The 142249-nt window shown below is 49.7% G+C and overlaps 1 protein-coding gene and 1 long non-coding RNA gene across 5 annotated transcripts; one reads left to right on the top strand and one right to left on the bottom strand.

Annotated features, from left to right (window-relative positions):
* Positions 1-8698: 8698 nt before the first annotated feature.
* Positions 8699-112138, bottom strand: IQSEC3 (IQ motif and Sec7 domain ArfGEF 3). 4 transcript variants are annotated; one of them, XM_036907956.2, is made up of 14 exons: positions 111476-112138; positions 76908-76991; positions 59368-59644; positions 46777-47888; positions 44191-44352; positions 30480-30602; positions 29870-30036; positions 24356-24495; positions 23070-23195; positions 20967-21066; positions 20634-20795; positions 17742-17834; positions 15614-15663; positions 8699-12312 (listed from the first exon to the last, which is right to left on the bottom strand). In XM_036907956.2, the coding sequence occupies exons 1-14, from the start codon at positions 112024-112026 to the stop codon at positions 11878-11880; spliced, it is 3582 nt and encodes a 1193-aa protein (XP_036763851.2). In that variant the 5' UTR covers positions 112027-112138; the 3' UTR covers positions 8699-11877. The 4 variants fall into 4 exon arrangements, with proteins under 4 accessions (XP_036763851.2, XP_036763854.2, XP_057348431.1 ...); XM_057492448.1 differs by having other exon boundaries at positions 12106-12295; XM_057492449.1 differs by lacking the exon at positions 8699-12312 and adding an exon at positions 15399-15529.
* Positions 44792-48389, top strand: LOC130680860 (uncharacterized). Its single transcript, XR_008993892.1, has 3 exons — positions 44792-44951; positions 47511-47604; positions 47736-48389. It is a non-coding gene; the product is annotated as an uncharacterized LOC130680860 (long non-coding RNA).
* Positions 112139-142249: the final 30111 nt, after the last annotated feature.

Raw genomic sequence — 142249 nt, forward strand, 5'->3', positions numbered from 1 at the left:
CCGGAGACACTCCCAGGGGCTGGAGTAGAAATCTATGGTCTGCCTAGGGGGAGTTCCCTAAGAGCCTCCGGGGCAGTCAGCAGGGCACCCACCATCCTGCACCAGCATTAGGGGATCAGCTTGTGAGAACAAGTACCTGAACCCACCAGGCATAGCAAATGTCTGGACTGGTTCTGGCGGTACCCTTATGCCTCCTTATAGACTGGTCTGTGCACCTGTGCTCAGCTTTATTAGATTAATTCGTGGGCAAAGAAGGAGGTCGGGGAGAAAGGGATGGAGAGGAACTGCTTCAGCCAGGTTGCTCTCCTTCAGGAGTCGGGGACCTGGGGGCCTGCATGGTGCTCTCTGCTGCCACCTGGTGCCAGATGGTAGCAATGCCTCAGACCTCCTGAGCACCTTTCACCTGGGACAGGCTGAGCATTTCTCCTTCTCTATGTAAGCTCTCACCCTCTGGAAACTAAATATTTCTTACATCCTCCTCCCCATGCTCCCGAAGGGAATCAGCTTGCTTTGGGGCAGCCCAGCTGCAGAGGACCTGGTTGTGAGGCCCGCCAGGCTTCTCGGCCACCTGCCACCCCCCAGCGTGTGCCACATTTATAGCCTTGGTGCTTTCGGCTTGGAATACATATAGTTGCATGGGTCTGAACACTGGCAGGGTTCTGGCTTTCTCCAGATCAACGGCCCCAAGTCTCACAGTCTCCCTGTCCCTGTGCACTGTTCACAGACCTCCGTTGCTCTCCCCATCCCCCCTGGCCCCACATACGTTCCCCAGCGCTCGCAGGGGCTCCAGATGCCCCAGCTTTAAGCTCACAGCCTGTCTGGAAGGTGTCTGCTCCGACACAGGGATTTCTGGTGGCAGCTGCCTACAGCTGCTCCTCTGACTGCCTCTTCCAGCCCTGGCTCCCAGTACAGAGCCTCTGTGGCCCCTGAGTCAGAGGGATCTGGATGGGGCAGGCTAGGGCTGGAGGGCACAGAGCATCAGGGAGAGGGACTTCAAGCCAAATCTGTAGCTCATGGGAACCCACTCGTACTAGGTCCACATCATGGGCAAGGAGAACAGTCTGACTCTTTAAAGTGCCCAGAGCACTAATTCAGGTGTGTATGTGTGTGTGTGTACATGAACATGTATGCATGAAGAGCAGGTGTGGTGTTATAACTTGCGGTCTGTTTTCATCTCACCTCTTAGACTGAATTTTAAGCTGATGTACTGATCTGGGAGCTATGGTTTGTTTGACCATTCTGATATTTTTTAAAAAATAATAATTTTTTTTAGGTGAATGCCCTTAGGCATCTCCAGGACCTCTGCAGACCCTCTGATGCTATTATTAATCCTGGGTCAGTTCCGCCTCCCACCCAGGCTCTTTCATTCCCCATTGAAGGGTGCTGGCTAAGTTTCATTCCAAAGCTCCCACAGCAGAGTGGGCTCCAAAGCAAAGCGATGTAGTAGGAGTCTGATGTGTGGGTCACCGGCCCTTCGCCCTTACTTTGTGAAGAAGTGCGCTCATCTGCCTGGCACTTCCCCGCCCTGTGAGGCCAGTCCCTGCTGTCTCAGGGCCCGTGCTTCCCCTGGGCCTCCGTCCCCCCAGGCTGGGCTTTCTGGGCAGCCAGCCCCCACGGCCGCTGCTCCCTTGGGGGTGCCGTGCCCGCTGCTCCCCTCCTCCTCCCTCACTCCCCTTGCCGAGGCTGGGCCTAGGGTCTGGCCTCCTCATGGACTCTCACCTGCCAGCTGCTCCCTGGCCAGGCTGTGGCTGCCCCACGCAGCTGAGGAGTAGGCTCCCGTAGGCTTGGCACCCTCCGCCCCTGCCTGGGGCTGGGAGAGCTCTGGGGGCTGAGGGTCCTTGAGCTCTGCACAGACCGGTGAGTGGACCTCCCACTGCAAGGCGGTGGTCTGTGCACCAGGCTGGAAGGCACCCGACCCGGGGGAACTGCCCCTATCCAGCCTGCTGTCCTGCTCTCACAGCTCCCCATTCCCACCATTCAGAGGCCCCTGAGAGAGGGCCTGGCTCTGGTTTGGGGCCCCCAGGAATTGCCTGGGCTCCGCCTCCAGCTCAGGTCCCAAGCCCACCTTCCGGTCCAGACCACCTTGTGGCAGATCCTCTACTTCAGGTCAGGGTTTCCTGTCTTGCTGTCCCTGTGGGCAGGAAGCATTAGCAGTGGCCTTCAGTCTGTCTGCACTGCTCAGTGCTGCAGGCTCTCTGCCACTCCAGTCGAAAGTCCCCACCATGGTGGGAGAGAGTGAGCATAAGCCATCCATCCGGTCAGCCTTGTAAGCCCTTAGCTGCTGAGCTGAGGGGACAGGGTTTGGGGAGCATGAGAAGGAACAGAATCATATAGGAGGGCAGGGGACACAGACTAGGAGGAGTCCCAGAGGAGAGAGGTGTGGGGTTTGGGAGGAAGGAGCCGGGACTGGGGTTTGTGGGGAAATATCGTAATCACAGGGTACAGCTCAGCTCCCTGAAAAGCTGGCCCCCAGTGATCCTTACCTGCTTGAACTTCACCCTTGACCCTCAGCACATGTGGAGGAATGGGGGTGAGTGGGTTCACAGCCAGGTCACAGAGTACTATGGCTTCCCACTTTGGAGAAGCCCATCTCTGTGCCATGTGGACACTCAAGCACCCCAGTAGAGAGGCCCACTTGGTGGGAGTGAGGGCATCCAGCTGAGAATCAGCACCAACCTGCCAGCCAGGTGGATGAACCGCTGGGCGTGGATCCTGCAGCCCCAGTCAGGCCTTCGGATGACTGCAGGCCTGGCTGACACCGACTGCAGCCTGATGGGGAGGAAGCACCTAGCCAGGTGGGCCCTGAGTTCCAGACCCACAGTGAGACAGAATGAATTTGTATTAAGCCACTGAGCTTTGGGGCGATTTGGTAAGCAGTAGTAGACAATAAATACAGCCTGTGGTTTCCCCCAGTACAAGACCCGCCCTCTTTGAGGGTCAGGTGTGGCCTCTCTCCACAGGCGGCCCGCGGCACACAGGATGATCGCTGGTCCATCCTGTCTGCACCCTGCGCCTTCCTCCCACACCCTCACCATTCTAACTCCTTCAAGCCCTGCCCTGACCCTGGTCCCTGCCCACTCCTGCTCTGGGGCAGCGAGGACTGCCTGCCACCCCGTTCTCATGTGCGCCTCCCTGACAGATGGTGCCTCCCCTGCAGATCCAGCTGTTCAGGGGGTCACAAGGGCTGATTGCCTCTGACAGGGATGAAAAGCTTATTAGCCACCTGTCAATACAGAGAGGCCAGGACCAGGGCATATCACATGGGGCTGAGGTGGGTGAGTGCCCTGGGCCCCAGCACTCTGCACTCCAGTGCTCTCTGCTTCCAGGCTGGCCCCCACCAGCATGGTCAGGTCACTTGCTCCTGTGGTCTGAGGAGCCCTTCTGGAGCCTGACAGGCCGGGGAGGGGAGGTAGCATTGCTAGGTGGCACCTCAGAGTGAGGAGAGCTTGTGCCCTGCAAGGCCCAGCCCTCCCTGGCCCAGGCCCCTCTGCAGGGTCAGGATCCAGCCCCACGGCTGCAGCAAGAATTCACCAGACCCCTGAAGCGATCACATTCGGAGGCTTCTCTAATCACAGCACCTCCTCGATGCTGCCCCACCTGCCGTGGAGCCCAGGGGTCCCCCACAGCCCTCAGATCCCCGTTCCCCGTCACATGCCACTCAGCAGCAGGCAAGTCTCTCTAGCAAGACTCAGCCCCTGACTCCGCTCAGACTGCAGCCCATGGGAGCAAGTGACGGTGGCCTCGCCCCTGGCCACGTCAGCCTCAGCAAGAGCAGAGGGCGTCTGGGTCTGTTGCTGAGAGGGGTGGGTCCCAGGAGGAGGGTGGGAGCAGGACACAGCGGCCCGGGCACCTAGCGGGGCAGAGTCCGTGGAGCAGCCTGTCTGGCTGCAGACACTTCTTTCCTAGTTGGCTCTAATATTTTTTTCTCTTGATTTTGAGGGCTTTTTACATACATAATCAGGTTGTCTGGAAATCCTGACAATTTCACTCCTTCCAGTTATTTCTTGTCTTCCTTCACTTGGTGGCGGCAAGTGGTGGTCACGGGCCTCCTCCCCTCCCTCCCCTCCTTCCCCTCCTTCCTAGTTTTGAAAGGAAATCTAACATTTCACTCCTGCGAATGAGAGCTGATGCAGACTTTTGATGGGTACCATTTATGAGACTATGAAGTTCTCTTCTGTTCCAAGGTTGCTGTTTTTTTAAAATCAAGAATACGTGGCAAGACCTTTGTTTCCTGTAGAGGTGATTGAAACATGACTTTTTGTGCAAATTAGATTGTCAAACTTTTTCTTTGGAGCAAGAGGGTCTAAATTCATCTCGAATAATGCACATGTGTAGCCCTTTATAGTTTTCAAGGAAATTAAATGAATAAGAAGTGTTGAATTTTACTGATTGTTTTCTGTGCTTTGGTGGAGACGGTCATACTGTTTATCTCCTTTAATCTGGTCACGTGGCATATAATTTTCCCTTTGTCATATTGGCCTCGTGTGGCTTAGTTTTTGTTTTTAAGGTTACATTAGATAATTACATTGGATAGAAAGGAGTTTGGAATTTTCTTTTTTTCTCATCTAAGGAGTTAATAAGCAATTGGAACTATCTGTTCATTTAATGCTTAATAGAATTTTGTAAAATCATCTGGCCTAGTGGTATGTGTGTTCTTTGTGGGGATGGGGGTAGCATTGGTAGATAAGTTTTTAATTACATATTCAAGTTTCTTTAATGTTATACATCTTAAATTTTCTATTTGTTCTTGGGAGAATTTTGGTAAGATATTTTTCTAGCATAGTGTTCATCCTGTGAAGGTTTTCACACTGATTGCCCTACAGTTTATAGTGTTTTTATAGTTCATTTGTGATATGCTCTCTACTTAAGAAAACATCTCTGCAGTACTGATATTTTGTCCCCCTCATTTGCCCTCAAGTAATTAACCTGCGCTCTCTTGGTCACAGTTTTGTCAGAGGCTTGTCAATGTTATTCGTTATTTCCTAGAATGAAATTTTGGCTTCGTTAATCCTTCCTGTTGCATATGTATTTTCTACTTCATTATTTCTGCTTTTGTCTTATAACTGCCTTCCTCTCCTTACTGTGGGAGTGTTCCCTTCTTTAAACAACTTCTTAAATAGTCCCCTTATCCGTACAGGAAGCCATTGGATCGACTGGCCCGTCTGCTGCTGGGTCTGACATCCGGGGACTCTGTGACCCCCTGTGAGGGTGGGTGAGGCTCCCTCGCCCTTCTCTCCCCCTGTGGCGTGAGGGAGGGAGGCTACCTCCCAGCACAGATGTCTCGGAAGGGAGGAGGATTGGGGGTTCCTGCGGAGAGGGCAGCAGGGCTGTCCCAGGAGTGGGGGTGTGGGAAGAAGAGCCGGCTCTCCTGGTGGTCTCCTGCCTCCCTGCGGCTCATTCCCACAATTTTTCCAGCCTGCCTTCATGCTCTTTAGGGTCATGGGAGCCGGAAACACTGAGGTGGCTAGTGGAGATAGGGTGCCTGGTTCCCTAGGGAAGTAAGCCAGTCACCCCAGAGGGGGTGTTGGAGAAGGGGCAAGGGAAGCATCCCATCCCTCCTTCCCATCTCCTGAGCCCAGTTCCCTTGTTCTGCAGCCTCTTCCAGAATGGAATTTTCCTAGTGGGACCCTTCCTGATTCCAGGCTAGGGCATGGGGCCCGTCCCTGGGCCTGACTCCTTCCTGGGAAGGGAAGGGAAGCAGATAAGAACTCAGCCTGTGACTCCAGGCCACTCCAGGGTCTCCCAAGGCCAGCCATGCTGGTGGTGGCCTGTCCTGGCGAGGCTTTGTCCCGGCACAGAGAGCTCCGCTGGCATTGCTGATCTGCACCTGGGCCCCAGCTGCCTCTGGTACCTCTGTGGGTCAGAGAAGAGGGAGTTGGCAGCAGGGAGCGGAACAAGGGAGGGGACCCACTGGACAGGCGGTTGCCAGGTTGCCAGAGTAGCATGGAGTCCCTGAAGAAAGCAACTTGTGTGTCCAAGGAGCAGGGTGTTGGTGGCCAAGCACCAGAACAGGCTTCTCCCCAAAGCCATTTCTCTGAGCAGTCTGAGAGCAGTGCGCCAGCATGCGCAGCCCCCTCCGGGGTCCTGTGGTAGGAGTGCCTCCTACCCCGAAGTGTTAGCTTGTGCCACCAGCTCTAACCACCTCCGTCTGAAACGCCTTCTTTCCAGGCCTCAGTGAGGTGGCAAGTTAATGTCATCCTGGGTGTCAGCTTTCATTGACTGATGGTAACTCCTGGAAAGCAGTGATCACTGGCCACATCTGTCAAGGCCGAGGGAGGAGGGGAGGCGTGCCAAGGCCCTATTCACCCGAAGGTGGGAAAGGTGGCCCACCCCAGGACTGGGAGGGCATCAGGCCATGGAGTCCATCTCATTATTAGTTTATATGGCAACCTGAGTCTGCTCGGCTTGGGGTCACAGAGAGGAGGTAAGCAGAGCACTGCTCGCAGGCGGCACAGGCCCTGGGGTGGCTCCTCCAGGTCAGGAGTCGGAGCACACGCAGTGGCTGCCTCCAGGGAGCTCCACTCACCGCTGCTGCTTGCCTTTTGGGGTCAGGGTTGGTGTCCCAGGTTCTCCTCAGTGGCCCAGCCTTTACACTACCTGCACCCACCCTGCCCCTAGAGCTGCCTGACCACTGTCTTTCAGCCCACTTTCTTGCCCACAAATTATTGTGACCATCTATCCACGGTTTTCGAGGAGAAGCCCAGTTTTATTATTTCCACAGGAAAGGTGTTTTTTTTTAATTCATTTAAGTAAGATTTCTTGAAATTTTTCACGTAAATTTATCTATTAGGGAATAGTTTTTTTGGCAGAAAGTCCTGGTATCTGCCTCAAAAAGCCATGGTTGTTCCATCTTGCAGAGGTAGCCTCTGAGCTGCCCACCTGCCCTCGGCCGTGACCTTGACCTTGTTGCACTTCCCTTCTTGGAGAGGCGTTTCTTGACTGTTCATTTTAAAACAGCCCCTCCCCACCACCTCTACTGGGCCATCAATGCAGTGTGAAGAGAGTAGGTCCCTTTGCTTTGACAGCACCACCCCACGTGAATGCCCGGCCAGCAGGAGCTTTGTCCACTCACTGTGTGGCCCTCAGGACCCAGACCAGTGCCTGGTGCATGGCAGGCGTTCATAAACTTGTTGAATTTCCCCCAGTTTCTAGCACTGGCATCCTGTTCTGGCCCATTGCACTCAGCCAGAAACCCATAAATCCCAGGCTCCCTTAGGTTCCAAGTCAGTGGCTGGTGGGTTTGGGTGTCCCCACATCTAAAGGGGCACGAGCAGGTTGCTGCTCTGGCCATGGCTCTTCATCCCTGTGGCCGAGGGACCCAGAGGGGACTGCAGCACCAGAGGGCTCTATCAGAACTCGCGGAGGGATGGGCATTCTTGCCTGATGAGCTCTGCAGCCACGAGACTTGGAGGACATTGGCACCGCCCCGCGTGCGTGCACTGATAGCACAGGCCCCGTGGCCCCGTGCCCTCTCTCAGGCCTGGGCTGAGCTGGGTCCCCTCCGGGGTGCTCTCAAGGGGCCCATCCCCAGCTTCCTGGGTCAGAGAGTTCCCAGGATGGAGCAGGTCATGGATGGCCCCAGACTTCTGGAATTTCCCTCTTCCTGGAAGTGGGGTGAGGACATGCGCCTTTCTACTTTAACAGGGGGTAGTGGAGCTGTCTGGATTCCTGGGTGTTCAGAGTTCTGGTTGCTGGGGTCTCTGGCTGAGCCGTTCTGGCCAGTTGCTTTTCCCCCACCTTGTGAAGCTCCTGATGCTTCAGCTTTGCTGAAAGCTCTCTCCTCTTTTCCCTGCCGTGAGAACTCACTCTATGTCAAGCCCCTGTCCACACAGCCTCATTTGGGCATTGTGCATGGCTGTGAATGCTTGCCTGGGCACCCGCCTCTCTCTCCAGCTCTGATTTCTGTCCTCTCTCCTGTGTTACCGCCAGTTGGCCTTTGTCTTACCCTCCGCAGAATCTTGGCAACACTCCCAGCAGCCAGCAGGAGGCCTGGTACACCAGGGGCTCAGAAGTGTTTGCTCCCTTGCTTCTGGTTCTATGCAACTTCCTCAGCAGGGCCCCTAGACCTTCCACCTGAGCCTGTGGCCTCCTCTTTTCAGGAAGGGTGCACACCAGGGCTTGTCAACCAGACCCTATGATTAGAAGGTTAGTCCTCAGGAGCTGATGGCTGGTGAAAATCACCTGAGGCTGATCAAACATGGTCAGTGGGAGTCTGGCCCCACAGTGTGCCCCTGCTGTCCACTGCAGCAGGCCCAGCAGGGCAGAGGGGGCCCTGGCCCTCCCCTCTCTCACTCTGCCTGGATGCGCACCAGCAGTCACAGGACCTCCCCGCTCCAAAGCTGCTCTGGTCTCCATGGTCGCCTGCTCTCTCAACTGGCTAAAAGGAGTGTGTTGGGGGGGTGTTGTCAGGGTCAACTCCCCAGTCCTGCACCCCTAGCTCTGACCCAGTGCCCACTCATCAGCTGTCTCCCCACACCCAAGACTCATGTATTTAACACAGGGCTTCCTAATGGTGCATATGGGGGCTCAGAGGCACATCACGCTGGGTAAAGGCCACCATGGCTGGAGAGCAGCCTGGCAGTGCAGCTGCCCCTCAGAGACCTCAGGGCTGTGGGCATAGGAATGTCCCCTTGCTTTGGACTCTCACCAATTAGATGCTCTGATAAGCGGGACCCTCCCTCTTGGAGAACAAAAGAAACAGAACCGACACAATTTGCTCAAGTGACATATTTCAATATAATCTCTAAAACTCTATGAATTGAACAGATAAAATACCTCTGGGCTATTTTGTTACAAAATATTTGCCATTTGGATCAATGGCTGGGTGCAGCCACCCTGCCTTTCCCTAGAGAGGCTTCTCTCCAGTAGGGTGAGGGGTGTATGCGGTAGGGAGCGGACTGCAGCGAGAAGGTGTGCACAGCGGAACACGGGCAGACAGACAGATGGCTATCGGAGGAGCCTATTGGGTTCAAAGATACATTCTGGCAGGCTATGGCGGGGCGGAGGGGGTGTCAGGTGGGGTGGAGGGCCAAGGAGTTTAGGGGTCCAGGACCCAGGGCTGCTCAGTGTGATGGCCTTGGGAGGCAGGCTTCCGGGTCAAGCTGCCAGGGCAGGGTCTTGTTCCAGGTCTGGAGGTGGGACTTGCTCAAAGTTGGTGGGAAAGCTACTTCCGCTTCCAGCTGTGGAGTTGGGGCTGAATGGATAAAGTTGAGAGAGGGGCCCAGGCCCCCAAAGTAAGGCCTAGAGAGTTGATAGCATGGGCCATTGTGGGGTGACTGGGAATGTAGCCCAAGGCTGGGTCTGGGAGCCCAGACAGCACTCCACTGCCCCTCAGCCTTGAGGGCGCAAGACGGCCCGAGCATCTCCCGCTGAGCCCTCTGGGAGGCTGGAGCCCCGACACGGCCACTGCCATGAGGACAGGAGGCTTGTCCCAGGTCTTTGGGGGCTAGGCCCTGGGGACGAGGACAGAAGTGTGTCCCAACCTTAGCCTGTTGGCTGTCAGGGCACAGAGGTTGCAGACTCTGGGAACCCTTGCTTCCCCAGCGAGGAGGCCAACTGCCTCCTGTCCCCTGGGCACTAGGGATCAAAAGCCTCCCATACTGTAGGCTTGGCCCACGTGCCGCTGACCTCAGGCTGGTCTGCTCCCTAGGTCAGGGCTCCCAGTGCTGCCAGTGGGGCCCAGGGAAGTCACTGCAGCAATGGAGGGGTGAGCCCCTGCCTGGGAAGGGGCACAGAGGTGCCTGAGCATCTGGGTCCTGAGACAGAGGCTGCAGGCACTCGCCAGCCTGGGAACCCTGCTGGTCCCAATTGAGAAAGCCAGGGCTTCAGCAGAGGTGAGGGAGGGGCCCGAGTGGGCATGCCCATCAGCAGGGTGGAGGGCACTTTGTCAACGAGAAGCACTGTGGGCAGGTGACAAGGGGCCCTACCGTGTGTATTGTGCCTTTCCTCACAGCCCCTGGTCCTCAGGGTCCCCCACGTTACGTATGCCAGTCACCTCATAGCACCTCTTCCTTTGTAACTGATACTCCCTGCCACCCACCCCGCCTCCAGCCCCTCACTCGGGGTTCCTCCACTCCCACCCCCAAGTCCTGACACCCACTATCTGGGCCTTCACGTCTTAGGGGCACCCCTGCCCTGGCCGGGGGCACCAGGGGCACCAGGGGAATCTGAATATGGCGCCCCATCTGTCAGCCATGATGTTACAGAGAAGCCACAAGGACGGGAGCAGATGGGCTCGGGAGCCACATAGGGGACGTGGCACATAGGTCACATGGTATGGAAACGGGGCTGACAGTGACGGGGCCAGAAATAAACTCACTGGGAGACTCATGATGTCTGGGTGACCACACCCCCCACAGGAAACTAGGTCACCTGGAACCTCTGCGGGGGGGATTCTGGGCTCCCACGGGCTCAAGCCCCACAGTGGGGGGCGCAGGGGCGGAGGGGACTCACTCTGAACATGGCCAACATTCACTTCAGCCTTTGGGGTGCTTTGATAACGCACTCCGTGTGGGAGGCGATCTTAACAAAGGACAGCAATGAGCTGCTGGCTCAGAACTGGGGCATTCGGCCTGGCTTGGGGACAAACACTTCCAGAAAGGGCCATGACTGGGGAGGCTGTACTGCCCTGCGGCTCCTGAGGCCAGCTGCCAAGGCTCGGCAGGCCGCGTACAGACTGACTCTGATTCAGCTTGGCCCTGGGGTGCTCAGTGAGCCCTGCTTGGCTCTCCTTTGCAATTTTGAGGGTGCAGGGACTCTTTCAGTCCCCCTGCTGGAGGTGGTCTGGTGCCTTCCAGGGACAGGGGCAGGTTGTGGGGGGACTGAAAGGCTGCAGGGCTGGCTTAGGGTGGCAGCCAGAGAGCTGGAGCACCTACTTGTCCTGCCCATTTCTGCATCCAAATCCCTGTGGGAGTCACCCAAGAGGGAGCCCTGACTTGAGTGCAGACCCTATGCCTGCTGGCTGCATTTACCCCTGGGCAAGTCACGGTCCCATCTCCCCACTTCCACTTTCACATTGGAAGAACCTGGTTCTCCCTGCTGTGTTCCTGTGTGCACTCTGCTTTGGCTGGTGTTATTTGGGACTAGAGAACCAAGGAACTCTTTAAAAAGGCGTGTTTTGTAGACAGATGACCTCACAATTAGTCAGCTCTGCTGACTTGACCTAGAGAGAGCAGAGTGGTCCCCTTCCCCCTTCCTCTCCGGAGGCTTTCCTAAAGTCTGGGCAGCCCTGGGCAGGCAGGGCCCCAGCTCCTGAGAAAGCAGGGGTAGGTCCTGGGAGTAGGGGAAGGTGTGGCTAGGGCAGCCAACATCCCTGGGCAGGCAGGCGCAGCTCCTGAGACTGCTAGGCTTGTGGGGCGGGGGCAGCCGAGAAAGCCCCCTCCTCACACCTCCCGTGACTTGGCCCCTCCAGGGACCCTGGGCCAGTCCCTCTCCGCCCAGCATGGCCCCCAGTGCTGGGCAGTGAACCAGAGCCCTGTCTTGTCCAGTGCGTGGGTGCTGCCCCGCACCCTCTGGCCCAGGCCTGGGCCTGAAGCTGATTAGGCCCTTGGCTCCTGCTCCCTTCAGTCTGGGATCCAGGTGGCCAGATGGCAGCAGGAGGAAGAGGAGGCCTGGCCATGCCCGGCAGCATAGGGCCCAGGAGAGTGAGGTGGTGTCCCGGATTTGCAGGGCAGGGGAGAGGTGCTGGACTGAGTGTGGTTGGGTGAGGTGAACCCAGGGGCCAGGGTTGGGATTCTCTCTGGAAACAATGGCGATGGGTGACCAGGGGCACACTGTGCCAGGGGGTGGGGGGCAGTGAGCCGAGGGGCAGTGGGGGGGCTGGGGGCGGCCCTGGGCCCCGCGGGCAGCCCTCCTGGGACAGCAGAGCAGTGGGGCAGTCTACACCAGGCTCCTCGAGCCGCTGGAGTAGCGGCGCGGGTGCAGCAGGGAGCCGGGTGGGCAGTACTGGTGCGGGTGGTTGTAGGGGGGTGGGGGAGGGGGGAGCGGAGGCTGGTGGATGACCTTGACAGGGGAGCCTGGGCCGCCCAGGGGTGTGGAGCTGCAGGAGTCAGAAGAGGATGAGGCATAGCAGGAGAGGGCCTGGCTCAGCAGGGGCTCCATGCGGGCCAAGCAGGGCTTGTCCAGGACAATGACCTTGACAATCTGCTGGCACTGCACCAAGGTCCCGGGGGGAGTGGGCGGCGGTGGTGGCAGTGGTGGGGGCTGCTCTCTCAAGGGGCTAGGCTGCAGGTCTGGCAGCGGTGCTGGCGCTCCCCTCTCGGCCCCCAGCCCGGAGCTGTGCTGGGACGTTTGAAGCCTGTTGTGAATTGACACCTAGTTTAGAAACAGCCAGAGAAGCATGAAATGTTACAAGACTAATTCCCAGCTGCTGGGACTGGCTACTGTGAGCCTCCCCGCCTTCCGCATCTCTTGTGCCCCTAGGTTCTCACAGCCCTCACCTTGACCTGCTCCCCATCTCCCGGGCCACCTAGAAGATGCCTGGCTGTCAAGCAGAGGTACTGACCCTGGGTAGCATCAGACCAGCCATGAGCAGCCTCAGAGCTCCTGGCCTCAGTCTCCTCATTTGTGAGATGGGCCATTAGACCAACAGCCTTGGGTTCTGCAGAGCTTTGCAATCTGATTTCATGGAACTGCTGGAGGGCTTTGGACCATGGGTAAGCTTCTCCCCACCTCCCTCTTCACCAACCTCTGAGCTTGAAAAGCAAGGGTAAAGGTCTTTGCCCCTCATTGCCTCCCAGGGTGACTAGACAGACAAAGGGGCAGAGTCATGTATCTTTGAGCCTTTCAAGTTTGTTAGAGGGGAAGCCTATCACTGTTGAATCACGAAGGCACCTGAACCCCAGAACACCAGGGAGCCCTGCAGTGGTGATCTGGACACCACCCCTCCCCATCCTCCCAGACTCCCCAGGGCCAGGACCATGCATTGAAGAGCAGCTCAGTCAGGCAAAATCAGGTCCCCGGCTGCCTTTCTGGCCCAGCCGGGGCTCTGGTTAAATCTGTCCAGCTCCAAGAGGGGTACTGAGAAAGAACTCTAACCTTCACCACCCTGGGTGGGCAGGAGGAGGCGGCGCCCTCCCTCAGCCCACAGAGGGCACTGTGAACTAGCCTGGCTCCTCTTGCTAGCAGGTTGGTGGGGGAAAAGAGAGGAAGGGAGGCTAGAGGATTTTGGAAGGAGAGGGCTTAATTCCTTACTCCTCTAGCCTGCGGATGGGATATACCACAATCCCCTTCCAGCACCAGGGCCCTTGTGGGGAGGCTGGGACCCTTCTCCCCACAGTAAGATGCTTCCTACTGTCCTTGTCACCACCACCCAGACAGGCTATTCAGAGCACAGAGAGGTAAATCGAGGTTGCAGGAGAGGCGACCTGCTCACCAGGCTTAGACCAGAATGGCCCAGCCCCAAACTGTCTGAGAGCCCTAAACCAGCAGGTCCCGACCCTATCTATTCGCAGAAGCTGCCGTTTCAGGGCCCCCTTTTGTGTCCTCCCAGTAGGCCGCTTCCCTGTCTGCAGGTCTCCAGGCCCATTCTTCGCCTGCCCCTTCAATACCCACAAGTCCCCACTGTGGTGCTCAGCCTGTGGGAGGCTTTATTCTTCATTCTCAGCCTTAGCAGCATCTTCTGGGCCTAAGGTTCCCCCAGCCACAGGAAGCAGCCCTGAGCACCCCCATGCCCTGCCAGGACACAGGTCGGGCTGAGGGCACAGTGGGGGCCCACCTTCCTCTGTGGTCCTCCTTCAGGCAGAAGACCTCCGTCCACCACTGCTGGAGGAGACCGGCTCCTCTCCCCACCTGCTTTTATTCTGAGTTCTTCCCCAGGAGCAAATGGCCTGAGACATTGGGACAGGTCTTCTGCTCCCTTCCCCAGACCTCGCAGCTGCCCCATAGAGCCCACAGCCTCGGTCTCATCCTGCAGTCCCCCCTCATCTCCCACTTCCCGACTCCCCGTCACACTGTCTGCACCTCCCTTCTCCCCACCCACCCCGGATCCCTGTTTAATGGTCAGTAAGTGAAAAGCAGGAAGTGACAGCAGCACTTTCTCTCATTCTGACCCCCTTCTCACCTCCCTGATGATGAAAGAAAGGAGAGAGAGAGAGAGAGAGAGAGAGAGAGAGAGAGAGAGAGAGAGAGGGTGGAGCATGAGGAGCAGGTCAGAACAGCTCAGAGAAGATGGAGAAGCACCTGCCACAGGGGCTCAACCAGGCAGTGAGGCGAGAGGGCAGAGGACAAGAGCTCAGGGTCCAGCTGAGAGGCCAGGGAGGCAGGGATGCCTCTGTGCAGGGGAGCAGAGGCTGGCTGGCAGGGCCCTGGGGCTAGCTGGGGTGGCAGCCTTGCAGATAGCCACATGGCCCTCGGGCAGGGTGGGAGGGCCACCAGACCGCTTGTCCTCCCTAGGCAGGTCAGGCTGAAGGGTGGGCAGGGCTGGCAGAAGGAGCCGGAGGGCTGAAAGCTTCCTGTGTTTATCTGCAAGGCTAGAGAATGGGCGGCTGCAGGAAGATGAGGGGTGGGGGTGGGCAGGGGATGGAATACCCACCCTGGGGGTTTGTCAGCTGCTGGGGCAGGAAGCTCCTCCGTGTAAAGGTGCCTCCTCCAGACACAGGTGTGTGGGGGAGTGGGGGCCGTGGGGAGAGAGAAGAAACGGGGCTCCCCTGGGGCATCCGGGGGCTTCTCCAAGCTTAGTCAGGCTGGTGGGCAGGGCTCTCCTCAGACTCCAAGTGGGGGATCCCCTAGCCTGGGGGGGTGCTGGGCAGGAGGTATCCCCTGGTGGCCTGGCAGAGAAGGAGGGGGTCTCGTTGGGGTGCAGGAAGCCAGTGGGGGGCCTGGGCCTCAGAGAGGATGGCAGGGGCAACCCGTGTCCCCTCCCAGGTGTCACCTGGGGGCCTGGCATGGATCACCTGCTACCGCTACTTGCCCTCAGGGGCATAGGGATGGGCACCCCCTTCCCTCCAACATGGACAGTTTTCAGATATAGCAGCTCCCCCCAGGAAGATCCCTAAGAACCCTCCCACACCCCAGTTTCTCCTGCCCACATCCCCATCCAGTGGTCAGCTTTCCAACAGACCAGCTGTTGCAGGGAGAAGCCCGTGTACCCAGCCGCACATCCCACCATCCCCACCTCAATTCTCCGATTTACCCGGGGGGCACCTGGGAGGGGAGGGTCCTCCCCGGAAGTGATCTCCCTGTGTCTTGACTTAAGGCGGGGGTACTCTGGAGGGCCCGGGCTCCCTTCTTTGGAGGGTGGGAGGGAGCCCTTGGGGAGGGCATATTGGGTTCTCTGATGTAGAAAGTCCTGGGGACCAGTGAGCAGTCTGCTGGGAAGTGGACTGAGGGGAGCATGAGGGGCGGGCCGCCGTGGGGGGGCCACGGGCTCATCGGCAGGGGTTCGTCTGGGCGGAGGGTGGGGCGGGACAGAGGCGCTGCTCCTTAACGAGGCACTGGGGCAGTGACATCACCCATGCTAGCAGTAACTTTTAATTGTATCTCTTGAAATTGGTAAAATGGTGAGTCGGGCTGGGGAGGCATTGATTAATACCTGAGAAGAGAAACAACAGAGACGGTGAGAAGGACAAGCTGGGGGCACAGAACCACTCACCTGGGCAACCAGGCCTCCACTTACCTCCACCGTGCTCTCCGCAGACCTCTCCCCCAGGGCAGCTTCCCTTTTGGCTTTGAATGAAAAAAGCAAACGGCTTGTTCATTCTCCAACCCTCCAAGCAAATCCCTCTCCCAGCAACTATTTGGTGGGCAGAAGAAGGTGCCTCACCACTCCTGCGGGAGATGCAGCCCAGCAGCGCCGGACTGCCAGTCGGAGCCCAGCTCTGCCACCTAGCTGTGTGACCTCAGGCACGGTGCTGTGCCTCTCTGAGCTTCCACAGACTGGAAGATCTCTGCCATTTTTCCTCATATGAGAAAGCTCCCCGATGTGAACTGTGAAGGTTGCTTAGGAGGTGGCACTGGTTCTCGGTTCCCAGAACTGCAAGGAGGTGCCATGGTGTGTCCCTGGGCACCGTGTTAATCTATCTCCAATCATGGGCTCTTACAGGGAGGGGTTGTGGTCCCTTTTGGTTCCTTTCCCTGCTGCTTAGTGGGTGGTGAGGATTTGCTCACCACAGGCCTGGCACGTGTAAGAGCTGAAAAGTGCCCTGTAATTGCTGCTGGGGGGTTCTGCCCGGCCTGGCACAGCACCAAGCCTCTGCGGGCCCCCAGGGATGGCTTGGTGACTCTTTCCGGCTCTGTCAGCCCAGCTCCCACCCACCCCAGGCACCTGAGCACCCCACCCCCATGCAGCGGGGCAGGGGAGTGTCAGTGCCCTTGCTGAGACCGCCCTCTGCTTTCTGTGTGCCAGGAGAGAGCTGGGCGGGGTTTGGGGCCGGGAAGCGCCCTGCCAGGGAGGCAACTGAGGGGCAAGGCCCTGGAGACATTCCTATGGCCTGACCAGGGGATACAGCTTTCAAGACAGACAGGCTGGGATGCAGAGAATGGGGCGAGAAGTCAGGGCATCAGTCACAGCGGAGGTTCGGCCCTGGCATTTAAACAGCTGTGAAAATAAGCAGTGGTCCCTGTACTGTGACCTTACAGAAATGAAGGGGCCGGCTGATAGGCAGGGTGAAGAATTCTGAGTGGGTGATGGCAGGTCAAACCCACATGCAGATGACATCATCGTGAGACTCTCCATGTAGCTAAGGAGCCCCTAGTCTTGCTTGGAAAATGACTTGCATCTCCCAGCTAGAGCGACCAGGCCTGCGATGTCGGTCACAGCATCTCGGCGTTGTGGCTGCACCCAGGGTTGTACACCACCAGCTTGAAACCCGGTGGAATGTCTCAGGTCAAGCTGCTGTCTGGCTGGGGCCCTGGCTTTCCAGTGCTTAGCAGGGGGCACACAGCAAGCACTCAGAAAGTGTTTGTTAATGTAGAATAAATGGCTGGATTAATTAATTGGTGAACAGCTCTGGCTGGTCTGCTGGGGTTTGGCTGGGATAGGATCAGTCCTTGTGCCATCCTCCCTCCCAGCTCTTTTCCGTTTGGGACTGGTGGGGCGGAGGTGCAGTAATGCTTCCCGAGCCCCCTGCAGGTGGGGAGCAAGGTGAGGTGCACAGTGGAAAGGTGGGGGGGATGTTCACGGGAGGAAGGGAGCAGGTCTTGAGCACAGGGCCAAAGGTGGCACAAAAGCTGTAGCTGGCTTGATTCTTTGGGAATGAATAGTTCAGCATGAAGAACCCATTTAAGAAGCTGGCTCTGGTGGATCATCTGGATCTGGGGGAGGGCTGACTGGCTGGGATGAGAGGGTGCTCATGGCTCATTAGGGAAAGACTTTGACAGGGCAGACAGGGTTTGCAGACACTCTGACCACCCCTCTTCTCACTCTGATCCCGTGTCCACAGCAGGTCTGTCTCCTGTGGGCCTCCTTCCCACACCTCTAGTCTCCCTGGTGAGCCAGCAGGCATCAGAGGTGCTGGAGGGCAGGGCGCCTCCCCACTAGGGCCAGGGTGTCGGGCTGTGGCCCAGCTCCCCGGGGTGGCCGGTAGCATCTCACACGGATTCTGGTCTTGGTGCAGTCTGTGAATTCACACACTTCTCTGGCCTTCCTCACTCCCACTAAGTCCCAGGTGGCTAAACCTGGAGGGAGGTCCTCAGCAGAAAGACAGAGCCTGGAAGGAGCACTCCCCAGGAACCCAGGCCAGGGATGGTGGGGGGCCTCCACACGACCAGGCCGTCCAAGACCTCCAAGCAGAGCCAGGGCTCACCTGTAGGCGATCCTTGCTTGGACTGTGGGTCCACCTGGGCCCCGGTGGACCTGAAGGAGAGTGTCTTTGCTCCCTGCTGCTTCTCTAGCTCCCCTGGAGGACGGAGAGGCTGGTGAGTGGGGTGGGGTAGGGGGCGGTGAGCCCTGGCCTCAACCACACAGAGGTGGGGAGTGAGGAGCGAGCAGGCAGGGCAGGGGCCCCTAACATGCTACAAAATCCAGCACCCTGTCATCCCACTTCAGGGCAGTGAAGCAGCCGAGAGCGCCTCAGTTTCTTCCTCTGCATGTGGGCATGCTAATACCTGCTCAAATGTCAGAGAGGCGGTAGAAGAGGTTACTGAGAATGCAGTGGACACCTGGGTTTCAGTCCCGGTTCTAAAACTTGCTGGCAGTGTGACTTTAGGCAGGTCACTTAACCTCTCTGTGCCTCACCTGTGGGGAAGAAGGGCCCACTTCAAAGTGTCATTAAGAGGAAATACATTCAAGCACTTAGAACAAGGTCTGGCTGTGGCTCTTCTTACAATCACTTGGCACAGCTGGCAGTGTCCAGACTCCCACCCAGCGTCCGTGGGACAGAGTCTGCCCTGGGTTTCCAGAGCTCTCCCCAGGAGGGGGTCCCCCTCACCCAGGACCTGTGGGTGCTGCCCAATGCTGGCCCGGGCATCTGCCTTGATACTCAACTTAAACTCCCCTCACTAGACTGGAAACCTAGTCCTTCTTGTTCCTCCCTCGGCACGAGCTGCCAGGCACCATCCTTGGAGAACTGACAGGCACTACCAAATCACTCCATCAGCTTCTCTTCTCCAGGAGACATAACAGTTTCCTCTTATCAGAGCTACTCTCCTGGGCTCCCTCTACTTTCCATCTACTTGTCTATAATCCAGGGACACCAGACTACAAACCCCCAAAGCAGAACAATTTGTCCTGATCACCACATCATGCCATCAATCTATACTAACAATTTTTCTTGAACTGAGACTTGTTCCTCCCGTGAGTCTTGGCTTTGGAGAAATCAGCATCGTAATGTCCAGCAAGAAGTCTGAGGAACCCAGTGAGAATCTTGTTTTGTCACTGACTGTGAACTTGGACAGCGTCCTTAAGTACCGTTAGACTCGGTTTCTTTACTTGTACAATTTCTTTACTTGTCGGAAGTGTGGCAAGAACTAAGAAATGTAGTAGGCTCGGCATTCAGCCCATGCTGGGCACATAACAGGCGCTCCACAAACAGCAGCTCTTACTGCTGTTTTACATTTTCTTTTTTCTACTTCCTTTCCTCCTGCCTCCCTGACTGGTGCTTCCCCTTTCCTCAGCTGTTCCCTCCCTTCCTCGCCACCTGAAGAGTGAGACAGGAGCCTCTCTCCCTGCTCCCCCACCCTCCAGACAGCAGGAGAGGATAGCCCCTTCCTGGCCCAGGGATTCAGGAATGTGGGGAGGGATGCTAGGCGGTGCCCTCAGGCTGATGGGGGAGAAGGCGCCTCTGCCAGCAATGCTGGGGCCTGTCCTCAGGAAGGCTCCCTGGGACTGCGCAGTGAGAGAGCTGGGGCCACTCCAGGGTGTGTCCTTGACAATGATTAAGGTCAGCAGCCGAGGTGTATCTGAGCAGCTGGTCCAGCCCTAGGGGTTTGTTTGTTACACTGCTGGATTCAAGGATGCCAACAGAGCACAGAAAGGGAATTTACACCCCCTCCACCAGGCACTTGCCTGAGTCACCTGGTGGGAGGTTGTTTTAATCTGATTTTGTTGTTTTCTTAGGAAATTATAAACACAACCTCTTCTCTCATTCTCAGAGTGGAAAGCACATGAACCTCTGAATAGATTTAAATGCAAGTGCCGGCTCCCCTGCTTCCAATATGCACGACTTAGACGTGCCCTTAACTCCCTAAGTCTCATCTGTAAAATGGGGACAAACATCTACCTTGCAGCATTGCTGTGAACACTGTGAAAACACTGCCCAGCACCAGTCGATGCTCTAAGAACGTGGATTAAAGAGCACCTCCCCATCATATTGGTCACCTGCTTGACAACTCCCACTGCTGCTCCTATTGCCTAATGGATTTACATTAATTCAGAAATACTTTCCAACCAAGTGAGCATGTAAGGCAGACCTGAAGTCTACTTTTATTTTCTGTTTTAGTTCCTGAATCCATCCTTATTCACTCTTCCATGTAAGGCTCTTTGAAACCACGCAATGAAAGCTTGCAAGTGGGCACGGGCTGCAGGACATTGCTGCTCTTTTCTTAAACCCAAAAGCAACAAGTAAACCACCCAGACATACAAAGGGGCCCGCATACTTTCTAAAATGCCTGATTTGGCAAGGGTCAAGGCATTCCTTAGAAGAGCAGAAAGACAACTCCAAGATGCAGAGGAGCCAGGAAACCACTTGGATTCTTCAAGAAGACATGTTATGAAAAAAGTGAAGTGGGGGGCTATGCTAGATGAAAGGAGATGAAAGATCGGGAACGACGCCATGGGTGCACCTGACCAGACCAGGGACAATCTACCCAAGGCTGTTTCGTGGGGAAAGGAGGGCCTGGCCTGGCCACTTTGGTTTGCGTGCCTCAATATGTGCATGGGTCTGTCTTGGTCAAATGCAGCAGAGTCTTGGGTTCCAAGGGGCCCACATGCAGCCCCATGGCCTGGCCAGATGTGCACATGTGTGTGCATACTTCAGGGTCCCTCACTTTAGTTGTGAGGCAGCACAGAGGGCTGTGCATGCATGTGGGGCCGAGACAGTGCAGGGGCAGAGGGTGGGTCCAGGACAGCAGGACCCCTGGACTCACCCCGCACTCACTCCAGGGTGGGGCAGGGCATCAGGGCCATGCCTGCCCACAGCAGACCCGGTTCCGCACCAAGCAGGAGCCCGCCACCCAGCCAGGGGTCCACACGCCCTTACACTCTATCCGGATCTGCTCCAGCTCCGCCACCTCAGCGGTGGCCTCCTTCAGGTCCTCCGCAAACTTCCGCATCTCATCGGAGCCCAGGGCACAGAAATGCAGCACCTGCTTCTTCTCAGAGCCCGAGAGTGGGGTCACCAGGGTGATGCCATGTGAGTAATCTGGAAACCAGACCCCAGGCCCCCAAGAGCTTGAGCAGCAGTGGCCAGGGTAGGGCCAGCCCTAAATGACTGGTAGCTGGGGCCTTTGGGTGCTTGCCCCTCCACCCTCCCTACTTCCCTCGACTTCCCCCAGCCACCCTCTGACGTATCTCTGGACCCACTGAGACTCACATTCATTCTCAAAGAGGTGGAACTGCATGCCCAGCAGGCCCATGGACTTGCAGAAGGTGTACGTGGAAGAGCTCTTCTTCTTCGGGCAGAGTTTGAGAATCTGTCCAAGAGAGGGAGATAGCACTGATGTGTGTGCACATGCATGTGCACACCTGGATGCAAGAACACCCAGGTATACTTGTGAACACATGAGTAAACACAAGTAGTGATGCATGCATACACATGCACACTGGTAGACTTAGGACATGTTCATACACACTCAGATATATGCATGTATGTAAACATATACTATATCAAAATACAGTTTTGTACCCCATAAAACCTCCTGGTGGCTATTCCCATGGCACTTAGAGGAAGCCAATGCCCACTTCCTGCCCCACCCCATCTAGTCCCTGCCTTACTCTGGCTTTATGTTCAAACCACACTGTCCTGCTTCTGTATCTTGACTAAGGTAGGCTCAGACCCACCACAGGCCCTTTGCATATGCCATTCCCTTTCCACAACTCTCCCCTCAGCTTTCTGCAGTGATGAATGACTCTCATCACTTGGACCTTAAATGCTACCTCCTTAGGGATTCCTTCCCTGACCATTCTAGCTAAAAACCAAACAGAAACAAAATAAACAAATCCACTTTCACACCCATCACTCTATATCCTACCACACTGTTTACTGTCTTCACGGCACCTTTGTCTCAATTTGATATCTTCTTTGTTTTCTTATTTTCTATCTCTCTCCCTTACTGAAATCAAAGCTCAGTCAGCTACTAGCTCAATATGTGAATACTTCTTCTGCACCTTCTAGGAACTGGCTGTACCCTGTGGGAGGGGTGTGGGGAGAGCCAGAGGGTGGAAATCAATTGGTCAATCAATAAAGCATAGTAAGCAAAAAACAAAGTAAAGAAATGGATAAGTAAGGTACTTTCAGAAACTGATAAGTGTTTGGAAGATAATGAACTGGAGAAAGGAATAGACTGTGAGGGGATAGGCAGCCAGCAAGGTGGACAGGGAGGGCCTCTGTGAGGAGGGGGCATCTGAGCGGAGACATGAACGGAGTGAGCGAGGTGGTGGCCAAGGCGTGTGGGGGCTTCTCCAGCAGAAGCAGAGGCAGGAATGGAGGGCAGCCATGGGAGGTAGCTCGTGGGGCCAAGGCACCAGAGCAGCTGAGGAGAGGAGCAGAGGGAGGTGAGTGCAGAGGTCCTGCAGGCCAGCAGGCGAAGAGTGTGCACTGCCTTGGCCCAGCTGGGGAAGCTGGGGCAGGGGCTGCTGTGCAGCAGACGCGGGGCCTCGTTCACACTCTAGGAGGCCACTGTGGGAGGATCACTCGGTGGAAGGTGGACTTAGAGCAGATCATTAGGTTCCCCTCATGGGATCCGAGGGAAAGACAGAAAGAGAATCCCATTCACCACTGTCCCCAGCACTCGGAACGATGCCTGCCACATAGTTGGCACTCATTGTGAAATGCGTACCTATTTTCAAAGAGCAAAGAATGAGTATCCCACAGATGCATGTATGCACATATGCTCTCACACACATGCTCACACATATGCCCACCTGCGTACTCTCTCACACATCTGCACACAAACTCACCCAAATACTTACATGTGCACACAGTGCTTGCACACACACATACCCTCACAATACACATGTGCTCACACATGCACCCACACACGTATACAGAGGCTCACCCATACCTACAAGGGTGCACACAGTGTTCATACACACTCACACACATGCTCACTCTCACACGTGCACACACACACACACACTCTCCAGCAACCCCCAGGCCCAGGGACAGCCATGCCCCACTCAGGCCCACTGTCCCTTGCAGGCTGTGGGACATGAAGTACATCTCTGCCCCGCCCCTGCGCCTGCTTCCTGTGACCTGGGAAGGCAGATGATCTGGGATCTAGTGCATTTCCACCATGACTGTGGACCATGGACAGATAATGAGCCTATGCCTCAGCTCCAAAACTTACAAAGCAGGAATGATCGTATGTGCCTGAGCTGCCTCGCGCCCTGCAGTGTGAAGGTGCTGTGAGAGGGGTGAGCCCGTGCTCAGTCACAGCTCTGGGGTGAAGTCTGGGCCCCTGCCCAGACCACTCACCACCAGCAGGTCGTTGAAGAGGAATACCTCCCTCTGATGCGCCGCCTGCTTCTGCAGTTTGTTCACATCCGTCACCTCAAAGAGCCGGCTGCAGCAGACAAGGCGGCGGTGGGGCACCGACAGCACCTGGGGAGAGGGGTGCTCAGCGAGGCCCCAAGCTCACATCCTCCCCACCCCCAGCTCCACTTTCCAGAAGAGCAGCTGGAGACCCAGGGTCCTATTGCAGGACCTACACCTGACCCTAAACCTCCTCTGTCCTTCAAAGCAGGTCATTACAAAGCAGGGGACTCTCTGCCCTTCACTGTCTTAGGGAGCAAGGCTGGAGGACAGGGGCTTACTGTGCTGGAGGGTATGAGGAGACAGGGAGGAAACTGAGAGGAGTTTCCAGATGCTTCCAGTCCAGTTGCTGTCAACCCTTTTCATTCCAAGACCTTCCTGAGGGCACCCTACGTCTCAGGCTGCAGCCTGCCGGACGGCCCCTCCACACCGTCCTCTACTGCATGCTCAAACTCAAGTGTGCAGGGGAAAGGGCATTACAGGAGCCCCTTGAATTTGCCCCCAGGGTGCCTGCAGTCCAGACAGAGGCTAAGGCCTCAGCAAGAAGTGCTCTGGGCAGAAAAGGGCCGTCGCTGCACAGACAGAGCAGAGAGTCCACAGCAGAGCCTCGGATGACATCCCCAAACTGCTCTCTGAGCCATTAGGGAGGAGGAAATGCAGACAGATACCAGAACCTGCTCTTCACCCTTTATCTATGTGGTATCAAAAGCCTCTGCTGACATACAAGTTGAGTAGTAAACTATAGGAATGCTCATCTTGAAAATCATTGCAAACTTGGAACATGTTGCCTGCGACATGGGTCACAACTAAGGGGCACCCCAGGGGTTTGAGACACCCCGTCCAGAGCCTGCTTTGGCCTATTTGCTGTCTTGTACTCAGTAGGACCATCTGAGAAGCCCACGATCCCTCTCATTCAAAACCTCCCATCTGGCATCCAGATGCTTCCACCCTGGTCCTGTGGGCAGTCTTTCCTGACATCTCCCTTCAGTCTCTCCTGCTGCGGGAGCTGGTAGAAAGAGGCAATGAGGAGATCAGGCCAGGGGTGCAGTGCACAGCACAGAGGAGGCACTCAGAAACTAGGAAGTGAGCAAACAATGGCCAAGCATTTTGAAAGGGAAGGAGGAGAAGGGAGATGTCAGGAAGGAAGGGAAGGAGGCAGGCGTTGCAGTCGGCAGCCCCACAATAGGGACTGGCCAACGGGTGGGGGCGGCTCAGCAGGGGGCACTTACCGTCTTCATGCCCACAATGGACTTCTCCACCTTGGTGACGTATGTGACATGGTCCTCATTGGACTTGAGCTCCCTCTGCTGTATCCTTTCATAGATGCCTACCACCAGCTCCCTGGGGATGTCGGCTCCGTCATCCACGCCTACGAAGAGCAGGAAGGGGAAGCACAGAGGTGGTGGAGGGGAGCATCAGAGGTGGGAGCCTCTACAACACTCATGCTCCTAAAGGGTGCCTGGATTTTGCCCTGCCCCTGTTCCCAAGCCTTCAAAGGCTGTCTCCCCACACACATTAAATTAAGGACAAGCTCCTTGGCCAGGCACCAGCAGTCCTGTAACACGGCCCCAGTGTCATCTCATCTCCTGCTGTTCCATAACCAGAAACTCCCAGGCCTCGCCCCTCATCTGCACATTCCAGCCTTCGTGTCCCAGTGAGGCGCCTTTGCCTCTGCCATCCTCTCATCCTCCACATATTTGTCTATCCAGCCCCATCCCACCAGGACAGCAGCTTGAAGATGTTCTGTCTTGTCCCCCTCTCAGGCCCTCCCTCCCCTCCAGTAGGGAGCGGAGTCCCAGTGATTAGTTGCTGAATGGGTGACAAGGTTTTCTGCACTGGAAGCGCATGGGGGAGTCAGACATAAGTGAGGAGGAGCAGGCAGCCCCCAGCACCATGCAGGCGAGGAGACCTCTGCCCAAGCGGTGCTCCATGGCAGTGATCAAACTTTGGCAACAGGGAGTGCCAGCAGCAAACATACCAACACAAACACACCTTTGTTGGGAGGTAGAAACAGAGGCAATAAAAAAGTTTCTTCTACTTTCTCTGGATTTTTCTTTAATGACCATATGCTTCTTTTATAAGAGGAGAAAACTAAAAAATAAAGCAACTTGGGCAAGCATCCTCAAGGGAGTTTTCCCAAATTCTGAGAGGACCTTACACTTTCTATGAGTAACTCTGTATTGACCTCATTTCTCCCTCCTCTGAGCTTGGCTCTTAAGCTTGGGCAAATGAGCCATGCAGCACCCTCAGGGGCCTGAAAGAAATTGGGATTGGGCAAGAAAGAACAGGGATCAAGACTGAATACACAGAGGCTCCCAGTTAAATATAGCAGGATGCATACCTCTGCTCCTTCTGAATATCCTGGTAAAAAGGAGTTTTTTAAAAAAGAGGCATACACCCACAAAGACAAGGAGAACTGGGGGAGGGGCAAGGCACCTGGAAAGGAGATGAATAAATGGATGGATTAGCAAACCTGAGGAAGTAGAAACTGAACAAAGCAGAGAGGTTAGAAGCCACTCAACATACCACAGAACCACCAAAGAGCTCTGGCACTGGGGGCAATAAGCATCCTTGAACGTGCGGGTGAAGGTGGGCTGGAAACCGGAAAATAGGTTGACAATCATTCTCAGAAGCATTTAGACTTCTCTGTCCCTTCCCCCATTCCAGCAGAAGACTGAGGGTTGATCCTCGGACAAGGATGAATCAGGAACTCTGAGCTGGGGGACCCCAAGCCCAGTCAAAGGTGGGGGTCTGTGCTGAAAACTGGGGATGGCATTGCAGTCTGTGTGTTAAGAGACCACCTCAACCTATTTACCCACAAAGATCTCAGAATGTTGGCAGCTAGACTCAGACCCTCTGGGTAATAGAATGGACATCTCTATTCTGGGGAGTCAACCAGCACAAGAGAAAATGTCTAAAGATACTGCAGTAGGGGTCCCCTAGTGAAACAGCTCGATGAAATCAGCACCAGTCAGCCTACCTATGAGAAAGCCCATCAGTCAGCAACCCCCACTCATACTCAGTTTTTCATACTCAGTTTTTAATCAGCCTCTTAGTGGCTTACTCTTTTTTTTTTTTTAACCTTTTTATTTTTATTTTATTTTATTTTATTTTGTAGATAATTATTTTTTATTGAAGGGTAGTTGACACACAGTATTACATTACATTAGTTTCAGGTGTACAACATAGTGATTCAACATTTATATACATGATAATTCTAGGTACCAGCTATCACCATACCAAGTTGTTACAATATTTTGACTATATTCCTTATGCTATACATTACATCCCGGTTACTTATTTATTTTACAATTGGAAGTGTGTATATATATATATATATATATTTTTTTTTTGTGAGGGCATCTCTCATATTTATTGATCAAATGGTTGTTAACAACGATAAATTCTGTATAGGGGAGTCAATGCTCAATGCACAATCATTAATCCACCCCAAGCCTAATTTTCGTCAGTCTCCAATCTTCTGAGTTAGCGGCTTACTCTTAAATAGGAACAACCAACTATACATGGAAAATCTGCAACATGAAAGAGAAAAAAATATGGAAAAAACAGAAAAGGAAACAGAATAAACAGAGGTAAGCAGGGAGAAATGGAAACAAATGACACCCTATCATGAATATCTTCAGAGATATACAGATGACATCGCATCTATAAAACAAGACTAGAATGCTATAAAAGGGGAACATTTAGAGACCAAGAAAGAGTTATGGAAAACAAAAAATATAACAGCAGAAGTGAAAAAGTAGGAGAAAAGAAAAGCTAAGAAACATCTTCAAGAAAATCAAACAAGACGACAAAGATGGTAGATAGAAAACTATAAAAATTAGGAGCTCAAACTAGGAGATCTAACCTCTGAATAGTAGGAGTTTCAGAAAAAGAGTACAGAGAAAATGGAGGGCAAAATGATAAGAAAAACAATATTTAAGACAAACTCCCACAATTGGAGGACATGTGTTTCCGGGCTGAAGGACGGTACGGCACCTAGCACGACGGATGAAGAGAGAACCACAGCCACAAAACACCAATCCAACGCGGTAACTGCGCCCCCATGTGCACCACAGCACGATTTGCAATGACCAAGATAGCAATGCAAACTAAGTGTCCATCAGTGGATGAATGGACAAAGAAGAGGTGGTACATATACACAGTGGAATATTACTCAGCCATATAAAGAATGATCTCTTGCCATCTTCAACAACATGGGTGGACCTAGCATTATTATGCCAAGTGAAATAAGTCAGACAGAGAAAGAAAAAATACCATATGATTTCACTTACATGTGGAATCTAAAAAAGAAAACAAGTGAACAAACAAAATCCCTCAAACAGACTCATAGATACAGGAAACACTATGGATTCCTAGAGTGGGGGAGGAGTTGGGGTGAGTGGAACAGGTGAAGGGGATTAAGAGGTACAAGTCATGGGGTTGTATAATGCACAGCATAGGGAATCTCATCATTAATAGTGTAATAACTTTGTATGGTGATGGATGGAACTAGACTTCTCATGTGGCTCATTTCGTAATGTGTAAAAATACTGAATCACTATGACATATACCTGAAGTGAATAGGATATTGTAAATCTATACTTCAATTAAAAAAGAATCATAACAAGGTACACCAACATGAAATTCAGAGCACAAAGGACAAAGAGAAGAACTTACACATTTTCAGAGAGAGAGAAAAAATAACATGCAAAAGGTCAGGAGCTGGACTGGCAGTGCAGCATTGTAAGCTAAAAGACAGTGGAGCAATGCCTTCAAAATTCCAAGTTCAATATTTCCAATCTGGAATTCTATTCCCAGCCACATTCCCAATCAAGAGTGAAAATAGAAGAACATATATTCAGACATGCAAATTCTCAAAAAGTTTGTCTCCAGTGTACCTTTTCTCTGGAAGTGAACTGAAAATGAAGAAACTATGAAATCTAGGAAGCAAGCAGTCAGCCAGGGGCAAGGTGAATGGGATCCCTGATGGTGGTGGAGATCCCAGGACAACAGCTGGGAAGCTGGCCCAGCAACCTGGGGGCAGGACTAGAGGCTCCCGGAGAGACAGCTGCAAGAAGCTGAAACCCATGGAGGGCCTCCAGGGGCCCAACACACTGAGAAGACCTTGACACCTAGGGTGGAAAGTTTGGAGTGGCAGTTACACTGAGGGCTACGCAGTGGAAAAAGAATGCAAGTATTCACTCCAAGAAAAGAAACAGAATGGATTTGTTTTGTGATCATTGTATGCTTCAAGACTCAGCTTTGGATGGTGTTTACCTAGTCTTAGTAACATAAACGACTGATGTCACAAAAATGATGCCACAGGTATCCTGAGAGCATGGGGCTTCAGGGTAGTTTTAGTGGACTGGGCTGGGGAAGGTGGATGAAAGAGCTAAATCCTGATATTGTGCAGAGGTAAATTCCTATGGTCTGAACGTTTGTGTTCCCTGCCCCACAAATTCATATGTTGAAATCCAAACCCTAAAGATGATGGTATTAGGAAGGGGGCCTTTAGAAGGTGCTTAAGTCGTGAGGATGGAGCTCTCACAAGTGGGATTATTGCACTTAGACCCTACTGAGCTCCCTGGCCCCTTCCACCAGGGCCAGAGACACAGACAGATGTCAGCTCGAACCAAGAAACAGGCTACCACCTGACAATGAATCTACCAGTGCCCTGAATTTGGACTTTCTGGCCTCTAGAACTGAGAAATAAATGTCTGTTGTTTATAAACTGCCCAATCTGTGGTATTTTGTTACAGCAACCTCCCTGGATGAAGACATATTAATAGAGAATACTTAAAAACCTAAAAACAAATAGCAGTAAAAAAAAAAAGACACAAAAGTATATACACTGTATAATCTTGTTTGTATGAAGTTCAGGAGCTGGCATAGCTCATGAGTGGTGACAGAAGGTTAGAAGAGTCGGTACTCCTGGGCAGGGCACGAGAGAATGTTCTGGGGATGGAAATGATGAACGTCTAAATCTTGGTGTGATCACATAGGTGTATAGGAGTATAAACCTTCACAGGCTCTGATTTACACATCTTGCAGTATATATTTTATAATAATTTAAAAGAGGAATAGCCAAAGAAAAGCAGCAGAAGCATGTTACTTAGTAATATAGAGGAAACGCAGTAAACAGCAAAAAAGTTGAAGGTGGTTGCCTCTGAGGAAGGAGAGTGGAGAGAGGGACTAATGTTTTTATAGTAAGCCTTATAGAATTGTTTGACTTTATTAAATTATGCTTATGTATGACTTTGATTTGTAAAGCGCTCAAAAGGAAAAAAAATCAGTTGAGCACATATCACACCTGTCCATTCTGTCCTGTTCCCTGTCAGGTGGGGGACTATATCCATCAGAAAAGGCTGGCAACGGCGCTATCTGCAAGGCTCACTGACATGGACCCAAGCCGCAGAAGCCCCCATGAGTTGTGAGGAGGTAAGGGCTGGTATCACCTGGGAACCGACTATGGTGCCAGGGACCTGAGGTCAATCAACAGAGCCGTGCCATGGAGGGCCAGGGGCCCTGGGTGCTTGGTGTGGGGCAACAGCAGTGGCTCCTAGAAACTCCCCAGATGCCCGCATGCAGGGAACTTCCCCAGGCCGCTCTGTGTGGCCAGGCCTGGAGAGCAGCAGCTGGCGCCCTCGGCCACTGGGGTGATGATCGGCTCAGACGCACAGAACCAGCCCTGATCAGAACGGGGCCTGAGCAGAGGCCCCGCCTCCTCTGCCCCCTCTCACCTCGCAGGTTTCGGATAAAGTCCTCTAGCATCATCTTCCGGTCAGGCTTTATGTTGGGGCTGTACATGTCCGTGTTGAGCAGGATGATGGCGAAGGCCAGGATGAAGATGGTGTCGGGGTTGTGGAACTGCTGCACCACCTCGGGGTTGCACATGCAGTACCGCTGGCTGTGGGGGACACAGCGCGTGCTGAAGGCCTGGCCAGCCTCCCCGCGCCCCAGCACTCTGAGGGCTGTAGGTCCGAGGAGGTGCCCCCTCAGCCTGTGGATGATGGCCTCCCCAAAGCCTGGCCCTCTGCCCCACTGAAGGGACAGAGCAGGTGTCACCCCCCCACACCCGGATCAGACTCGCTGTTGCTGGGGCTGAGTGAGTGCGCACAGTCCGTGGCTGGGCTGCTCCAGCTGGGAGCTCCCTGGGGCTCCTGTCCCTTCTCTTCCCGTTCCTCTTTTCTGTCCAGCCCACACCTCCTGCCTCACCAGGGGACTTGTCCCCAGCACCTGACTGTCCCCCAGCCTCCCAGCACTCCACTTCCCGCATGGGGCACCCTCCCTGTGCCCAGGCCTGTGTTTGAAGGCTGTGTGAGGGGAGCGGGGCTGTGGGAGGGGTCCGACCTGAAGGCTTCTATGAGCCGCTCCACCTTCTGGGCTTCGCCCTGCACGCGGATGTGCGCCTGGAACTTCCGCAGGGCCTCGTCCAGCTCCATGCTGGAGAAGTCCATCTCATCCACCACGCAGCTGAAGGCAGTTGGGGGGGTGGTCATGAGAGGTTGGCCCCTAGGCCTCCCCCAACTGATTGCAGCCGAGGAAGGAGTCACAGCCCACCCAAGGTGGGTGGGAGAAGGGGTTCGGTCCCTGTGACCCGGCAGGAGGACACTGGCGCCCACCTCCCAGGTCCAATTCACCCCCAGGGGGCTCCTTTTAGTCACCTGAGAGGATTCTCTTTTTCCCTCTAGGGCAAGAGCCCTGTCGCTGGCTGTGGTCTCCGTTTCCGAGCCAAGCACCCGAGGCCCAGAGCGGCTAGGGGGTGGGCCAAGGCCATGGGGCTGCAGACCTCCCGCCTCCAAATCCCTCATCCCTCCCATGCAACCTCAGAGCAAACTGAGGTTTAACATGCAAATGATAAAACACACTCTTCAGCTCCTGCCCGTTAGGAGCCTGTGTCCTCCATGTGGTGCCCAGCAGACTGAACTCTCTGCCCACTCCTCCCAGGCCCCTCCCAGTTCTCCTGGTGACCCAGGACAGGAGCAAGCCCACGTTCCCATCAAGAAGCCCCCAGCTCACAGAGGAAGTCATGGCCTCCCAAGAGTAAATGACAAATTGGTTTAATGTTGGAGGGAATAGCCTAACAAACATGGTCAGACTCTGGGCCTTGGCCTACCACAAAATTTCTTGTGACTTTGGGTCACAAATTCACCTCTTGGACTCTCAGGTTCTTCTTCTGAGAAGGGGGGAGGTCAGAGTCCTGCTCCTCAAGGGCCCTTCCACCTCTGAATGTCCCCTTCAGTTCATGGGCGGCACGTGCTAGTCGTCCCCACTGGACAGTCTCATTCCTCTACATAGGCTGCTCCTTCCACAGGGTCTTGGGCCAGGAGCCACCCTGCCCCCACCTCACCCAGCTTCACCCTCCTTTGGGTGCCCTGTCCCAGTGTTATGAGCAGAGAGGCTGGAATCTGGGCCCTGCAAAGCCCAGCAAAGACCTCAAGTTGCTGAGAATCGTAGGAGCTCACACGTGACAACACCGCTCTTGGAGCTACCCTCTCCCCTTTCTGCACCCATGCTCCGTTCCACCTCCCCTCTCCAGGTCAGTACACCCAGTCCACACCCCCAGAGGACTCTACCACAGCATCGTGACGGGCATCGCGCCTGGTCACGGCTGCCTACTGGCCCACAGAGGGTGAGGCGTGCCCGCGGCTCAGTGCCCAGCACACCAGTGGACTCAGGAAACGTTCTCTGAGTGGAGTGGATGTGTGAGCAGAGGGTTGAGCTCTGAGCAGGACCCATTTCCTCCATGGTCCCAGCTCCCATGCTAAGCCCACTGCCCAGAAGACTCAAAGGTCCCCACTCAACCCTGGCTCTCTTGCCAGTTTCTAGGAGAAAGCAAGGGAGACAGCCACACAGTGGGGGTCGGGGCCTGGGGGCCCATGAGACTCTGCCTCCCTGACTCGTTTCAGGGGAACAGGGAGGAGAGACCGTTACCTGGGACCCCTTGAGAAGGAAGGGCTGCAGAGGTCCTCTTCCTCCCCTCTCCCCATCCCTATGGGTGGGCAGAGGGCAGCCTTCTCTCAGGCTTGTCTGCCTGAGTGGTGGGCGGGAAAGGGTGGGGCTGGGGGTGGAGGCGAGCTTTTGGCCCAAGTATGGGACCTGGTGATGTCAGTCTGGACCTTGGGGAGGGGCAGGTGGGCAGTCAAGGCCTCCAGGTCCGGCCCCGTGGGAGGCCACTCTGATTCCTAGGCAGCTCCTGTCAGTACCCACTAAGCCCTCCTCAGCGGGCATGTGGACTCTGAGGGTAGCACTGTGGGGCCATCTGAGTGCCCCCAGCCTACCGGTGTCAGGAGATATGAGTTGAGCATGACTGAGTCACACAGCGGTGGTGGACAGAGGCAGCAAACCAGTGCAGTCATGCCCATGGGGAACAGGAGCTCCAGCCAGGACACAAGGAGTGGGAGGGAGGAGATGGTGACAGGCAGGGAGGACACAGAGAGGATAAGGAGAGAGAGGTGAAGAGGGAGAGACAGAGAAACACAAGAGATGAAGCAAGAGGAAGATGTGCAGACTGAGCAGGGTGGGCCTGCGCCTGGAGCAGGGGGCAGCCACCTGGCATCCTCTCATCCCAGCCCCCAGCCCCCAACTCCTGCAAGCCTTCCTGCTCCCGTGCAATGGGCCCTAGCCTGGCTCACCAGCCCTGATGGAGATGCTTGTCTCCCTGGAGGACCCCAGGATGACCCCTGGTTGCCTGATCTGGCATCCAGCTGCTGCCCAGGACTTGCCCCATCAGTCCGTCTACCCGAGCCTGTTCCTGGCACCCTGTATGCCTCATCTGCATCCCTTCCAGAGCCTCTGTCCATGCACGCTCTGCCCCAACGCTCACACCACACTGATGGGCTGGTGCTGGGAGGCCCGAGCACTGTGGGGAGGCAGCAGAGAGAGAGGGAGGCAGTGAGCAGCAGGGAGAGGGCAGATCTGCTCAGCCAAGCACAATGGCCTAGTTTCCAGCCCTTCGCAGGTGACACGTAGCCTGATCACTCGCTCGAGGCTGTGGCTAAAAGCTCCAGTAATGAGCCTGGAGCCTGAGAGTCAAGGACTGGGACGGGAGACTCAGACAGGCGGAAATGCCAGCCCACAGAATGGGGGGTACTGAATAGATCAGGCTAGGCCTTGGGGTTGGGGAGGGCTTCATAGGAGGACACCTGGCCCATGGGGCTGGAGAGTCTCTACATCCCACATCTTCGAGGACCAAGGCAGCTTGTTAAAATAGATTCTTGAACCTACCCAGATCTGGGATTAGACTGCTGGGAGGCCAGGGCTGGGAGTCAGTATTCTCCACAAGCTCTCCAGGCAATTCTTAGCAACTGGAAACCAATGGCTGAGCTGTGTGCCGGGATAAGTAGGAGGGGATTTGGTCCAGGTGGAGGAGGTTTTCAATATGTCCAGCAACTCATGGGCCCCTGGGCAGCAGCTCTTGGGAGAACATGTGTCCCTGGCTCTCAGGGGCTGCTTCTGCAGTGGTGCTGAGGAAGGGGGTTGATGGAGGCCGAGACAGAAGACACCCTCCCCAACACACGCATTTCCTGCCTTCCTGCTTCAACTACCACCTGGCACATCACTGCTGGGTGGGCAGGCGGTGTCCTAGGGTTCTCAAAAGCTAGGGAAAATCTCAACATTTCTGCAAAACCCCCAGTGGCAGGGAGGAAACTGTGCTGAGTGGTGGAGAGGCACTAGTGCCCCTGGAGATTTGGGCGTGGGGGAAGTGACCTCTCAGGACTCCCTCCACTCTGCCACTCTCTGACAGGGCCCCAGAAGTGGGGAGCGGCCACAACTGGCAGGCAGCAGGCTCCCAGCAGCAGGAGGGGGCAGCACCACTGCTGGTTGGCGCTTCTGCCCCTCCCCCCAGGGAACCACTCAGTGCCTTCCCAGCAGGGCCTGGCCGGGCTGCCGCTGTGCTCTCTGCAGCAGGCCTGCTCCAGTGGACCTGCACCCCAGGGGTGACCATCAGCCTGGAATCACGCTGTCCTAGAGGCTCCCCACGATCCTTCGCTCACTCCCTAGTCTGAACTGCAGCCTGCTCGTGACCTCCTCCCCCTCTCTCCTCATCTGGCACCCTTTCCCATCGCTGCTCTTATTTTGCAGTATCTACCGGGAATCCTTGTGGGAGGAGATCACTGAGAGTTTCCAGATCCACCCCTGCTGCCTCCACCCAGGACTGTCAACAACCATCTCTCCTCTTTGATCATCTTTAAGGTGAAACATATCACATTTTTCTGACTGGTCTTTGCTGGGGCACAACTGCCCTATTTTACAGAAAGCAAAACTGAGACAAAGGCACCTGCCCCAGGCACCCCCAGTGAGAGAGAACTGGTTTTCTGCCTCCTGCTTGTGGGGCCTTTTACCCCTCTGGGCCTACTCCACTTCAACAGGGTCCTAAAGCCAGGGGGGAGCTCCCTCTAGACCCCCATCCGCTGAATATCTCAGTGCTTCCCTAAGTGTGCGATGACTTCTCCTTCTCAATCCGAAGCAGTACCAACCGTTGCCCAGGTTTTTATTACATATGAGGGAACTGAAGCTCGCAAGAGTGCCAGCCCTGTGGGGGACTCTGGAGCCAGCAAGCCTGCTCCTTTCCCCACGGTGGCTGGTGCTAGACTGTCTCTCCCTGGGCCGTGCGTACCCAGATGCTGATGGAGCCTGTGAGGGGCCAAGAGGGGCCAACTGGACACAGCCATAGGGTCACGTGTGAGGAGCCCCGCCTGTGGGCAATCAGCACAGAGGCTGTGTGGCCATCCCACAGTGTCAGAGCTGGCTTGGGCACCCACAGCCCCCTAGGGAACCAATTCCTCCCTTCTACTGTCCCCTTTCACCTCTCTGCTGCTTTCTCTGACCCTGCTTATGGCTTTTGTTCCTTCCTTCCCCACCTCCCTCCCTCCCAACAAACATGCATTGAGAGCCTACCATGTGCAAGGCACTGTGCTAGGGACCTGGAGTGCACACTGATGACACAAACACAGACCCTGTTCTGGTGACAGACACAAACATACACAGAGCCAAAAAAATTATTCCTTGTAATTGTGAAGAGTCTTCCATAGGCAAAGGACAAGGTTCCATGAGAGGACAAAGGATATACTTTTGGGAAGGCTTCTTTGGGGACATGACATTTGAGCAGAGACCTGGAAGAATAGTAGGAGCTGAACAAGAGAAGGGAGGGTGGGGGAGAGCTTTCAGGCAGAGCTGGGAGCATAAGCAAAGGCCCTGTGGTAGGAAGGCACTCAAAAAGGCAGAATAGAGAGTGGCGGGCTGTGGGACTAGGCAGGTGGGCAGGGGCTTGCCCAGTCAGAGCCCCTGAGCCATGGAAGGACTGGGGGTTTGCCCTGAATGCAGTGGGAACAGCCAAAGGGCACAACCAGAGGAGGGATATGATCCAGTCTGTTTCAAGAATATTTCTTTGGCTGCTGGAGGGGAATGAATGGAAAAGGAGGGGCAGGGAACAAGAACAAAGCGGGGGCCTGGTCAGCGTGCCACTGCAGAGCTCCGAGTGAAGGATGATGGCACTTGGGCTAAGGTGGAAATGGACTGTGTGGGTGCTCTGAGACCCACCCCAGAGGAAGGACTGGTAGGACTGGGTGCCAGGGGGAACGTGGGAGTGAGGAATGGAAAGTCAACCATGAGCCCCAGAGCTCCAGCCCAAGCACCCAGGGGCCTGGTGGCCTGCTCCTAGGATGAGCCCATGACAGGGTGGGCATCCGTGCTGGGTGAGCGAAGGAGACTGCAATTCTGGACACATTGTGTTGGTGATGTTCCTCATAAGATACCAATTTAGCATCTACTAAGTTATTCTCATTTGCACCCAAATCAGATCTTTTCTGTTCTACAAACTGAAACCCTGCCTTGACACTTCTTTGCTTTCTAGCCTCTACTGCCTTTCTTTACTCCTCTTTGGAGCCAGACTTCTAGAAGTGTCCCTGCCCTGCTGTCTCCACTTCCTCAATCCCATTCACTTTTGAACCCGCTCTGCCTTCCCTCAAAACATCTCCCGTCAAGGCCACACTGGTCGCCACGTTGCCAAGTCCAGTGGCTCTAACCTGCCTCATCGCACCAGCCGCTTGGCCACCACCGTGGCTCACCACTCCCTTCTGGGAACATCGCTATGTCTTGCTCCCTTCGCACCCTTTGCTCTCTGAAGGCGCCCCTCCTCCATCCCAGGCCTCCTCTGCCTCCTCCTCCTCCACCCGTCCCCCGGGCCCCCTCCTCCTTCCTAACACCCTTCCTGGTGGCTTTGCCCATTCCAATGGCTCTGAAAGTTGACTGCACACCACCAACTCTTAAGTATTTGTCTCTTGTGACAAATTCACTCTATCATTAGTCACTAACTAGTTAATCTTTTTGGTTGACCTAGATTGTTTATAAAAGCCCACCCTAAGTCATGGGGCTGCTGGGCGTGGAGGGCTTGTGCAGACATCAACGCATTTGGAAGTTTACCGACATGCTTCTGAGTTGTAGCTGTTGAATTCATCTGGGTCCTCAGCTCTGAATGTCCGTCACTGGGCATGTTCACAAGACCGTAGGTTGTGCTCGCCTCTTGCAGGGAAGTCAGGTTGCAAATATTTTATGTTTTACTCAATATTTAATATTTTAATGTGTTCTCAGTAAATATTTGACAATGTCTGGTTTGAGGAAATCTTCAAATGAAATGTCCCCAAACCCAGCATCTATCGTCCTCCCTGCCCAAACTGAAAAGGTATGTGTTTATTTGGTATAATCTGCACAAATCCCTCTCGTGGGCCTGAAGCACAAACATATTTTTCTGCAAAGACTCAGTATCCTGACCTCTTGGATGCTAAGGGACTGCCCACTGTGACTTGCCACCTCTGTTCTCCTGCCACAGCAGTCACCAGGCCCTGCTGCCTCTCCATGCGTTTGGCCCACCTGTTTCTGCCCTCCCCACGGCCACTGCTGAGGTTAAGGCTTCATCATTTCTCACCACTACTCTGACTGTGGTAGACTCCTAACCAGCCTGTGTGCCTCCAAACCATCTTCCAGAACAATCCTTCTAGGACACCCAATTGGTCCTGTCATTTACTCTTCTGCTTGTATTTTTTCAAGGGCTTCCCACATCCCGAGTATGAAACCCAGGTTCCTTGGCAAAGCAAGCCAGGCCCGCTTAGCTTCCCAGCCTCTCCTGCCCCTACACGTACCAGCTGTCCCCCCTGCAGTCTCCTCCGAAGCCTCCGTGATTTTGCAGGTCTCTGTCTAGCTATCAGTCTGCAGGTGTCTTTCTTAACCTCCACCATCCCCTGGACATGCTTTCTGCCTACCACTGAAGTTGAATCCTGTGACGTGACATTTACCTTCCTGCCTGCCCATGAGGCTACAAGCTCCCTGAGGCAGGGGCTCTTTTCCTCTCCGTACCTCTGGCGTATATATGAATTTAAGTGTTCTGGGGATGAATGAGTGAGTGACAAACTATGTGGATGAATGAGACCCTGAGCGCGAGGGCAGCTGGGGAAGAGGCTTAGTGGCTGCCGCCTTCGGAAACTCTGCCTGGTGGCCTAGGATTCTCAGCCTGCTTTGCCAAGATCCTCTGGAGCTGACCCTGAGACCAGGGCAATGACCACATGGATTCCAGACTACAGGCAGTGAGGCAGTGTGCGGGGCACATGCTTCCCTCCTCTTTCAGCTGCAGATGCAAGTGGACGGGTGACGAGGACTAGGCCAAACTGGTGCTGGTCAGACTGCTTCCAGCAAAGCATGTCTGGCCCTGCCTGGGGAAGTGCCACCGGTGGTGAGGAATCAGGGTGGTACAGCTTCTGCTCAGGCTGCCATCCCCTGCAGGTTTCTGCAGGGGCAGTGGCAAGGACCCCGGAAGGGCTGGGGAAGCATCAGCACAGATGTTCCCTGCATCTGTATGAACAGGTACAGTCTTGCATAAAACTGCTTGCTCACACCGATCTGTGCATGGAATCAGCTTGTGTTGCAGGGAAATGAAGCATTGCACATGACTGAGATCAAGATGCATTTCGTCATCTCAACTTTTTTTTCCCTCCAATAGCAAGACAGTGTCTGGCAGACAAAGGAACTGGTTGGGAGCTGAAGATAGGTAATGATAGCAGCAGGGATATTTAATTGGCCAGAAGAGACAGCAGAGATCTGGAAGGTGAGATGCAGGCAGAGGCCAGGGAAGAGGTGTGTGTGCTGCATGCACGGAGCTGGTGCTCCAGGGAGACTGAGCCCAGGTTTCAGGATTAGGATGAAAGGAAACCTCCCACTGCCACGGGATGTAGGAACCCTGGTTTTATTTCTGCAGTTCTTGGCTCATACAATTCAATTAAAAATATCCCCATCCGCCAGAGAGCTATTTTTGTTAGTCAGAACTCATAACGTGCCCAACAAAGGTCAAGGCTTTTTGGAAAAGTGCAGTGTGGCTAAGAAAATAGAGCAGCAGGAAGATGACGCAGGAGGCCCTGCCAGTGTTCCTGGTGACGACATGTGGGCAAAGAAAATCTCATCTTTGGGAGCCTCCAAAGAGATGGCTGCAGTCATATTGTGAAGACTCAGGAACCAGAAGAACCAAGTTCAAACTACCCAGATTAGGAGGCAACATGGATGCTGGAGGTGATCTTCCTTTCACAGCACACCTATCCACCAGTGGTTCTCAAACTTGAGCGTCAGAATCACCTAGCAGGCTTATTAACATGGAGACTGCTGCCCCCAGAGTTCTGACTCGGTGGTCTGGGGTGCAGCCTGAGGACTGGTATTGCCAACAATATCAGGTTCCCCAGTGATGCTGCTCTTCTGGGGACCACAGTTTGAGAACCGCTGCTCTGTGGCAATAACTGGGTGAAATGGGCAGCAGCCAGACTTCTTGGGTCTAAATCTCATTTCCACTATTTAGCTGCTCCATTCAAGTCCCTTAGCTGTGCCTCCCTTTCCCTGTCTGCAGGATGCAGCTAACACCTGTAACACCTGATGGGCACGGTGACTATGAGTTTTAAAAGAGACAATGTATGTAAAGTTCCTGGTATGTAACAGAGATTAATAAATGGCAGGTTTTGTTATGTACCTGGAGACCGAGTCTGAGTTGACATCCCAGGTGAGTAAGTGGATTTGAAGTTCCCTCTAGCATAGACTAAAATCCTTTGCCTTATCACTAATTAACTCTGCTTGAAATTATACCATTAGATATTCATCCATTGACTCTTTAAAATATACATCTACCAGAGAGGGGAAACAGAACCTAGCTCAGACCTCTTGAGATTCATGAATCAGTTTCTCAGCTCTGCTTTCTTTTCAGATGAGAGGGTCAGAGCATAGCAAATAAAGGTGAGTCAAGGGATGGGACAGGATCTGATTCTGTTCAACTTCTCTGCTACTGGCCAGGGGAATAGTCATTTCTTCTCTCTGAACTTCAGTTCCTGCCTGGGACAAATGAGAAGGCTGGATGTGCTGAACGTGCAAGGGATCTTCCAGAGCCACAGTTCATAGCCTGCTGACAAGGACTAAAGGCATTCAGACCATGCTTTTCTTGGGATGAAGTGCAAAGCTGTAGGGTTAACAGCTCCGGTGATGGAACCATTCTGCCTGGCTTCAGATCTCAGCCGTTGATTGGCTCTGTGACCCAGGGCAAGCTGGAGGGGGAGCGGAGAGGTGAGAGGTCAAGGCCATAAACCTACAGACACCACTTACAGAAGACACCCCTTCCTTCTGTTCTTCTCGGTGGTGAGTCTCAAGTTCTCAAAGTGATGGAAACAGCTCCAAAGTGCCCCAGGCCTCCTTCCACATACCTCCAGACCTAGAAGGCCAGCCTAGGCCCCAGCCTGCCCTCCCCTTCCTCGTGTAATTCCTCAGGATTAAGATAACCATCTAGAGGTTCTACACACACGATGGGCAGGACGTTCTCAAATAATTTCTACCTAGCCATGAAAGACTGGAGCCTTCCAGCCTGTTGAGTATGACAAACAATCTGTCTTTATTTTGGAATGTCCCCTAAGAAGAACTAATCTGTTACACTCTGGCCAATACATTTCCATGGAAATGAAATAATAAAATCTGGCTAAAATGTCAAACTCTAATACCTAACAAAGAATGGAGTAGACACAGTGAGAGAAGGAGCAGCTAGGAACTCAACCCCAAAACTGCCCTTCATGCACTTCTGCACATGTGAGGACACCCATGCTCTCCTTGTGTGCGTGATTCACATCGGAAGCAATCACGGGGCCAGGACACCAATTGCTCACAGCCAGCAGTGATCCCCCATCCGCGGGCCTTCAAACTTGCTGAAGCGGACATTTCAGAAGGGAAATAAAACAGAGCCAAATTTCCCAGCCATGTGAGGCCTGAGAGGGAGAAGCTTCTAGCTCCAAAGGATGCTAAGCTGGCTGCTGTGTGGCTCCTGCCAGCAGACCACCACTACCCTTCTCTCCTTAGCCCTGGAGAGGACTTTGCAGGGTACAGGATGGTCCCTAAATGGGCTCCCCTTCATTCCGCGGCAAGTTCTTGTTGTCTGGGGAGCACACTTGATCCCAAACCAGACCTAAGGTGTCTGAGGCTCCCCTGTGTTGGCGGTGGGGTGTGGGGCCTTAATGCCTTGTGTTTTCAAGTGGGAAAGGCAATAATAGAAATAGCTAACATTTTAAAAGAACTCACTAAGCATCAGGTGTGAGTTAAGCACTTTGTATGCATTTGACAGATTTATTCATATTATCCCCATTTGACAAATGAGAAAACTGAGGCTGGTTTCTCCTTAAAAAACAACAGCCCTTCCCAGGCAAACACTGGAATGGACATGGCCCTGTGAGCTCCGAATGCCTTCTGTTATTATTTGGTAAAGCCTGGTTGAATACATTCCTTCTTGGGATGTGTCTTTTATGGAAACAGGATACAAAGGGGTGGAGAGGTCATCTTCCAGGAGCACGGAAGGCTGGATTCTAGAGGCAAATGTCATTGCATCTACTACTCTCTGACATAGGTCGGCAGCTGAGGCAGGTTCTGCTAGGGCCCCTTCCCTTCCTTTCCCCTAGCGGCCCAGGTCAGGGGTCCTGTCCCTCCAACCAGAGGCTTTCAGCCTCTCCCCTTTCTGTCTTGCTGCATCTTGGAGAGGGCTGTGGCTTGAGCTGTCTCAGTCTCCAAGGGGATGGGTGAATTATGTCCTTTTATTTGGCAAACAGCTTTGTACAGAACGGATGCGATATGCTGAATATCACCAGGCGGGGGCAGGGAAGCTGTGTAGAATCCCAATGAAGTCTCCCAGGCCTGGGCAAAATGGCACTGGGTGACTGTTATTGTGTGTTTTCCCTGGTGGGAGTAAGGAAGAGGCAGCAGTTCTGAATGGCTCTGGGGTAGCTGGCTGGAGCTGAGAAACACCAAAGCGCCATGCCTCTGACTCCCTGGCAAGTGCCTGCCTCTTTTTGATACTCCATCTTCTCCTGGCACTTGGCAGGAGACAACCCAGGCAGTCAGCAAACCACTGATTTGGGGGAGGGGGCTCCTTTTTGTGGAGCTGTTATGTGCAGAGGTCAAGGGTGCCAGGGCCCCAGAGCCCAGGGCCTGTGTGGCTGCAGAATACAGCATGAGGGGCCCAGACGTTCACTGGGGCAGAGCTGGGCTCAGCTTGACCCTCCGCAAACAGAGAAAGCCTGCTATTGGCTTCTTGGCACCTCGCCTCCCTCACCATACTCTTCTCATCTCTGCCATTGACACCAGGCTCTGCAAGTTCCTGGGGCCATGAGTCATGTCTATTCAACTCCCATCCCACATACACACACAGGATGCCCAGCTCAGCCCCATCCCAACACACAGTAGGCACTCATTGTTTGCTGAATGAATGGTGAAGGATCACCTTGTTCTCCCCTGGCCTCTGGCACCCCACCACTGCCCTGGAGCCTGAGGGATACCCGGGGAAGCTCTGGCAGGATGACAAAGCATGGCCTCGAGGTTTAGGGCAAATGGTTCTGTGTGATGCCAGGGCGCTACACATGCACTAAAGACTGGGAAAGATGACCCTTCCACAGGATTCAGAGGGACCTTTGAGATGGCACAGCCCAGCCCTCTCGCTTTACCGGTGAGGAAACTGAGGCCTGCAGAAGTGACCTACCCCCCCAACACGACCTCCTATCCCAAGCCCGATCCCCCCTCAGCAGCTTCCAGTCCTCTGCCCAGCTCCCCTCCCAGCACAGGCAGAAGCGCTGGTCTGGTTGGAGTCTCCTGCCCACACACGCAGTCTCCCGGGGAGGATGGCAATTAGTTTTCATTGTGCTGCTCAGCACAGCCTGGGCTGGAGGAAAGCCACGCATTCCCAGCACTCCAGGCCAGTGGGGGCCTGGCAGGTTAGAATCCCAGGGCCAGGCCACATGGGGACTTGGGAAGGCAGAAAACAAAAAACAGCCAGTTAGGACCTCTGAGTGACACAGTCACCCCTGCAGAGAAACAAAGCAGGGTCCCCCAGTGGGGAGGGGCAGAGTGAAATGATAGGGTACAGCCTCCTTCCTAAGGCAGAGGCCAGAGAGACACCCAGGTGGGGGGAAAACAGGGCAAGGCAGGAAACAGAAAGAACTTGATCTTTCTTCTCTATCCTGTCCACAGGGCATCGCCTCAGGGCACCCGCGCAGCCAGGGTGTGCAAAAGGAGAGGAGCCAGAGGGAGGGGGGGAGATGGGGGTGGGGGTGCGGGACAGGGGGATGAAAGGGAAACCCTGCACATTCATCAGTTTCCTCGGACCATCTTTACCACCAGTTCCCAGAGGGACAGCTGATTCCCCAAGGCCAACCAGAGTCAGAGGCAGGAACTGGGGCCCGGCAACTAGAGGCCATTGAGGGGATTTCAGGGTCCCTCAGATAGTCCAAGTCCCTCCTCTTCTGACTATGCTCAGTTAGGCAACTACCCTAACAGTGAAAGTACGACTGTCACAGGGATTCTAGAGGGCACCGGTTTGGCCCTGGCAATCCAACCCCTCCACTCTACAGGCATGGAGATCGAAAGACACAGCACCATGACTGCTCCATAAATAGAAGCCAGCTCTCGAGTCCCACCCCAGGACACTGACAATCTTGCTAGTCAGGCCTTGTGACTCTCATGCTTCCAAACTCTTGAGCAGGAGCCACCTGCCCCTCTCTAGCAGGCCCTTGCTGCTCCCCCAGGACTCCAGGGGAAACACTGCCGCTGACTGTACCCAAGGAGAAAGTGGGGAGAGAAGTGGGTCGCCTCCGTACAGGATGGTGAACCTTCAAGAAGGAAGTGAGCTCAGGGGGCCTAGTGAAAAAGAGAAGGTGCATGGGGAGCAGCAGGGGCCTGAAGCAGGCTTTTAGGGGCCTCGCCTTCTCTGCCAGGGGAGGGGTGGCTCCAAATCCCTGCTCCTCAGCCCCGAGGAACACCACCCCTGCCCTACAGCTCCAGAGGGGGAGCAAGTATTGACTCTTGCCCGTCTGCACCCCCAAACCGACAGAGCTGAGCACTAGCAAATGCAGTGGCCTCCCCTCATCTCTTGAACTTCAAAACAATTTTCTCTGATTGTTGTGATCTTGGAGGTCACTTTGTCTTCATGGAATCATTGCATTTTCTTGCTCTAAATACCCTCAGTCTAACCCCTTCTTTTTTCGGCCTTTTGTTTGCCCCCGCCTATACAGAAATGAGCCTGTGAGGGGAACAAGCACGCGCTCTGGCAGAGGAGGGGCTTGGGGGTCGGGCAGGGGACAGCCACCAGAGGTGGGCTGAGGGGCCTGTTCCCTAGGTGGAGATGGCCCCAGCGCTGGCTCAGCCCGCCTCCTTTCCAGGCTCCATCTCTGTCCCAGAGGGTAGCAAGGAGGGAGGACTTTTTGTCTCCTTGGACCTTTCCAGAACCCCAGGGCCTCCAGGGATGCTCTGCGCAGAGTGCTCAATCCTGAATGACTTTGAAGTGGGGAAACAGACTATGATTGGCTAAAGACTTGGGCCCTAGGGCCAATCAAGAAGCTGCTGGAGCTGGAGCAGGGATTTCTGGGAAATGGCCCAGCTTTCCGAGGTTGTGCTTCCTGCCCTGAGCCCTTCCTTGTTACCTGCTACATCCAGCACCCGGGGTATCGTGGGCTGGTGGCAGGGCCGGGGGTCGGGGGCCGGGCGCATGGCCCGAGGGAGGGGCACTCACTCTAGCACGTCGCGGTTGAACTGCTTCTTGCTGTTGCCCAGGAACTCTCCGATCATCTGCCGGCTGAGGCCCTTCCGCTGCAACAGGAAGTGGGCCACTCCGATGGGGGTATCAGGGATGAAGCCTCGCGAGATCAGGAACTGGATACCCTTGTCTGGGTTTCTGCAAGCAGGGAGAAGGGTTACAGTGAGCCCAAGCCATCCACTTTCTTCGCCCCATCCTTCCAGTCCACGAAAGTGCCCTAGGAAGAATTCCCTGGAAATGCAAGATCCCTTCCACGCCTGAGGGTTCCCCATCGGAAGCACCTCTCCCCAAACCCCCACTGTTTGGAATCTCCGCACACAGTAGAGAAGATAGTGTGGGGCAGGAAGGGCCAAGGAGCAGTCTGGCCAAGCAGAGTGAACTCCAGAGCAGGGGGAGAGGCGTCCCGTCTGTCTACCCGCCTTCTTCCCACTGGGTCTTAGCCTGAGGTCTCTCCAAGGCCCGCCAAGAAGGCCCTTCCTCCCTGACTGTATCCTGTTATATAAGCAAGGTAGGTGCCTTGAAATTACACACCCTGGATTCAGGAGGGAGGGGAAATAGAGGTGAGCTCTCCCACCACACCCTGTTCTCTGTTCTTGGTGGACACTTGAATCCTGCTCAGCATTTACTCTCTCAGGCTCGATGGGTGGGTGTGGGTGCTGTGTCTTAAGGCAAAGATGCTCACAGTATGGTCTGCAACTCCATTCTGCTCCCTGAACTGCATCTTACTGGTCCAGAAGGTAAGTACAGAAATAGAGGGGAAGCATTTAGAACCTTTTATAGCACTTTGACATTTTCAGGACAACCAAGCATGAGATTGTTTTTCTAAAGAGTCATTTTTATTGTATTTTACAAAATATCAGTCCACACATACTGGGTAAAAACCCAAACTGGTTCTTCACTATGGAGAGTTTGAGAACACCTCTCTTGAAGGATCTGAGTATGTGTGAGCATTCGTGTGCAGGCAGCAGTGATGCTTTGGAAAAGGGTAGGGGCTGTGCTCACCAGGGTGGCAGCCTGATGAAGAAAGAGCAGTGAATTTGGAGCCAGACAGATCTGGCTTCACCTGTCTGCCGCTTACCAGCTGTTTCAGTGTGTAGCTTACCCATTTCCTTTTCTGTAAATGGCATAATGCTATCTTCAGATACTGTTAGGAAGTCTGCAGATATTTCATGTAAGGTGAGCTCTGAACAGTAGTTATTCTCCCTAGCATATGAACTTCTTGGGACCAGGGGACGTATCTTTTACCTTTGTGGTCTGGCACTCAATAACTAACAGTCAAGTAAATAAATGAAGGTACATTTGCAACAACATGGATGGAGCTGGAGGACATTATGCTCAGTGAAATAAGCCAGGCGGAGAAAGACAAGTGCCAAATGATTTCCCTCATTTGTGGAATATAACAACGAAGCAAAACTGAGGAACAAAATAGCAGCAGACTCACAGACTCCACGAAGGGACTAGTGGTTACCAAAGGGGAGGGGTGAGGGAGGGCAGGTGGGGAGGGAGGGAGAAGGGGATTGAGGGATATTATGATTGGCACACATGCTGTGGTGGATCACGGGGAAAACAGTGTAGCACAGAGAAGGCACATAGTGGATCTCTGGCAACTTGCTGCACTGATGGACAGTGACTGCATTGGGGTATGGATGGGGACTTGATAACATGGGTAAATATAGTAACCACATTGTTTTTTCATGTGAAACCTTCATAAGAGTGTATATCAATAATACCTTAATAAAAATTTAAAAAATAAAAATGAAAATAAATGAAAGTACAAGTGGGCAGGAGGGTGTTGTTTCCTGGCTCAGTGCTAAGAAGGAAGGAGTAGGTGGAGGGAGGAGATGAGTGGCTCATGCCCTTGAGACCTCCGTGCAAGTGGCATGTGTTACCTCTGCTTGCTACTGGCTGTAAGGTGAGGTCCGGTTGGCGGCTCTGGCTGTGGGCTCTGAGCTATGGCAGCCATTCATTTCTTTATTTCCATTCCCCTATTCTCTTGCCACTCCACCTCTGCTTGCTTCCCACTCTTTTCCCCGTCTCTTTCCCCCTTCATCTCAGTCCCTCTCCTGCTCTCTTCCTGCATTCCCCATGCAAGTTCTCTCTCTCTCCCTTACCCAGGCCCTTATCTACCTTTCCTCATTGTTCTGTCCTGTCATCAACCCCATGAGCTAACGCTGGTCCCCTCACTTCATATCTTACCGAAATGGTCTCTGCTCAGTCCTCATACTACCTGTACGCTTATTTACTTGATACTGCATTTTCTTGTAAATTCCCTCACTTTTCAAACCCTAGCTTCATCTTAATCAGTAGTAGTGGTGAAGCATAGGCTTGATGTGGTGTTTTGTTCCTAATGCTTAAGATCAATTCATAACAATTAAAAATAAAATGTGCATTCCTGTGCAGAATCTCAAGGAGTAGGGACTGCACAAATGCCTCCTAGTTGGGCACTGGGATGATGTGGTAAGTTACCTGGCACCCTGCTCATCTGTAATACAGGTTACCCCTCTTCCCTGCCTCCCGGGACCTCCCCAGGACTCCCTGGGCTCCAGAACTGTGCTCACTTACATGTTGAACAGGTTCAGGCCGATGCGGTAGAGCCTTTTGCGCAGGGTGTCTGTGGAGAGTGTGGGCGACTTGCAGCTGGCAGGGTTCTCGCAGTGGTAGCGGGGCAGGCTCAGGATCATGGCCTGCAGGGCCTCCTTGGAGGTCGCGGCTGGTTCTTCCGAGGCCGACTTGGCGAACATGCTGCTGCTGCTCAGCTGCTCCAAGTTGTCGCTGGCCTCAGCTTCGGCCCCTTTCCCCGCCTTCCCTGCCCTCTCCGCCTCCTCTGTTTCTGTAGTAGCCCCAGCCTCCTCCACCACCGGGTCTGCACCTCCAGGCATGGTGGCTTGCAGGGCTCTGCCGGCTCCGGCCTTGGCGCACGTGCTCTGGGCAGGTGCATCCCTCTGACCTGCGTCCGGGGCCACTGGGGCCTCTTGACCCCGGACCCCGCTCTGCTCACCTTTGTCCACAGCAGACTTGGCCGCCGCCTGGACAGTCTGTGCGCCCAGGCAGTTGGCCACCGACAGAGCTGTGGAGGAGGAGACGGAGATGTTCTGGTTGGCAATCTGCACGGTGACATCCCGGAAAGCCATCATGAGGGTGCTGCTGTGGCCCTGGGGGAGGCCGGCACCCTCGGCGGCCTCTTCCCCAGCCCGCGGGCGGGCACTCTCGGGCTCCCGCAGCTCGGCTTCCAGGCCCAGGGCCCCCGTGCCCGCATGCAGGGCCTGGTGGATCTGGTAAGCACCACTCTCCTGCAGGGAGCACATGGTCTTGAGGCTCCACGTGCTGAGGGCATCGTCGATGGACTTGGCCAGCGATTGCACCTGCTCAGTGAAGGAGTCCTCCAGCTCGGTGAGCGTGCCCGCGAAGGTGGGCGGCAGGGAAGGCGAGCGCACCAGCGGCAGCCCCATGAGGCCGTAGCCTTCCATGAGCGCCTTCTCGGCCGCCAGGCTCTCAGCCGTGGGTACCCGCACCTTGCGCAGGGAGATGCGGCGGGGCAGGCGGCTCTCCAGCAATGAGTTGCGGATCTTCTCGAAGTTCTTGCTGAGCTGGTACTGGCGGAAGGCGGTTTGGATAGTGCGAGCGGCGCGCCGGGACACGAGGTGGCCACCGTACTTGTGTTCTAGCATTTCAATCTGCAGCAAGGACAGGGGGACAAAGAGAGCAGTTACAGAAGGGCAGCCCTTCCAAAAGCTAGGCCTGGTGGCTATCCATCAGTGCAGTTACCTGGATACTACCCTTTGGCGAGGCCCAGGAATGCACACCTGGGGCCCTGGAAACTCCTGCCAGAGATAACAGATCCTTGCCAAGACTCCTAGTGGTGCAGGTATGTGACTGGATTCTGGGGACTGGTGATGTCCCGGTGGCAGGGGACAGAGGTATTGTTTATGGTAGTTAGATATTGCTGCTGGGATGGTGATGTTCACATCACAGATGCATACAGAAGTATTTATGGATGAGGTGCATGCTCTCTTAAATTTATATTAAAATACTCCTTCCAGAAAAGTGGAAGGGCTGGATGAAACAATATTACTAAAAATCACTGGAGCTGGGTGATGATTATATGGCAGTTTAGTACACTGTTCCTTCTCCTTGTGTGTACACTTAAAATAATAAAAAATGAAACAGAAATGCTTAAAAGACATTGCTGCTACTGCTGTGCATGGGCTTGCTTTCTCCACACTTGTGTCACTGCACTGGGGTGGTTTGTGTCCCTGGAAGCATCATAAGGGTTAGGACCTAGGTTTGATCATCTCTGTGTTGTCCCCACTAGCAGCTCAAGGGCTGGCACATGGTAGATGCTCAATAAATACGAATTCAGTAAAAAGACAGATGTATGATGGGAGGATGGATGAATGTTTCAAGAGTGGGAGTTTTCCCGCTACCATGCTCCACAATTTGAATCACCTCTGTTCTCAATGGTGGGAGCTGTACTTCCAGGGCAGGGCCTGGCAGGGCTGGCTGGTGGGGGTGTGCCACCTTATCACGGCAGGGCTGTGCCCAGGAAAGCTTCTGACAAGGGGCCAGTTTGTCTCCAGGCCCTTATGTCACCTCCTGCCAGTTCTGTCCCCTTCGATGGTCTTCTCTCCCTCTCAGGCTGCTATGCCCTCACTTTTTCCCCTTTAGCAAAACCTCTCAGGGAAGAACTAGAAGGATGTTCCCCCTGAGATGTGAATGGCCAATAACATTTAAATAAGAGATAAGGCCTATGTTAAAGAGATAGTCATATTAGTAGCATTGTGGACTGTGATGCGTCCTTTGGAAAGTTCGAGAATTGAGAAAGGACTCCTAGGCCCTGAATGACATCCTGTTCAAGGCCACATGCCCACTTACACATACGTGTCACGCTGGAACTAGGAATTGGGGTAGGTGGGCTGAGATTAACAACTCGAGGCAAGAAGAGCATCCTCCCTCCCATGTTCCCAGGGTCATTGGAGGAGGGGCAGTACAGATAGGAAGGCCAGATTTCATCCCTCAGTATTGTTTCAACCTGCTTCCTCTGCACTGGACCCACCAAGGGCTGCAGCTGGAGTGCCGCTTCTCCAAGCCCCAGCAGCCACCTCTGTTCCCCCAGTGGGGGCCCCACTGCTGAACCAGCAGAGGCACACTCCCAGCCCAAGAAACCTCACAGATCCAATCCAGTCCCCAGGGACAGTCCCAGGTAAACCGGGTCATCCTCAGTCTTGTCTTCAGCAATTCCTGTCTTGCCCTTCAGTGCCCTTCCCATCCCCACAGCTGGTATCTCTCTCCATTGTGCTTCCTCTCCCCCAGTCCAGCCCTTCTCTGGGAAGATAGCTGGAAAGCTTATTCATATTAAGGTTCAGTTGGCCCATGAGGCTTCCTTAATGACCCCCCTCGTAGGCATTTGCATTTCACAAGGTACAAGGCCCTGAGCAGAAGGCAGGAAGCTCTCCCAGTCCTCATGATCCTCAAATTGTAGGCGCCTTCCAGGTGCTCTTACAAATCATACCAAGTATATTAGTTATCTACGGCTGCATAAAAAATTATCACAAATGTGGCAGCTTAAAACAACACCAGTTTGTTTTACTCATAGTTCTGTAGGGCAGTAGTCTGAGCACAGCTTGCCTGGTTCTCTGCTCGGATCTCACCAGGCTGAAATCAAGGTGTCAGCTGGGTGCAACCTCATGTACGGCTCGGGGTCCTCCTTCATGTTCATTGCTGTTGGCAAAATTCAGTTCCTTGAGATTGAAAACCTAGACCCTCAGTTACTACCAGTTGCTGGCTGTTCTCTGCCACATGGCCCTTTTCACAACATGGTACTCTGATCCCACCAGGCCAACAGGAGAGCAAGTCTCTGACGCATCACCTTCTTTTAAAGGGTTTGCCTCATTAGGCCAGCACACCCCCCCACAGACACACACCGCCGCACAGATGATCTTTTGATTAACTCAAGGTCATTTGATTGGTGACCTAATCAGAGGAGTGATATCCCCTCGTGTCCTCTAGGCCGACCCATGTTGAGGGGAGGAGATTACACGGGATATGTATACCAGGGGACAGGAATCTTGCAGGCTGTCTTAGAATTGGTACCATGCCAATTGGATGGTTGCCTGTGGGGTCATTATCTAGGTATGACCTCATGTATCCAGGATCTCCAGGAAACACAGGTATCTCGGGGGCATTCTGTTTCCGCCTTTGCAGAAATCATGTCAGATGGGAGAGAGCATTGCAGTTCAGCTGGGGGAACTCCGGTAGGCTCCCTGAGGCCTGGAATGGAGATTGGCCTTAACTCAGGCTGGAAAGTCCTCCAAGGGGAAGTGTGGAGAGTGAGGGCGACTGATCACCCAACTGCTCTTTCTTGCTTCCTGGCTCTGTTTACCCCTCCTTGAGCATCATGAGATACTGGCACCAGACAGGAATTCTTATTTCTTTCCTACCTGCCCTATTCACACTTCTAGGGAAATCCTAACCCCAAGAGTTCACTTTTCAGGTTATGAGATGCTGTTGGCTACAGAGGGAAGCTATGAAATCTCATTGCCTGAAATGTTTCCGGAAGGGGGTCTGTCCCTGGCATAGTGTCATCCTGCTTGGAGGCAGACGGCTGATGAGAGAGCCTTAGGAGACTTCCTCTACCAGCCCATGTCCATGACCCACCCAAGCGGAGAAGAAAGCCAGATTTAAGTTCCTTCGTCGGCTCCATCAAGTCCTCCACTAGACTGTAAGGCCCCGAGGGCAGAGACCTTGCCCACCATGTTCACTGCTTTATCCCCAATGCTTGGACATTGTCCAGCACACAGTAGGCCTTCAAAGAATTTTATTGAACACATTAAAGAATTAATTCCAAAGTTATCTTTGTGACTCTCAAAACCTTCCTGATCGACCTATGACCTCCCTTGCCCAGACCTGACCATCCATCCTCTCTCGCTTCCTTTGTACATTCTTGTCTCCCTCCAGTCTCCCTCTGACCTAACATTTCCAGTCTCCACCTTGGCACTGACTGCCTCCCACCTGTCTACAGGCCCTTCCAGATCTCTCCACACTAAAGCATAACTCTGCTTGGCCCCCCAGCTCTGGGGCACTAGCTCAATCTCTATTTCCTGCCAAGCCTCTTGGAGGACTTGTCTGCACTCTGCCTCACCCCATGGGCACATGCCCACAGCCGACCCAGCCCAATCCAGCCGACTGCTCCTGGTCTGCCTCCCGCTCCCACCTTTCTTCTGCCATGGACCCCAGGTAGGTAACCAATGACCCTCGATCACTAGATCTGGTGGCCACCCTCAACTTCCTCCTCCCTCTTTTCTGCAGCTCTCGGTATTTTTATCACCTCAAAACTTTTAGGACCCAGTATGTCTCAGTTTTCCTGTTTTCATGCAGTGCTTTAATCCTACATTCCAACCACAATCCCTAAGCATGCTAGTTCTAAGTCACATGTGAGCCATCTTCCCTTCTCCTGACACAGTTTGATTATTTTCCTATGCACTTCTGGACATCTACCATGACTTCTATGTTGGAAGGCATTAGAGCAGCCCCTGGTAGCTGATAATTAACAGCCAATTAAGAGGGGCTATCTCAGGCAGAGCCTTAGTTCCACCTGCTAGGATTTTCTCACCTATTGTCTGAGAACCTCATCCACTCTCATGACTTCACTCCGCTTTGATGGATTGACGAACAAGTCACAGGGGAAATACCCAGTCCCAGATCTGCCTCTTCCCTGCTGATTGACCTTGGAGAAGTTTCTTAACATCTCTGACTCTGAGTTTTCTCTGTTAAATGAGGCTAATCCTGCTGACACTGTAGCTTTGTTAAAAGAACTAAACTATTCTGTACAGCACCTGGCACACTGGAGTTACACAATAAGTGGTGACTATTTGATGACAGTGATGATTATGTGAATGACTCAAATCTCCATTCCCGGCCTTGATCTTAGATCTGCATTTCCAACATCTTATGGCTCCCTCTGTCCACGTGTGCAAAGCCATCTCCTTTCCCCACCTCTCTCAAGCCACCTTTGCGTAACAGCACCTTGGCTGTCATGCTATCCAGTCCGGGAAACTCGCATTTGCCCTTGGGCCTCCTTTGCCCTGTCCTCTACAAAAGTCAGCCTCAAAGTCCTGTATCTCCTGCCCACACCTACAGTCCTCCTCACCTGTCTACCAGACTGTTGTCACTTGGGCCTTTGATTCCCTACTCGGACCGTTCCGGGTATCCTCCCTGCCTCCCTGCCTCCTTCTACCTCTGCCCCCACACTGCCCACCCATCTCACACTGTGTGATGCTGATCAGTGTTGTCCAAGAGCACATGTGAACATAGCCTTCTGTTGTGTGAGACCATTGCCCAGAATAGGTATAAATGTTTCTTCTTGGCATTCTGATGCTGAGGAATACCACCCAGTCTCTGTACTGCCCAGCCCGTCTCCTGCTCCGCCACCAGCCTACACCCCGGTCCCAGCTCTGAGCATTTGCTCAGCCCTTCCCCTCAGCCTGCAATGTTCGCCCCACCCTCAGCTCCACTCTCATCCCTTTTCCTCCAGCTGAACCTTTCCCCCTTCCTTCAAGACCCATCTCAAATGTGCCTCCTCCAGGAAGCCTTCTCAGAGTCCAGCCACACAGGTGTATCCCGGCCTTGGGCCCCACAGAGTATGTTGATTCATATTTGTCTTTGACTCTTGGTGTCTTCCCTAATCTTTGTGATGTTCATCTAACCCATCCTTCTCCCTCCTCCCCCTGCCCCAGACTCAACAGAGCATCAGTTATTCGAGGCCTCAGGTACGTCCTTGGAGCCAAGCCTAGCACCAGGAACCTGGCACAGGGCACCTGCCCACCATGGTATAGGAACTCAGCTGTTGGGTCCTCTCCATTTGTTCCAATGAGTTTAACACAAATGTCTCCCCTTTGCTCCAGCCTTGGGCTGCAGCCCAGCCTGCAGTGCCCCACTGCTTCCCTCCCTCAGTCCCCACCCTAGATGTTCTCGCAGCCCCCACAGACTATACCTTACAGGCCAAAGAGTGCTATCTAGCTCTGCATTCCTGGTGCCCAGTGCTGAGCAGGAGCTATGGCTAGGGCTTAATAAATGTTGTGGACATGAACTAAACTGAACTCTGTCCTATGTCCCAGGGGAAATAAAAACCCAGGCTCTTTTCCAGATCTGGGCTTCAAGTCAAATGCTGCATCCTTTCTCCCCCACTGCCCCCTACCCACACCACCACATGCAGTCCCTTCCCATTGGGCTTGGGAGCTCAGCAGTGCCCCAGGCCAGCCCCATCCACCCTAGCCAGGCCCTCCCACCCACCTTAACCCTGCTCTTAACCAGGGTCAGGGAGCTGATGAGATGGATGTGGGAGGGGAGGAGGGCCCAATGGAAGGCAGGTTTTCTGGGCCCATTGGCCCCAGAGCAGCTCTGCCAGCTTCTTTCTAAACGCCATGAATCATGGGTATCTGTGGCCTCACCTCCTCCCAAGAGAGCAGTTCCTCAGCTTCTGCCAGAGGCAGCGGTGGAGGGGGCTCAGGGGGCTCCGTCTCTAATGAGCCTCTCAGTGTTAATTGGAACATGCTCCCTCTTCGCAGGTTGCTGCGGCGGTTGAGCCTGACGAGGGCTGAGGGCTGCTGAGAAATGGATTCCAAGCCCTGGTGGGGGAGGAGAGCAGCCGGCTGGGAGCCGTGGTGCTGGAGACTGTGGGGGTGCTAGGCCCGGGCTGGGGGGCTTTTCACGAGGATTTCCTCTGATCTAAGATTGCACAGTTGAGAACAGGAGGTATGAGCCTGCAGAACTTCCTTGAGGCTGAGGAGCAGAGGGTCTGGAGAGGGCTGGGAGCTTTGGAGATTCCCAGGGTGGCCCGTGGGAGAGGCCAGCCTGCACTGGCAGGGCCAGGACCCTTGTGTCTTCCCTGTGTGCCCGCCTCCCTGCCCACTGTCCAAAATACGGGTGGTGCTGGACAGGGCGTGGGGGCCTGCTTAGGAGCAGGGCTGCCCTTGGGAACCTCTCCTGGCTGCCTTCCGGGTGGGGTGGGGGTCCTATGGCTCAGCCCCTCCCCGTCAGAGACTGTCTCAGGCAGGCTGCTCCAGGAAGCCTGCTTTAAACCCTAGGCCAGGCTGCTTGCCATCTTCAGTGCGCACCCCCCTCCCTCCACCCCCGGCTGTAGTGGAGGACATGGTGGAGGGCACTTGGCTAAAATCATGGACCGTGGAGTCGCATCTCAGCTGCACCAGATCCATACGGAGGGATGTGTTCCTAGGCAAGTTACTTAATATTGCTAAGCCTCAGTCTTTCTGTTCCTAAAACGCGGGTAGTAATAGCGCCTAGCTGGCTGGGAGAGTATGCGGATCTGAGAGATAGTGCGCAGAGAGCACTGTGTCCAACACACGGTTAGTGCTGTTAGTGCCACTAGCACCAGTTCCATGTCAGTGCCTGCCCTGGAATGCCAGCTCCCTGAGGACTGGAATCACGTGGTTGGCATCGTGGGGTCCCCAAGCCTCGCATGGGGCCTAGTACAGGGCAGCTGTGCAATATCATCCCCTGAATTGAATGAAGCGGAGCACAGGGACAGCCTGATGCCGCCTGCCTTCACTGCCACCCTCTGCCTCACCGTCAGAGTAGGAAGGAGCCTTACATGCTCTCTTACAACCCCTCATTTCCCAAATGAGAAAACAGGCCCAGAGAGTTGGCAGTGTGGCCCCCTCCTCTCCCTGTGAGAGGTCTCCACGGTGAGGCCGGCCTCCAGGCTGACCGTGGGAGATCTGCTGGGGTGGGGGTGCGTTGGGGGCTGCTCTCCAGAAAGAGAATGTGGCTCCCCCTCAGCACCCTGACGCGGGGAGCAGGGCCCGGATTCTACTGCCACAGCTCGGTGGCCCCTGCTTGGACAGCACAGAGAGTAAGGCAGTGTGGGCATCCCAGCTGGGCTGCTCCCCAACGGTGGTATAGAACAGGGTACAAGCCCCCTCAAGGGCTTGAATGAATTTGGAAACCACTTCTAGGCCTTCTATATCCTTGCCACAGACTTCCCTAAAGGACCCCCGAAGGGGTTTGCGTGTTCCCTCCCTGGCCCTGCTGGTTGTGGCCCCACCTCGCTTGTGAGGTGATGGAGAGTTGAGGGCAGACAGCGCAGAGGACAAGAAGCTGTGCAGGAGGACCCTTCACTGCAGCCACGGGGAGGGGACAGCCGAGAACAGGGAGGTCGGGCGTGGACCTCATCCTCCTTCCCTCCCTCTCTCCCTTCATTCCTTCCTTCCCATTTTCCTCCAGTGCTGAGCTTTTCCTAGGCCCCAGGAAAACGGTGCTGGGCACGGGCGGGGCAGGTCTCCTGCCCAACTCTAGGGGGCACTGGCTCCTCACAGACTAAGAAGTGGATGGAACCCCTGCAGGTGTTTGGTGTGCAGTGTGCTCAAGTCTGGGCCATCCCTGAAAGCCACAGAGTCCTTGCCCTTATGAGTGGGACAGTGACCAGATGGCAGAGCCAGCCATGGGGCATTCAGCAAGCGTGAACACCCAGGCTTGGGCTACAGAGCTGAGCCCCAAAGTCTGAGTACAGGTTTCCTGGCAAGGTGTGCCTGGATAACTGGTGGGGAGTATTCCCCACAGGGGAAATAAAGTCCTGAAGAGCCAGTGGCAAAGGATGGCATGGAGATTCCGAGAAAGGCATATTGGAATGGTTGGAGCCTGGGAGCAGGGCAGGATGTGGAGTTGGGTCTGGTAGTAGAAGACCCTGCAGAAGTTTGTCTGACACACAATGAGAAGCTGTGGAAGGCTTCTACACAGGGGGTGCCATGATCAGATACGCTCTTTATGTAGCGGTCTCAGCTGCAGAGCAGGGTTTAGGTTGGAAGAGGTGCAGCTCTAAGCAGGGAACCCTGTGGGGGCTCCCCAGGGGGGCAGGTGAGGGCAGTGGGGTTGGCAGAAGCAGGTAGGGCTTGGGAAATAGTGAAGAGGTAGCATCAGTGGGGTTTGGGGATGGAGCAGACATGGAGGAGAGGGAGGGGCCATGGAAAACGCTTGGGATTCTGGACAGGCTGGTGGAGCAAGTGGACGAGGAGATCCAGATTGTCTCCGATTCCTTCCAGTTCAAGGACTACAGGATTTGTAAAACTGGTGAGGACTAGGGGACCAAAATATTAAATCCTACATCTCAAAGAGTGTAATGTAGAGTCACGTCCTGGCTGCAGGCTGCATGCCCATCCTTAACCACTTCAGGTCACTGATTTATTTTCTCCTTTTCATCCTTTAAGCATCTCCCCTATACCAGGCACTGTGTCAGGCACTGGGGCTGCAGAGATGAATAAATCATGTGCCCTGCCTTCAAGGAGGAGTCAAGCAAACAGAAAAAGACGATCCAGGTCTGGGGCTATGACAGGGGACATCGGGCACTGTGGGATCCCTGACAAGGGGCAGCCAGGGCAGCTCTCGGAGAGCTGGGGCAGTTGCCAGGAGGCAGAGGAGCATGGGAAGTGAGCCCCAAGGCAAGAGAAGGAGTGACCAAGGCCAAGTGCAGGAGTGTGGACTCGGAGTACGCAGGTTGGCAGTAGAGGCAAGGGGAATAGTGATGCCCCAGAGAGATGAGATACGAGGCAACTAAGGCCCAGAGAAGTTAAGCAACTTGCTCGTGGTCACACAGTTCATTTGCAGAAGAAAGGAGTTGATCTCAGTCTCTTATAAATTTGCTCTAGCCTCTCAATCCCTTTTTGTCCTCTTCCTCCCACCTCCAGCCTATGCTTGGGCTGGATAGATACACAAGCCAGGGGAGGTAAGCTATTCCCCAAAGCTAGATTCACTCAGCATGAAGGCCTCATCACACCCTTGACCAACCCACCTCTTTCCTGCCCATTCCTGCTGGCCTGACATGCAAACCCATCTATTAGAATTATGTCCACTATAAAAAGGTCCACGGTACCAATCAGAATTCTGCACAACTCTCCATATCCACCTAGTAACTCAGAATTAAACTAATCCTCCCACCTAAGCTGAAGCATGAGTTTCCTCACTGTTGTTAACTGGATACTCCTTAATTTGAACTGTAATCTCTTTTGGGGGAAGGTAGGGACTATGCTTTTTTTCCTTTTGGTACCCCACTCCCTTGTTGCCTTGTGCATCATAGTTACTCAAAAAATATTCACTCATTCAGCTCTTACCATGTCCTTAAGTGTCTGAGACATTCTCGAGATACCAGGAGAAGGGCACAGAGATGAATAAGAGATGGTCTCTGTCCTCAGGGAGCAGTCATGTGGAACTGAGAGGACTCCCGTCTGGCCGTCTGACCACCCACCACACTGTTGTGTCCCAGCTGGACTGTCCTCCAGTCCCTGCACGAGCGTCCCAGTAACACAGTACTCCCTACCTCACAAGCAACGCAGTCTACATTTTTAATAGCTCTAATTGTTGATTGAGCTAAACTTATTCTCCTACAGTTTTCATACATTAGTACTGCTATTTTTGCCTAGAATGATAAAAAATACATTTTCCCATGCCAGCTCTTCCATATTTAAGACTTATTTTCATGTCTACAGCTTCTCCATATGACTCCAGCCAATCCTGTTTTCCTTCTTCAGAGAACCTCAGAACCTTCATTTCCCTCTTAAATGAAGGCCCCAGAACCAAGCACAGGCTCCAGACAGGTCCTGACCAGTAGCTGGTGTGGGGCTGTGGCCGGCAGCTCCCTCAGGCGGGGCCTCTATCTGCCCTTCTCTGAAGGCTGCTCTGCTCCCTTCTTTGGCAGCTGCCTCTTGGCTGTTGACTCATCTTGAGCTCGCAGGTCCTAAAGGGCTCCCCCCGGGACCATCCCTGTCCATCTTACAACACTGTGCGCTTTTCCAAGCTAAGAGCAGAACTTTAGATTTTTCCCTATTTTGTTTGACTTTTCCCATTTAAACCATCTTTCTGTACTGATAGGAATTTTCTTAAAGTCTTGGATTCTACCATCAAGGTATTAGCTGTCCACTTTCAACTTTTCATCATCAGAAAGTAGTACCCATCAAAATGGTTGGACTGGGCAGACCCAAGGACAGCGCCCCACTCTCCTCCAGAAAGTGCACTGACAGAAAACACCAACGTGTTTTTAAGAATTCTGTGTGAGAATGACCCATCTGACTATGTTATCATCCCATGCACTTCCTATCTTGACACACAGACATCATGGGAGTTTGTTAAATGCGTTACTGAAAGCCAGATGCTCTGCCGACAGGTGGCTAGGGTAACAGCTTGGCTTTGATGCTGAAAGAAAGCTCTTTGGTTTGGCATGACAGCCTCAGTGACCTTTCTGCCAGCTTCCCTTCCCAAGACTCATTTTGTCCATCGAGCTAAAGAACAATTCTTCAGCACCTACACATTTTAGAGCTAGAAGGGACCCCAGAGATGACTCAAGGTCTAATTCCCAGTGTTGCTGATGACGAAACCAATGCCCAGAGCACTTAATTGGTGTTCCCAAACTCACAGTTAGCTAGAGTTGGGACACACATCCTGTGTCCGTGGCTCAGTTCAATGCTGCTTCTTGCAATATTCTTTTAAATATCAGGTCCTAACATTTTCCCTAACCTTGTGTACATGAGTACACACACACACACACACACACACACACACACACACACACACACACACAAGCCCCTACAGACCTCCCTTCAGGGCTCTTAATTGTCCTCCAAGATAAACTGTGGGAAATGCAGGCCTGGAATCCCTTAATGGGATTTGTTTTCCAATACCCAGTCTGGGTTAATCTAGGGAATCCCCAGTCTTCCTGGAGGAGACCACACTGTCTTTGTGCCTCACCTGAGCCTGTGTGCCCCCTGTGGGTGAGCATGTAAGCTGGGCTATCTTCCCAAAGCAGCAGGTGGAGGTGGGGAACTTCCTCAGAGAACAGTGGGCTGCTTGCCTAGAGGTGTGTGGGGCAGGTTAGGCTTCCTGCACCAGGTGAGAGGAGCAGAGCCCTGGACACACTGCCTGGGGGCCCGGCCTTGCAAGGCTGTGGCCTCTGCCACACAAAGGCTGGTTGCCTGAGGAACTGGGCTGCAGGGAAGGGCAGATTGCCTAGCTCAGTGTGGGAGAACTAGCGGTTAAAGAGGTGTGCCTGGGCAGAGTTGGGCCCATCTGGGGAGATCCACGGTACCCTGGACAGCCCCCGAAGGCAGGGCCCCTTCACCACCCTTTCCATCCCCCCTTGGAGGCCCTGGGTACCTGTTTATTCTTTAGGTCAAGGGAGAGTTCGTAATCGGAGGCGTTAGGGGCGTGGGAGCAGAGCGCCGTCGCCAGGGCAGGCTGCTGCGGGCCGGGGGAGCCCGCACGCTGGGGGCCGGCCCGAGGGGAGGCACCCCCCGCCCCCGGCCGCTCCTCCTCCTCCTGCAGCTCCTGGGCTTGAGCCTTCGGGGCATGGGCACTGGGTCTGCCGGCTGCCACCGCCGCTGCTGCCACGGAGTCCTCCACGCCCCCACCGGCCTGGGCGCAGGAGCCATCACTGTGAACAAAAGGCAACGGTGCTCGGTTGGGGGTGGGGGGACATGGTGCGTGTGGGTGCAGGGCTGGAAGGGGAGCCTGGGCACTCTAGCCTGGCCTTCCCGGCAACGATGGGCCTTTCTAGTGGTGGGGGCTGCTGGGGGTGCCTCCTGCTGTCCCTGCTAGGAGGGACTATCTTGGCAAGGAAGAGCCCCGGGCAAGGAGAGCCTGAATTTGGGGAGGCTATCCCAGGCACAGGAGAAGCAGCAGCTACTTATCAGAGCTCGTGAACCTCTGCTTAGCAGAGTGAGTGAGAGCAGACTGCCAGGATTCCAGTCTGGACACTGCTTCTTAGCTGGGGGACACCGGGCGCATTCTTAACGTCACTGTACCTGCATTTCCCTGTCCATAAAATGGGCATAATAATAGTACCCACCTTATAGCAATGTTGGAAGGCTTAAGTTAGTTTAAGTTTTTAAAACCATGCCTGGCTCATGGTCCCTGCTGTATCTAAGTGTGAACTACCGTAATTTTCAGCGGTCTGTCTCTAGCCATTGGCTTAGGCAGCTGGAAAGAAGTTGATCCATCCTGAACCAGCTCCATTCATAGGCCTGCCCAAATGAGTCGGGGGAAGGGGTGATGCTTGTATTCCTGGCCTGGGCATGAAGCCCCTCCAGGATGGGTGGAATCGTTGTTTTGGGCTGGGTCTGTGAAGAGGAGGGTGCTTGCCCTGCTGGGTCTAGGGAAACATCTGTTTTCCCTGGCCCCTCCTCTCTTCTCATGGAGTTGCCAGCAGGCTGAGCCATAGCTGCCACCCACCTGCCTACTCGAAGAAGATACCTGCTGACTGGAGCCACCCTCGGGAGAGTTAGTGCACTCAGGTTGCTCCCCTCCCTGGCCAGCCTCCCAGTTCTGCCCCTTCCTCAATGCCAAGTGCTAAACCACCTCCTCCATGAAGCCTCCCCAGATGCCTCCAGCTTTCACTGCTGTCTTCTTGAACACTAGAGTGGTGCTTACAGAGTCACTATCTATTTCACAGAAGAAGTGAAGCATCGTGGCTCACAGCATGGGCTCAGATCAAGCTCTACCACCATGTGGCTTTGGTTAAGTTGTTTTTTCTAAGACCTGGTTTCCTCATCCATATGGTAGAGGTACTAGTATCTACCTCATGTGCTATGTGAAGGATAAAAGAGTCAGTCTATGGAAGGTGTTTAGCGTGGTTCCTGGCACAGAGTAAGTGCTCAAGACGTTAACTCTTACTTCCCCTGTCTACCTCCTCCTAGAGGCCAGGCCTACACTCTTATGTTATTCCTTTCTCCCCACTTAGTGCTGGGCAGATGATGAGGGCTCAGTTAATACTTGTTTTGGGGTAGATTGGAGAGAATACAAGGGCCATGGGGATGGCCTGTACAGCTGACAGAAGGTCAGGACTAGAAGGACCCCAAGGTCATTCAGTCCAACCTTCCAATTGCCCTTTTTCACAGACGAGGAGCAGGGCCCAGAAGGGCGGGGTGGCCATGGTCAGGGAGGTAGGCAACTTCAGGACTTCTTTCTTCCAAGGTTTGCCTCCATGTAAGATGCCCCAAAGCAGAGACAAGCCCTCTTCCTGTTGCTTCCCCCCAAACTTGCAGCGCCCTGGTGCTAGAATAACCAAGGGTGGTTGAGGGGTCCTTGCCCTCAACCCCTGTCTGTCCTCCCAGGACCCTCTGCACCTCCTCTTCCAGATAAACGGGAGCTCATTGGCCAGCCCTACCAAGAAGGAGCCTCAGACTCCCTAAAGGAAGCCCTCCTTGCTGCTCCTATTCTTTGCTCCCTCCTTTCTTGTGTGGCCGCCACTCAAGCTGCACGGCTGGCTGAGCTCTAGACACCTGATGAGGTTTTTGCACTAGTATCATCAGGAAGTTCTTTTCAAGGACTAACTTCAACTCCTCCTTCTGTAGGACTTGCCCATCCTTCCCACAGGGTGCAGAGAAGTAACCCCGCCCTCTCCCAGCACAACCTGCCTCCAGGGCCTGGGGAGCGGCATCCAGTCTCACCACCTCTTCTCTGGATTGTCCTTGGTACTGAGGCCCCAGGCCTCTCCACCCCAAAAGGTTTTCCAGTCTCTTTAGAGAATGGGTGGCTACTCAGGGCTACGAACACCTTTAATAATGGCCCTTTGCTTTTTTGCTGAAGTGTGCTTGGCAAGAGGTTCTGGGGAGTTAGTGCCTCCTGGTAGCAGTGCTCAACTAATGAGGTGGCAGCTGATGGTTAAGTTCCACGGCTGCCTCATCCCTTGGGCAGAGGAACCCTGAGGCACATTCCATGCTATCTCGCGAATGTGCCCAGTGGGACTGAACCCCAGTTGCTAACGCAGTGATCTGATCATTAATGAACCTGTAAGGGTTCTCTTCTGTGTCTCATCCTCTGCTTCTCCATCAACACCTCCTGGGGTCACCTTATCCCAAATAAACGACTTATCTTAAAACAAAACAAATTTTAAAATAGCCTTCTTGTGGGCTACCCCTCTGGGTATAGACAAAGGCTCCAAGGCCTCACCTGAGCTCATTCATAGAGCCAGAGAGTCAGGAGGCCCCCAGTGCCATCTTCAGTATGGGCATATGTACCTGTGCACCCATGCACACACACACACATGCACACACACGCCCACACAGTGCTTCTAACTAGCTCTGCAGCTGTATGTAGGTGACTCATGTCCTCCTCCTGGGTCAGCTTCCTCGCTTGTCACACGTTGGGAGCTTGCTCATCTCTAAGGATCCTTCCAGCCTGGTTGTCTGGGATTAGAGTCCAGTGCCAAGGCCACACCAAGGCCCACCAGCCCTGGGGGCCAGGCTTTCTGGCAGGCGGAATGAACTCTGCCTTTGCTCACCTAAATGTACAGGTTCCTGAGAGACTGTGGCCCTCCCAGGTGTATGGCGAAAGGTGGTTGGAACAGGGCCCCGGTCCTTGCCTTCCTTCCTTGGACTTCTCCCAGACTTGTATGGTAGGAGGTAGCTATGAACACAACAGCATGGCTATCAGCCATAGGACAATTTAAGGGAATATGGGGAGGGCACAGAACATGGGCTTTGGTGTCAGGAAGACCTGGGTTAAATCCTATTTCTGCTACTTACTATGTGACCTTGGGCAAGTCACCTCACCACCCTGTGGCTCGATTTCCTCATATGCAAAATGTGCATCCTAAAAACTCCTTTGCAAGGTTGCCATGAGGAATAAATACAGCTTGCAAAGAACCTAGTACAGTGCCTGGCACACAGTAGTCCTTGCCAAATGGTGATGGTGGTATGATTATATTCCAAGCTAGAACCCTACATACAGTCCCAAAGGAGTTCCCAGCAAAACAACATGGAGGATTCCAATGTGGACAGGGTTCTCAGCATTGAGCCTTCTTCAACCTTCACAAAACTGAAACAGTAGAATTTTTTAATCATACCTCATGGTTTTTCCCAGAGCTCCAGACTAGCTCCCAGGATCTTTAGGGGGACAAGTGAAGGTGCACTGGCTTCCTTGAGGCTTCCTCCCACACCTGCTCTCCATCCACTAGAGCAACAACACAGTGAAGGGCCTCGTTCTTGGGGGTCACCAAGTCTTGGGATCCATGCCCTCTAAGGAATCGGAGCATTTGCACCACAGGCACTCTCCTTGGCGTTACCCAGCACAATGTGGGGCATGCCTCAGGCAGGCGTTTTTCTGCTATCTGTTGTGTGGATTTGGGTTTGGGGCACTTTGTCAGGGAGCAGTGGAGGCCTGAGTGCTCGGAACGTTCCTAGCCTCTGCTCCCTCTCTGCCCCATCTATAAAAATGGTCCAAGGAAAGAGGTTAAAATATCCATACATGGCTATCACACTAGAAGGACCAGCTACTTCAATTTAGATGAAGCCCATCTACTTCACTCCACAGGCTCTTTTGGAACTGCAAGCCCACTGTTCTAGTGCCCAGAACATCATTCCCCTCAGGACAGACTGAGTCCCGTAAGCCTCCAGGGTTTACTGGGCCAGCCTCACATCATGAAGCTGCCATCCCTAGCGGGTCAGGTTGCAGGCATCCTGGCATTTGAACAGGAGTCATGTGGACAGGATTCACTCTGTGGCCTGCAGAGCTTCTTGTAAACCTCTGGAGGGGGATACTGGTGAACTTAGCTATCCTGGGCTCCGTATCCAGCTGCAGAAACAGATTCTTTGGATGGTAGCTCACTTGCCTGGAGAAACACAGGGTCACTGTAGACATAAGGGAGATAGGTGCTAGTCACACGAATCTTCCTGGGTTGGGGCACCACTTTGAGAAGGTAAATAGAATGTGGGTGGCACCAAGATGAAATGTTTTTAAGAAGGCTTAAAATGTGTGTCCATGTGACATTGGGCTGATAAACACACAGGGCCCAGGCCATCCACACCAGTTATTTCATGCATGAGAACACAGGGTGTGAGTGTGGGGAATCCGAGTCTTTGAGAAACGGAAGAAATAGCAGTTGCTCAGAGAATGACCTGTGTGCCTGCTCTTCCTGCTTCCAGCCATCCCTTTCTCTGCCCTATCAGCTCTTTCAGGGCACACTTCTGGCCCCCAGAGTCAGTACCACCCCACAATGTGCTCTGATAATTCTTGGCACTTGCTTTGATTTCAGCAATGGCCACCACTTTGTACTCTGATTATTCATTGATGGGTCTCTTTCTCCTCCACTAGACTATGCCAGGTACATCCTTTTATCCCAGGGGCTTATCATGGTGGGCTGGGTCATATGGCATGTTTTATAAATGTTAAACAGATAGATGGATGGGTGGGTGGGCAGATGGATGGATATCACTTCATCTCTACTACTTTCCCAAGGACAGAGAAACCTGTGTGGGCTTGGTGGTGCATCACCTAGACCCTCCTTCCTGGCATGACTTCTTGCCCAGCTCTGGGAATACTGCTGGAGACCACCTACAGTGGTCAGCCCTGTCAGCCCCATCAGCCCGGTTAGGGATTATCTCGGGTGCAGAGAGTTAAGTGGCCCAAAGTCACATCCTTCCCAGGGCTGTCAGCATCCAAGCCCTGATTGAGGCGGCTGTAAAGCCTCACCATTTTGATCCAACATGGGGCAAGTCTGATGGGTTCTTACTCCCAAGCTCACAGAGGCATGGGCCAAGGCTTCTCCTGGGCCCCTGAGCTGGGCTCCTCCCTTTGCCCCAGGCGGGTCCCTGCCTCCCCTTCCATAGGCATTGATACCAACTGCATCCCCTCGTAAACATTCACACCCTGAATTCGGAGTTGCTTCCCAGAGAACCAAATCAGTGATGGATACTCAGCTTTGCTTTTCCAAAACTTCTGTCTTCTTGACAGCCGAGATGACCCTGGCCTCCCTGCCCCCAGTCCAGTCGAGCCATTCTGGATTCTAGACACCTTTGGTAAGAACTCTGGGCTCTCTCCCCAGAAAAATGCTCATTATTTAATACATGCCAAATTCTACCTCCACACTCAGAGGCTTTACAAGACTCCATGGACCAGGCTAAAATCACTATTTTGGGAAGATGATTGTGGATTATCTTCCATATACTGAGGATGATGCTAAGGGCTACAAGCAGTTGTGGTTGCACAAAGTGTTGGGGCTCCACACACCACAGAGCTTTCAGATACTGGGCACTGTTACCCTTGCCTGACGGAGTCCTCGCTCACCAGGAAGAGAGCTTGAGTGGCGTGTGGGCCCTGGTGCTGCAACTTACTAGCTGGGTGATCTTGAGCAAGACACCTAACTTCGCTGCACCTCAGTTTTCTTGTTCACAAAATGGGGTGTGACTGTCCCCTTTCCAAGGGAGTGATGAAGATGATGCGACCTCAGCGTTTGGTATGCTGGCCGCAGTGGGAAGTGCAGCCTTTCCGGGGGCTGAGTGAGGAAGGGGCTCCTGGCAGGACCCAGCATCTGTGCTCATGCAGTCCCTGCCAGGGATCCAGCTCCAGGCAGTGAGTGTCACCCCTGGGCGCCCAGGAAGGCCTGTGAGGCCACACGGCCAGGAGCAACTGAAGAGCTGTGTGAGGCCAGGGGAGGGCAGGAGGCTTCCGGCTCCCCTACCAGGGGCTGGCTTGGGGTGAAGGCGGAAGGGGAGTCGGTGGGCAGGCGGAGGCCCAGCCCCTGAGGCTTCTGGACCACCTGGGGGCAGGCAGGGCTGTTTTCCCATCTGAGCAATGGTCTGAACAGCAGTTCCTAGAGACCTTGCGGGGAGTGTCTTGAAGGCTGAAGGACCCCTCAGGCTGGAAGAGTCCCCGGAGGGCCTGACTGATTGCACTAGATTATCCCAAACTCTGCCAGCTTGTCTTCAAGCACTTCAGGGACAAAGAAACTAGGCATTTTCCAGACAGCAGCTGACAACATGCCTCACATCTCAAGACGTTTCTGCCTTTACTAAAACACTTCTTTCTCTCCCTCATCTGAGCCATTCAGGTGATCTTAGATGGTCAGAATTAAGGCACTGAGCAAGGGAAGCCAAGTTCCCCTAGGGTCCCAGATGGTCTTCAGCAGGGGTTGAGGTGTATAGAGGGCCAATGTGGGAACACATTCACTCTGTGCCGATTCAAAGGACAGGCCAGAAAATGCTGCTCAAGGTAGAGGGAGGGGCGCTGAGCTGGAGTCAGGTCGTATCTCACCTCTGTCCACAGTGTTTCATATCATCTTAGGCACACACCTTCTCTCTGGACGCATTTCCTCATCATGAAATGGACAATTTGAGCAATATTCTGTGACGTCTGGAAGGAAGGAGATGCCCAGTCTCCTCCATCTCCCCTTCCCCCTGCACAGGCGCTGGGCCCACCGTGTGCCATCACTGCTCACGCCTACCAGCCAGCCACTCCCCTACCCTCAATACCCAAGGACACAGCATAAGCCTCCCCTCCCCTCCATTACATCATGATCCATGCCAGCACCTGCCCCCGCCCATGGCTCCTTGACCTCCATTATCTGAGCTGGAAGCCAGGCCTCAGAATAGAAACCCCTGGAGGAGGCCAGCTGTGGCTTTCCAGGCCTATCCATTTGTACAGCTGCCTTGACCTCATCGGTTGTGACAGATGCTTCTCCCGCCCGTGTCCCAAGGGCCCTGAGAGGGTAAGTTATTCTCTTCTCCTGTCAGCCCCATGGAGACTCCAGGCTTGGGTGCCACAGCTGTTCCAAAAGGTGCCGGCTGGCTTGGTCTGCCTGCCGGGCCTCCTGCCACAGGGTCACAGCCACCTCTGGGCTTGCGCCCTTCCCACAGCCAGACCCACCATGCTCAGGATGCTCACTCAAGGTGGGCCACAGGAGCAGCACATGCAGACTGTCCACAGATGCCCACTGTGGGAACCTCCCCTGCTTAGCCCACCCAAGCGGGCTGCCAACCCCTGGGCAGGTCAGAACCTACGAGCTTCCTCAGGACACCACCCTCCCAGGCTCTCAAGCTGTCCACCTGACAAATGCTACTAGAATCCTAATATTGTTGAGCATTTTATTTTCTCATAAATAGGCATGTATCTGACAATAAAACCAAGGTCTAAGGACATCCTGCCCGCTCCCTGTCCCTCCCCACCCCTGCCCCCAACACTCAGCATACAATTTCACACAAGCCTGTTTGTCTTAGCCCCGGCAGCAGAACCCACTGTGCACTTGGAGACACGTTCGATTTTATCACTGTTTCTGCCTGTGTTGTTCCCCCAAGAGCAGATACTTCCCGCTCCTAGTGTTCTCACTGCACCCAAGCTAAGATGAAACTCCAGAACCGCTGCTTTCAAACGGTCTCCCAACACACAACCTAAAGGCAGTGCACAGCTGCCACAGAGAGCCTGTAATATTTATAGCTTAGTGAACTCTGGTTTTTATTTTATTTTTTCCCCTTTATTATGAACTGTTTAAACATGTAAATATGAATAACATATGTAAGGTACAAAGAAAAATATTCACTTGTATTCAGCTCATGAAATAGCCCTTTAGAAGCCATAAATGCCTCATGTATTCCTCCTTCCCTCCTCTGAGGAATCCCTGTCCTGAATTTGTGTTTATCATTACCTAGCTTTTCCTGAGGGGCAAATCTCCTGCTCGCCTTTACGTGGGCAGTGGGGGCTGCAGGAGCACTCGGGCTGCGGGCACACCCATGGGGAGGCTCAGGAACCCTCAAGGACTTGCAGACCCAGAGGGATCGGAGGCCCCTCCGAGGTCAGCAGCCCTCACAGCCCCGTGCTGGCAGGACTGGAAAGATGGCAGGGGTCTGACCGCAGCAGGGTTGAACCCATTAGTTCAGTAAGGAAGACTTTAAAGGAAAGAAAATGGACTTGTCCCTTCAAGACTGCAGCCCCCTCCCCACAGCCTTTGGGGTCTGGAAGGGTCATGATCTCCAAATGGACCGCAGTGACCATCAAGAGACGCACAGGCGATGCCAGGGTAGGTGGACTCGAGTGGCATCAGCTGGGCGCCAGCTGGGCACCCGGTCAGGGTGCGGGTGTCCTGTGGTCCCTGAGAGGAGGGAGCACGTGGGCTGCAGGCAGTGTCAGCTGCCTTGTAAGCAGGGGCAGCCCTGTAGCTGTGACAAGTGTGGGCTTGGCAGCAGGCTGCCTGGCTTTGAGTGCTGGCTCTGCCGCAGTCCTCTGTGTGGCTTTGGGCAAGTTGCTTAGCCTTCCTGTGCCGCACTTTCCTCTCCCTGGAACAATTACGGTAGCAAGGCATGCAGAATGCTCAGAAAGCCCTACAGAAGCAGTGACCATCTTTTTCCTTTTTAGGATTCCCAACATGCTATTGTGCCATCTAAGAAAATAAAAAGCAAAAGCCTATTCAGTTTGCCTATAATGCTACACAAATATGAAAGGGAGGAAGGACATGATTTCAGAATAAAGAACAGTCCTTTCACTTAAACTATCTTTTTTTTTTTAATGTTCTTGGCATCTTGTGCTAGAGTTCCTTAAATGGAGAGGTATTGTTCTTTTCTGTATGGTGTAATTTCTAAAGCTCTGAGTTAGAGATGATGCCAAGAGAGGCTTACCGGCAGGGAAGGGCTGGAAGGCAGCAGAGCGTAACAAGTATGAGGTTAAGAACCAGACAGACCATGGTTCAAATCCAATCACTCAGCAGCTGGGTGGCATCGGACTAGTTCTTTAACTTCTCTGGGCCTGTTTCCTCATGTGTAAAATGGGGGTACCCACCACATGATTGTGGTGGGAGTAAATATGACAGTGATCACACAGCTTCCAGCATCTATTTGCTGCTCAGGAAATACAGGTTCTTTCCCTGATCTGGGCCTGATGTGCCTCCCCAGCTTCTGGCTCACCAGCAAATGCTCCCTGGAGAACAAAGAACTTGTCTCGTCCTTCTTGGGCCCCTGGAGAGCCCTATGATGGTGACCTCACAAACCATGTGTGCGCACAGAGCATCCCAGAGGCAGGGCAAGGGGCGAGGTGTTCTTGCAGCTCTGCGGTCCTTTCAGTCCATCCTCTCTGACACTTCCCACACACATCCGCCCACCTCAGCCCAGGGGAACAGATGTTTTTTTGGTCCTGAGCCATTTCCAGGGAAGGATATCCTCCCAGCTCCTCACCACATTGTGCAAGGGGAAAGGTCTCTGATGGCCTGCAGGTGCCTGAGGCCATTGGGTGTGTGCTTGCCAAACACAGAGGTCTTGTGATACAAGAGATGGAAATGGCAGAATTACCAGTAGTGTAGGGCATTGCTCTGGACATCCATCAAGTTACTAGAGAGCAAAATGCCCTAGAGTTGCCTTTCTTATCTTCAGCTTTCTACCGGAAGTCCTTTCTAATGCCTAGCTTCAATCTTTCTTGCTGCAGTAGAAATCATTCACAAGCTTACCGTGGCGCAATGGCCATGCCATTTCCCCCATGCCTGAGGGTTTCATGGGGCCCCTCCAAAAGCGTTTAGGAGGAGGGATAATGCTGAACACAATGGCTTTCCGAAGAAGTCTCAGAGATCCCAGCTTGGAGACATGCCACCACCACAGGTGGGGCAGGGGTCAGTGCCAGGCCATAAACCTTTCTTCACAGGGGTTAAACTGTCTCCTCTTAGGAGAACAGGCAGTCAAACTGTCAACTGGCAAAATTTTCCTGATAAGATGCCTCTGCTCTGCATCTTATTCTCACCTGAGCTGTGCAGCCTGGGCTGGGTTGAATCATTCCCCTCCTGCACTGATGTCTACAGGACCTCCTCTCTGAGCCTGCATGCCCTGCTAGGTTGGCCTTCATCTGGGCCTAGTCCCTCAGTTTTCTCTCTCTTTCTTTCAGAAATTGGGCTCTTACCAGCCAACACTCTGTATGCCATGGGCTAGGCTTGAATAGAAACATCTGGAAGGCTGCCTCCTCCTCTATGGCCATCACCCACCAGCCACAGGAAGGACTGGGCCCTCTCTCTAGAGAGCACAGCTCTGACCCTGAACACTCTGTGGCTACCACTCACTTCTGGCATCTTACCTATGCTGGTTTTCATTCCTGTTGCCCTTCCCATCACCTCTTGGGTCTGCTCATCTCCTACCAGCGGCCTTCTGTTCTGCTTTGTACAGGCTCCTGCTCTCTGTGCATGGGTCCTGCCCCTGGCCAAGGCAGATGGTCTTCTTACTGAGTCACTATTTCAGGGGCCTCAGGAATTAGATGCTTCACCCATGATGGTGCAGCCAAGGAAACTGAGGCAGAGAGAAGGGGGGGCGCCTGTCTACATCTGGTGGTGGAAAGCACCAGCGTGGTCAGGAAGTCTGAGTTCTACCCTGCCCTGCACGTCACAGCTGGGACACCTTGGGCAAAGCACCTCCTAACTGCGATGAAGGGCGGCTGCAGCCCTGGGCTCTCTTCCAGCCTGACACCCTGTGGTTCTCTTCACTCCTGCTTGGCACCTCTTGCTGCTGGAGACAGCAACGCGCTCCAGTCTTCCTTCACAGACAGCTGTCTTTCCTGTTGTTCCTTTTTCTAATCATCACAAAAGACATCTCTAAAAATCTCCTTTCATAAGCCATTCCAACACTTCTCAAAGGCAGTAGTCTTTAACCTGATTAAAACACTCTTGCTTTAGATGAAGATTATTTCTTCTTTTTTGGTTTGATGAAATGAATTAAAAACCCTTTTCTTTGTCTTACACCAGAAACACTTAATGAAATTATAAGTTATTTTCAAGGCCACATTATTGGTTAAAAGATAAATGAATAGGTAAAGATGACCTTTCAGGGAGAAGGCAAAATAAAATTTAAAAGCACAGGGAGTACTGAGGTTAGAAAACTCTCCAGGCTTGCAGAGAGGTTACTCCTTCTGGGAATGAAAGATGAATATCCAGAAGACTCAAACAAGAAGTTTTCAGCAAACGAAACAAGCATTTTTTCCCAGAAAACTGGACAAAACTCTGCATTGACAAACCCCATCTGAACAGAGAAGGCTCAACATTCCTTGCAGTGGCTTTCATTTTGTTGTCTGGAATTATGAGCTTTAGTTGTTTATTCCTTTAAATAATAAGCCTAGAGCTTTTTTCCCACTGAAAATATTTTCTTGGTCATTTCTATCTTCAGCTTGGTTGCTTTGATGTGTTTACCTAATGCTGTCTGGTATCTGCAAACAGCCTCACGTGCAGGGTAGAGGGGCAGGAAAGAAAGGCCCAGGCTTTCTCAGTGCCTGAACTACAACCCAGGTTCCTTGTGGGGGGAAGTGGGAGCAGGTTATCTACCCCACTGCCACACCTGTATTTCCTAGGCTTGAAAACACCTCCCTTCTTTTGTCATCTGACTGAGGTGGTTCAGATCCTAGCCCTGCCGTTTACCAGGTGTCCAGCCCTCGGACATCATCATCTCCGATTCTCAGCTGCCTTGTCTGTAACATGAGCACACTGAATAAGCTGTTAGTGAGAATTAAATAAGGAGACACTTGTACAGCCACAGCAGGTGCTCAGTACATGACAGCTCCTGTTCTTTTTGCTCTCTCATCAGTTGGGTACACAAAATAGGAATACAGAGTGACGAGGAATTTTCTGATTGTCTCTAAACACGATGCTGACAGGAAGCCATCTGTCTTAACCAGGAGCTCTTTGAAGCCCAGCCTGACCTCCCCCCCACTGTGCAGCCGCCAGCACTGCCCGTGGACAGGTGAGCTTCCTGAGGACCCTCTGGCAACACCTAGGTCTCATGGAGACACCAGCCTGAGAGGATGGCTGAAGGCCCGGGAGGGAAAAGTACATAAGGAGACTGGCCTGGACAAATACTTGACTCCTAACATGAATTCCACATGCCAGCTGAGCATCCTAGAATCAGAGTCAAAAATGTTGACAAGAGAAAGGTTTCCTGGTACTCTCTGGGATGGAGGGGACGTGTGCCAAGGTCTGAAAGTATTCTGACATCTGTTTTTCCTTTTGTGCCTCCTGAATCTGACAGGGAAGACATAGATGCGGCAGAGCACAGACAGGTAAAGACAGGCCACAGAGTACATCAGGGGACAGATTTCTCTAGCTCCAGGGCCAAATTCTTTGGCCATCTTCCTCGTGGTCACCCTCAGCTATAGAGCCCAGCCAAGGGCGGTTCTGCTCTAACTGCACAGAGACCCGCAGAGGACTGGTGACCCTGAGAGGACTATGGGGAAGGGCAGGCCCTCCCCAGCCCCTGCTGCTCGTTGTGGGGGCCAGACTGCTGGGTCCCACACCCAATGTCCTCCGGATCCCAGGAATCCCCCCTGGGCCCTGAGTTGGCAGATGACCCACTGCAGGGCAGGCCATCATGGGGATTTTCAGTGATCCCAACTCCCCCAGAGGCCTCTAGGAACTAGCCACGGAACTTTGAAGGAGGCCAAACCACTTGCCTGGGCCCTGCCTGCCACAGCTGCTTAGGAGGTGAAATGCACAGACCTCAGAGCCTGAGGCAGGGCAGGCTGGGACCCAGGCCTATCCCCACCCTGGGGGCCTCCGAGGGAAGCTGGCTTCTCTGTGCTTCCCCAGGGAGGGGAGCACATAGGCCTGCTGCCCCCTCCCAGCTTCCACTGGTAAGGCGGAGCAGGTGGCCAGCAGCCTCTGAGCCTGGAAGGTGACTAAGGGAGCAGGCGCGTGATTCCGAGGATCCCCAGCCCAGCTGCTTGAGGACTAAACTGTATCGATTGAGAATTTAATTGCTCTGTAATCGCTGGGTAAACACTGGCTGCTCCATTGACCAGGCCTCAGGCTGGCTGGGGAGAGCCGGAGAGGGCCGAGGAACTGGGAGCGCCCCTGCAATGCCAACGAAGGCTCTCCCTGACAGCCGCCCCTGGAAGGGGTCCCTGCCTCCGGGGTCTGGAGGAGCGCCGCCTCCCGCAGCACGCACTCGGTTGTTGAGCAGGTGCCAAGGGCCGCGTATGCGGCAAGGGCTTGGGGGCCAGTGAGGGGCCGCTGAGGGCTGTGCCTCTCTCTCAGATGCCCTATACTGAGTGAGCTACACAATCTCTTTTCATTTGATCAGGGGATAACGCAAAATCCAGTGCCTAAAAAAATACAACCCCGGAAGTTTGCCTGCTGATGTATTAACAGTGGTTAATTCTATATGACTGGATTCAATATTTATTTTCTGTGTATTTCTGTATTTTCCACATTGTCAAAACTAGCAAGTATAACTTATAATCAGGGGAAATAGATGTTATTTAAGATCAAATGAAATGTCTGGAAGGATTTCTCCTGTGCTCTTAAAAAAAAGAAAGATCCTAGCGGCAGCTCCATGGAAAGAGGCGGCGTTCCGGAGTTAGAGCTGGGCTTGCTCACCTTTCAGCTCCAGAACTGACTCGTACGGGCTCCCTATCAAGACAGCCAGCTTCTCTCCGTCCCAGATTCCTTATCAGTAAATGGGAATAGCGGCTATCTCACAGAATTGAGATAAATTATTGAGAGTGCTTAGTGCAACCCTGGCAGGTTCAATAACTATTATGTTCAATAAATAGTGTCTGTGTCATCCTGGGGTATGGGCAGGGCGGTGAGGAGGAAGGAGGAAATCCCGGGGGTGAGTCCGCTCAGTCCACTGGGGCCCACAGTGCCCCCCAGATGCCCCATTTGCCCCCAGGCCGGGGGTTGTTCTCCTCCCTCCCGAGGGCCGCCCGTCCCTGAGAGCCCGCCAGCTCCTCTCGTCGCTCTGCGAGAAGCCGGTCTTCCTCATCGGGCCCCCTGCTACCCACGTCTGCTCTCCCGACCCCATCTCCAAAGACTGCTCTGTTGGCGGCTGGGGAAGGCTGTCCTGATACCCCATCCCTGAGGCTGGGGCTCCATGGCCTCTTTGGGAGGAGAAAGGGTCTCTCCTGGACCCTGGCAGCTCTCCCCTGGGTGACGGGTCTGCCTCAAGTGGCAGCAGCCCCTCTTTACAGGGATGATTCCCAGGGGCTGTGGGTGATCAGCTCACACAGACCAGCTGCCAGGGGAGTCCCCAGGGGACGGAACCTAGGGGCTCTGGGAACAGGATTCTCGCTCAGCCCCACAGCTTGTCCAGCACTGGCTTCAGCCAGGTGCAGGGGAAGAAGGTGAAAGGGCCTGGGTGGTCAACTCTGAGGTCACACAAAAGACCCCAAAGACCCTGACATCTGACTGGTTGGTTTAGATTTCTTACTGGGGTTTCCTGTAGAGACCAACTGGCTTATCCCTAGAAACCTCCAAATGAGGCTGTAATGGTGGGAAACCAGACTGATCCATGGGCAAGAGCCCGGCACCTCCAAGCCCTGCACCCAGCCCAAGCCGCCCACCCACCAGGGCTCTCCCCTGCGCAGCCTCTGACCTTGGCCCATTCCTGGAGAGGTTGGCATTATGCTCTCTGGAGGTGGGACACCCGGTTAAAGGGAAGGGTAAAGGGCTGTGACGGGGTCACTGTTAGCATGGGGAGCAGCAGTGTGGGGTCTCTGAGGGGAGAAAACTGATCTTAGGATGGAATTCCCCAAAAGAAACCAAGGACAGACAGACCGACTGACATGTACACTGTTGGGCTGTCAGAAAATATCCATAGGGCCTCCTCCCAGAGAAGGTGAGGGACTGACATCAGAGAGACAGACAGACAGAAACACATGCTAGAAAACTACACACCAGATAGACAGGACAACATGAAACAACTGGGCACAGAGGCAGACAGCGGATGAAGGTCTGCCCTGGCCCAGGGGCAGTTAGGCCTGCCTCCCTCAGAGAGGTGGGCTGCCATCACTGTTCTTATGGGCCCTCTAGGCACCAGCATTCCAGGAAACCTCGTGCCCCCCATCTCCCTCCCGCAGCACCTCCGCCCCAACCTTCCCCCACCAAGGGGAACTTAGATTTAAGACTTCCTACCCTCTCAGCCCAAATCTCGGAAAAGAAGCCTATTCCCTTGGCACCCGTGAGTGGGCACACCCCCTCCTCCCCTCCTCCCACCAGGAGCCAGGGCAGCAGGGTGGCCCCACAGTGGCAGGGGTGAGCATGGCAGACAGGACCAACCATGGAAAACTCAAGAGAGGCTTTCTGTGGGGGCGCCTCCCCAGGACGACCATGGAAAACTCAAGAGAGGCTTTCTGTGGGGGCGCCTCCCCAGGACGGGGCTTCTCAAGGGCACTGTGGTGTGTTCTCACCGATGCTGGTGTCTGATGGTAGCAATTAAATGCCCACTGAACTGAGTCAGATTGATGGGATGGGAGGCAGGCTAGACAATTTTTCTCTCTTCTCCTCCTCCACCAAGGAGGACATTTTTAGGGCGAGGTCTTGGCTCTGTGTCTGAACAGTGACAGCTTCCAGGAAGGAGCTGGGATCCTCCACCTCTTCCTCCCAGATGGCCCCTGGGCTGCCCCACAATCTGCCCTCTTTCATTTTCTCTCCTGCTCTCTCATTCTCCCATTCCTCTTCTTCCTTCCTGTTTCCAGGTGAGCCATGTTCAATTTGCAGGCATCACAAAAATGGGCCGGATGGGGAGCTCTTCAAGGAACCACAGGGCCTCCCTTGTCCTTGCGTCCCCAGCCACAGTATGTGGCACAGGGACCATCCAGGGCATCACACAGCACTCGGTCAGTGCTTCCCTTTGCCTCCCAGCCTCCAACGTGGCCAGCCTCAGAGCACAACCAAAAGCCCTGGATTAAAGCATCCCGAGTGTGTGTCCCTGGTCTTGGCCATTTCCCATAGTTCCCTCCTCAGAGTCTTGCCCCTCCCAGCCCACCTGACTTCCCTTTAAGGGAAAACAAGTAGTAACCCTATCAGGGAGTAGTTTTATGTCCACAGCTACCATGTCTGATTATTCTCTAGTTATTTTCCAAGGAAAAAAGAGAGTAGGGGGAATATGGCATCGTTGAGTCTGAGCCAGGGAATGGGAAGCAACAGGAGTCAGATGCCCTGGGTGCACGTCTGGGTACTGGTCCTTGCAGGCTCTGTGCCCAAGGGCCAGCCTGCCCTGAGCCGCCTCCTCTCTCACAGACCACCTACTCTCACCTCACTGCACAGATGAGGGGCTCAACAGGACTGTATGGAGAGGTTACTTTCTAATGGACCAACCCCTTCATTACACAGGTGGGGACACTGAGGCCCAGGGAGCTAAATCACCTGCCCCAATTCACTCTGACAACAGGAGACTGTAGATGGGGCAGGTTTTGGGCCAGAATCCAAGTATCTTGACTCACACTGAAGTGAAGAACTAGTAAAGAAAAGGGTGGGGAAGAGAAGAGAACAGAGTGTATAGTGAGGACAGAGGTCGACGGCATGCAGACCGAGACAAGAGGGAGAAGAGGTCAGTGCAGGCGAGGACGAGAAAGAGCGGAGGACAGCAGGGTGGGGAGCCAGATGGGGGTGTGTGAGGAGGACAGCATGACTGAGATGGGGCTGCAACAAGCCCAGCACGGGAGGGCAGAGAAAGCCTGGGCGCAGGCCCCTGATCTTTCCACACTGGGCCTCCCTCCGCAGCGCATCAGCTAACTCAGTGGAGGCTGAAAACCCTTAGAGTGAACGCAGCCATCTTGGCTCCTTTGTGGAAGGAGAAAAAGCTAGGGAGAAAAGTAACTGTCTGATACAGAGGCAAGATGGACACTATCATTAGCTGAGCACCTACTGAGTGCCAGAGCCCCTGCCGTGTGATTCTGTATCTAGAATCAAATTAATTTCCATCGACCTCTAAAAAGATGACATTATATAGGCTGATAGATGGGGAGGAGCACAGGTTCCAAATTTGAACAATAAGGTATAATGACCCCAAAAGTTAGGAATGGCTCAGCAGGGATCCAGAGGAAAGAAGGAGAAATACAAGTGGAGGAAGGAGGTAAAACAGACGAAAAAGCGCGACTCAAGAGGAAGAGGCCCGATGGCGCAGTGGCCTGCGCTTTGCTCTGAGGGGCAGGACGTGGGGCACGAGGGAGGACGGCCACCAGTTAGTGCCCACCTCGGGGAGGCCAGGTCGGAGCAGGCGGGCTTCTGCTCGGCGTCGGCGGCTGGGCAGCAGAACTGGTGCAGCACGGTCTCATTCCTGAGGGCAGAGCAGAGGGAAAAGGTCAGAGCCCAGCGGGCTCTCTGACACAGCAGCATCCCTGCCCTGAAACCTGGCCCCCTTATAGTCAGAGGCTGCTAAACGCTGCTCCAGGGAAGGCGGTACAGCAGTCACTTGTCATCACGACCTTTCTAAACCCCCACCAGGCCCCATTAAACAGCACCTCCCCTGCCACCCCCGTGACTTCCAATAAACCAACTCTTCCTTCTACACCCCAGCTTCATGCTAGGCTCTCCTATGTGGATGGACATTTATTCAGCTCTACTGTCGTCATAGTTCTTTATAACCCTGTTCCCCACTAAGGTCCAGCAAGGCCAAACTAGGTCTATTAATCCATGATGCAAAAATTGCACGCAGTAAATATTTTTAAGCTGACCATATGCAAAGGTACAGAGCCCTCATACGGACTTTGGTTTTGCCAGTAGGAAATCCAAGGTGATGGTGTTGATGAGGGATTTATTTGAGGCAGATGAAAAAGCCAGCTTGGAGGCAGAGATCTGGGTTCTAGCCAGCTGTGTGACACCTAGTTCACCTTTTCTGGGTCTCAATTTCTTTACTAATGAAATAAGGGAGATGAACTAGAGAAGGGTTCTCAACCATAGCTACTTATTAGAATCATCAGGAGGTTTTTAAAACTACTGATGCCTGGGCCCTACCCTCCAGGGACTGGTTCACTTGGTCTGGCCTGGGTCAGCATGCCAGGACTTTTTATAAGCTCCGAGGTGATTCTACGGGCAGCCAGAATTGAGAGGCATTATATTAGATGATTTCCAAGGTCTCTTCCACCTCTAAAATTCTGTGATGCTAATGTCCACTTTGAGTCACCTTAGGATTTAACACTGAAACTAGTTTCAGATAGTTTACTGAGCCATTGCCTGCACTCCCTTAGCAGGCAGTTGTCATTAGAGTCAGAGAATGATCAGGAAGTGGGGTTCTAGGCCATCTCCCCCCTGACCTAGCCCTGATTTTGGTAGCCACCTACCCTTAGCCTCTGAGAGCACTGACTAGAAACTAAGTTTGCCTATCCTTGTGGAAGAAAATACATGGCAGCCAAAGCAAAAATGAACTCATGGGAGTACATCAAACTGAAAAGCTTCTGTATGGCAAAGGACACCATCAACAGAACAAAAAGGCATCCTACAGTATGGGACAATATATTTGTAAATGAATATCTGACAAGGGGTTAACATCCAAAATATATAAAGAACTTATACGCCTCAACACCCAAAAAGCAAATAACCTGATTAACAAATGGCAGAGGATATGAAGAGACAGTTCTCCAAAGAAGAAATTCAGATGGCCAACAGACACATGAAAAGATGCTCCACATCACTAATCATCAGGGAAATGCAAATTAAAACCACAGTGAGATATCACCTCACACCAGTAAGGATGGCCAGCATCAAAAAAACTAAGAACAACAAATGCTGGTGAGGATGTGGAGAAAGGGGAACCCTCCTTCACTGCTGGTGGGAATGTAAGCTAGTTCAACCATTGTGGAAAGAAATATGGAGGTTCCTCAAAAAACTAAAAATAGAAATACCATTTGACCCGGGAATCCCACTCCTTGGAGTTTACCCAAAGAATACAAGTTCTCAGATTCAAAAAGACATATGCACCCCTATGTTTATTGCATCACTTTTTACAATAGCCAAGATATGGAAGAAACCTAAGTGTCCATCAGTAGATGAATGGATAAAGAAGATGTGGTACATATACACAATGACATACTATTCAGCCATAAGAAAGAAACAAATTCTACCATTTGCAACAACATGGATGGAGCTGGAGGACATTATGCTCAGTGAAATAAGCCAGGCGGAGAAAGACAAATGCCAAATGATTTCCCTCATTTGTGGAATATAGCAATGAAGCAAAACTGAAGGAACAAAATGGCAGCAGACTCAGAGACTCCAAGAATGAACTAGTGGTTACCAAAGGGGAGGGGTGTGGGAGGTGGGTGGGGAGGGAGGGAGAAGGGGATTGAGGGGTACTATGTTTAGTACACATGGTGTGGGGGATCACGGGGAGAACAGTGTAGCACAGAGAAGGCACATAGTGAATCTGTGGCAACTTGTTGCACTAATGAACAGTGACTGCGTTGGGGCATGGGTGGGGACTTGATAATATGCGTAAATGTAGTGACCACATTGTTTTTTCATGTGAAACCTTCCAAGAGTGTATGTCAATCATACCTTAATAAAAATTTTTAAAAAAAGAAAATACATTGCAGCCTCCCTTAATTCAACAAAAATGAATTCCAGAAAGATTGCATGTTTGAGAAAAAAATAAAACAATGGAAAATCTAGAAGAAAACTTAAGAATGTGTTGGGGAGACTTTCAGAACAAAACAAGAAACTGAAAAGCCATTAAGAAAAAGATAAACATATCAACTACAGAAAATGAAAACATCTTGTGTGGAAAAAGATGCTATAGTAAGTCAAAAGACAAATGATGAAGTTGGGAAAACATATTTGCAACACATGACAGAAGGCACGTTGATATCCTACAATGGTATCCTTCAAATTCATAATGCAAAGTTAAACCCAGCAGAAAAAAAATGGGCCAAGAATATGAATTTCAGTCAACAGAAGAGGAAATCCAAAGAGCCCATAAATACATGGAAAGTTGCTCAACCTTACTAGTAAACAGGAAAATGCCAGTTAGAGCAACATTGAGATGCCATTTCCCATCCATCAGACTGGCAAATATTAAAAAGACTAATAACTACAGGTGCTGGTAAGGATGTGGGAGAGAGTGCTCTCATCTATCAGTACACGAATGGGAACTTTCACAGCTGTTTTTGGAAATTAAAAAGAACACATGTGTCCTGAGCCAGTAGTCTCACCTCTGGAATTCTGCACCCTAGAAATGCAGGAACCTGTTCATAAAGTTATGTGCACAAAATGTTGTGGCAGTATTGTTTTTAATGGGGAGAAACAAAACCACCGGAAATAACCGCAGTGCACATTGATGAGGGAATGGTAAATTGTGATAGCGTCATCCATACCATGGAATTACATGCTATATCTCTACACGGAATTCTGCACTATATCTTTACATAGAATTATGCACTATGTATCTCCTGGCCTGGAAGGATTTCCACAACATATGGCTAAATGAGGAAAGCAAGTTGCAGAGAAATATATGTAGTTTTGTAAAATAAACAATGGCCCCTTTCCCCAAAATGCAAATGCTATGCATTCTATATTTATATACAAGTATATCCATAACTAAGGTGTTAACACTGGTTACCTCAGCAAGATGATAGTGGGAAGAGAGAATGGAGGTAAGAAAAGGAGAAGGAAAATCTATGCTTGGTGTAAGGTTAACTGAAAGTATTAGATATATATTCCCACTTAGGATATGACTATAAATACATTAAAATTGAATATGTACCTAGACAAGGACTAGAAGTGTCAAGAACCAGCACAAATATTAATGTCATTTCAAGATGGATCATGGGCAATTTTTATCTTGTATTTTTGTTAATTTAATAGATTATATATAAACTATGGATTATAGATTAATAATCAATGCAACTAATGGTTTTTTTTTTTTAAGGGTAATGAAGAACATAATTGGATCTGACTCAACTCCTCATTTTACATATGAGAAAACAGAGGCCCTGAGTGGAGCAGTGAGTGACTTGTCTAGAGGTCCCCTGACCAAAGGCCCAGGTGTCTGCCAGCAGCACCGACCTCCCCTACACCGGCCAGGTTCCTGGGGCAAATCAGAGCCGTTAGTGCATTATCTGAATCTCAAGCATCTTGTGATAACCAGGACTGCTGGCCTGAGGAGAAGCGGGAGAAGGAAGGAGACAGGAGGAGCAGAAGGGCTCAGAGCTCAAGCAATGACGGGCGGGCGACCCAGGTGGTTAGATACAGCAGAGAGCTTGTCCCCCATTCCTGCTAGCGGGTATACCCGGGCCCAGGGCAGGTTTGGAATTCAAACAAAAGCTGCTGAGAACCTAAGCAAAGAGGCACAGCTTGTCCAGCCCAGGAAAGGAGGACTTGCCCCACGGTCACCAGCAGGCACAGCAGTGCCTGGGGCTCTCTCCTGATCCCGTCTCTGTTCCCCAGAGGCGTTCTCCCAGCAATCGAGCTGCTCTTCCCACCGGCACTGAGGAGGCTCCAGACCGCCCACCCAGCTCCCCGGACTCAGTTGTGCTGGCACCTGCAGAACGTGGCATGGGCCTGGATGTCCCCAAATCCCCCCATGCCCTGGGCTTGGATGGCGGTGCCAGTGGGGGCACAGTCTCTCCTGGGATTCCTGCTGATGGGGCCCCCTGTGTCAGTCCAGCTGAGAGGGGAGGCTGACCTTCAGCTCTTCTGTTTCTTCCCCACCCACCTCCTGCCCGTGGGCCTCCTCGTCCGCGGCCAGGCCCTCTCCCTTAGAACCCCCCTTGTAGCCTTCTCCTGGGATTGAGTTCACGCTGAATCGCAAGTCCTGCTCTGCCTGCCTCTCACCAGCCTGACCACTTTCCTGCCCAGGGGCCTGGTCCAAGTCCCCTGGCCCAGGCAGGTCCTAGCTGAAGTTGGCTGAACATTGCCCTCAGCCTCCCAGACTTCCCTCCCCTCCACCCCAAAGGAGAACCCAAACAAAGGGACCCAATAATTCCTTCCCATTAAAAATAGCTGGACATGTACTGAGAAGGGCACTTCCCCTCTGTGGCCTTACTCCCCAAAGCCATGACCCCAGTGTAACTGAGAAAAACCTCAGACTCAAATTAAGGTCATTGTACAAATTATCTGACTAGTACTGCTTGAAACTGCCTGGGTCATGAAAACCAAAGAGGGACAAGCTTCCACAGAACAGAGAAAACTAAGGAGACATGACAACTACCTGTTGTGTGGACCCCTGGATGGGGTCCTGGAGCATAAAGAGGATATCAGTGAAGAAACTGGCAAAATACAAAGGTTTAGAGTTTAGTAGATAGACAGATAAATAGATGATGATAGATAGATAGATAGATATAGATAGATGCATAGATAGATACATAGATAGATAGATAGATATAAACAGATGATAGATGAAGCTGGGCAGCAAAATACTAATAATTGTATTTTAATTCTTCATAGTGTTTACTATGTGACATGTACTGTCCTGGGATTTTCCCATGTTTTAACATTAATTCTCACAAAACAACACCCAACAAATCTTGCTCATCTCTCTACAGATCAGGAAACTTGTCTACAGATCAGGAAAAAGTGAGTTTGTGAATCACTGATGAAATATCATGCATTCAACAGATATCTCACTTCTTATGACAACTCTGTACAGCATGTGTGATTATCCCCTTTTGTACAAATGAGAAAATCAAGGCTCAGAGAAGGCAAGAGACTTGCCCAAGGTCACACAGCTCATTTGTAGGAGAGCCGAAATCCCAGGCAGGCTGGTTTCAAGAATCATGCCCTTTACCTGACTTCATAAGGTTGTCAGCCAGTGGGTGCTCTTGTTTCCAGCCACTAAGCCCTGGACCAGGAGTCCCCAGTGCCCAGACCAGTGCCTGGTATATTGTTGGTGCTCAATGTGAGTGTGAAAAGAAGCGTAATGTGCAGTCCCTGCCTCAGGAAGCCCACCAGCAAAGAGAACATCCAAATCAACAAACAATGAAGTTCCTGTTTGATTGCAGTTTGGAAAGAAAGCCACCACGAGAATGTGGGCGGAGGGATCACTGCCTAGTTCTTCTCCTGCCCAAGCCTGAGGCTTGTCCTGACACTGCCCTTGAGCTGCTTCCTGAGCCCCTAGCCTGCAGGTCAGGGACCTTCCTCTCTCTGCCTCTATCTCTTCTTGCCTTCCGTGGGAACATGGCTACCATCGCAGAAGGACCTCTGGGCGCCAGAGGATGAGAAATGTAGTGAGGGACAGGAGGGGGAGACAGAGTCCTTGGAGGCACTAACCCAAGGCTATTCCTAGGATGTCCCATCCCAGCCCGTCCATGTGAGGCAGGGGCATGGCACAGCCTGCCTGTCCACAGAACCTGGAACGCAGCTCTCTTCCCTCAGGACAGCTGATGTGAGGCCTTGCCCCACCCAACACCAGATAAGTTTTGGGGATCCATGCTAGGTTCATCAGCTCCCTACAAATGGATTACAGCACCCGTGTAGGTCCATTCCAGTCCCTTCTCTCACCAAGCCTCCTTTTTCTCACTAGTAGAACTAGGACAATAGTAACTAATGCACCTTGCAGAGCTTTTAAAGGAGTAAGCATAGCAATGGATGTATAAGCACACCATAAAGGTGAAAGTGATCGGTTTATTTATTTACTTTTTTGACCCAGCCCTTTAATTTTATCAGTTTAAAAGATGAAAGAAAGGAAGAATTCTTCTTCCATTAATGATGCTTCCTGCATCCCTGACGCCAGCCAGGGCTGCATATGTGAGCACCAAGAGACAGAGACTGCCCCTCGATATAGCAAATACCAGCTACTCTCAGAACCTGCTTCCTGGGGGCCTCCGCACTTGATATGTTCAGCTCTTTGAACCTAATTCATTATACCAGGGCAGGTGGGGATGAGGGACATTTCTGCATCCCCATTTCATTGTGGTAGAAATCGAGGCCTGTGTGGAGGGAGACAGATGGAGCAAATCCCCACAATGCTGGGCATTTAGGTGGAGTATGAAGGACCCAGCTCTGGTCTGTTTCCCATCACTACCAGAGAAGCAAGGAAATGAGAGGGGCCTGCACTCACAGGCTGAGTTATCACTGCACTTTGGGGTGAGGGGGACCCTTCAGAGTCCATCAGGGATGTGAACCAGGCCCTGGACTCATACAGCCTCCCATCCAGCCTGGAGCAGGAGTCAGGGAGGGGCCTTCTCAGAGCCCCTGAGCCACACAATTCCAGAAGCATCCTTCACATTGTAGCCTGTGGGGTTCGCAGCCCCAGGCTGTGGCCCTTGAAGCCCGGGGCTGGAGGGGACCCAAGGAAACTGGCAATGGAAGGGGCCCCTCTGAGAAAGGGACAAGACCCACTCTCAGTGCCTGGCTCTTGGAAAGCCTGTGGCAGCCAGGCCAGAAGCTTGTTTCTGGTATTCTAGGGCCCACTTGAGGCAAAATTCGGTCCTTTCTAACTTGAGCAATCCCAAGTATTTTGATGGGGTGGCTGGATCGCAGGTGGATGTGGTGAACTGAAATGTGGGGCAGTCCAGACCCAGAATGAGGATTTGGCACGGCCCGCATCCTGCCTCTCACTGCGAGGCTGGCTGGGAAGGAGCCTGGAGTAGGTGGTTAGTGGGGAGCAGCAGGCTCAGGGAATTTCAGGGCGTCACCCAGGCAAGATAGGGGCTAAGGGTCTTCAGAGAAGGCAGTGCATACCTGAAGGAAAAGGGGAAACTACAGCTCAGCCAGAAATGGACCCTGTTTCTTGAAGAACTAGGAAGCCGAGAAGAAGGCGGTGGTGCTGTCTGGGAAGAGCAGCGGCCGGCAGGCCCGCCAGCTGGCTGAAAGCGGAGGGAAGCGTCGGGTACTGCAAGGAGCTGATCCAAGCTTGACCAGGCCCAGGCTCTGGAGATTATGGGAGGCTGTGCACCTATAGCTTCCCACATCTGTATTTAGTTTGAGACTCAGGATTCCACTGCATGGCCATAAAAATAGTTGAGCAGTTTGGAGGAATTGACGATGTGTGCAGTACTGCAGTTAAGTGAAGCTGGCAGACGCATGAAGAAGGGGGCTCCCAGCAGGAGAATCAGGAAGGAAAAGCCAGGGTCTCCGTGGGGCGACTTTGAATGAGGAACACCCCCTTCCCCTTCACAAAGCTGAAGACAGTGGATTTAACCACTCCCCAGCTTTTGGAAGGAAACAGCCAGGGAACCTCTCTAAAGAAGCTGTCTTGGGTGCCAGGAAAAAGCAGAAATCATAAAATCATTTCCAGTCACCTCCCTGACCCCAGCCCATTATGGTACCACCATCATTAGTGTTGGTAGAGCCTGAAGACTAGATTCCTTTTTTAAAAATTTCACTTTCTCTTAATTTTCCTGCCTCCTCCAGGAAGGCTTCTCTATCTAAATATGATGAATAGGAGGAAAAGTATTCTTATTTTCTCAAAAGTCACTCCTATTCCTTGGGGGTAGCAGAGTCTTAAGAGCCAGAACAATTTTGAAAAGCAAGAGCAGGTTGTAGGACCTACACTGTGTGCATTCAAGACTTGAAATAAAGCTACCAAAATTGAGACAATTTGATTGACCCAAACAGAAAGGTTAGAAACAGACTCAACTGTGTATTGATTCTTATAAATTCATTTATGGAAAAACTACCAAGATAATTCAATGAAGAATGATAATTTGATTATTTTTGTAACAGATGGTATTGAAACAATTAAAAATCCATCTGCAAAAATAAAAGGACTTCAAAGAGAGACTACACACATAAACAGAATCAGAAATGAGAAAGGAAAAATCATGACAGACACCACAGAAATACAAAGAATTATGAGAGAATACTACGAAAAATTATATGGTAACAAACTGGACATCCTAGAAGAAATGGACAACTTTCTAGAAAAATGCAACCTTCCAAGGCTGACCCAGGAAGAAACAGAAAATCTGAATAGACCAATTACCAGCAAAGAAATTGAATTGGTAATCAAAAAACTACCTAAGAACAAAACCCGTAGGCATGGTTTCACTGCTGAATTTTATCAAACATTTCGTGAAGACCTAATACCCATCCTCCTTAAAGTTTTCCAAAAAGTAGAAGAGGAGGGAATATTCCCAAACTCATTCTAAGGGACCAACATCACTCTTACATTAAAACCAGGCAAAAACACCACAAAAAAAGAAAATTACAGACCAATATCCCTGATAACATAGATGCAAAAATACTCAACAAAATATTAGCAAACCGAATTCAAAAATACATCAAAAAGATCATCCATCATGATCAAGTGGGATTCATCCCAGGGATGCAAGGATGGTACAACATTCGAAAATCCATCAACACATCAACAAAAAAAAGGACAAAAACCACATGATCATCTCCATAGATGCTGAAAAAGCATTAGACAAAATTCAACATCCATTCATGATAAAAACTCTTAACAAAATGGGTATAGAGGGGAAGTACCTCAACATAATAAAGGCCATATATGACAAACCCACAGCCAACATTATACTTAACAGCAAGGAGCTGAAAACTTTTCATTTAAGATCGGGAACAAGACAAGGATGCCCACTCTCCCCGCTTTTATTCAACATGGTTCTGGAGGTCCTGGCCACGGCAATCAGACAAAGAAATAAAGCATCCAAATTGGCAAGGAAGAAGTCAAACTATCCCTGTTTGCAGATGACATGATATTGTACATGAAAAACCCTAAAGAATCCACTCCAAAACTACTAGATCTAATATCTGAATTCAGCAAAGTTGCAGAATACAAAATTAATCGGTTGCATTCCTATACACTAACAATGAGCTAGCAGAAAGAGAAATCAGGAAAACAATTGTATCAAAAAGAATAAAATACCTAGGAATAAACCTAACCAAGGAAGTGAAAGACCTATTCCCTGAAAACTACAAGACACTCTTAAGAGAAATTAAAGAGGACACTAATCAATGGAAATTCATCCCATGCTCTTCGCTAGGAAGAATTAATATTGTAAAAATAGTCATCCTGCCTAAAGCAATCTACAGATTCAATTCAATCCCTATCAAAATACCTACAGTATTCTTCAATGAACTAGAGCAAATAGTTCTAAAATTCATATGGAACGACACAAGACCCCGAATAGCCAAAGCAATCCTGAGAAGGAAGAATAAAGCAGGGGAAATTACACTCCTTGACTTCAAGCTCTACTACAAAGCCACAGTAATCAAGACAATTTGGTGCTGGCACAAGAACAGACCCATAGACCAGTGGAACAGAATAGAGAGCCCAGATATAAACCCAAGAATATATGGTCAATTAATATATGATAAAGGAGCCATGGATATACAATGGGGAAATGACAGCCTCTTCAACAGCTGGTGTTGGCAAAACTGGACAGCTACATGTAAGAGAATGAAACTGGATTATTGTCTTACCCCATACACAAAAGTAAACTCAAAATGGATCAAAGACCTGAATGTAAGTCATGAAACTATAAAACTCTTAGAAAAAAATATAGGCAAAAATCTCTTGGACATAAACATGAGCAACTTCTTCATGAACATATCTCCCCAGGCAAGGGAAATGAACAAATGGGACTATATCAAACTAAAAAGCTTCTGTACAGCAAAGGACACCATCAGTAGAACAAAAAGACATCCTACAGTATGGAAGAATATATTCATAAATGAATGACATATCCGATAAGGGGTTGACATCCAAATTATATAAAGAGCTCATGCACCTCAACAAACAAAAAGCAAATAAGCCAATTAAAAAATGGGCAGAGGAGCTGAACAGACCCTTCTGCAAAGAAGAAATTCAGATGGCCAACAGACACATGAAAAGATGCTCCACATCACTAATCATCAGAGAAATGCAAATTAAAACCACAGTGAGATATCACCTCACACCAGTTAGGATGGCCACCATCCAAAAGACAAACAGCAACAAATGTTGGCAAGGATGTGGAGAAAGGGGAACACTCCTACACTGCTGGTGAGAATGTAAATTAGTTCAACCATTGTGGAAAGCAGTATGGAGGTTCCTCAATATGCTCAAAATAGAAATACCATTTGACCCAGGAATTCCACTCCTAGGAATTTACCCTAAGAATGCAGCAGCCCAGTTTGAAAAAGATATATGCACCCCTATGTTTATTGCAGCACTATTTACAATAGCCAAAACATGGAAGCAACCTAAGTGTTCATCAGTAGATGAATGGATAAAGAAGAGGTGGTACATATACACAATGGAATATTATTCAGCCATAAGAAGAAAACAAATCCTACCATTTGCAACAACATGGATGGAGCTATAGGGTATTATGCTCAGTGAAATAAGCCAGGCGGAGAAAGACAAGTACCAAATGATTTCACTCATCTGTGGAGTATAAGAACAAAGAAAAAACTGAAGGAACAAAACAGCAGCAGACTCAAACAACCCAAGAATGGACTAACAGTTACCAAAGGGAAAGGGACTGGGGAGGATGGGTGGGAAGGGATGGATAAGGGGGAAAAAGGGCATTACAATTAGCAGACATAATGTAGCAGTGGGGGGACATGGGAAAGGCAGTATAATGCAGAGAAGATAAGTAATGATTCTATAGCATCTTACTATGCTGATGGACAGTGACTGTAATGGAGTATGTGGGGGGTACTTGATAGTAGGGGGAGTCTAGTAACCATAATGTTGTTCAAGTAATTGTACATTAACAATACCAAAATAAATAAATAAATAAAATAAAAGTACTTCAATCCATACCTTGCACCATACATATTAACATAAAATGGATCATAGACCTAAAATAACAGATAAAATTATAAAACTTCTCAAAGAAAGCTTAGAAGAAAATCTGACTTAGAGGATGAAGAGATTTCCTAGACAGGACACAAAAGCCATAAAAAAGAATTGATAAATTAGCTAATTTATCATCAAAATTTTAAAAAAACTTTGAAAGATATTGTTAAAAATTAATAATCCACACAACTCAATAACAAGACAAACAACTTCATAGAAAAATGTACCAAAGATTTAACACATGCATCACCAAAAAAAATGTACTAATGACATCATTAGTCATTAGGGAAATATGAATTAAAATCACAGTGAGATACCACTACACACCCACTGGAATGACTGAAATTAAAATATCTGACAATATCAAGTACTGAAAAGGATGAGGAGCACCTGGAGCTTTCACACACTTCTGGTGGGAATGTGAAATGGTGTGATACTTTGGTAGCAATCTGGCAGTTTCTTATAAAGGTAAGCAAACTTAACCATATGCCCCTGTAATTGCATTCCAGGATGTTTACTCAAGATAAATAAAAACATATATTAACACAAAATGTTCACATCAGTAAAAAAACACCTGGCAACTCGGTTGATCTTCAACAGGGGTGCCTATAGTGCACAGTGGAGAAGGGATAATCTCTTCAACAAATGGTGTTGGGAAAATAGGGTATCCATGGGCAAAAAAGTGAATCAGGATCCATATCTTACACTCTACACAAAATCAATTCAAAATGGGTGAAAGACTTAAACACAAGACCTGAAACTGTAAAACTCCTAGAAGAAAACGTAGAGGGAAATTTCAAGACATTGGTCTTGGTAATGACTTCATGGATATGACACCAAAAATACAGGCAACAAAAGAAAAAATAGATCGGTGAGACTACATTAAACTAAAAAGTTTCTGTACAGCAAAGAGAACAATCAAAAGAGTAAAAGGCAACCTACAGAATGGAAGAAAATATTTGCAGACCATATATCAGATAAGTGGTTAATTTCCAAAATATATAAGGAACTCTTATGACTCAACAGTGGAAAAATTAATAACTCAGTTGAAAATGGGCTGAGGACTTGAATAAACATTTCTCCACAGAAGACATACAATTGGCCAACAGGTATATGAAAAGATGCTCAAAGTCACTAATCATCAGGGAAATGCAAATCAAAGCTACAGTGAAGTATCACATCACACATGTTGGGATGGTTTATTAGCAAAAAAAGCCAAAAAACAAGTTTTAGGGAAGATGTGGAGAAATTGGAACCCTTGTATACTGTTGGTGGGAATGCAAAATGGTGCTATGGAAAACAGCATGGCGGTTTCTCAAAAAATCAAAAATACAACTACCGTATGATTCAGAAATCCCACTTCTGGGTATTTATTCAAAAGAACTGAAATCAGGATTCAATGCAGCACTATTCACAATAGCCAAAATTCACAAACAACCTAAATGTCCATCAGTAGAAGAATGGATAAAGAAAATGTGATATATACATACAATGGAATACTATTCAGCCTTAAAAAAGAAGAAAATCCTATAATATGTGATCACCTGGATGAACTTTGAAGACATTAAGCTAAGCAAAACAAGCTGGTCACAGAAGGACAAATACTGCAGATCCCACTTATATGAGGTATCTAAAATAGTCAAACTCATAGAATCAGAGAGTAGAATAGTGGTTACCAGGGACTAGGGGAGATGGAGGAAATGGGAAATTGTTAATCAATGGCATACAGTTTCAGTTATCAAGATGAATAAGTTCTAGAGATCTGTGCATAGCATTGTTAACATATGTGCAATATAATTAACAATACTGTTACACTGTACACTAAAATTTAAAGAGGGTAGATCTCATGTAAAGTGTTCTTTTAAGTATTAGCCCTCCTTTTCTCTCTACCTTTTACCACTATAAAATAAAAAAACAATTAAAAAGTAAAAAACAATTAAAACATCCATGTAAGTGTTTGGTTTCTATATTCATTTCTTGAGTTGTTCTTTTAGTTGTGAGACTAAAACGAATGGTTCCCACTTTGTGAGCATCTGTGCCTGGCCAGACAAGGAGTGAGAGGGAGCTGCCCAGAATTAGTGCAAGGAGGCCAAATGCATATGCACACCAAGCATTGTCTGTAAGTTGAGTAAGTGACATATCCTACACATGTGTGGACCATGTGTTCTAAATGTCTGTAGAGGTAGTTATAATCAATAAAATAAGATACATGTTAAAAAAATAGCAACAACTTAAATGTCCATTAACCAGTAAATGGATGAACGAATCGTAGTATAGCTGTAAGATGAGGTACCATTTAGCAGTAAAAAGGAACAAGCTTACTCATATATGTACCCATGTGGATAAATTTAAACAGCATTATACTAAATGACAGAAGCCAGACACAAAAGTCTACACACACTGTATGATTCCATTTGTATGACTTCTAGAAAAGGCAAAACTATAATGACAGAAAGCAGACTAGTTTCAGTGACACAGGAGGGGAGAGATTAAGCTGCGAAAGAGCACAAGGGGTCATCTGGAGTGATGGGAATGTTCTATAGCCTAAATGAGATCGTGGTTACACAACTGTAGACATTTGTCAAAACTCATCAAACTATATGCTTAAATGGGCAAATTTTATTGTATGTAGTTGTACCTTAACATGGCATTTTTTTAAAGCCCAAACTCTTTTTCGCCCTCTTCTTATTTCTTGGTACTTCATCAAGAGGCTTAGGAATGATTTCTTTTCTAACTTCCCTCCTCCATTGTCCCCTAATCACCCAATTATTAACCCCCCTCAGAGCAGCAGTAAAAAACACCGGATTTCCCTTTCCCTTCAACTGCTAGATTGGATTTTCAGAGACCAGATGGCGCATGACTAAGCCAAAGGAGTCCAGGGGGCCAGGAACTAGGACAGTGAGAAAATTGGGGGTGGGGATGGTTGAATGGGGTAAATTCTAGATCTGGACGGATCTGGACCTAGGGCTGAGAGTCCTGGGGAAGTGCAGTAGTAACAGTGCCGGAGATGGTGATCCCGCCCCCACCCCACTGCTGTGGGCCCTTGGCCAGCTCAAGTCATGGTAGGTGTGGCACTTATTCCTGCCATTTATTTCACTGAGTTTTAGGGATTCAGTCAGACTCTGAACGTGAAACTACCTTGGGAGAAACATAATAAACCCTGCACAGATGCAAAATCTTATGATGACTATTATTGATATCATTAGTCTTTGCCTCCAAAGAACTGAACAACCACAGCTCTGCTGTGAGCAGAGACTTACCAGGATGCCATCCTGACTCCTCCTCCGTGTCACGCCTCCCTCCGGGCCGAGGGGACATGGAGGAAGGGGGAGATTTCCTTTGCTATTGGCACAATCTGCTGCTGCACAGTCTTCCGCAGGAAGCTCTGGGAAGATCTTAATAAGGTGGGTGATTACAGATGTTCCAGTAGCCAGGGGCAAAAGGCCACAGAAAACATCACCCTGGTGGTACCCAGGCCCAGGTGGGTCCACCGGGTTCACTGTTCTGCCCCAAAGCTGACAAAGCCTGAAAGATCCAAATCTCCCACTCTGCTTCTTTTAACACTCTGCTCATTTTCCTCTGGGAGAGCTTTACAGAGCATCTAGTCCATTCCCCAGCCGCCAAGGAATAGAAGGTCCTCAGGAAAGGGTTGCTTGCCTCTCCTTTTCAGAGAGATTTGACCTGAAAACACACTGCAGGCTCTCCAGACATGATGGATCTGCATTTGGTCCTGTAGTAACACAGTGTTTTTCTCCTGGTTTCCCAGGAGCCTTGGGCCCATCAGCTGCCCCAGGGGCCACACCAAGGTCAAGAGGAAAGTGGAGAAGGCAGAGCCTAGGACTTTACAGTCCAACCAAGACAGCTCTGATTTGATCTGTTTGATGGATTAGGGACCGTTTCCGTGTGTGGAGGGGCAGGCAGGAACATTTCCCTTAAAAAAAAAAAAGCAGCTGGGAAAGCATTCTTCTGACTCAAAGCCCTCCCACTGCAGCTACTGGAGCCAGCCTGGCCTTGGGCATCACTGTGGTCCTCGAGGGGAGCTGCTTGCTGCCCTCCCTGCAATGGCCCTCTTGTAAAATTGGCCCTTTGGGAAAAGCCCTCCTTTCCGCATTGCTGGAAGAAGATTCTTGAGTTACCCTAACTTTGCTGAATACGTTTTGCCTTGGTTTCCTTGTTAGTAAGTGGGGTTAATAATAGAGCCTCTTCAAAGCTTTATTTTGTGTATGAAATGCTCTTATATGCTCTCCAGCATATAAACATTCTCAAACCTCTCATCCTGAAGATATTATTTTTCCGTGTAACTCCTCCCCCGTCCTTCCACAGCCAGCCGTCCAGGGAGAGTTGTCTCCTCCCAGGTGTTCCTCTCACCTTGGCGTCCTGCCACCTTGCTGTAACAGGGTTCTTCCTCCAGGACCCTACGTGAGCTTCCACCAGGGAGGTCCCCAGTGATCTTGTTTCAATGCCAGTGGGGATTTCTCGGTTCCTAATCGACCTGCCTTTTGTGCAGTAATCACTGGTGGCCAAACCCTCTCGTGAGACACCTTCCTCCCTTAACTTCCAGAGAGGTGTTCTCTCCGGCTTTCCTACTCTACTCTTTTTATATAATAGGAGGAGGAGACTAGCCACAGTGCTGGGAGGCCCACGTGGAGAGGGATGTACAACCGACACTAGTCTGCCAGCCATTTGATGACCATCCTGAAAATGAACCTTCCAGTTTTAATCAAGTCTCTCCAACTGAAGCCATGTGACACAGAAAAGAGCCATCCCTGCCAAGTTGATTCCCGAGCAAGACAGTGCTCTCTGTGGTTTCACTATGCACTCTCCTAGGTTTGGGGTTCACTATGCACTCTCCTAGGGGACTGGTTGATAGCCTCTGTGTTCTCACTAGACTATAGGCTGCTTCAGAGGAGAAACCACATATCTGCATGTGATACTGATTGAATTAACACAGTACTTCCACACCAATTGTCCCTGTGAGGAGGACACCGTTATTGCCATTTTTCACACTTTACAGATAAGGAAATTGTGACTGAGAGTGGAAGTGGCTTATACTTATATGTGCATTTTGCGAGTTTTCCACTCAAAGTACAAACAGTGGGCCCCATCTCCTTCAGAATGCATCAAGGCTTCCTTTCCTTTACAGAAAGGATGGTCTGTCCTCCTCAGTGAGCACCTCCCCACAGAGCCTGGGAGACAATGGACACTCCACAACTGACTGCCTGTCTGTTTATTTATTGAGCGTTATTGCCTGCCAGGAACTTGACGTGCGGTAACTATAAAACATGGAGAGGTAGGTATTATTATGCCCAGTTTACAGATGAGTAGAGAAATTTAGTGACGTGGCCAAAGTCACACTGCTAGGAAGAGGCAGAGGTAGCACCTGAACCCTGGCTTGGTCCCAGTCTCCCAGTTAATTTACTGCTGCAGAAGAGGCCAGGGTGTACATTGGACCAAGTAGGAAACCTGAGTTTAGATTCTAGAGAGACATCCAGCTCTGTGGTTTGGACCAGTCACTTGAGCTCTCTGACCCTATTGCCTGTGAAACCTGCTACCTCACTGGGTTGCTTCGACTGTCATAAGAGATAAGTGGCATGAAAGGTCTGCAGATGATGCAGAGCACAGGAAGCAAGGGTTGCTGGGGGTTACCGTGGTGGCAACTGACTGCGACTCCTGAGCCCAGACTCCCTGAGCCCAGCTCACGGACTGCCCTTCTGAAAAAGTGATTTTGCTTCATGGAGGCAGCAGGCATGAACATACAGAGCACCTCTGCCTTTTACTAGCTGTGTGACTTTGGGAACATTTCTTAACCACTCTGAGCATCTCCCTTTATCTCTCAAATAGTAGTACCTCATTGGGAAGTTAAGAGAATAAAATGAGAAAATGTCTTTAGGACTTTAGCCACAGGACTGTATCATAAGCGGTTGTCTCTCCCGTCTTGAATTAGTTGATGTATTTCCCAATCACGTGGCAAAGTCCATGTCCTCCATGTTTCCAGATCCCCATGCACACACACACAGCCTGCCACCAATTACCTATTCAGTGTTTGTGCAACTGAAGGCAGAATCTACCTGGGTCTAGTGTGTTCACCCCTTTCTTTTTTTTAATTATACAATACAGCGTTATCAACTTTAGTCACCATGTTTTACATAGATCTTCAGGCCTTACTCATCTCCTAGCTTAAAGTTTACACCCTTTTACCAGCCTCACCCTATTTCCTCCACCTCCCACCCCTGGCAACCACTTTTCTACTTTGTTTCTGAGTGTACTTTTTTTTTGATTTCACATGTAAATGAGATCATACAGTATTTGTCTTTCTCTGGCGTATTTCTCTTAGCATAACTACCTCAAGGGCCATCCATGTTGTCCTAAATGGCAGGATTTCATTCTTTCTCACAGCTGAATAATATTCCATTATACAAATGCACCACATCTTTATTCATTCACCTGTTGATGGATGCTTAAGTTGCTTCCATATGTTGGCTATTTTGAATCATGCTGCAATAAGCATGGGGGTGCAGATATCTCTTCCAGATCCCGTTTTCATTTCCTTCAGATATGTACCCAGAGTGGAATTGCTAGATCATATGGTATCCCTATTTTTAAGGTTTTTTTTGTGGAACCTTCATACTGTTTTCCCTAGTGGCTGCAGCAGTTTACATTCTCACCAACAGGGGACAAGGGTTCCCCTCTCTCCACATCCTCACCCACACTTGCTATCTCTTGTCTTTTTGACACCAGCCATTCTAACAGGTATGAGGTGACATCTCATTGTGGTGTTGATTTGCATTTCCTGGATGATTAGTGATGTTGAGCATCTTTTCATGCGTCTATTGGCCATTTGTATATCTTCTTTAGAAAAATGCTTATTCAGGTCCTTTGTCCATTATTTAATCAGATTGGTTTTTTTGCTATTGAGTTGTATGAGTTCTTCATATATTTGGGATATTAACCCTTATCAAGTATATGACTGGCAAATATTTTCTCCCAGGTGGTATTTGCCTTTTCACATTGCTGGTGGTCCTTTGCTGTGCAGGAGCGTTTTAGTTTGCTGCAGTTCCACTGGTTGACTTTTGCCTTTGTGGCCTCGTGTGTTCCCTGTCACACTGCCCACAGCAATGGGCACACTCTGCTGCTGTCTCCTCCTTTTATTACAGAACTTCTCTCCTTTCCCTTCTCTTGCCCCTGCCCAGCAGGGTGGCACTGCCAGCAGCCCCAGAACCATTCAGTTGTCCAGCGTGAAGCCTACTTGTTTGAAGTCCAGCTGCCTTTGTAGGGAGCCAGGAGGGCTCTCAGTGCCAGGCTGGGTGGCTGGGCATGAATTACAGAGCCAGGCACTTGGCTGCATCTTGCCAACTTCCCTCATAGAGATTTCTTCATTACCTGGCAGACGGGTGCATGGCTGCTGGGCAAAGCCAGCTTGAGAGGATGGATCAGGGCCATCTAGCCCATGCCTCCATCCTGCCACCCAACACCAGGGAAGCACACCTACACGGTGTTACCTACCCACCCTTAATGGATTGTGGACACGCATTGTTTCTCCAGAAGGAGTGAAGCTAAGTCCGGTCAACAATTATGGCTGCATTTGGTAGGTGTTTCTGATTTCCAGAGAACTTTTGAATGCCCTAAGAATAACCCCAGTAGCTAATGGTAGTAAAACTAATAATATTATATATTAAAATTATAATGATTAATGTAAATATTAAAGCCATTTGACTGATGAGGAAACAGGCTGAGAGAGGTGTGATGACTTGAGACCCACAGCTTAGACTCGAGCTCCATGCCCTTCCACGGCTGCACATGCCCACGTACCTACTTTCACTACACCTCAACCCCATAGCAGGCGTCTGCTGGGGAAGGGTCCCCTGGGCTGTGAGTGGAAAAGCCTTGAACTTGCCCCCCATAGCACAGGCAGACTCTGAGAGTTAGAGACATAAAAAGTCATCCAGCCAATGCCTACCCCATAGCTTCAGCCAGGCTCCCAACCCCCTCTCTGCTCATGGGCACCACCCCAACTCATATCCACAGACACCCATTGCTTCTGGGGAGCCAGCTACACATTAACACTCAGTGTGCTTATATACATTTGCTTGGGTGTGCAAAGACTCATACCCATAAACATACACACCTGTCTTTCAGTGCACACACACATACGTGCACACCTCACTGTATGTACATGTACAGAGCACTCATAAACATGCACATAGGTCCTAAGTACACCAAGTCTCACACTCACTAGAAATTCCCCAAAGCTATGCACACACATATCTATGCACATGTACTCACTCTTGGATGTGTAGATACACACATACCTACCTTCACATACAATCTTGCATGTGCAGGCGCAAACAGGACTGAGACCAAAGTTTTATCCCCTACATGAACCCTCCTGACCATGTAGGCCTTGGAAGGATACAATATCCCGTGGGGACTTGCTAATTGCCCACCTGTGGCCCCATGTGGGTGATATCTTGCCAGTCCTCTACCCAAGTCCTGCATTGCTGGCAGAAGTGAGTGGGCCAACAGCCAAGTTCAAAGCTGCAGAAACATGATCAACTGTCATATGGGCATGGTACCAAACCTTTTTGTCCCTGAAAATTGAGCCATGTCCCCAGTCAGGCCTTGCCTGGGAGAAGTATTTCCCACATCACAGCCCCCCTCTAACCTGACACCCTGAGTGGGGATAGCTGTGTTGGGGTACAAGAGGCTAAAGCTTGCATGGGAATCTTTAAGACACCACTTTAGCTGTGTCATTTGGGCAGGTCACCTTAACCTCTCTGAGCCTCAGTTACCACATCTGTGAAATAGGGATAATAATACCTTCCCATCAGGACTATGTGGGTACACTGAAATAGTAAATATACACAAATACACAGCTCATAGCAGAAATTAGTACATGGATGTTGAAAGAATGACTGAATAAATTAGTGAACATTAAATGATTGTGAATTGCACTCCAGGAATCCCTCTGCTGAACTGCTCTCCGTCTTCTGTCTTTTGACCTCCAACTCTGTTGTCTGAATAGAGGATTACATCACAACCCTGCTCAGATTCCCCGACCCCACAACTTCCCATAAACCGCCCCCACAAACTCCTCTGAAAGGCCCATTTGGACCATCTCTCTCTCTCTCTTCTCTCTCTGCCTCTGGCTGCCCTTCCCTGCTTCTTTTCTTTGAACACATGCCTTTTTTTCCAGCCCCAGGGCCTTTGCACAGAGTGTCTTCTCCTCGGATCTTCACATGGCTCCATCCCTGGCTTTCTTTAATCCCTCTGCTCAAATGTCACCTCCTAAGTGAGGTCTTGCCCATCAAAACTACCCTCTCCCAGTCATCCCTTATTTATCCTTACAGTTCTTATAAATTTATATGTACATGTGTTAATTTCCTTGTTTCTTATGTCTTCTCTTGAATGTGAGCTGTGACTGCAGAGTCTTCGTGTGGCCTGTCCACTGTGACTCCCCAACACCAACATCAGAGCTGCCATGCAGAAGGTGCTCAATAAATATTGTTAGATGAACATACAGATATGCCTCCAGTCCTCGAGGAGCCTAAATAGCATTTTTTTCCATCCCTAAATAAACAAAAATATCCTCTGCTCCCCTCTCTTCACATTCTTTTCTCCTGGACAGCACAGCTCATCACATTTTAATTTTTTCCCCAGTCTTCAGCTAGCCCAGTTGTTTGCAGCACTTGCATGCCTATTTGTGTATGTGTTGATAAACCAGTGTGTTCAGGCTCATCTATTCTGATGATTCTTAAGCAGGGGGCTGCAGCTGAACACTAAGAGCTTCATAAAGTTCACTTGGCTGCCCTCCTTCCCCTCACCTCCTACTGAACGACTATCTCCAGCCAGGAGGTTGGGCAAGTACATTCTGAAAAATTTCTCTTGGCCATGTGGATGCATGTTACTGCCTTCGTCTGCAGGAAGGCATTGGAGAGGGAGGCTAAGAGCCCTGGTTGCCAGAATCAGATTGCCTGGGTTTGAATATGGACACCACCTCAAGGGCTTGCTTGGCCTAGGCAAGCCACATAACCTCTCTGCACCTCATCCACCACAGGAGAAGTTACTAGGACAGTTATTGATCAAGTTTGTAAAGCACTTAACAGTGCCTAGCCCATAGTAAGCGTGTGATAAAATGTTAGCTTTCATTAAATTATTATTACTTTCCTTTGGGTATCACACAGTCTTCCTCAGTTTCCCTACCATGCTTAGTTCAGGGCCTTCCCATGGTGGGGGGTCAGGAAGTGTGGCTGACTGTCCTACTGACCGAGACAAACAAGCCATCCTTTCTCCCACCTTAAAAAATACCCTTTTGTCTTAAACCCACTCCCCTCCATTATCACCCCATTTGTTTACTCTTTGTGAGAGCAAAATTCATCAGGGAATTTTCTATATTCACCATCTACAATTCCTTTCATTCTGTCATCCTTTAAATTTTTTATTAGGGAAATGTCAAACATACATTTTGCTAATCTTTTATCCCAACTTTTTTTTGGGGTATTTTAAAGCATATCCCAGAAATAATACCATTTCACCTAGAATGTTATCCCTAACAGGTAGAACTTTAAAAAGATATAGTAACAGCATCATTATTACACCTAATTAAAGTAATCATTCTCGAATATCTGTGCTCACATTTCCCTAATGCCTTACAAATGCCTTTTGACAGTTGCCTCATCTGTGTCAGGACCTAATCAAGGCACACACATTACATTTGGGTGATCTGTCTCTTGAGTCTCCTTCCCTTTCTGTTACACCCACACTAATCAAGCCTCAACCCGCATTGCTCTACCAAAGCTACACTGGTCAGCATCTCCCCATGTTGCTAAAGCCAATGCACAGTTCCCAATCCTCACCGAACTCCAGCATTTGACTCTGCGTTCCTGCCCTCCTTGTTGAAACACCGCTTTGCTAGACCACGTGGTTCTCCAGCTCCTCTCCTCCGCGGCTGCTCCTTCTCAGCCCCACCCCCACCTCTTGGGGTGCTCCAAGCCTCCATCCCTGCTCCTCTTCAGTCTCCTTTTCTCACTTCTTGGTCTGGGCACCAAGTCTCATGGCTTGAAAAGCCATCTGAAATTTCTATCTCCAAGTCCATTCCAAATGCCTACCAGTCGTCTCCACCTGAATGTCCAATAGGCCTCTCAAACTTAACATGTCTAAACTTCAACCCCTCATCTCCCCACCCACACCTGCCCATCTCATCTTCCAATAATTTTGGCCCAAACCCTTGGACTCATCCTCAGCTCCTCTTTCTCTCACACCCCACATCAATCCAGTAGCCAACGCACCACTCTTGACTATTTACCACCACTTGCACGCCTCTACCCCTGGTCCAGGCTACTTCCATCTCTTACCTGGACTTTACAATAGCCTCCTGTCTTATCTCCCTGTTTCTGGTTTCTTCCTCCTTCAGTCTGTTCACAACTGAAAGTCAACCCAGGAGCTGAAGTTCCTTTTAAACATTCTCTGCTCAAAACCATCCAGTGGGTCCTTTTTCTTAAAAGCCTACTCTTCATGATGGATTCCAAGGACCTATTGCGTATCTTAACAAAAACATCATTATTTTTGGCAGGAAAATTCTTCATTGTGGGTACTGTCCTGGGCACTAAAGGATATTGGACATAGCCCTTGCCCACTAAATGCCAGTAGAGCACCACTTTCCTCCCAACCCTGCCAGCCATTCTGACAACTAAAATATCCCCACACATTTCCAAAGACTGCCTGGTGGATCTGGAAATCCCAGGCAAGAATCCCTTACAATATTTGCTGCCTGCCAGCACCCTTGCAGCCTATGTACCCTCCATCACTATCTCATGATTCCACCTCGGACTACTCTCCCTGTGCTCCTGTCTTACTTGGACAACCAGGCAGGCCCCCTACCCCAGCCTCTGTGCTGGCTGCTGCCTCTGCTGGGAAGGCTCCTCTCCGCACTGCACAGAACTTGCTGCTCCAGGTCTTTGCTCAGGTGTGATCGTAGGGGTAAAGGAATTAATTCCATTCTTAGCCAGGAATGGAGTGTGCCCAGCCTGGGGCAGGAAGTAGGGAGAGAGGTAATGATAACCTCAGTTTATTCCGCAGATCAGTTCCAGAAGATTTCCTGAAGGAAATAGTGTTTTAGGGTTCCCTTCACCCTGGTATAAACCAGTGTATAACACCCTGGAAGCTCCCACAAGCCTGGTGACTGCAGACAACAAAGGAAACCAAGCTGGGGGTGTTAAGAGTTTTCAGGTAGGGAAGCACACTCCTTGAATCTTATTTCTAGTGTAATTTACCCATGTCTGTAGGAGGCTACCTACATGTCAGCAGCTGGAGAGCCAAGTTCAAATGGAGCCCCTCAATAATGTCTACCCCAGCTGCCTTCAGAAAAGCACACCCCAAATGATTATACAGAGGCAGGCTACCCAGAAGAGAGGTCCTAGTTTCAGGCTCTACAACGGAATACTTCACAGCTGTTAAAAGAAATGAGGCGGTTCTTTCTCTATTGAATATGAAAGGGTCATCAAAGTGCAGAACAGCATATAATATACTGTGTTTTGTGTAAAAAGAAACACACACGTGTGCTTGCATGTACATAGCATATCTGGAAGGATACATGAGAAATTGCTAACAGTAATGGGGATGGGGTGGATTGGAAGCAGGAGTGGAGAGATGCTTTTCACGGTAAACTTATATCTTTTAAATTTTGTACTATACCAATGCCTGTTGAAAAAAGTAAATTAAATTTTAAGAAGCACACAGATTGACAAAATGAAAACTAACAGGGCCACGCGGAAAATTCAGCCGTTTTGGTATTAAAATGAAAGCCACCTGAACAAGTCCAGTGGCCGGAAGTCGGAGGACAAAGCCCTTCAAGCGGAAAGAGCCCAAGGGCTGTTGTTGACCTGGTTCGATAGGTCCGTCTGCGGCCCTGGACTGAGAAAGCCAGGGGGTTCCTAGGTGCCGTTCAAAGCCAAGCGGGGTCCAGAACCCGTATGGTTGGGGCAATGGAGAGGACGGGACTCCCTTTCCAAGGGAGTCTGTCCCCACCCCCTCGGGCCTCAGGGATGCTCGTGGCTCTGGATTTCTCCGGGAGCAGCAGTGAAGTGGGCGGAGCGATCCACAGAGCCACGTGGCGCAAGCGGGGCAGGCCGCGGTGCGTTCACACAGGAGAAAAGATTGGGGGCGGGGGTCGAGATGGCGGACCGGAAGGCCAGGGAAGGAGGAGGCCTGTTCCGAACCCTCTGGACCACAGGGCGGTGAAGCGTGCTGCGTCTTCAAAAAGCACTTTCTGGCCCAAAGGGCTCGAAAATAACAGCAACCACTAACGTTTGGCTCCTCGCTGCAGCACCAGGCGCTCGGCTTGGCGCTTTAATGGGCATTACCTCTTAACTTTCACAGCAGTCCTGTGAGGTCAGTGCGGTTCTTACCCGCCTGTGACAGATAAGGAAAGCCGCGCTGTCACAGCTGAAGACCACACAGTTAGTACAGGACCGAGTCAGGATCCGAACCGAGGGCCACATTCTCGCCATCAGGCTTCACCGTAGATGGACCTGAATCCTAAGGTTACATGATTCTACACATCGCAAACATAAATATGGGAAGGCTAAGAGAGAGCTGGGATTCTCCGGCCGGGGTGTCTTGGGCACAACGAAGGTCAAGGGAGATGGATGCCGAGCAGAAGTCGGGCCCCGGTGACAGGGGACACCATCCTGATCCCCGACCCTCTCAGCTGAAGGGAACCCACCCACAGAACCCTGCTGCCCTTCCAGCCCGGGGGGGTTCGCACCCTCCGGGGGCAGCCGGGCGGGCGGGTGGCGGCGGGCGGGTGGCGGCGGGAGCAACAGCGGCCGGGTGGTGACGCAGCACGGAAGGCCCCTGGGCTCCCGCGGAGCGCGGGCGGCGGCGGCGGCGCCAGGGGTGCTCCCAGACGGCGTGGGCGGGCGACGGTGCGCGCCAGGCCGAGTCGCGAGGGCCGCGGGGTGGGCAGGACCCAGCGAGGCAGCCAGACTCCCGGGGCTGCCGGGCGCGGGCGAGGGCGGGGGCGCCAGGCGGGGAGGGGGCGCGGCGCGCGCCGCGGCCCCCTCGGTCCGCGCCCGTACTGGGCAGGGGCCTCCCCGGTGCTGTGCGGGGCGCGGCGAAAGCGGCGCCTTCGGGCGGTGACTCAGCAGCGCTCGCGGGCGGGGGCGCGGGGCTGGGAGACCCGATCCTGCGGGCAGCCGGGCGCCTCACTCGCCGTCTCGCCTCGGAGGGCCCCGGGGGATGCGCCGGGGGAGGGAGGGCTTTGCCCAGCCTCTCCGAGCCAGTTTGGGGGAGGAGTGAAGGAGGGGGTTCGATGCCTAGCCCTCCACTCCACCCGCCCCCGGTTTTTACGCAAAGTCCGGAGGGAGCCCTGTGGAAATTGGGAATTCCGGGAAGCTCCCGCAGAACTCCATCCCTCCCCGACCTGAGGCAGCGGGCCGCCCTACCCTCGCCCTGCAGGGGTCTGTTTCCTTTGTTTTCTTGAAAGGCAAAGTGAATTCGGAGTCCCGCGCCCGTCCCGCATCCTGAGCTCTCTTCCTAAAGCTCTTACCATTTGGAAATCACTTTTCATATCTAAGCTAGGTCCTTCCAGCTGCAGCAACCTCTTAGCAGCCGTGCTTTGCCTCGGACTTGGAGAACTGTCGGGGGAGGAGGGCAAAATGGTGGGCAAAGAGCGACTGCCCCCATTGGGTAGAGGGGAAATCAGACCCAGAGAAGGGGAGGGGTTTGCTCTAAGTTTACACTTGGGGTCAGTAACGGTGGGCACAGTAATAAGGTCTCAGGGGGCCTGGCTTCTGGGTCGGAGTTCACCTGCTTGGAAAGAGTGTCGACCGCTTATGCTGCTTAACGAAGGGCCTTTACCGGCCCGGAATTCCGTCGTCCTTCCCTGATGGGCTCTTAAGAGTTAAGTAGCTCCAAGAATGTCAACACTGGCAAATGCGCCAGTTTGAAAGCATCCAAAGCATCTTTGTTCCTAATGACCAGGCCGTGCACAGCCTGAAGCACTGAAACTAGACACAAGCAAGAGATTCCCAACTGCTCTGTAGAGTTTTTGTTGCTGTAGCTGTTTTCAAATAATCGTTGTGTTGAATTGATGTGATGAATGAAAATTGTGGTAGACTGGAATAATTTATCAAGGAAGAAATTACGGCATTCCCTTGCCTCTCTGCCTGGGATAAGACGGTGTATTCCTGCTTGGAGGCAGGGAGACAGCTGGTTTGACCTGACAGAACCAAAGCCCTGAGAGGTCATGTGGCACGAGGCACAGACTATAACTAGGCCAAAGCAGGTGCAGGGAAAATCAAATGGCAGCTTTCTATGCATCACACTACCTGAGCTTCCAAACAGGATAGCTTAATAGAGAGTCCCAGGTGCCCCCAGCCCTGTACCCACCCTCCCTCCAGCCAGCCTTCTTCCCAGGAGGCCTGGTCTGCTTTACACTTGAAACAGAATGAAGGATGAAAACCAGAAGTGGAGGCACTGTAGACTTGCCCCATTTTACAGGGAAGACCCAGAGGGACTGGCTCACCCAGAGAGATTAACAAGTCATTCAGGGAAAGGTGAAGGAACCCAGAGTCCTGACAGTGGGACCAGACTAGGGCGTCACAGGGAGGCAGCGAGGATCAAAAGAGCCTACCAAACACCAGGGTGCTCCTCAAATTCCTGCCCTGTGACTTCTACAAATGAAGCTCATTGGCAAAGTATTCCTTCTACAGCCCAGATAATTAATTACTTTCCCAAGACAAGTCAATGTGGGAGTATACCCTGGGTCCCTCCCCTTTGCTTGCCAAATCCAGGCAAGGCAATTCCAATTCCCTGCAAAACATAGCATAAATCAAGGTCACTTAGTCTCCCAACAGCCTCCCCCATGAGCCCTTCAGCTCCTTATGATCCTCCTGCCCTGACCCCCAGTCAACCAGTGCCACCATGGCTTCCTCTTTCCTTATCAAACCTGCTCTCAGATGCTGCTCTAATATGCTCTTTCAGGCCAAAGTGTGAAAGGCTGCTATAGCTCAGTGTATTTTTTTGCTCCTGTCCTAGAAGAATTTGAGTTTCAACAAGGGGGATAACCTTGAAGCACCCAAAGGAATCTCTAATTATGGATTTGTTAGCAGAGGTGAGATATTCTGGAAGGCAGAGAGACCTCCCTGGGGCCCCTAAGCCCTGTAACTAGCTGTAGGTTTGGCCCTGCACACCCATGGAGCAGTCCTGACCAGTTCTTCTGGTCCGTCACTGTATATTGTCACAAGCACTGGATGAAGAGGTCTAGTTGTTGTTCTGCCACTGACTAGTTTGGAAGCATCAGTCATAAAGCCATAGTTTTCTCATTTGTCAAATGAGAAGTTTGGAACAAATGACCTTATAGAAACTTTCCAACTCTGACGTTCACCTGACTCCCCAGAGGGTCCAGCATTTAAAGCCCTCCATCCCCTGAAGGTGTGGCCCAGGAATGGCCTGATAACAGCACAGAGTGTAGGCATGGACTTGGACAAGCCTGCATGTTCTCTGTCCACAGTAGCCTGCCCACCCACCAGGGGCAAAAGGTATCACTCAGCACATGTACCGGTCTCGCAGACTTACATAACCCTCCTGGATGAGCTATTCCACACAAACAGCAATTGTAAAACAGCCTGTCTCCCCACACCACCCAGGACCCCAACACACACACACAGCAGCCTTTGCCCACAGTGGCCTCACAGCCACGACCACAATGGGAGAGAATTTTAGAAGCTCACTGCCTTTCTTTTCCATTTTTGTTTTTCTTAGAAGGTATTTTATGTAAGAAAGCCCTTAGGAGAAGAAACTCTTGATCAGAGAGAGCAGAGTCTTCCCATAATGGCTCCCCTCCTGACTATCATCAAAAACCGTACAATAACACATCAGGCCTCTCCTTGTCTCAGTCCCTCCCTGCTCTTTTTTCCAACTTTCTGACCTCAGAATCCTGCAGAGAGCAGGTCTACCCTTCCAACCTCAGGATGGAAGAATTGGGAGAAATGGATTTAGCTTTCATCCCAAGAGTGGAATGCGTTCCCTGGTTAAGACTTCAATTCTCCTCGCCCTCTGCTCTTACCCAGGACAAGTCCCTATGCTAAATGAGTCAGTAGCTTCCCAGTTTAGAAAACAGGAAAGGTCATTCTTATCACCCTGGGGCATTGGGTGACAACTCAGACCCTCTGAAGTCCTTCAGAGAAGTGCAAGTAATCTTAAAATGCAACAAAAGAGATTTAAATTGGGCTTAAGGAAACATTTCCCAGCTATGAAATTGTGAGACCTCATCATAGATCACTAAGAGATTGTGGATTTGTCTTGCCTGGCTGCATTTCAAGGCAACATGTGGCTGGAATAGCTTGGGTGCACATTGTCCCCAGATGGGGTGGGGGGTAGGTGAGAAAAGGACACATGCAGAAAGCTGGCCTGGAAAATGGAAGCATTCCTGGACCTGGATTCTAGTTTAACACCATGGTCTGACTGTAGATGAGCCCTGGTTTCTTTACCTATAGAAATACCACAATGTATTGAGTATTTATTATGGTGCCCGGAACAATACTAAAAAATGACACTATTTAATTTTGAAACTGTACAACACTGCAGGGTATATATTACTTCTCATTTTATAAATGAAAAAACAGGATCTAAGAAGATAAATAATGAACATAAGGCCCCAGAGCTGGTAGGTGGTAGAGCAAGATTCATACTTGTGCCCAACTCCAAAGCCCATTTTTTAATTACCTAGATCTTGAAAATTCTGGGATCCGTGGTTTCCTTAAGTTCCTTTCAGCCTGAAAAAATCTAATTTATCACTCACTCTACTGATCCTTTTTTGATTGTTAACAATCTCATTGTTTGACATGAAGATGACCACCTCTTTCCTCCACGGAAACAAGAAACCCTTTGCAGCCTGTATGGAAACCTGCACTTTGTGCTGTTCCAGAAGCAGAGGAGGAAGAAGCTGCAGCAGCCCAAGCTTCAGAAATCCTGCCAGGTGACCTTGCATTTGGGGATCTGCCAAGTGCAATAAGTGTTCCCAGGACCTCTTACTAAGAAACCCCATACTAAGTTGCTGCTGCTCTGCATCCAGAGCCATTGAGAGAATGTCTGGGCCCCCATGAAAAAAATGTCTAGGCTCCCCAACAAGAGCAGTCTGTCTAAAAATCTTTACATGGCATTTAAATTCAGGGTCTAAGTCCTTTCCAGACCATGGGTCCAGCTATTTGTCCCAGTTGTCCCCTCCTTTTCCATATCACTCTCCCTTCACTGACTCTCCACCAGACCTGACCCCATCTGCCTTTTTTCATAAGTGACCTTTGAAACTCAGGCTGTACAGATATTTGCTGAATCAGCAGGACCAACTGCTGCTCCTCTCACCTGGTTTCTGGCCAAAGGAAAAATATTCCAGGCTGCCTTTGTGAGGTACTATGGTGTTAACTGTGTGGGCATGGGATGGGCGTGGGAAGGAGAAGGAGAGAGCCTGTGTGGAGCAAGGCCCAGGGGCTGGGGAGGAGGTGGGAGATCACTGGGTTTTCCCAGAGGCCAAGAGTGACTTGCTTCTCTTAAACTGTGTTCTTTTTGGATGAAATGGAGAAAAGAGCAGCAGTCCAGGCCCTTGGAAAGGCAGGGGACAGCAAGTGCTCACTCAGTGCCAGCTTCCAGGTCAGTAAAATGACACCCCACCCCACCACCTCACTGAGCCTTCATTCTGGACCCATTTTCCTCTTTATTATCTAGAAGTACCCCCACCTTGCTAGGGAGAGGGTGAAAAAGGAGGATAGGCAGGTTGGTGGGTATTGGTCTTAATATCGCTTCCTCAGCGAGCAAGCCTTCTAGCCACTCGTAGACCAGGACCCTGAGTGCCTAGGCTCTCCTTGCCCTCTTGATAGGGTTTAGCCTGGCAGGACACAGCTAAGGTAGGGGGAACTGTCAGAAGATGGGATGATATACACATGCAAAACAGGTATCTCTGTGGATTGACTCTTCTAGGCTCTGTGCCCCTTCCAGCTAGTGTTGGCTCTTACTATTCCTGACATAAACCCTTGACTCCAACCAAGAAAACCTCTCTGGGCTCTGTACATTTTGTATGCTCACTCTTTTTATTCTGTTCTGCTCTGATAGAGAGTGGCTCAAGGCGGCTGCAATCTGCTTACCCTCATTTAGATGTTTCTAGTTATGTGCCTCATACATGTTAAGCAAGGACGGTTTTCTTCTTTCCTTTCTGCAGCACAGAATACAGGGTTTTGAACAGACCGGACACTTGGTATGATAGAGTTGATTGCCTGACACCTTCACACTGTCTTAATAGCTCCCAGGATGTGTCAGTCATGAGCTGCCACCTCCAAGCAGACAGCCCTGACTCAGTAGGAGCAGAGTCACCTGCTCCAATCAGCATCTTAGACAACAGGCTAAAAAGCAAATCCAATGATCTTCTAGCCAGCGTCCAGCCCCCAGTGAGCCACGACACTCAAAGGATGACCCAAGATTTATTTTATGCAGAAAGGATGGAGTAGAGAAGAGACTTCCCCACACAGCTTAAGTAAAAGCCAGGAATAGAAGGAAGAAAATGTGGGAGAGAGAAAATATTGAGGGGAGGGGAAAAAAGGGGGAAGAGAGAAGAGAAAAAAAAGAGAAGGGGCAAAGTAATGAGAAAGAGGAAGGGTATAAAGGAAGAGAGGACAGGGTTGGAACTACTAATCCATTCAGACTTCATGGAGGTGGGGAGTTTGGGAGTTAGGGTAGGAGATGAATTTGAATTATAAAGCAAGAATCCTACCCAACCTCCAGTAATCATCTGCCCATAGGTTTGGGGACATGGGCAAGATCCATGGGCCCTACATGCAAGGCTCGGTGGGTGGGCAAGCATGTGCTCAGAGAAGCTGCGGCCGCGCTGGAAGGTCATGTGCTTCCATGGCAAGGAAGAGACTTTGCCAGGTCAGGCTGTGGCTCTGGCTCTAGCCACGAAAGGGATAATCAATTCTGAAGATGCTGTGAGCTCTGATTGAAAAAATAAAGAGGAAACAACGGTTGCTGCTTTCATTAAGAGGCAAAAGCAGTGGGGACTGGCACTTAGCAAGAGCCAGGAAGCATGCAGAGAGAGAATTTTAACCCCTCAAGTGTCTTTCTTCCATGATATCTATGCACCCATCCACCCCACATCATTGCTTCCTTGGCCTAATGTCCAAGGCCACCACCTTCATATCTCCCTCAGCTGAAAGAGGGAGAGAGACCAGGCTGCATATTAATGCAGATCTGATAGCAATTAATCCATTATTGCAGTCACAGGTTTCCAGGGCTCCTGCCTCTCCTGGATTTGGGCAGTAAGAGGAGTTTTGGGGATAAGAGACAAACTGTGTTGTGAGATAATGCATCCACCATAGCTCAGCCCCTTGTAACCCTCAGCCACCCCTTAGCATCCTCACAATAATGGGGCCAGGAATGTGAAAAGATTTATGTGAAATTATGATGAGAAGACCCCTTCTGTTGTCTCTTCCACCTACTTCAGCACACCCAGTAAAGAACTGATTCAGCAAGGAGCTCCCCAGGAGGAAACAGGGAGAGGACTGCGGGTTCTGCTCTTCTCCTCATCTCACCTACCCATGAAGAGCTCTCTCTGCCTGCTGGCCATACCTGGCCCTGCACCACTGAGAGGTATGAGAAGAAGAGGACAAACATATAAAAGGGTCATGGGCAGGAAGCAGGTTGGGGTTCTGAGGGAAACTTGGGTTGAAATTAGACAAAACAGTGGGGAGAAATGGGAGGTCCAAAGGCACAAAAGATATTCAACCAGCTAAGGTGTCCATGATTTCACATCCAAGGGGAGAGAGTGGCAGGGAGGAGGGGAGGCATGCATATCCTTGCTCTCTAAGTCTCTGGGTGCCCAGGCTTGGGGAGCAGGAAAAAGCTGGAGGACCTGGAGAAAGGAGGAGGCTACTGGTGGTATTAACATTTTGGTGCCCGGCACAGCTTCTTAAGTGAAGCTCCCCCTCTCTTCCATCATTCAATTACTTTGTATGTTTGTTCTGCTCCCTTGGGAAGCCAAAGCGGGACAAGGGATAAAGAACGATGGCGACACACAGTTCGTCCGTCTGGTTTTGACATGTAAGGCTAGATAGGAGTCCGGGTGCACCCCAGCAAGAGTACCTGGGCAGGGCAGTTTGGGCTCTCTAAGCTACTTTGAGGGGCCACAGCAAATTCCTTAGCCAAGAAAAATTACCTTTCATCAACACTTTAGCCCCACAGTCTCCCGAAGGGATACAAAGAGGGTGGGGGTACAGTGGAAGAGCGGGGGACACCACAGGACATAGAGAGAGGGATCCAGGGAAGAACCACGTTTACCAGGAAGCTGTACTGCCCCCAGGGAAATGAAATGAAATAGTTTTTTCCCTCTCTTTGGGGAAAAAGCCACATAGTATCTTGGAAGAATGTTGCCTTTTGCTGAGCAGTGTGAGCAGTGAGGGAACACTACCTTTCTGCTTTTTATGCCAGAGAAGGAAAGAAAACATGAAACTAAAGGAAGAGCAAATGGGCCATTCAGGGAGATGGGTAAGAAAACCACACCTTCTTGGGGTTTGAATCAAGTGCTATAAGGTCTGCCAAGTCAGACCATCCTGGATCGTGACCCCTAAGAGCCCACGGCTCCAGTCAAATCTACCCTGTGAGGTAACATGTCCTGACCCAACTTCTCAAACTCTCCAGATGTGAGGAGAACGTGAGTTTTTATGGAATACGTGTAATCTTCACAAGTATTCCCAGACCTAAAGCACAGTGAGACCGGATGAAGATGAGATTCTTGGCTTTCTTCCGCGGTCTCCCTGCAGCTCCATTAGCATCACTATTGTCGTGTCAGGTGCTGCCTAGGTAATGATTTCCCTTGAGCTGTTCTTCCTGCGGCTCTCCCATCACCTGTCTAATCAGAGAAAGAAAGCTGACATGGTCACAGCCTTCCCGATACAGAGGAGAGAATATTCCAGTCCTTTTCTGTCTCTCCTTCCCATAGTCCTAGTTCATGGACGCTGGGCATAAAGAGAGAGCCTGAGGTCCTAGAGTCCCTCATCGGGGGTTAATGAGCATATTTCTCTCAGGACCCGACATGAGATTCCAGTCATCACCAAATAAGCAAGGGAAAACAAGGTTTGCAGTCTCCAGCCATAACAGAGACTTAAACAGCAATTACATCCAAATACCAACTCCGTTTGCCAACTATCTCTCTCATCATTGCTCCCTTTCCACAGCTGCCAAGCACGCTGCACGGGAATCTTCCTCGAGTCAGGGAAAAAAGCTGTAAGCAGACTGAGCCCTCATGCTATCACTGAATCCTCCACGGGCTTGGTGGACTGTTTCCTGATACCCTTTTGGTTCTTTGGGGATTCAGAAGAAAGGTGTCCACTAGGTCAAAGCAGAGTAAGCTTCCCCAAAAGAGCCGCTTCTGGCTTTGACTCCCACTGCATCAGTTAAAGCGCCAGCTCGTTCCTCTGAGAAATGCTTTCTACCACCCTCGTCTTTCTGTCTCCAGCCCTGCTGTCTTCACACATCATTCTTGCTTTTCTGCCCTATCCCCTTCCTCCTGAATTCCCTCAGACCCCAATTCTACTCTTCCTGGACCCTAGCCCTTTTCAAGCTCTTGACATGATTCTTGGCCAAGCCTTCATCTTTTTATATCTCACTCTCCATTCAATTGATTTTACTACCTAAACTCCCTTCCAAATTTTTCCTAACTTAAAATTCAACTGCTCTCTTTTCTTCAGTTTGATCTTCATCCCAACTTCCTTCCAATCTTGTTGCCTTAGAACCTGCCCATTTCCAATATCTCTAATCATTGAAAACCCATTTTCCCCCCTCCTTTGCCCTCAGTAATGGTCTGGATACTCCCTTTGGTCCCACATCCCCCCAACCCTCTCAAACACCCGATATCATTTCCTCCTTCCCCCCAAATCTCCTTGACACACTTTTAACCCCAACCATCTCCTCACCCCTTCACTGCGCATTACTGTAGTCCTCCAGACTCTCAGGTGCACCCTATTTTCCCCTCCTCTCCTCCTTTCACCCATTTGTTTCCCTTTCTCTCACTTCAGCAGCCCCATCCCCTTTTCCCCACTCACTCGGTTCTCCTGCTCAGGACGCCCTTGCCGAGGGCAGCGGGGGATTTGTGCTGAAGGAGGGCTCCAGCGGCCGCGCAGCAACTCTGGGGACGCTCCTTCTCCTTGTCGGCTGCGGCCCCGGGCGCCACCGGGTGCTGGTGTGGCGACTGGGTTGCGTGAGCCCGGCTGCTGGGGCCCGGCTGGGGCTGCAGCAGGAGCTGTCCGTGGTGCTGAGTGGGCTGCTCCGGCGAGGACTGCGGCGCGGCGGGCGAGAGCTGTCCGTGGTTCTGGAGCGGGTCTTGGGCCCCTGCGGCGGCGGTGGCGGGGGGGGCTGGGGCAACCGGCAGCGGCGCTGGCGAAGGAGGGATGAGCCCGGGCGGAGGCTGGGCTTGCAGCAGCTGCTGATGCTCCCACAGGCTGCGGTTCTCGGCGCTTAGCTCGTCCAGCCGCCTCTCCAGCTCGTCGATGCGCTGGCGCTGGGTGTGGATGAGGCTCTGTTGGTTCTGCACGATGGCCGTGAGCTCCTTGAGGTAGAGCACGGCACGTACCGGGTTCTCCAGCAGGCTCTCCATGCCGCCCGCCGCCTGCGCCCTCCCTGCGCCTCGGCGGGCGGCGGGGAGCGCGAGGGCGCGCGGGAGCCGAGCAGCCCCAGCGATCCGCTCGCCTCCCTCTCCGGCGGGCCCTGCCCCCCTCCCCGCCGCGGGCGCCGCGTCACGGCCACACAGACCTTCACACACACACCGAGGGGCGGGACCGCGGCGCCAGGCCCGCCCACCATCCTCCCACCTTAAGGCTCTGAGAGGGGTCCCGGCTTCCTGCAGGGCCGACTGGAGGTGGGAGAGGCGAGCGCGGGAGCGGGTAGGGGAGCAGGATAAACGCGGGGGACCCGAGATGGGTAAGACAAATCTGGCGAGAAAGGAAAAGCAGGCGAGGTGGAAGTAGAGGTGCGGGGAAAGTGTGGTGGGACGGGTAGGAGAAGAGAAACAGATAGAAGCTGGAGACGCAAAAACAAAAAGGGAAGGTAGTAACAGAATAGAGAAATGTATTTTAAAAGGAAGTCATGAGACTCTAAAGGTCATGAATTCTTTTCCTATATCCAGCCACCCCAAAGGCTAGGGATCCATCTTAAAGACTTTCTGGGAGAGTCCATGCTTAACTTTTTTGTCCTCAACAGTCTATTTTGTTGGGGGATTCACTGAAATACAGGATCATAGGGACTCTAAGAGACACTAGAGAACATCTAGTTCTAATCCTTCATTCAGCCAAGAGGAAACGTAGGGTGGGAAGGCTGTTTATGCTGGACTTTCTCTGGGAATGAGACCTCAGGATGGTGTAGGCCACTCTAATAGAAACACAAATGAAATAAACCATGACCTCTGTGTCGTGGGCCAATGCTTCCAGAAACTTCTGAAGAAATCTTAATGTTTGAAAAACATTTATGAAATGCATACTAGTACCAAACACTGGGCTAGGTGATGCCCAGATAAAGATGACTAGGATGGAATATTTGGCTTCTTGGAGCTTATGATTAAGTAAGCAAAACAGGTAACAAATATTTAATTTTGACATAAGATGGTGGTTGTAACAAGGTAGAGAAATGTCCAGAGTGCTATAGGAGCCCAACAGCTTGGGAATCTGGAGGGCTTCTTGGAGGCAGTAACATTTGCCTTGGGAAGAATTTTCCAGAATTTGGTAAAAACATGAGCAAAAGCTCAGAAATATTAATCAGCATAGACTGAATCATTCATTAATTGCTATAGTAAATGTATATAAAACACTCATTAAGTGCTAAGTAATATATTAGAAACTATGCAGGCCACATTGAGCCTAGATAATAAATAATAATTTCTATCATCAAGACAATTACAATCTACTAGAGTTAATATGGTATGCACATGAATAACTAAAATACAAATTAAAATTTCTGTAAGAGCTCTTCAAGCCAGGTGCCACAGGAGTTCTGGGGAAGGAGAAGCTGTGTTTGACTATCATGATCTGATTCTTCTCCTTGAAGGTGTTATTCAAGCTGGCCATGATCAATAGAGAGCATTTCAACAGATACATTTGGGGCCATAAGATAACGAAGACATGTCAGACAACAGGAAAACATTAAGGGATGAAAATTGAGCACTTTGGTTCATCTAATTTGTCAGGGATATGAACGTTTCTTCTGGGATGTGAGTCCTCGTAGCATACTTGTTGTACCATTCCATTATCCACACAGGTGGTCGGTCCATCAGGCTCCCTGTTTACCTGCTATTCCCCCAGGTTAGGTATATCTGTAAATACCATGTGTCCACTGAGCTGGTTCAGCCAAGCCCATCTGGTGTCAGTCTTGAGTAACCTTATGGCAAAGGATTTGTACTCTGCAAATATATTGGATTCTCTGCCCCTGTAGTGTGTTTTTATTTTGCTTTTCTCCCATTTATCTTCCAAGGAGACTTCCTTTTGTAAAGAATGAGTGAAGGAAGCTTATTCACAGCCAAGCCAACAATTGGAGGAACAGAACACCTAGGAGGATTGTGTGGTAGTGATCAGTATTACAGCTAGAAAATGGAGGTTGGGGGATGAAACAAGGGCACACAAAAACTCAAACAATTTTCTTCTGAATTTTCTTTGTCTGGCTGTCTTGTTGTCTGCTTTGGGTGCTCATAGAGACCAATACTATTTCTATCAGTGAAACACCCTACAGCATGATTATCCATGGGGCTTGTTTAAGATGCAGATTTCTGGGCCCCACATTAGTCCAGCTGTGTTGGAATCACTAGGAATCGGGCCCAAGTGTCTATATTTTTTAACTTTTTTTTTCTTTTATTTAAAAAATCAGCTTTACTGAATTACAACTTGCATATAATAATATGCACCCATTTTCAGTGCTCAGTTCAATGGATTTTGACAAATACATACACACACCCATTAATCAAAATTTCCATCACTGTGAGAAGTAACCTCATGCTCTTTTGCAGTCAATTGCTCTCATCCTCTGCTTCAATCACTGATCTGCTTCCTGTCAAGATAGATTAGTTTTGCCTGTTTTCGAATTTCATATAAGTGGCAATCATAGAGTATATATTCTTCTTTTTGCTTTTTTTTTTCTGCTCAGCATAATGCTTTTGAGGTTCATCTATTCTGTTATAGGTATCAGCAGTTTTCTTTTTAAATCTCAGTAGTCTTGTATGGAATGAATATACCATAGTTTATCTTTTCACCTATTAATGGACATTATGGTTGTTTCCAGGTTTCAGTTATTTTGAATAAAGCTGCTATAATTATTAATGGACAAGTGTTTATGAGGACAAATATTTTCATGTTTTGTTTCTTATGTTTTATGTGGATATATGTTTTCATATGTTCCACATGTTTTATCAGAAAGAAAAATCTAGAATTGGAATCACTGAGTTATATACTAAGTATATATTTAATGTAACAAGAACGACAAATTGTTTTCCAGCGTGACTGTACTTTTTCTCACCAGCAATATATGAGAGGTTCAGGTATTTCACATCCTTGGTAACACTTGGTATATTTAGCCTTTTAAAAATTTTATCAATTTGAATAAGTGGTAGTGTATCAATATGGCTTTAATAGGTATTTTCCTGATAAGTAATGTTGAGCATCCTTTCATGTGTTTATTGGCCATTTGTGTATCTTCTTCGCCCAGTGTTTCTATTGAATTGTTTGCCTTATTATTGAGCTATATGAGTTCTTTATATATTCTGGAGAGCAATCTTACATTATAAATATTTTCTCCAGACTGTGGCCTGCCTTTTCATTTACTTAACGTTGTAAATGTTTTGAAGAGCAAAGGTTTGTATTTTGATAGACAAAAACATCGATTTTTTCTTTTATAGTTCATGCTTTTTGTGTCCTACCTAAAAACTGTTTGCCTATCCCAAGGCTGTATTCTCCTGTGTTTTCTTCTACAAGTTTTATAGTTTTGCTTTTACATTTAGGTCTATGATACATTTTGAGTTAATTTTTGTGTTTACTATGAAGAGTCAAAGTTCATTTCTTCCTTAAATGTTTGACCGAAAAGTACTGAAGCCCTCCCAGCCTGACGTTCCTTTGTGAGAAGATTTTTAATCTACATAGTGAAGTTCTGGAGTAGATATGGGGCTGTCTGAACATTCTATTTCTTTGGTATCCATTTTGGTAATTTGGGAGGCAGAATGACCTCCCAAAGATGTCTATGTCTTAATCTCCAAAACCTGAAAGTGGCGCCTTAATAGCAATAGTGACCTTGAATGTGTAATTAAATTAAGGATCTTGAAATGGGAAGATTACCTTGGATTATCTGGATGGATGCAATGTAATCACAAGAGCTTTATGACAGGGAGGTGAGAGTGTCAGAGAGATGTGGCAACAGAAGCAGAGGTGAGTGAGGCAGTTATTACCTGGGAGCCCAAGCCAAGGAGGGCAGGTGTCCTATAGAAGCTGGACAAGGGAGAGAAGCAGATTCTCCTCTGGACCCTCCAGAAGGAATGCAGTCCTTCCAATCCCTTGATTTTAGGCAGGTGTAACACATTTTGGACTTCCAGAATCATAATATAATAAATTTGTGCTGTTAAAACAACAGTGTGTTTGTGGTAATCTAACAGCAGCAGTGAGAAAGGAATACAAGAGTCTTCCAAGAATGTATCCACTTTCCCCTGAGTTGCCAAACTTGTTGGCATGATGTTGTTTATAATATTTTCCTATTAGTCTTTTAATATCTATAGGCTGTGGTGGTGATGTCTCCTCTTTCAGTCTTGATATTGGTAACTTGGGTATTATTTTTTAAATCTGTCTAGATATTTATCAATTTTTATAATATTTTCAAATATTTTCCATTTTTGAGGTCAATTGTTTTTCTTTATTTTTGTACACTTTCTGTTTCATTGATTTCTTCCCTTCCCTTTATTTTTTCCTTTTTCTTCTTACTTTTGTTTCCATTTGCTCTTCTTCTACTAGTTTCTTAAGATGGAAACAGATTATTGACTGTAGACCTCTCTTTTTTAATATAAGCACATAAGCTTGAAAGTTCCCACTAAATACTGTTTTAACTGCATTCCAATTTTGTTTTCATTTTCGTTCAGTGCAAAGTATTTGTAATTGCCCCTCCAAATCTTTCTATTATTGATTTGTTACTTCCAAATCTTTCCATTATTGATCTCTAATTTAATTTATTGTGGTCAGAGAACATACTCTGTATGAGTTCAATCTTTTAAATTTATTGAAAATTTTGGAACTTTTGTATGGTCCAATTTATGGTCTGTTTTGATGAATGTTACATGCTCAATTGTCTGAGAACCACTCTAACACTTTTCTCATTACTAAGGTTTGCATGTGTGGTATGCAGAATAATGGCTCTCAAAAATGCCCGTATGCTATTCCAGGAACCTGTGAATATGTTACCTTACATGACAATAGGGACAAGTTCCAGGGGTGCCCAACCTAACCACATGATTCCTTGAAGACAGATGCCCTTTAGCGGTTGTGGTCACAGGGGAAAGTGACAAAAGAATGGTCAGAATAGTGCAAGATGAGAAGGACTAGACCCTCTTTATTTGCTTTGAAGGTGGAGGAAGAAACCATGAACTAAGAAATGTGGGGGGTCTCCTGACGATGGGAAAGGCAAGGTAACTTCTTCTCCCCAGAGCTTTCAGAAGAATAGCAGCCCTCCTGACGCCTTGATTTTGGCCTGGTGAGACCCATATTGGATTTCTGATCTACAGAGCTGTGAAATACATTTGAATGGTTTAGGTGGCTACATTTGTTATACCAAGGAAAACTAATACAGCATGCTACATTTTTTTCCCATTCTTTTACTTTTAACCTCCTTGTGTCTTTAAGGGTTTTTTTTTCTTATAGATAACATTTACTTGGATCTAGCTCTTTTGAAATCCAGCCTAATAATCTGTCTTTTAATTGGAGTACTTAGATCATTTACATTTACATTTAATTTGTCAATATGGTTGAATTTAAATATACCATTTTGCTATTTTATTATTTGTCTCATTTGTTTCTTGTTCTTTTTAACCTTTTCCTATCTTCTTTTCAATTGAGTATTTTCTGGTACTCCATTTTATCTCCATCATTGGCTAATTGACACCACCTGTTCATTTTTTATTTAGTGGTTGCTCTGGGATTTACAATATTGTTGTTAAATTTTCGTGGTCTACTTCTAAATATTACAGTATTTCACATGCAATGTAAAAACCTTACAACAGTTTATTTCCATTTCCCCCATGCTCTGTGCTGTTGTTGTGATTTGCTTCTAAATGTATTATGAATCCTACAATGTGTTATCATTTTTGCCTTAAAGTCGTTTATCTTTTCAAGATATTTAACTTAACATTTTAAAATTAAAACTTTTTAACCTAATTGTTTATTTAAATTTTGTTACTCAGATTTTTTTGAATTTAATTCTTAAAGGTTTTTTAATTAGAAAATACCTTTTATGTGCGCCCACATATGTACCATTTCTGCTACTTCCATTTCTTTGTAAATACAAGTTCCATTTGGTACCATTATCCTTCCTGAAGCATTTTCCTTCATAATACTTCATAACCAGTAGGATTTTCTTTAACATTTCTATTGGCCAAGTCTGTTGGTGACATATTCTGTCAGGTTTTTTTTGTCTGACCAAGTATTTATTTCTCCTTAATTGTTGAAATTCCTTTTTTCTGGACATAGAATTCTAAGTTGACTTTCCCTTTCTTTAAGTTCTTGAAGATATTGTTCCAATGTCTTCTGGACTGCATTTTCTGGCAAGAAGTCTGTGATAATTATCATTGTTGTGATCCAAAATGAGGAGAAAAATAATCAATGGAAACAAAATGTGGGGAGACAGAGGTGGAATTAGCAGGCAAAGACTTTAAGGCATCTATCATAGATATGTTTAAGGATTTAAAGAAATATATAAATATATTTGTATTTATGTACCTGTAAATGAGGAAATAAGTGGAAAATATAAGAACTGAATGGAACTCCTGGAAGTGAAAATATAATATCTGAGATTAAAGTTTACTGGATGGGATTAACAGCAGATATAAACTGAAGAATTTAAAAAATCAGTAAACTTAAAGATACAGCAATAGAAATTATCTAAGCTGAGTACTATTGCTCCCCACTAAGTCACTAAGCCTCAATTCTTTTTTTTGACCCCAGTCTTTTTTCTCTCTGCTTCAGCTTGGATACTTTAAATTCTACAAGTTCCATTTAGTTCTTTTTTCTACCTTTCATTTCTTACCTCATTATGTTTATGTTTTCTCCTAGTTTGGAGTCTCATTTTCCTGATTCTTAACATGTTTAGTAATTTTTTATTCTATGCTGGACATTTTTTATGTGACTTTGTTGAGTCCTGAATTTCGTTGCTTTCCCTTAAACAGTCTTAGACTTTATTTTGCAGGTAGTTACTTGTGGATCCAACTGATCCTTTTAAGACTTGTTTTTAAGCTCTTTTAGGACAAACCTAGAATAATCACTATTCTAGAGCTAATTTATCTCTACTACTATGGTGTGATCATGCTTCATCCCATTGAGTGCTATCAAGGTCTCAGCAGTCTAGCTGGTCAGAACTGTCATCTCTTCCAGCTTTATGTCCTGAGAATTTTCCATCTCAAACCCTCAGTCATTATTTGCTTAATCCTATGCAGTTTCACCCTACATGAGTGCAATTTAGTAGCCAGCAACAGACTCAAGGAGGGCTCTCTGCAGATTCCTAGAGCTCTTTCTTTATATAACTCCCTCTTTTCTGGTACTCTGCCCTGTGAAATCCAGCCACAGCAGCCTCCCCAAACTACAATCTCTGAGTTCTCAACTCAGAAAGACTATCATGCTCTGTTTTGGTTTCCTTTTCCTACACCGCAGTTTTGAAAGTTCCTCTAGGCAGCCAAGGTGATTGCAGGGCTCATCTCATTTGTTTTCCTTTTCTCAGGAATCACAGTCTTGTGCTGACAGTCTTTCAATGTCTAAAAGTTGTTTTATAAGTATATGTTTATACTGGAATATAACAATTTTCTAATTGTTAATAGTAGGAGGCCTGATGCAGTCTCAATTTTTGGCTTCTGGCCAATTTTTCATGGCCAACAGTCCAAAACTACATTAACAAGCACCTTACGTAATTCTGATGCACTCTAAATGTGGGGAACTCCTGAGTTAGAGAGCAATAAAAATAATGCCTTACATTTGTGTAGCACTTTCCAGTTTACAAGTCATTTTCACATTCATTATCATTTAATCCTCACATCCACCCTCTGAGGAAGGCAGGGAAGGGATCCCTTCCTAGGACACAAAATGTGAGACCCAAGGAAGCTGTGACCTTCCTGAAGCAGGATGGCTGGTAGATGGGACTGCTCATGCTGGAACTCTAGTCTCCAGACCCTAATGCACAGACTCGTCTCCCACACACTGTGAGAAGTGAGAAGCCCTGGAAGAAACAGGCCTAAGAGTGCGCTGGGTTCACCCTTCCCTGCGCCATGCCATGTGCTCTCCCCCCAGTGCAGGGTGTTCCTGCCTCTCTCTGCCACTGCATCCCAGCCTTTTCCAGCATTACGTTCCTCGCTCCTCCGAATGAATGTTCAGGTCCAACCTGGCTGGACCATTTGCTCCTCCCTAGATCCAGCCACACATTTCTGTCTTTCTAGTATCATCTATTCTGTCTAAAGTGCTCTTCCTCACCCTGCATCCCCTGCTTGCCCAAATCCTGTCCCATCAAAGCTCAGTATGAACGTCACTTATGTCATGAGTGCCTTTCATTTTCTCTCTTTGTTTAGATTCTTATCGCACCTTCCCCATGTCTCCCTCTGGTGTTCGCTACTCTCTTTTGTTATGTAGTTATCTGTGTAGTTGTCTTCTCCTCCCAGACTGCAAACTCCTCCAGGGAAAGAATTAGTGCCTTATAAATCTGGGCACTCACCCCACACCTTACTCTGCAGTAAATCTTAGGGCCTTTGGCACAACAAGTATTCAAATAATATGTGTTCAATAAAAGAATAGGTAATTCTTGATGGGGAGAACAATAAGAAATTATATTTCGTTGTAGGAAAGAACTCAGCCATAGAAAATGCCACTTTACCCCTTTGGGCCTCAGATGTCTCTTGTAAAAGGGTGGGGTGGGACACTTGGTAAGTGTGAGTGGTTTGAATACTTTCCTACATGTATATATAACCAATAATAAAACATTTCAAAATTGAGATTGTAGGACAGGTCATTTCTAAATTTCCTCTTAGTTATGACTTGCATACCTGTATAATCATAATTCTATGGAACTTTGATGGAAGCAGAAGGGATACTGATGAGGGCGGTGATGCTCAATGACCACCTGCGGGAATAGCAAGGCGCTTGGTTTTTCTGGTCCAGGGTGTGATTTCAGTGCCTCTCTTCTTCCCCAGCTACCTGCCAGGAACAAAGGTGCTGCCCTCTCTGCCCACCAGCTGCAGAGCCCTGGGGGACATCCTCTCACTTTAGCACAGGAGGCCCAGATTTGTCACCTGGCTCTGACTGGACTGTTCTCCAGACGAGCAGATGGGGCAGCGGCAGGGCTGTGTTGCTCCTGCCCAGGAGATTCCGTGGACTCTGGACAATTAGAATGCATTCAGTATCATTTCATCCAGCCCTCTGCCTCTGGGCAGAGCAGCAGCTAAGCCCCCCACACAGCAGAACTTCTCCTGACTCACACATGCTTCTTCTATATTCTGTTGCCAGGACTAGAAATAAATCAGGCTATCAGCCTACATGGAAGTAAAGGAAAAACGGCCTCTCCTTCTGGCCTTTTGGATCTATTTTCATAGTGTTGCTCTGTTGTTACATAATAATAGTGATGATAATCCTAGCCAGATTTGTAATTCATTTATTGGTTTTTAAGTATCTCTGGGGTTTTTAAAAATAGTTTTTAGATATCTTGGTGTCCTCAACTGTAAAATGACAATAATAACTGAATCCGCATCATAAGATTGCAAGGAAAATAAACAGCACATGTAATGTATCACATGTATCCATTTTATTTGATGCTCAATGAGTGGTAAGCTGGACATATGTTTTTCAGATGTGACAAATGAGGCTCAGAGAGAGTGGGCAGCTTTCTTGAAGTTACACAGCCAATAAAGGCAGAATCAGGACTGGAACACAAGTCTCCTAAGCCCCTCCCCTTTCCCTCTGCACAGGACATCCAGTTTATTAGGACATCCAGTGTGAAGAGAATACTTTGGACTGGGGAGGCCATCAGCAATGACCTTATGCTTGTGTGTGTGATTAAATGAGGTAAAGCATGTAACACACTTAGAACAATAAAAATCATCTTTACTACCGAGTGGTTAGTGCTATACTATACATACAGTACTTTTACAGATACATGATCTCATTTAGTTCTCACAAAAAACCTACGGGGTATTTTAGTAACCCCATTTGACAGGAAAGGCAACAGGGGCCCACAGAAGTAAAGTGAATTACCCAAGGCTAGTAAATAACAGCCAGAATCCCATTTGGACCAGGCTGCCCTAGGTTTTCTCAGCCAGGGCTTCCCTTAAATGCAGCCTGGGAAGACTTTTCCATATCTCATGCAGCAAAGGTCAGCTAAGGGGATGCATTTCAAAGCATGGGTCCCAGCAGGAGCCTCTGAGGGCCATCCTGCAATCAGGTGTAGGGCTGGGAAAGCCCTGTTCCCCACTAGTTGCCCACCTTGGTGCATCAAGCCAGTCTTGCCAGGTTCTGAGATCTGCTGAAGGAACCCCAAACTTTCTGGCTTGAGCAGAGCCTTCGCACTCTTCTCCCAAGATACCATTTCCGTGGAGCTTCTCTGGATTTAGGAATGGTAGAGAGTCATGGAAAAAGAAAATAGGTTCTGGAAAAGGCAGACATGGATTTGAAGCCTCACTCTGCGTCTTCCCACCTATGTGACCTTGGAAATGTTTTTAATTATCTGACTCTCAGTCTTCTCACCTATGCAATGGGTATGCAGTGGGGTTTTTGTGATAACATAATATCTGGCATACAGTAAATGCTTCATCGTTGTTAGCATTTAATAGGAGCAGTGAAGATGTCCCTGGAGTCTGAAGACTGAGTTTACCTTGATCATGGTACCTGGGTGAGTCACTCTGTCTGAGCTTCCCCATCCTCATCTGTGAAATGGGTCAGTATTGGTATCTCCTGAGCTCACATCTGTGGATGTTCTATGTGAACAGGGAAGTAGTAAATTAATTGTTTGGGAAATAAGCCCAGATCCAAACACAACCTGTGGGCCCAGCTGAAGGTGGAAGCTTCCTCTCTGTTTGCCATCTTCAGCCCCAATAAATGGCCTACCTCGGTTTGAAGAAGGTCACAAGCCTCCGTGACAGGCACATTGAGACAATCCAGAAAGTCCTGGAGTGAGAAGGGCATGGAGAGACTTTGCCTACCAGTGGGGGTTCATTGAGAATACTTGAGAAAGTTTTGAGCTGGAACCCAGGTCGAAGAGCCCTGGTTACTGGTGCTAACCTGTTCTCTCTGCTCCTGACAAGCTGTGTGAGCTGCAGCCAAGGGTTGCCCTTCTCTGCATTTCAGGAGGCCGGCAGTGGAGTCAGGGATGGGGATGGGATCCTGGATCCAGGAGAAAGAAGGACCTGGGAGCCCACCTACTCTCAGGCACACTGCTGCCCCACACAGGCATCCTCCCCTCACCATCCTTGGGCACCAGGCTCTGCCCAGAATTTCCAGGACAGACCAGTCCTGCATCACAAGATGGTTCTCCAATTTTAGGATGGCAAATGCTAGGAAGGGTTTTCTTACCCTGAGCTGTGATCTGCCTTCCTTTATCTTTCTTCCCTGAGTCTAAGCTCAGCCCTCTTAAGTCTCCTTATACAAGTCAATCCCTGAACCCCTTCAGCTCTGCCCTCCCAGGAAGAGGGGGAGATGAGGAAGCCAGACAGAACAGCCTGAGCTTTCTTTACACAGCACCTGTCTACACCCAGGCTGTGGGTGTCGCGTCTGATAAATTGTTATAAAATATTCTTCTCTGATTGCTGCCAGCTCTTCCTCACCACGCACCGCCCCCCCCCCCACCAGCAGCTGCTCTAAGAATGACCCAGGGAGTGGGTCAGAGCATTCCACCCCCTGGGGCTTCTCCAGTCTGAATGGCAACATTCACTAGTTTTCAATTTTGTATTATTTTTCATAATTTTTTTCTGAAGAATCCTTTTTATCAAAAATGCTCTGTGGAACTCAGATGAATGGAAGGATGGATGGAGGGAAGGAGGGATGGATGGATGGCTTGGTGGATGGACAGGCAGGAAGTTAGATTAAATGGTATAGTTAAGTAGATGTACTCTAGAGCCAGACTATTAGGGTTTGAATCCCTGCTCTGTCATTTATTAGCTGTGTGACCCTGAGCAAGTCATTTAACCACTCAGCCCTTCCGTTTCCTCATCTGAAAATAGGCATAATAGTGAAAACCTGTCTCATAGGAATACTGTGACACTAAATGAGTGAATGCATATAAACCACTTCAGATGACACCTGAAGCCATGAGCACTTTGTATGACACTCTCCCTTCCTCCAACCAGTGTAATTCCAGAGACATTGGAGGTTCTGGGAATGCTGCCTGCAGACCACTTAATTCAGTTCATTCTCTCATTTGACAGGAGAAAACGAGGCCCAGGGAGGGGACATCATTTGCCTGAGGTTATACATGGAGTGTGCAGAGTAAAGCCATATCTTGAGCTGAGGTCTCCTAACACTTGGCTTCTGCAGTTCTCAGAGATCTTTCTGCACGTGCTGAACCATGGACCAGAAGTCAAGGCCAGAGACGAGGAATTTGAGCATCTACCAGCTGCCTGTTTGACCTTGGCTGAGCTACTTTGCACCCTATTTCTTCCAGGATGGATCCCAGAGGTCCTCTGCTAATGAAGCAGCAACTTCAGCTGTGTCTTGGTGGGAGGGTGGAGGCTGAAGGGCGGGGGAGGAGGTGAAGGAAGGCAGTGAGTTGTGAAGCTTAATTCGCACTTAGGCCATGTCTAAAGAGCACAGGCTACAAGGTGTTACATGCTGTACGTGCAAAGTGCAGTGATTAATCGACAGGCAAGACTCGCCAGGCTTCCTCTGCCCCTCACTCCTTTTTCTCACTCTCCCTCTGAAATATTAGAAGTGTCTCTCCCCAAGACAGGGAGTTCCAGGCAGTGGTACCCCTCTAAGGTTCACAATGAATCTCCAAGGTGATAGGGAGGGAGGTCTTTAACTTTTATCAAAAGCAAAAGAACTATTTCACTTGATATCAACTGTCAGCCTTTCATTCATTCATTCATTCATTCAACATGTATTTATTATATACCGTGGATGTTAGGAAAGGCCACATTCATCCGCGTGTGGCCTGTGCAGCCACACAGTGTCCTGCACGTGGTATAATGCTCTATTGTCACCATCTTGAAATCATGAATCATTTTATCTTGACATTTGAGCTTTACAAGTGAAGTCCAATGGGAAATGGAGCGTGCACACAGGCAGAGGAAATATAAGTCACATGGGAGTGCCTCCCACTCCTTCCACCCCATTCACATTCAGCCTTCTCAGTGCCCCATGGGCACAGGATTCTGGTGGTCCATGGTGGGGTGCAGGGAGACTCAAATCCAGCACAAGGGAGCAGTGCTGGGTCCATGACTAGGGAGTGGGAACGCCCAGTGACTGAGAAACCACACTTCCATTCAAACCAGAGTGGGAACACAAATGATCAAGGGACCCTTTCATATCCTTTATGGATGTGGGTTGAGATCCCCATGTTAACCAACACTTATGCTGAAAATAGTGACATAAAAGCAAAGGGAAAGACAGTATCCTATAGCTCCTTTTCCTTCCAGTCCAGCCATATTCATCTTTAGCCCAAAGGTAGAGTGTGTGGGAAAATAGGCATGTGTCAAGAAGTGAAATAGAAATATTAGAGTTCATTTTGTATAACATTTCCACCGTTTTGGTAAGAACAAAGTCCACACATATGTACAAGCTATGAAATCCAAACTGTAATTTTGGTAATTCCACATATGAGTTAAATGCTCATATTTCCACTTGAAATTTGCATCATAAAATATAAAGATAAATAGTATACCTATGAAAATAATATAAACTTATGTTTTAACTTAGAATGACATTAAATAGCAAATATTAAAATACCATGACAAGAGAAAGAGAAAACAGAAAAAAGGAAAAAGCTATATATTTTAATACCTTTAGTGACAGTTTTTCATTTTTAAAGAGGGACCTGCATTTCCATCTTGCACTGGACCCCACATATTATGTAGCCCGGGGTGAGATACCAGGGACAAATGATGAATGACATACACTCCCTGCCTTCAGAGAGCTTACTAGCCTTCTGGGAGAAACATATGTTGATTGAATAATCCCAGAAATATATAATCATAAGCTGATCAGTGCTAAGTAAGAAAATTATAGGGTTCTTAGAGGGCATATAGTAGTAAGACCTAAACTAGCCTTGTGCTCAAGGGAGACTTCCCTGAGGAAGTGATGTTTGAACTGAGATCTGAAGAATTAGCAGATGATAGTGAGGGAAAGGGAAAGAGCATTCCAGGTATAGGGGACAGCATGTTCAAAGGCCCTGAGATAGGATAAAGCCTAGCACTACCGCTAGAAGAAAACCACCTGCCTGGGGCATGGCCCAGTCTTATAAATAATAAGGAATTGATCTTTACCCCCCAAATTATGGGAAGCCATTAAAATCTAAATAGGACAGTAATGTGATAAAATCTGTGTTTTAAAAAGGGCTGACACTGATTGCTATGTGTTGGAACACCCTGAGGGAAGCAAGACTAGCTAGAAAGGAGGCTATTGCAGTAATCCAGGTAGAGATGACGGTGGCTTAGGCTATGGTGGGGAGGGAGAGAATTGAAGGGGTTCAAGAGACAGGAGGAAAAGTGATGGCAGGGATGGGGTCGGGGGTACAGGGGAGGGAGGCACCAGGGATGACTCCTGAGTTTCCAGTCTGTGCCATGTGTGGATAGTGAGGTCATTTCTAAAACATCTATCAGTGGTGGAGGCCAAGGTCAGAGAGGGGAGGAAGGGCAAAAGAGGAGTTTATGAGTTTATGTCCAGTTGAAGTGCCTTTTAAACTTCCAAGCAGAAGTATCAAAAATGCTATTGGCAGCAGACTCACAGACACTGAGAAGTGATGTGTAGTTACCAAGGGGGAGGGGTTGGGGTTGGTCAGGCAGGAGGAGGGTATAAAGGGGCACAGTAATTTGCAATCACAATATAAATTGTTCATGGGGATGGTAGTTCAGCATGGAGAATATAGTCAATGAATCTGTAACATCTTTCTACATTGATAGATAGTAACCACACTAGAGGGGGTAAGGATTTAATAACATGGGTATCTGTTGAACCATTGTGTTGTACACTTGAAACCAATATAAGATTGTATACTAATGATATTTTTAAAAATGCTGTTGGTGTATTTATCCAGAGCCCAGAGTGAGGTTTGAACAGCAGTAAACTGGCTAATAAAAATTGCAGCCATGGAAACACATCCTGTGCTCATGGATAGGAAGAACTAATATTATCAAAAAGGCCATCCTGTCTAAAGCAATCCAAAGATTCAATGCAATTCCTATCAAAATACCAACAGCATTCTTCAATGAACTAGAAGAAATAGTTGTAAAATTCATATGGAACCACAAAGACCCTGAATAGCCAAAGCAATCCTGAGAAGGAAGGGTAAAGCTGGGGGGATTATTGTCCCCAACTTCAAGCTCTACCACAAAGCCACAGTAATCAAGACAATTTGGTACTGGCACAAGAACAGACCCATAGATTAATAGAACAGAATGGAGAGCCCAGATACAAACCCAAGCATATATGGTCAATTAATATATGATAAAGGAACCATTGATATACAATGGGGAAATGACAGCCTCTTCAACAACTGGTGTTGGCAAAACTGGACAGCTACATGTAAGAGAATGAAACTGGATTATTATCTAACTCCACAAACAAAAGTAAACTTGAAATGGATCAAAGACCTGAATGTAAGTCATGAAACCATAAAACTCTAAGAAGAAAACACAGGCAAAAATATTTTGAATATAAATATGAGCAACTTTTTCTGAACACATCTCCTCAGGCAGGGGAAACAAAAGCAAAAATGAACAAATTGGAGTACAGCAAACTAAAAATCTTCTGTACAACAAAGGACACCATCAGTAGAACAAAAAGGCATCCTACAGTATGGGAGAATATATTAATATATGACTTATCTGATAAGGGGTAACTTCCAAAGCATATAAAGAGTTCACATGCCTCAACACCCAAAAAATAAATGACCCGCTTAAAAAAATGGGCAGAGGATCTAAACAGACACTTCTCCAAAGAAGAAATTCAGATGGCCAATAGGCACATGAAAAGATGCTCCACATTGCTAATCATCAGGTAAATGCAAATTAAAACCACAATGAGATATCATCCCACGCCAGTAAGGATGGCCAACATCCAAAAGACAACGAACAACAAATGCTGGTGAGGATGTGGAGAAAGGGGAACCCTCCTACATGGTTGGTGGGAATGTAAATTAGTTCAACCATTGTGGAAAGTAATATGGAAGTTCCTCAAAACCTAAAAAGAGAAATACCATTTGACCCAGGAATTCAATTCCTAGGAATTTACCCAAAGAAAACAAGATCCCAGATTCAAAAAGACATATGCACCCCTATGTTTATTGCAGCACTGTTCCCAATAGCCAAGATATGGAAGTAACCTAAGTGTCCATCAGTAGATGAATGGATAAAGAAGATGTGGTACATATACACAATGGAATATTATTCAGCTGTAGGAAGAAAACAAATGCTATCATTTGCAACAACACGGATGGAGCTGGAGGGTATTATGCTCAGGGAAATAAGCCAGGCAGAGAAAGGCAAGTACCAAATGATTTCACTCATCTGTGGAGTATAACAACAAAGCAAAACTGAAGGAACAAAATAGCAGCAGACTCACAGACTCCAAGAAGGGACTAGTGGTTACCAAAGGGAAGGGGTTGGGGAGGGTGGTTGGGGAAGGAGGGAGGAGGGGACTAAGGGGCATTATAATTAGCACACATAATATAGGTAGGTCACAGGGAAGGCAGTACAGCACGGAGAAGACAAGTAATGACTCTACAGCATCTTACTATGCTGATGGACAGTGACTGTAATGGGCTGTGCGGGGACTTGACAGGAAGGGTGAATGTTGAAACCACCATGTTGCTCATGTGAAACCCTCAAAAGATTGTATATCAGTGATAGCTTAATAAAAAAAAGAAAAAGTAAAAAAAATTGCAGCCATACAGAAAGCTTGAATAGGCACTTCACAAAACAGATTATCCAAGTGGCCAAATATGTACGGAAAAGTGCTCAACATTAGTTGTTAAAGAAATGCAAAATTATAACCACACGGAGATAACTATTTCACTAGAATGGCTAAAATTGTAAAAGAGTGACAAAACTAAATGTTGGCCAGGATGGGGAATGACTGGAACTCTCATACATTACTGGTGGACATGTAAAAGTGTACAACCATTTGGAACACAGGCAGTTTCTTCAAAAGTTAAACATGTACTTACCATATAACCCAGCAATTGTACTCCTTGATATTTACCCCAGAGAAATGAAACATTAGTCCACACACAGACTTGCAAAATGAAGCTCATCACAGCTTTATTCATAATAACCCCCAAATGGAGTCAACCCAAATGGGCATCAATTGCAAATGGATGAACAGACAGTAGTTCATCCATACAATGGATATTGCTCTTTAATAAAAAGAAACAAACTATAGATACATGTAACAACTTGGGTGAATCTCAAAAATATTGTGCTTAGTAAAGGAAGTCAGATATACAAGAGTGTATATGTATAATTATTCCATTTACATGACACTCTAGAACAGGAAAGACTAATCTTTAGTGACAGCAATCAGATCAGTGTTGTGGGGAGCAGAGAGGTGAGGCAGGGATTTTCGGGGTGTTGGGACTGTTACTCAACTACATGTGTGTCAAAACCCATAGAACTGGACACTAAAATGTGTGAATTTTACTGTATGTAAATTATACCTTAATAAATTTATTTTTAATTGAAGCCATGAGTATAGGTAAGATTCACTAAGTGAAGAGGACCAGGGGCTGCCAATCTTATTAACAGGTGAGAGATTTTTGTTATCCCAATTTGGCACATGAAAAAAATGAGGCTCAGAGAAGTGAAGTGACTTCCCCAAGATCACATGACCACTAAGTAGTAAAGCTGGGCTCAAAGCCAGAGCCATCTGGTATTGAGGTGCACATTCTGAATTTTCAGTCCCTCCCAACCACTAGGCCAGGCCCACACTGTGCCTGATGACCATGCAGGGAATGGGACCCCAACTCCTATTCTTTGAAGAGTAAAGTCAGTGGCCTTGGGGGTTGGACTGCATGTGAAAAACCATGTGCTGTTCTTGGCATGGAAGGCGATGCTCCTTACCTGTCACCAACCCCAGAGAAGGGAGCATATGGGGATCACCAAGATGCTGGCTTTGCCAGCCATAGTCTCCCCGCAAGTCCCCACTGAGCCCAGGGGAGCCCTAGCAAGATGACAAGCCAGGGTGCCTGCCAGACACCCAGAGAGCCAGGTGAGATCTGCTCCAGGGAGAGAAACCATACCTGCCCTGATCTGCCAGGAATCTCAACAGTGCCACAGTGCTTTATGTTTTCCAACTCCAGAAGCATTTGCTGAGGACAGCTATACTCAAAGCTGTTTCCTGTGGCTCCTTAGACCAATGCCAGACCTGGTGACTGGTGATAAGGCTAAATATTATCTCTTGAAATGTTTGGTTCAATTTAGTTTTACCTAGTTAAACATATAGGTGTGTTTTTATGTACTGACTCAAGATGCAACATGTATTTCTTGCTGTGAATCACAGTCAAAAGGTTTGAAAGCCTAAAAACCTTGCTATGATGGGATGTCAATTACCTTTCTTGCCTCACTGTATGTTTCCACATCTTTCATTCCAGCCATAGCAGAATATCTGTCCAAATGCTTCTGTGCTTACGTAATGACCCCACCTCTACCTTTCCATCTCCCTGGGCCTGTTGTGGTTCTATTTGACAGCACACCTCTGAAAAATCTCAACCCTCTCCCAATCCGAGCTCATCACACCTTCCTCTTTGTTCCCATAGTGCATTTTCATATACCTCTCTTTAGCATTTTTCATCCTGCTTGAATAAAGGTTAATTCAAATGTTTGTTTCTCCCAGTTGCCTACAGTTTTGAGCACATATCTAAACCATCTTAGTTTTCCTTCGCAACTCACACATTGCCTGGCACATTGGAATTACTAGGGAAAAGCTTATTCAGTTGAATTGAATCCTCAAGTAATCTGAGGAGAGAGATACTATTTCTATTTTGCACATAAGGGAAGTGGGCTTCAGAGAAGTTAGGACCTTCCCAAGATCACACAGCTAGTTTAGGAGTGGAACAGTGGAACAGAACAGGGCAATCGGTTTCCCACACTGCAGTCCTGACCTCTGGTTGTACTGATTTCTGGAGTGTGGACCCTCAATGCAGACTCCTCAGTCTCTGACATGACCAGAGAGAAGTCTGAGCAAAGTGCTCCCCACACACAGGAATTACTCTGGTCCAGGCATGCATTCTCTACGTAGTCAGTTGAAGCTCCCTACAGACCCCAACCAGCTCTGGGGTGAGGGATGGAGTGTGCTTCCCTGTCAAAGCCTGGGCTTGGAGAAGAGGCTGAGAAAGACAGGGGAAGAAGAACAAGAGGGAGGTGAGAAACACAGAAACCAAGGCAGAGATGACACCAAAAGGGACTGAGAAATCCAGGGAGAAGAAGGCAGAGGCAGGAGAGAGAGAGAGAGGAATGGAGAAAGAAGGACTGAGAACAGGTGGAGTAAGGCAGGAGAAGGAAGGATGCCCACTGGAAGCCTGGGCAGAGAGAGGCCCGCGGACGCCACGGTGGTTTCCCCAGACCCCTCTGTGGCTTGGGGCTCCTTGCCCCTTCTTCCGTGTGCCCACCAGGACCCTCTAGCATCTGGCAAACCTCCATTATCTTCTCTTGCTAGTCAGAAAGTGACAAGCATTCAGCTCAGTGGGCAATGCCAGCTCCTGTCCTGGGTGGAGGAAGCTTGCCTGGGATCTGTGGCACTTGGGTGGCACAGCCAGACTGGAACCCACAGCTCCCACCTGCCACTCCAGGAGCAATGGCTCCTGGGACGCTTTTCTAGGAAACCACTTTCTCCGGCTGTGGACTGTAAGTCAGGAGACATCCTTTCTGCTTCCTAGCCCTGGAGAAATAGCTGAGTGACCTTGTCAAGCTTACTGGCCACTCTGGGTCTGGATGTCCTTGTGTACAGTGAGGATCAGATGAGAGGCACACCCATCCCTGTTGACCACTTACGAGGCATGACATTACGTTCACCCTTTTACGTACCTCCAGTAATTAGATGTGTACTATCACTGCTATTTTACAGAACATAGGAATAGGACTCACAGCCCATCCCCACCTGCAGGATCACATTTTCTATAATGAGGAGTGTGTCCAGGAAGAGTATGTTAGAAGTTGGACTCAATAGAAGTCTGCCAGACAGCAAATGTTCTGTGGCTTCCCAGCCTCTTCCTCCTCATTATCCCAGTGGGCTTCACCATCCACTGATCTCCACGGTCATTCATTTTCTCTGCTAGTGCTTAGTGAGCATCTCCCATGGTCTGTGGATGCAACAGTAAAAAACAAGCAAAAATGATGAAAAAAGCATTGGAGAAAAATAAAAAAGAAAGGGGGATAGTGTTTTGGGAGATGGGGTAGAAGTGGGTTGCAATTTTTAAAAAGGTGACCAGGGAAGGCATTACTGCCCTGGCAAAAGATAAGCAATAATCTGAAAGAGGCAAGGGACTAAGCCATATATTCATGTGCAGGAAGAGCATTCTGGGGAGGTGGAGCAGCAAGTGCCAAGGCCAGGAGGCCGATGCTTACCTGATGGTTTTGACGATCAGCAAGGGACCCTGTGGCTACAGAAGAGTGAGCCAGGGGTGGAGAGGAAGGAGATGAGGTGGGAGAGGTGGGAGAGGCTCAGATTAAGGCCTGGTCTGTTGTATCAGTTCTCTATTGCTGGGTGACAAGTTACCATAAAAGTAGCAGCTTCAAACACCACACACTATCTCATCATGTCTGCAGGTCAGAAGTCTGGGCACAACTTAACTGAGTCCTCTGTAAGGCTTCCATCAAACTGTTGGCCAGAGCTGGGTCCTCATCTAGGGCTGGACTGTGAATGAATCTGCTTCTAGGCTTGTGCACGTGGTGACATTCAGTTCCTTGCTACTAGACGGAAGGCCTCCATCAGCTGGGTGTTAGCTGGAGATGTCTCATAGGTCCTGCTGCAGAACGGTCCTCATAGGCTGCTGGCGTTGTGGCATCCTGCTTCTCCAAAGCCAGCAAGGAGACAGTGCACTAGTAGGACAAGCTGACAATCCTATTAATGTAATCATGGATGTGTAATCACATATATACTGTCACCTTTGCCTCACTTTATTTATTGGAAGTGAGGCCAAGGTCCTGCCCATACCCAAGGGAATCATGTGATGCCATCAATACCAGAGGTGGGGGCCATGGGGTCATCTTAGATTCTGTGCCCCAGTGACTCGTGTCCATTGTGCTTGCAAAATGCATTCACCTCCACTCCCCAAGATCACTGAAAGCTCAAAGTCCAGAATCTCATCTAAAATAGGTTTAGGTGTAGAAGAGTTTCCTTTAGGTGCTTGTCTCACTTAATTTGTGTAACTTAAGACACAAGCTGTCTGCCTTCACAGACACAACATACAATCTTGGGATAATAGCTATAGACATTCCGTTCAAAAAGGGGTAACATGGGAGGTACAAAGGGATCAGGTCCTCGTGACTCTGAAGTCCAGTTGGGCAAACATGAGGTGCTCTCTGATCAGGTTTTAAGACCTGAAAAAAATTTCATGTCTCTTGGCTCTACTTTCTGGGCTTCTGCCCTCTGGGTCATCCTTCCTTGTCAGGAAAAGTAGCATGTGTTTGTCACTGTCTTATCAGCTGTCTTCTTACCAGTAGAATCTGGGGGATCCCACAGCCTCCTTTCATTTTGCACTCTCTGTCCCTTACAGTCCCAGCTGGCAGTGCACCTGCTGGAATAGCCTTCTCCAAAACTTTGCATCTCTTCTGTGGATTCCAACAGGGTTCATGCCACTAGGCAAAAGCCACATCCTAGGTCTCTGTAGGAGAAGCCCTTCCCTCCCCAGCTCCTGCTGAGATGGGCTGGGGATACTCATGTGAGCTGCCTTGAGGCCTCATGGTTGGATCAAGAGGTTCTGTGAGGCACATCTTAATCTCACGAAACAGTCCTTCACATGACTCAATACTATTCTGATCCTTTGATCTTCGTGATGTTCTAACAAAAGATTATACAGTCACACTTTCCCCTTTTTCTCTAGATCAGGGTTTATCTCTGTTCCATGTGCCTGGAGGCTATTTCTTAATTTTAGTACTTTTTGCTATGTGGGGAGGCTGAGAATTTTCCAAATTCTCAAGTCCTGATTCCTTTTCAACAGTGTTCAAGGCCAATTTTCCCTCAATTTGTGTCTCTCCTCTCACACTGTACCAGGAGCAGCAAGAAGAACCCTGGCAGTACCTCACTGTTTTGCTGGGAAATCTCAGCTATGTTAACCAATGTATCGCTTACGTGCTCTGTTTTCCACATAACTGCAGGAGACAATTTTTCCTAAGCTTTCTGCTGCTAACTAACAAGGATCTCCTGCCTCCTGTTGCTATTAATAAATCTTACTTCTTTTGAATCCTTGCCGGCAAGTCCTCCAAGTCCACATTTCCACTAACAGGCTAATCAAGGCAGTCTAGACTTTAATGCGCCCCTCAAAACTCTTCCAGCCTCTGCAAAGCCCACGCAAAGTTCCAAAGCCACTTCCACTCCGTCAGGTATTTGTTGCAGGGGCCACTCATTTCCAGTACCCAAATCTGTATTGGTTACCAATTGCTGTGTAATAATTTTACAACCAACTCAGAGGTTTTAAACACCATGCATGTATTATCTCCCAGTTTCTGGAAGGCAGGAGTTTGGGCAGGACTGAACTGGGTCCTCTGTAAGGCTGCAACAGAGATATGCTCAGAGACGCCAAGTAAATTAGTGGTTTCCAGCAGCCAGGAGAGGGGGAATGGGGATTGACTGCTAATGGGTATGTGGTTTCTTTTTGATGTGATGAAAATATTTTGGAAATAGTAGTCCAACTACTATTTTGGATGGTTGTCCAACTTTGTGAAAACTATTGAATTGTGTACTATAAAAGGGCAAATTTTATGGTGTGTGAATTATATTTCAATTAAAAAACAAAAGACGCTGTCCAGGACTGAGTTCTCATGTGGGGTCTGAATGGGGAAGGAGCCACTGCAAGCTCACACAGGTGGTGGCTTTCCGCTCCTTGCGGGCTGCCGGACAGGAGGCCTCAGTTCCTGTGCATGCCAGCTGGAGGCCTCCCCAGCTCCTTGCTGCATGGCCCTCTGTATGGCAGCCTGCTTTTTCAAAGGCAACAAGGCCTTGCCCCTGGCACAGTGGTATCACAGTTTTACAGCCTCATGTCATATAATCACATACATGTAGTCACAGCTGCCCTGTTACCTTTGCTGTATTTTCTGGGTGTGAACACCAAGCGGTGGGGATCATGGGGTCACCTTACAGTTTTTGCCACATAGGCCATTTTAAGGGACTAGGGCTTTATTCTGAGATGAGGGTTTTGAGCTGAAGAAGTCACATGACCTGACATGTTTTAAAAGGACACCTCTGACTGTCATTTTGAAAATAGATTGAAGAAGTCAAGAGTGGCTGCAGGAGACCAGTGAGAAAGCTACTGCAGAAACAATCCAAATGGAAGCTGGGCTGTGGGCCTGTTACTGGATTGACACAGACACAGTCCCTGTCCACTTCTTAGGGGTCCCTGGAACTTCACCAGGGGATGAGGAACTCGTCCCCCAACATGCTAGCCTCTCCCTGTCACCGTCTCTGAGGGCCTGTCCTCTTTCCTTCCCTTGTCTTCAGTGCAACATAAACCTGTCAGCCCACTAAAGTGAACAGCAATTTGCATTCCACTTGCCAGCAAAATATTTGCTAAGTGCCCTTTCTAACTATAGCATGATACTAATCTTGAGAATACAAGGAGAAATAAGTCTCAGTCTACATGCTGGAGAATCTATAGCCCAGTGAAGGTCAGGCCATTGCAGGTGGGACTCACTCTGCCAACACATGAACAAAGATTGTGGGTACTGAGGGGTGCAGAGTTAGGAGTATCTGAGAAATACCTAAGCCTCATGATATAAGCTAGCAGACCTGGCCTACCCTGAAGCACATTCTTAACATTGCCAGGCCAAGTTGTCTGGATTCCCCCAGACTCCCAGCCCCCCACTCCGACCACCAAGCTACCTGTGGCTCTGCTCTAGAGAGCCCTCCGCCCTCTGTTCCTGATTCTTCTCTTCCACCTGAAGCCAGAGGTAGGTCCTTGTTAGCAGCCTTTACACCTAGAGAAGAGTGGTCCAGTAGAAATAATGTGGAGAACATGTGTAGTTTTTAAATTTGCAGTAGCTGCATTTTTAGATTTTAAAAAAGGAAATTAATATTAATAACATATTTATTTAACCCATATATCCAAAATATTATTTCAACATGTAATTGTATAAAAATTATTAACTAGATACTTAAAAATTCTGTTTTACATACCACAAAGTTTATTGTATATTTGATACTTAACACATTTTCATTTGGATGCTAAATTCTGATTGGAAATAATGTCATCTGCATTTTAGATTTCACAAAATTTACATTGGAAAAGTTATTCACATACCCAAGTTGTTTCTCATGCATGGTTTTCCAATAACTGAATGGATTATCAGTTTTAAAAATTTACTTTTAAATGTGTTAAAATGCAGTAAGCACATTAACAGTTTAGGTCCTCACATGAGCTACACATTTCAAGCGGTCAACATCCACAGGTGACGAGAGGCTTCCAGAGCACTGGGCCCCAAGCCCACCTCTCGGCTCCAGCTTTCTCCAGACCCTGCCATCTCAACATGTCCGTGGCAGCCACTCAGAACGCACACCCATCGCCGACTCACCCGGCCTTCCCATCTAGACTGTCATCTGTGTGAAGGAATATTAACATACGGGAAAGCTAATTTGCATGCTGGTTAGTGAAATCCACACATTCAGAATCAGGAGGCATTCTCCCTGCAACTGATGGGTCCCCCAAAACGGGTCTTGTCTTCCTGTCGCCCCTGGAGGTAGGATTTTAGTAATTGTTGGACTTTTATGATGTGTTAAAGACAATTTCCTCCCGTGGTGGGTAGCGTGTGGGAGAGGAGAGGACACTTCATATATAGTTCATTGTGTCAGGATGATTTGTTGTTAAATAAGCACTTTAAGGGATTATTTCACATTCCATACTTTTAAATTTGTATAAAATCTTCCCGCCCCCCTCCCACAAAGGCTGGGTTTTTTCAAGCTTCAGATCTCTGCCAGAAATTGGCCTTATTTGCATAGTCCCATCTCAAGGGTTGGGCCCGCCCACCAGGGCCCGCCCTTGCCACGCCCCCGTTTGCCTTTCCTGTCTCCCACTTTGGGTAGCGACCCTTCCCTGGCCTCCCGGGAATGAGCCCGGCTGCGCTGCTGCTGAGAGGCTGGCCTAATCCTCCCTGAGCTGTTTCAAGGATTAGTCCTGGTGCCGGTGCCCAGCTCCCACACAGCAGGGATTTCAGGGTTGCGGACGCCGGGCCAGGACGGGAGGGGTGCTGCTCCTCCAATGCCGAGCCGAGCAGGGCAGTGGGCACCAGGCTAGGTTCCAGGTTCCTTAGAGCATGTCATGGGGCCTGGAGTTCTGTGAGACGCACCCTGGCAGCCTGTGACCCTAAGTATGGCCCTAAGTCCAAGGGTTGCAGAGTTGACAGCCCAAAGTCCTGGGTCCTCCATCTCTTCCTTGATACGCCCCCCTCAACACACACGTACCCGTCACACCACCCCCACACACTCCCTCTCGCACACCACTCTCCTCCCCGTCACTTCTGCACACAACCTCATTATGACTGTGCACTTTTGCCTTCATGGGGACCTTACTCCATCAAAAAAAAAATTAAAAATTAGACTGTATGACTGTGTTGGTATAGATATATACTAATTAATATATTAATATATAATCAATATAATTAATATATTAATATACAATTATATAATTGTATATTATATATTAATAATTATATGTTAATACATCAATAAACTGTATATTAATATTATATATTTTTAAATATATAATGTTAAAATATCTTCTTTGAGCTGAAGTTCCTTTCTTTCTTCTGATTTTAATTAAAATATTTCTTGGTTCTCTAAAGATACCGTGTTGCTGTGCCTAATGGGTAAGTCAGCCCTGCCTGTGCCCCTGGTTACACTCCCACCTTTTTTCCCAGCCATAGTCCTCCAAGGATAGCGGAGGCCAGAATCAGAGCGGTAGGAGAGCTCAAAGTCCTCGGGTGAGTCATTTTGGGCTCAGAGGGAGTGCTGAAACTCCCTGTCCCTTCCCTCTGAAAAGGAGCCCTTCCTCACCTGGGAGGCACAGGTGCTGCCTGGGAGGGATGGATAAATTCATGGTTTCATGAAGTCCTTCCTGCCCTCCAACTCCTGATGCCACTGATTACAGGTAAGTCTGAGCAAATCTGAGGGAGCCCAATTTTGGTGTCAGAAAGAGAGGTCTTCTTCCAAACCCACTGGCCATGATCCCGAGGTTTCAACACATGCTGGCTCAAGTCCAGACTCCTTACTACAACACATGAGACCTTCTATGAGAGGTAATGTAAGATAGCAGATAAGAGTGCTTATTAAGAGAATCTTAGGCAAGTTCTTAAACCTCTCAAAGCTTCATTTTTCTCCACCTATACATAGAAATGGTGGGAATATATTTTCTCACCCGATTCTTATGAGAATTAAAGATTGTCCATGTACATGCATTCTGCACACAACAATGCTCTATACTTGGTGGGAAATCAGGGTTGTTATGCAAAACAAACAAATATGGAAGGTCTCCCACCTCTTCTCCACATATCAGATACCCTCTCGTAACAGACTGTATGAAAAGTACCAAATGCATTGCCTGGTACAGAGTAGGAGCTCCAAAAACGGTACCGAGTATTGTGGTCTGGTTCTTACCTACTTCTCTGATCTCACTTTCCTTGAATTTCGACTCCAAACTGCTTATGGTCTTTTCTCATTTACCACTCCACACCCAACTGCACATTTGCTCACCTCCTAATCGCCGTAGCGGAAACTGGCTAGGTCTTCCTCCTGGACTCTATTTCCCACACCCCCTGCAGTTAATGTGAATGAGCTCTAGCCAAAGGAACCTGACCAAGTGTGGTCTGTGCTGCTTCCAGACGTGTTCCAGCAAACCTCCCATGTGTCATTCATGCTCGTTCCCCAAGGAGCTCGATGGCTTGGAAGTCCCATGTTGAAGATGGTAGAGCCACAGGTGGAAAGAACCCAGGCCCTTGAATTAAACCATGGAAGAGAGCCATCCACTGATTTGGATGTTCCATTAAATTAGTGACAAATGGATTTCCATTATGTTTAAGCAATTATACAGTTTTTGGTCTTTGCAGCAGTTTGTCTTGCCTTAACTAATGCACTCTTGCTATCTTGTGGCCCTGGAATGCCTGCAACCCCACCTTGCCTTCTGAGGTAACCTTTAAGCTCCTTCTCTGGCAAACCACACCCTCCAGAAAGCCACTAAGCAACCCCCCAGCAACTCAGCCAAGGGTTAGGAGTCTCCCCCAGACATTGCTGTAGATGGCCTTCTGTCCATTCTCTCCTTCTTCCGGTGGAACCCCAGGTGTGTTCAGGGAGTAATGTACCCAGTTAAAAATATCCATTTTCCAAGACTTCCTTGTAGCTAGCAGCAGTCAGGTATTCCAGTCCTGCCAAATAAGGCGTGAAAAGCGGCTAGATGGAGACTCTTTGAGAATCGTTTTTAAAAGGAATAGATTGGACTCATATTTGCCTTTTATCTTTTTCTTTGTACTTCTTTTCCTCCTACCTAGAAGTCAGAAGCAGCACCTGGGAATGGAGTGCACATATTACAGCCACAAGGATGACAGCCATGTGCTAAAGCAGAGGAGAAAGTAGATTCCAGATTCCTCAGGGCACCGTGGAGCCGCCAGACCAGCCCTGTCCTGCCTACCTCCAGTTCTCCTGTAATGCGGGAAATAGAACTCCTAGTGGTTAAGCTCTGTAGTGAGGGTTCTATTTGGGGCAGCTGAATTCACGCCCCTGCTCCAAGTGCCCTGTGCTGCCCTCCACTGCTTCCATCAAAACATGATGGGAATCATCCGCCTAAGCTTCTGTTTCCCTAACTTGTTCGAAGGCACAGAGCAAGCACTCAATAAAAGTATGCTGAGAGAACGGTGACAAGGGACATCATGTGTCTTCCGTATCCTCAAAAAGATGTCCCAGGAGTACACACAGAAAAGGCCCTCGGCCAGCAGCCTCCCTGCTCACTCCATCCTCTGCCCTCTGCCCTCTGAGGTCAAGCTTTGGTTCTCTGATTCCACCTCACACCCTGTACAGCCTCCACACCAGGGAGCACACAGAAGTGTAAGATGCAGGCCCGACCTTCCCATCATGCAGCCAAGCGATGCACACAGGGTAAAGCCCAGTGCTCATTCAGGGCCACTCTTGTCCAGCTTCACTTTTTTAAAGTGAGGCAAAAGTCACATAAATTGGCCATTCGAAAGGAAACAAGCAATTCAGTGGCATTTAGTACATTCACAGTGTTTGCAACCACTACTACTCCAATTCCAAAACCTCCTCATTACCCCAAAATGCAAGCTTGAACCCATCAGGAAGCCATTTCCCATGCCCTGCTCCCCTCAGCCCCTGCAAACCACCAGTCTGCACCCTGTCTCTATGGATTGACCTATTCTGGATATTTCCTATAAATGGAATGATATGTGGGCCAGCAAAGTTAGGCAGGGCCTCTGTGTCCATACTTAGGATGACATTCAGCTTCTCTTTCTCCAGACTGAGGTCAAGGATTCCACTGCAGCTCAAGTGGCTGAGGTTAAATGTCTTTGCAATCCAGCTCCTAGCAAATCTTTAAAATTAGGTCCGGATGAGCCTCTCAGTAACAGGTCAGGTATAGAACTTATTATGAAGAGTGGAGGGTGACCTGGCTGGTCTGGGTCAGAGGTGCTATCTAGCAGCACTTTTGGGAGAAAATAAAGCCAGGTTTGATACGTGATACGGTATGTGTGTCTATGTGTAGACAGAAATCCTGGAGCACTTAAAAAATTTCCTCTCATGTTTGAATCATCTTTACAGATCACAAAGCACTTTGACATCCTTCCTCTGTAGCTCTCAAAAGAAGGCAGGGCAAGCACTCTTAACCCCAATTTGTAAATGGGGCAAGTGGGGCCCCATTAGACGACCTACCCAAAGTGGCACGAAGGATGAGTGACAGAGCCGAGCCCGCGTGCTCTCCTCCACACATGGCACATTTCCCCCTCTTTGATGTGTCTTGGATAACTTAAGCTGCTGTCATTGCTCAGGTGGAGTGAGAAGGAAATGTGTTGGCAGGCTGTATTAGTCAAAAACAAAATACCATATACTGGCTGACTTAAACGTACAACATACACTTACTTTTCACAGTCCTGGAGGCTGGAAGCCCAGGATCAAGGTGCCTGGCTTTTCTTCAGATGGCCACCTTTTCCCTGAGTCTTGCATGGTAGAGAGAGCAAGACAGAACAAGGCCTCTGGTGTCTCTTATAAAGGCTCCCCCTAATCCCGCTTCAAGGGCTCCACCCTTATGACCTCACCTAACCCTAATTAACCCCCAAAGGCCTTCTCTCTAGATATCATCACCTTGGGAGTTAGGACTTCAACACTTTTCTTGGGGGGCAGTGTGGGGCACAGTTTATAAATACAAGTAGAAACCCATTTTTTCCTTGTAGGTGGGGACCATATGCAGCCAGCAAGACTTTGGAATGTTCTTGTCAAAAAAGACAAGTTATCCTAACTCCCCTTTGTGGAAGGGTAGGCAGGGAAGGAGGACAAAACTCAAGAGAGTATTAGGAAGAGTAGGATTGCCAGGTTTAGCAAATAAAAATATCAAACACCTACTTAGTTTTGAATTTCAAATAGATAATGAATAATTCTTTAGTCTAAGCATATCTCATACTTAGTTTGGAATATACTTTAAAAAATTCTTTTTTTTCCCTGAAATACAAATTAACTTGGTGTTTCACCTGAGGGTTTCATCCCCAGGCAAGTTCACTATGGATTCGGTGAGACCACATATCAACAGCAGAACACTGGGGGTAAAAGGGTTGTATAAACATTCACGAGCTTTATTCTCCTGGTGGCAGGTCAAACTAGAATTCTATCCACCTCTGGCAAGTCTGTCTCTGTCTCTAGAGCCTCAGCTCCAGGCTCTGCCCTAAGCACTGGATGAAGCTCTTTATACTGCAACACAGGCAGTAATGGCTTATTGCCAACAGTGTGCAAGCATTCACCTGCACTGTAGGCTACGTATTACATCATTGCACATGCACAGTGGGCAAGTAAATTAGGATCAGGTGAGGATCCTGGCTATCCATTTTCCCTACACTTGGCATCCTGTATATTTATTTTGCAACCTTAAAAGAGAGGGAGCAAGAACTTCGAGACAAGTCAATGGATTCCAGGAGGAACTATTGCAGCACTTCTGGACTGATGTTTCCTTCTTAAAAGTCTGTTTAAAAACCTGCTAGTTTTTAAAAATTGCCATAA

Source organism: Manis pentadactyla, chromosome 14 (assembly GCF_030020395.1).
Source record: "Manis pentadactyla isolate mManPen7 chromosome 14, mManPen7.hap1, whole genome shotgun sequence".
NCBI classification, from domain to species: Eukaryota; Metazoa; Chordata; class Mammalia; order Pholidota; family Manidae; genus Manis; species Manis pentadactyla.

What these genes read in the sequence shown, in the direction of transcription:
- IQSEC3 (XM_036907956.2), bottom strand. Translation starts at nt 112,026, where the DNA reads ATGGAGAGCCTGCTGGAGAACCCGGTACGTGCCGTGCTCTACCTCAAG. An exon ending in CCATTGTGGGCATGAAGACG is followed by an intron (nt 23,196 to 24,355) that starts GTAAGTGCCCCC and finishes CCCTCTCCCCAG; the next exon opens with GTGCTGTCGGTGCCCCACCG. An exon ending in CTGCGGAGAGCACGGTGGAG is followed by an intron (nt 12,313 to 15,613) that starts GTAAGTGGAGGC and finishes TTTCTAAACTAG; the next exon opens with GTGTCAATTCACAACAGGCT.